The 144,179-nt window shown below is 37.6% G+C and overlaps 3 protein-coding genes and 1 long non-coding RNA gene across 8 annotated transcripts; 1 reads left to right on the top strand and 3 right to left on the bottom strand.

Annotated features, from left to right (window-relative positions):
• Positions 1-456: 456 nt before the first annotated feature.
• C5H5orf24 (chromosome 5 C5orf24 homolog) lies at positions 457-10,674 on the bottom strand. 2 transcript variants are annotated; one of them, XM_027941149.2, is made up of 3 exons: positions 10,423-10,674; positions 4,453-4,882; positions 457-2,747 (listed from the first exon to the last, which is right to left on the bottom strand). In XM_027941149.2, exons 2-3 carry the CDS (start codon positions 4,877-4,879, stop codon positions 2,707-2,709), a joined length of 468 nt encoding a protein of 155 aa, XP_027796950.1. In that variant the 5' UTR covers positions 4,880-4,882; positions 10,423-10,674; the 3' UTR covers positions 457-2,706. The 2 variants fall into 2 exon arrangements, with proteins under 2 accessions (XP_027796950.1, XP_027796949.1); XM_027941148.2 differs by having other exon boundaries at positions 457-4,882.
• Positions 10,675-24,407: 13,733 nt separating this feature from the next.
• Positions 24,408-90,900, bottom strand: Ddx46 (DEAD-box helicase 46). 4 transcript variants are annotated; one of them, XM_027941067.2, is made up of 24 exons: positions 90,736-90,900; positions 87,622-87,645; positions 86,811-86,999; positions 84,118-84,261; positions 76,092-76,188; positions 74,972-75,137; positions 72,831-72,982; positions 71,724-71,837; positions 70,917-71,082; positions 70,012-70,132; positions 69,428-69,603; positions 68,365-68,486; positions 65,074-65,152; positions 63,245-63,327; positions 56,361-56,525; positions 55,687-55,849; positions 46,448-46,641; positions 45,181-45,318; positions 44,764-44,913; positions 40,896-41,072; positions 39,233-39,451; positions 38,446-38,590; positions 28,034-28,107; positions 24,408-26,232 (listed from the first exon to the last, which is right to left on the bottom strand). In XM_027941067.2, the coding sequence occupies exons 1-24, from the start codon at positions 90,750-90,752 to the stop codon at positions 26,185-26,187; spliced, it is 3,123 nt and encodes a 1,040-aa protein (XP_027796868.1). In that variant the 5' UTR covers positions 90,753-90,900; the 3' UTR covers positions 24,408-26,184. The 4 variants fall into 4 exon arrangements, with proteins under 4 accessions (XP_027796868.1, XP_027796869.1, XP_027796870.1 ...); XM_027941068.2 differs by having other exon boundaries at positions 40,899-41,072; XM_027941069.2 differs by lacking the exon at positions 87,622-87,645.
• Positions 90,901-90,985: 85 nt separating this feature from the next.
• On the top strand, positions 90,986-96,345 carry LOC139705757 (uncharacterized). The gene is made up of 3 exons (XR_011707567.1): positions 90,986-91,040; positions 91,261-91,371; positions 96,266-96,345. It is a non-coding gene; the product is annotated as an uncharacterized lncRNA (long non-coding RNA).
• On the bottom strand, positions 96,248-105,666 carry Camlg (calcium modulating ligand). The gene is made up of 4 exons (XM_027941063.2): positions 105,382-105,666; positions 103,171-103,631; positions 101,596-101,661; positions 96,248-96,850 (listed from the first exon to the last, which is right to left on the bottom strand). The coding sequence occupies exons 1-4, from the start codon at positions 105,551-105,553 to the stop codon at positions 96,659-96,661; spliced, it is 891 nt and encodes a 296-aa protein (XP_027796864.1). The 5' UTR covers positions 105,554-105,666; the 3' UTR covers positions 96,248-96,658.
• Positions 105,667-144,179: the final 38,513 nt, after the last annotated feature.

Below are 144,179 nucleotides of genomic sequence, written 5' to 3'. Positions count from 1 at the left end.
CATCCCCAGCCCATTTTTAAAAATATTTTATTTACAGACAAGGTATCGCCAAATTGCTTAGGGAGGTCCTCACTAAGTTGCAGAGGCTGGTTTTGAACTTGCAATCACCTTGCCTCAGACTCCCAAGTCAATGGGATTATAGGCATGCGCCACCTGAATTTTTTTAAACCAAAGGGATCAATAATGTTTAGATTTAAATATAAGCCTTAGAATATTAGCCTGATGTAGCTTAATAATTGGAAGAAAATGGAAAGACAAGTAAACATACTTTCAAGGATTTAAAATTACAAATATATAACCATTTTAAGAAAAACAAAATGTTTAGAGGGGTAGATTTCAGAATGTGAAATTAAAAAAAAAATACACTATCCACAATCATGAAAAAGGTATACTATTTATTATTACTCTACATGAAAAGGTACTATGCTAAAAATAATAAAAGTAGTCAATACATAGTTGGTTTTAAAGTAATGACTTTATTAATAAATATACATCCATATGATGATGTAGATACAAATCATGAACACTACTCCATTCCCATACACATAATTGCACACGAGTAGCTCAAGTTCATGGACATAAAAACATACACAGTATCTATTCAGACTTTTTACAGCAGAGGACAGCGTGCTTATTATCAGGTAATTGGTAATTATTTTCTCCATAATTATGTGGGAAAGGAAATTGTAAAAACTTAAAGAATCAAAGTGGTCTGATTACTTTAAATCACACACTGGATTTACTATAGCATTAAATTTCCCAAAAATCAAATACATTATATGTGAGGGCACAGATTTATCTACTTGAAAGAAGAGGGAAAAACCAAAGAAAAGATTTAGATATATTCTAGAGTTTAAGAGTAAATACTTAAGCTATAATAAAACAAAAACATAATAGCATGGAATTATTTTGTCCAAGGAAAAAAATATTTTGAACTATTGTGAACACTTTTATAAACACATTTATAAAGGATCATAAAATTTTACTGCATATGGGAACAATGACTAACAGAGTAGCAGTTATAATCAGTATCCCCTGAATTATTCTTTTAAAGCTTCACAGAATATAAAGAAGTTTATTATTTATTAATTTTTTTTTTTTTAGCTCATACACTGTGGTTACTCTTACACTGGATGAATTACCCTTAACCTAACGGATCCAGACTTCTTTTCCCTTGTTAACTCAAAGAAACTTTATTCTTATTTCATGAAAATATATGTAAATTTACACAGTTTGATAGATGTTTCTTTTAAAATGTAAATAAATAGAATTTTTATAGTTTAATTGAAACACTGATTTTAAAAATGTCCCCAAATATTGAAAATCAAACAAGATACTAATTTTCTTCCAATACATTGTGCCAATATTTTTAATATCCAGTGCAAAACCCCCACATAGTATCAAAATCATCCCATACTAAAGATTAGTTATGCAAGGTTTCATCTGTGAAAAAATGAAAATTTTATCTGTGTTAGCTTATTAATAACAATAGTAAATAAGACGTGTTAAAATATTTTTTAAAGAAAAGAGTAAAGCAAACTTACTTGAAAAGCAGATCATTTTCTGACCAACAGTTTAACATAGAATAGTGAAACCTATTTTGTGAAGAATAGAATTACACAGTATAAAATTAGCAATTTACCTTTGAAGGAACAATCATACAGTGGGGGGAAAGGCCAGTTTTCCCCAACTGATTATATTAAAAGTATAGGCAACTGTTTAACATGCTATTTCAGTGTTTATCATGACAAGAGACAGTGTTACAAAAGATGCACGATGTAGTCTTTAGATTATATAGAAGTAAAAATATTTTATATTTTAAGACTTCATTCATGTTATCACTTATATGTCTTTCTCTTCAGCATGGCACCAGTGAACTGTTCACAAGGAGAAAAGTTAAGTGGAATCAGGAGATGTTCTCCAGCATATAGATCTAATAGTCCAGGTAACTGTTCACATGAACAATAAACTTGGCTTTCTAAAAGATGTTATCCATTCACAACTATAGCCATTTGTCCCCCTTTTTTCCTGGGACATAGCTCCTGATAATAAACACTATTATAAACATACCTCCTTTAGCTGATTTCACCATTTCAGAAACATGTATACAAAATTCATTATACAATAATACACCTGCTTTTATCTTCTGACACACAGCACAGCACCACTGAGTAGATGTGCTGGGGTGAGAGGGAATGAATGCAGGAAAAGGCAGGGGATATAAGGAAGAGCATGTTTAACAAAATCAGAGATGAAAAGAAACTGAAAGGGCAATGTCTAATGGACTTAACATGCAACCAAATCCTTAACAATGGTGTACATTAAAAAAACTGTCTTCAAGAACTAGCTTGAAAGTATTTCTAAGCAGCCACTGCTGAACATCATCTTGAGAAACAGCTAAGTGAAGAGAATTGGATAGATGAACACATGAATAAAGATGCAAGCATTTGTGTGTGTCAGAAGTTATACTGTTCTGAGTAAATTATTCAAAGTTTTATATTCTAAGCTTCTGCAAGAAGAAACTTTTGTAGCAATTTAGCTGCCAGAATGTTACAATTAATTATGTAGTCATCCAACATTGTTTGCTATGGTTTGTGCAAAGCTAATATTGTTGAGGTCACTGTCTTAGTCGCCAGTGCACAAAGTCCCCACAAAAAATGCAACACCTCTTACTGTAAAGAGCAGCATAAAGTCCAGCTCATTGTGTCAGGCATCACTGGAACACCTGAAGGCTTGCTGCTTTTTTCCTGATAAAAAAGGTATGAAACATGACATCCATTTGCAATCAGTTTGCATTAACTGAGAGCAAGCCCAACAAACACATTATGTGCCCTTTTAAGTTTTTAATTATTTTAAGTTTCTGGGTCCTGCAAATCTACATTTTAATCTCAAAGGCATTTAAAATTGGAAGTACAAACATTGTATCTTTAAAGTTCAGTGGAATTTTTTTCAAATCTGAAGTTCGTAAATTTTTTTAGAACAAACTCATGATGAATAAAATGCATATTCATAAGGAACATCACTTTCAGAAAGAAGGGAGGAGAGATTTCCCTCTACCTCAATGGTACATTTTGCCCAACACTTTCTTCCTTTTTTCTATTTTGCTTTAAGCAAACATTATTTGGGGCGGGGGCGGGGAATCCTTTTGGAGAAAGTGGTCTCACTAGAGCCATAATAATATTTTTAATTAGACTAAGCAACAATTTTCTTTTACATGTTTCATGCATAGATGGATTTCTATATTTCTTAATATTTGGGTTCTGACAGTCAGGAAACTTCATTCTGTTAATACCATTTTACAGTCTACCACTCAAATTGTGCCCTTTGGTAAATATAAACCTGAAAACATAGTAAGTGCTATGCAATGGGACAACTTCTCAGAAAAACTAAGAAAATTCCGAAGAAATGAGCACTACTAATATGTTTTTAAACATAATACTTTAAAATCCACCAAGTATATGAAAATCAAAATATAGTGACTATAACTACATGCAGACCTTAAGAAAGTTTTTTTTTCTATTATATTAAAAATGCTATTCTCAGAATGCATTGTATTTCACCAAAAATGTAATGTGTAGTTTTTATAAAATAGTTTAAATTTTTTGTAAATATGAATTGTTTGTAGTGTTTGGTATATATGCTCTTAGGCAATTAAAAATACATAACCTAACACTGCTAAGAGGCAAACACTAAAGAATTCTTTTAGGAATAATGGTTAAATCAATTAATGCCATGTAGATCAATAAATAAGAAGCTGCTTAAACTCAGAACATTAAAAATAAGTTTTTAACATCTGAAATCTATGTAAATTCCAAAGCATACAAACAGCTGTGTACTCTCATGAAAATGTTACAAAAACTCACACAGCCATTACCTCAAGTAATCCTAAATTATTAGTTTGCTTTTTTTGCTCCACCAGTTAAAATACCTTATATACTATCTTTATTATATTGTAGGCTTACTTCACAAACTAATATAGGTATATAATGGTTTCAGTTGTTTAGCATATAAAGCATCTATTAGAATGGCCCAAAAGTAGTAATAAAACAGAAGACATAATCATAACCCTAAAAGAAAGACAAAAATGATAGGTGTTATGCTTAAACCTATGTACAAATACAGTGCCACTGCTATGCCCTGAATGGATCTGTCAGCCAGCATATGGCAGCTTCTGAGCAAAAGCAGGGGGAAAAAATCCAACAGAAAAAGAAATTTAGAAAGTCCAGAATATAAAATTATATGACAAAATAAAACCATGAAGCTTTGGGATTATTCACAATCTCCTAAATGTGGCCCTCCTCTCCTGCCTCATTCATTCATTGGGTGGCTTGACTTCGCTGCTGGTTTCCTCTACCCCATGAACTGCTCTGCCATGCATCATTGGATAAGGAAAAGCAGCAGTGCCACAGCCATAACCAAGATCGGCAAGACGGGATAGAGCTTTAATGCTACCTGGAGGTCTCCCTGGGCTGACTTTGTATCCCGCAGCTTTAGTTGTACCCAAGGGTCTGCCTGGACTTGTCTTAAATCCAGCCGCTTTGGTAGTTCCCAGGGGTCTGCCTGTGCTGGTCCGGTATCCTGCTGATTTGGTGGTTCCTGAAGGCCGGCCACGCTTACCAGATCGGTTAAGATTTTTCTTTTTCTTTAGTTCATCTTTTATCTCTATGCTTCTGCCACTTGTAGGCTGCAAGTGTGTTTCATTTAATGGGTCTTGCCTCTGACAAACCATTGGTTTGTGGCTGACAGTGTGGCTGTATTTGCTTTGCTGGGAGGAATATATGTCAAACTGATCAGCAGCTCTCATGGCATCTTCATTGAGGCAGGAAGGCTTGCCAGGCCCACAGAACGCTGGATTACTGCTGGCAACTGGATGCATCATTTTCTACCAAAAATAAGAGACAAATATGCATAAATACACATACACAAATACATATCTGACAGACAGCATTCAGTGGGAAAATAGTCTGTCTTCCAACAACTATGTAGACTACCTAAAATTAGGCCGACAGGCAGGACTCTAGACCATTTATAAACAAACACATAAGATTCAAAGATCCTTGTTTTTCTCAACTTAATCACGGGTAGGACAAATGTCATATAAGATAACTCAATCATAATACTAATTTAGTAATCATAATATTCACTGATTAGGAGCTGGTGTAAGCAGAAAACAAATGTTACATTTTGTAGGCTTTTTTCTTTTAGATTATTAAACCCCAAAAGGATAATAATAATGCCAAGAACTCTTCATTAATCTGATTCTTTTTTTTCACTTTGCCTAACTTTCTTAGAATGGCTCCCTTTGGCCTTTTATTATATTCCTAACATGTATACTTCTAACCTGACCACAGTTTCCACAAGAGAGACTCCATCATTATTGTAATTTATTATTTATACAGAACCCTGAGTGTATGTTACACTTTACAAAGGACAGAATGTGCCAAGCAAAGAACATAATCTCTCTCGACCCATGATACATACTCCCTTCAAACATCCTCTAGCCAAACAGAAGGCAGTACCAACACAAAAGGGAAAATAAGGTTCCCATTAGTTAAAATGAGTGAACATTTTATATATGTTTATAATACACACACACACACACACACACAGACTTATACTACAAAAACATGGTTAACAACCATTAAAAAAAAAAAAAAAAAACTATTTTGAAGACAAAATCTTCAATGTGCAACACTGCTTTCTTCCTTGATGATAAGTGTTGTGAGGATCTTCTTTCCTTACAGGAGCCCTGAACAGTTTAAAGTCTCTGACTATGAGGATATCCATGTGATTTCTTTCTCTATACTAAACATGTATTGGGCCTGGAGTTGTGCCTCAGTGGTAAAGCGCTTGCCTGGTATGTTTGAGACCCTGGGTTCAATCCTCAGCACTGCATATCTATCTATCAATCAATCAATCCATGGACAACTTTTTTTTTTTTTTTTTAAGGAATGTATTAAGTCACATACAACTCATGCCTGTAATTCTAGTGACTCTGGAGGCTGAGGCAGAAGGATCACAAATACAAAGCCAGCCCCAGCAACTTTTTTTTCATACACGACAACAGTGGAATGCATTACAATCCTTATTACACATATAGATCACAATTTTTCGTATCTCTGTATATAAAGTATGTTCACGCCAATTTATGCCATTATACATGTACTTTTTTGTTTGCATTATAATTCTTAATACACATATGTATCACAATTTTTCATATCTCTGTTGGGTTGGGGATGTGGCTCAAGTGGTAGCACGTTGGCCTGGCATGTGTGAGGTCCTGGGTTTGATCCTCAGCACCACATAAAAATAAAATAAAGATATTGTGTCCAGCCCCAGCAACTTGGTGAGACCCTGTCTCAAAATAAAAAATATAAAGGACTGGGGATATGGCTCAGTAGTTAAGCACCCCTGGGTTCAATCCCAGGTACTATTAAAAAAAAAAAAAAAAGTATTAATACCACCCCATGACAAGCCAGCCATAAATAGCCATAGCCTTACAGACTATGGTATTACATTGCAACAGGTAAGAAAGATAAGGATATGGATTCTAATTTGGATTTAGGAAAAAAGTCAAAATGTACATTAAGGTCCAGTTTCAATTTGTTAAATGTTTGCCTGCACCCTTCATATGGGTATAACTGCATCAACACCTCAGTTATGAAAATAGTTACTACCAGAGGTCATAAATAGTGAGCCAAAACCACTGTAAGCTCATTTTTAAAATTTTATTGTAATGAAAATGATGATTTGTAGAGTACTAAATCCAGGGGTGCTCTACCATTGAGCTACATCCTCAGCCCTTTTAATTTTTATTTACCTATTTATTTTATATTAGAGAATGAACCCAAGGGAACTTTATCACTGAGCTACATCTCCAGTCCTTTTTATATTATGAGACAAGGTCTCACTACGTTGTACAGACTGGCTTTGAACTTGTGATCCTCCTACCTCAACCTCCTGAGTCACTGCCACTGATTTCACTGTAAACTTAGTGTAGTTTATAAAGGCAAAAGGAATTGAGAATCAAATCAGAATCGAACTGTTGGATTACTAAATGCTTGCTGAGAATCAATAGATATAGAACTGCTGGACAACTGACTTAACGTCTTAAGTATGAAGGAAAAATATTTAAAATGAGAAGCTACTTGTTTATGGCAAGAGCTTTATAAGCCTGGGAATATAAAACAAGACTGGGCCAAACACAATCACTAAAAAAGAATATTTTTTTTCACTCACTTCCCAAAGATATAAGGAGAATTACTTATTAAATATCACATTACCAGCTCCAATTCTAATATTAGGTAAGAAATGATAGATCTTAAAAATAAGTTCCAAACATACATTTACCTAAAGTTAGTTTTTAAGCATTTGATATGTGCCAAGCAGTAAACTTGGCACTTTGCACATTATGTGATTTAATTCTCAGGACATGCCTATGAGAAACTTACATTATTTTCCCTATTTTTACAGAAACAGGCAAAGACTTTAAGTAACCGCCAGGGTCACACATAGGGAAATGGTTTAATCAAATATGAATTTAGATGATCCGAATTCTGAACAAACAATTTACAGTACAGAAATCATATATATTTGTATGCAGGTTTTTCAATAGCAACACTCATTTGGGTAAGAAAATTGTTGTGGGGTCTGTCCTGTGCACTATAAGATGTTAAAAAGCATCCCTGGTCTACACCCACTAGATGTCAGTAGCAACACCTTCCTTTCTCCCCACTCCCCAAATTTGTGACAACCGAAAATTTCTCCAGATATTGTCAAATGTTCCCTGGAGGGCAAAATCATTCCCCACCACGGGAATCACTCAGCTATATTACAATGAAATCATAAGACTCAACTTAAAATATTCCTATTTTTTATTCATCTCTTTAGCCACTTCCAGGACAAATATCCACAAACCTTTCTGTTGGTAACATATAAAAACAGATAGATTTCCCTTCCAAATGGGAAAAAAAAGACTACACACATTCCTCAACATACACTAATTGAGAAATAGATACAAGAATTAAATAGGAATCAAAATAACCGTTTTTTTTGCCCATAAAGTTAGACTAGAGATCATATGCAAATACAAGGAGAAACCCAGAGACCTGTGAAAGGACTATCAGAGGAAAAGTAAACCCCTTTTCAACTTTATTATTTGAAAATTGGGCTTAGGGTATAGTTCAATGGTAGAGTGCTTGCACAGCATGGGTGAGGCCCTGGGTTTGATCTCCAGCTCTGTAAAAAAATAAATAAATAAAGGAAATGAAAACAATTACCATTCCCCCCAAAACCAGAAATCATCCTGTAGAACATTCTCATAAAAAGAGGAAGAAAAGTGTACAAGTTCTTTCTCCCACAGGTGAGACTGCCACTTAAGGAAGAAAATAATCTGTCTATAATCTGTTTCAATGTTTTATAGTCTTTCCTTTTTAATTTGTATCACTAACCTTACCAAAACTTTCCCTCTGGACCTTACTTCCTTTACCTCATTTTATCTTAATATATGACAACATTCACAATCTGCCAGCACTCAGGATATATAGTCTCAGCTTATATTATGTTAGGCTTTTAGAAGAAAAAATGATGCCACATATCCTTTACTCAGATACCAAACTACACTGAGAAAAAAATAAAAACTCAAATGTACAATTAAAAAACAAAAAAAGCACACATTTCTGATTCCTTTAATCTTCTCCAGGAATTTATGCCTTAAGTTTGTATTGTGTTATTTTGCTTTTGACATAGATCACATTTATAGAGGGCCAACTCCATGCAAGACAGTATTCTAAGTACTAGGACACAAAATGGACAGGAGTACAGCTGTATATTCCAATGGGTAACAATGACACACTGAATAAAGAATACTTCTGAAGTGTGAATTTTCTGTTTTTCCTTCCCTACCACTGGTCAAAAAATAAGTATTATATTCTGCTTATCCAATAACTAAGGAACTAAACAAGAAACTTAATGACAATTATTCCTGTAAATAGTTAACTAAAAAAGGAATTAGCTAAAAACAATCCAATTTTCAGACTTCAACCTTATTAAGATATGAATCAGCACTATCAGATCCTTGTGTGCAGAACCATCATATGTATTTATATGCAGGTATATATGCCTGTATGCAGCATCTGCATAATACATAAGCATTAACCTTGCATTTCATATTGCTCTCCCTTCTTCCGCTCCAGGGAGTGCCAGCTAACTATTCTTGATTCTTTCTTTGAAAGTATGCATGCACAATTCTTAAGAAAGTTGAGATTGACTACTACATTTTTAAAAAGTGTGGAGTGAATGGAAGCCACTGTGTTGACTACTAAAGGTTAAAGAATATCTTTTAAAATGATTCACTGAAGGTAGGGGGGTCAACTAAGAGCTTCAATATATTTTGACCATGACTAAATTCGAATTTTTAAAGGATAACCTAAAACTTGATGTTCCTGACGATTTTTACTGTGTATTTTTAACTCTCCAACTCTTTTCAGTGAGCTGTTTTTTTGGTAAAAGAATTCTTTTCCCTTATCTTGAACGTGGCAGTCATTACTGCCAACATAAAGAACTGTAACTATTTTTAGTAATTTCAAAGGCATTCATGGGCTTTCTAAAGATGAAGAAACCTTTCCTTTCAAAAATCCCAAGTTCTGCTCTACTCCAAAGATAACATCACAATTCTCAGACATATACACTTAAGAACATTTGGCTAATAATTACATATCACCACGTACGATTTTATAAATCTAAATAAAGTGTTCGTTTGTACCCCATCTCAATCACTCTGAAAGTCCATCCAACAAAAGCCAGTTGCTACATACCCTGCTCTACCATGGAAAGTTTTGATACCAGGACAGAACATAAATAACGGCCTCCTTTGTCTTCTTTCCACTCCCTTTGCCCTACGGCGCAGTTTCCCCAGTGCCAGAATCCATAAGGCGTTCGAAAATGTATCACCAGTTGTGTGTCCAAAAGCGATTATTAATGTATTTGCAATAACAAGTTTGCAGAAGATAGGCGCCCACAGTAAAGAGAAGGCTGTGTACCCTCCCAACATCAAAATTCGTAACCTGCTGTCTGTCCACTCTTGAGTTCTGCAAGCGTCGAAGTACCCAGGCCACTTCGTCTAGACGCCAATCAGCCTCTTATTTAAAAGGCGGAGGGAGGACTGCGGGTTTTGACCTCTCAAAGAAAAGAAAGGGTGAGCCCTCCCCCGCCCCGCCGCAGGAATTTCTCCCGTGATGGCTCCACACCGGGAAGGCAGGCTACGTCCGCGTCCTGCGCTCTCTCTGGGTCAGGCCAGAGCCCCTGGCAGGGGCGGGTCGGAGCGCTCTCCTCACTAACTACCAGGCATGGTCCTCGCGTTCCCCGCGGGCGCCGCAGCCCCGCCGCCGCTCCCCCAGCTGGAGAAGCAGCGCGCCCACCTACCTCGGCCACTCGAAGCCCGGCCCCTCAGCGAGTCCAGGGGCTGCCCATCGGCTGGGAACCTCACACTGGCGTCGCTTTCTCCCCAGCCGCCGACTCTGCACGGGGCAGGGAAGGATTCAGAGAGACAGGCACTGATGTTAGTGACGGCAGCGGCGAGGCAAAAGCGGCGCCCAGCTCCCGCCGCAGGCACCGCGCACCGAGCAGCCCCGGACCCAGGAGGAAGAGGCCGCCACAGCCCGGTACTGCGAGAAGCGGCGTGCGCGAGCTCGCGAGGACCGCGCACGCACACGCACGCACACACGCATCGCGAGACCCAGTCTCCCGCCGACGACTAGCACACGCGAGCTTAGGGAGGGATCCCAAGAGGCCAGGCTGCGCTTGCGCGATGTGGACCAGGCCATGCCAGCGGTCTGAGCTGGGGTTTTCCTGTGAGCGGACGCTGGATAGGAGGGTCCTAAAAGGGATTGATTCTTTTGGTTTGATTCTCACCCCAGTTCTGTGATGTCGGAACATCCACCCACCTCATTTCTACAATTTAGGATTAATAAATGATTATCAGGATTTGAACCCAACAGTTTCGTTCCAGAGACAGCTTTTTAAAAAGCTGTTTGTGAAAAGGGTTTGTTAATGCCTCGTTGTGCTGTAGGCTTCCCACACCATGTTAAGGGACTTGGTCTGTACTGGTTTCTTAACGGATGGGTAAGGAGAAATCTCCATCTGCAAACAAAATGGGAATATTCATATACTAGGTGTTGGGATCCTCAGACCTAGGGTCATGTGATAAAGTCTCATCATATTTTAAGTTTTTACATCTATGCCTCTTTAGAATTGCCATATTCTTCATTCCACCATCAAGCAGGAAGTGATGGGACAAGCAGTAGTTGATTACAAACTCCTTTGATGCAGTAAGCCGTGTGGCCAGGCACACTAGTAATCTCAGCTACTAAGGAGGCTGAGGCAGGAGGATGGCAAGTTGGAAGCCAAATTGGGCAACCTAGCAATAGACCCTTGTCTCAAAATAAATAAACCTGCCGGGGAGTGGGTACATGTGTTAGAGTCTGTAAACAAGTCAAAAATAACACCTGGCATTTTGCCAGGGGAATGTTAGAGTTCGTAAACAAGTCTGGATGGTGCCTGGCAAAATGCCAGAGGGAGTGGTTTGAGAAGTAACAAAAGCGAGCCATTAAGTGTGGAGATTCCTTACTGGTTGACTGATGTATCTAGTTTATGCTAATTAGATAAGCTGTGTGGAATGTATAAATACTGCTCCTGTCCTGCAATAAACGGCTCCTACTCCTGCTGTATCAACCTACACAAGTTGTTCGTCACCCCCCGGTTATTTTGCAGCCAGCCGGACTGCGGCAACATGTCTTGTAATATCAGTGGATCAGGAGGTTGAGCATGAAGATTGCCAGTTCAAAGCCAGCTTCAGCAAAGGTGAAGCACTAAGCAACTCAGTGAGACCGGTCTCTAAATAAATACAAAATAGGGCTGGGGATGTGACTGAGTGGTTGAGTGTTCCTGAGTGCAATCCCGGGTACCAAAAATAAATAAATAGACCGGACCTCAATGGTAGCACACTTACCTAGCATGTGTGAAACCCTGTGATCAATTGCCAGTACCCCACCACCACCACCAAAAAAAAGATGTCTGGTGTATCAGTTACTGAAGGATATGGAAAATACGTCTAACTCCTTTGATGTATAAGCCGTGTGGCCAGGCACACTAGTAATTTTCCCTAAGCTTCTGTCATTTAAAATACCAGGCCAAAGCCAAAGCTGAGGAACAAAAAAGGAACTTGCACTTGATTGGCACCTGACCCCAATACAATGAACCCCAGGAATTGCCTTCTTGGCCCACCCTAAATGAAACCTGTATAACCCAGACCCTTGCTTCAGCCCTGCCCCATTTTCTGCCCCAGAGGGCGCGGTGCTAGTTTCCACCAACTGCCTCTTTATTCAACTGACTCTGTATAAAGAAAAGCTTGCTGATCCGAGGTTTGCTTGCCGTCTCCATCAAGTGTGTGCATCATTTGTCCTAATAGTCACCACATATAAAACCCACTTAGCAGAGTGATTAACTTCCTCAGTTTCCTCCTATAAATTTATAGATGTCAGAAAGGAGAGGGTCTAGAATTAGTGGAGATAATGAGGGAAAAGCCACTTTATTAAGCAGTAGGGATTGAGTAAGGAGATGGCTTGTCTTCCCTGGCAGTGAAGGCTATCTGAGGAGTCAAGGGAGCATTGAGCTCTGCCACAAGCGCAGAGCGCTGCCAGGTGCTGTTCTTAACCTGGGAATGAAAGGAGCAACAACTTTTCTGAGTGAAAGCACAAGAGGGAAGTCAAACACAAAACAATCAAACCATTCATTCATATGGTCTATTGCCTACATGCTGAGCGCCAATAAAAACTTTGGAAACCAAGATTCAGGTGCAAGTCCCCTGTTGGGAAAGTAGAAATTTCTGGGAAGCAGGGTTTCATAACATGATTCTAAACATTTTAATTCATTCCTATAAAATATTAGAAACCAGAACTGATTATGCTTTGTATTGTTTATATAAAAAGGAAAATATCAACACAGGAAATAGTAAAATATGTATACAAACTTGGGGGTGTATTAAGTAACCTACCAAAAAAAGTTTTCTCTAAGCAAGGCTTTTTACTCTTTTAGTATATTGTAAGAATACATCATAGCACCCCAAGAAATACATCATAACTATTTCAGGTTGTAACAATGGTCCACTTCATCTTTGGAATATAAACTCTGAATATATGCTCTGAGGCTTAGTTTTAAAAGACAAGTTCTTTTCCTCTCCCTCTCCCTAACCTGGGGGCGGGGAACAAGATTACCTTGAGTTACCTGTGCTCCACAGGAAGCAGATGTCTGCCAGAGGATCTGGGAAGAGAATGTCTCCCAAATTAACAAGTGAATTCTAACACGCCATTAGGGGTCCCTAGGACCCCCTACCAGAGCACACCTGGAAAGTACCCTTTGAATAGCTCCTTTAAAAGTCCTCAGTTTTCCCTGATGAGCAGAATCACAGCCTCTGGAACAGGAGTCCCTGTGTTTCTCCTTTGCTAGCAAAGCAATAAAACTTCTTTTTCCTTTTTCTCAAAACCATGTCCTTGTTATTGAATTGGCATGGGGACAAGTGAAGCCAGATTTTAAAATAGGTAGTTAGTGTAGTTAGGTAAATTGGGTCTGACATTGAGTAAGATAAAGAAAATGGAGACCATTATCGAGAATGGAGTCCAGGAAACCAGAACAACAGCCGGGAAAATTGAAAAATTAATGTCCCCAAGGCCCAGAACCCATCCTAAAGAACTGTTAATGAAGTAGCTCCCAGCAAACAGGGAGGTACTAATCAAACCATCAGTCCCCCGGCCCCATCAGTCCACTTCTCTCCCACTTTTTGGCATTCCCACGTGGGAGGACTAAAAGAAGACCTAAGATATAATACAGATTCCACTTTTGTTTTTTGGTTTTTTTGGTGCTGGTGATTGAACCCAGGGCCTTGTACATGCATGGCAAACACTCTACGAACTGAGCTATATCCCTAGCCCTCAGATTCCACCTTTCGAGGGTCTCCTTCTTCCTCCAGGAGGAAATCTTTTCTGCTATCCTTTAATAAAGGCTTCCACTTTCCACTCTACACTTGCCTCTGCGTGCTTCTCTGGTGTTATACTTCAGCATTTGGGGAAGCAAGAACTCGTCACCAGCGCTTGTCTAGCACTCTAGCACGTTCGAGGACCTGGGTTTGATCCTCAGCACCACATATAAATAAATAAGATAAGATATTGTGTTCAACTGCTTCTAAAAAATAAATATTAAAAAAATAATTAAAATGGCATTTGTGCGTAAAAACACTTAAGAAACAGAAACTTTCATACTAACAATGTCACCAAATGTAGGGGTAGCCAGAATAACAGGAAGCCAAACATTCCTGGACCTGAATTCCTTTCTGCCATTTGCTTCCTATGGTACCTGGGGCAAGTCACTGCTCTTCCACATAATGTGTGAAATAAAGACAATATCCTCATTGTAGGGCTGTAAAATTGAACAATAATTCTATTTAAAGTAATCATCAGTATTTGGAGGCCCATTATACTATTCTATTTCCAAATATTTAAAATTTTCCATAAAAGATCTTAAGCTCATACAATTTTTTTGTTATATTTTTAAAAATAATCAAATATTGATGGTCCAAGAAAGTCTTGAATAAAAATAAAGTACTCATCAATCACATTTCTCATCTGCAGACTTGAGTGGAGTAGCTGAGGAAAACTTGCAGATTTGAGTTTTGAGTTGGGATTTCAAGGTTCCTGACATGGGTTGGTAGAGTAGAAAGTGAGGCATTCACAGGAGAAATAGTAAGTACATTTACACTGGACAGACATTTCTTCCTGGGTAGCTGAGCCAGGAAAAGTCATAAAACAAGGTTTGCCAGTCATTTGGTAAATCTCACCTGTGGGTAATTTATCAAGGAAGGAAAAACTCATTCCAAACCTTTTGACATACCTGCTCATTTATGCTATATATATATCTATTTTACAGATTCAGTGGAGCAGATGAGTGTTAAAACTACACAAAATAGCACTTCAGCAAAATCTATGAACTATCTTCACAATAGTCATTATAATGGACAACTTCTTTTTTTTTTTTTTTTTTTTGGTTGGAGGAGTACTTGGGTTTGAACTCAGGAGCACTCAACCACTGAAGCACATCCCCAGCCCTATTTTGTATTTTATTTAGAGACAGGGTCTCAATGAGTTGTTTAGTGCCTTGCTTTTGCTGAGGCTGACTTTGAACTAGAGATCCTCCTGCCTCAGCCTCCCAAGCCTCTAGGATTACAGGTGTGAACCACTGTGCCCCACAACAACTTTAACTTTTTATGTAGGAATCTATCATCTTTGAGGCAATTGCTCACAAGTCAACTCTAATTTGTAGAAAGTTTGACTCAGATAGGAGCAGTCAGCTATTAGTGTCTAACCACGTCCTAATTTTATTCACCTGAGTTGCCCAAAATCAAATGATGCTACTTACTTGTGTGATAAAGTGCTCATTTAGGGCATCCAAGACCCTCAAATGAGAACAGACCTCTGGAATACCTTTATTGGATGCCATAATACAACTAATCTCTGCTGTTTAGCTCCATGTACTTTGTTAGCCACTCTTCTTCTCGAAATCAGATATGGCCACGTGACATGCACTGGCCAAAGAAATGACAAGTGTGAGACCCTCCAAGACTCTTCTCGGCCATTAAGACTATGATATTCCAGATGTTAAAGCAGCTGTCATCCTGGATCACGGAATTAAAAAAAAAAAAAAAAAAACCCACAGTAAAGTTTTCCTTCTAACACAGAAAGAGAATTTAGTACGAATAATAACTTGTTTTTTAAAATCAGAGAACTAGGGATGTTACTATAGCATAATCTGGCATATCGTGGCAAATACAAATGCTGTTATTTCTACCCTTGGTGAAAAGTTAGGGGAGAATTGAAGAGCTAATATTTTAAAAATTGAGGAGGACAGCAGTCACTTTTACATGGTAGGAGGGCAATTATATAGGAAAGAATTTAATCTTTCCCATAGATAAGACTTGCCTTTACTCTTCTTAGAGGTGATCTCTAAGCCCTTGAAAGTCATGCTTGATAGTGTTCTGTTTTGTTGTTATTTTTGTGGTGCTGGAGATTGAATCTCTACCATCAAGCACCAGTTATTTTTACTTTTTAGAGAAAGGGTCTTACTAAGTTACCCAGGCTGGCAATCCTCCTACCTCAGTCTCCAGAGTAGATGGGATTACAGGAGCATATTTTCCTTTTCTTTCCTTTATATTTATTTATTTTTTTGCCTGGGGCTTTTAGGAATGTTTATCTATCAATGTGATTTACTGTGGCAGTATTGAGTCACAGGGTATCAGTTCCAAATCCTGAGGTCCTGGAGACTGAGGTAAGCCACATGGGTAGCTGAGCGTGTCTATGTGACGAGCTCCAATAAAAACTCTAGCTTAAATGACCTTCCCTGGTTGGGAAGGTAGGATTTTCTGGTAGGCTGGCATACTGGCACAGAGAGTTACCAAAACAGTTAACACTGACCAGGACTTGAAAGGGAGAGTATAACTAGAAGGTCTGCAGTGGGAACTTTTTGGACTCTGCCCTGTGGGCCTTTCCTCTAGCTTCTTTTAATCTGTATCATTTCACTGCAATAAAACCATGGTGGAACACCTTTCAGTGAGTTTTGTTCTACTAAACTGAACCAAAAGATATGTCTCGGGGAGCCCTGAATTGGGATTGGTGTCAGAAGGAAGAGGAGATTTAATAGGCTGCTATGCTCCCCCTAACTTCACAGAAAGTGCGAGAACCTGTAAGTAGCACTGGCAGTGGATTTTAAGAGGCAGTCTAAAATGTCCAGTTTTAGGTTTTCCTTATCATACTTTTCTCCTTTGTGAGATTCTTTAGTTTCAGAAAAGTTCGCTACAGTTCAATAACACTTTGCTATTATTATATCTCATTGGGAAAGAGGAACAATGGAAGACCACATAGATATTTTGGAAGTGGAAAAAGTAGTTAGCTAGTCTTTTCTATACCTATAATTTAATATTGTTCAAATCCCCCAAAAGGTGACTGGTAAGGATACTGTTCAAAATTCACATTCTAGTTTTCAGGATCCCTGAGCAGCATCTAAAGAACACTCTAAGGTACATAGATCTAAAGCTTAGATCCCTTAGCCAGAGCAAATGTCTTCAGTGTTTTTATAGGGTTATGCCTCTTATTAAAAAAAAAAAAAAATCAGTAGTGACTTATGACTCTGGAAAATTCTGGAACATCGATACAAGGATTTGGACAGCTTACTGTGTTAAAACTGTACAAGTGTATTGACAAGCTATACCATGCTTTTCAATTTATGTATGTATGTATGTATGTATGGGTCTTGCCACATTACCCAGCCTGCCCTTGAATTCCGGGGCTTAAGTAATCCTCTCACTTCAGCTGTTCCAAGTAGCTGGGACCATGGGCAGGCTCCAGTATGCCCAGCTTCCCTGGTTAAGACATGGTGGAAGAGTTGGTAAGGGAATGCCAACTGAATGTTCCTTCAGAGTATGAAGAAGGAAGGAAAGGTAAAATTTAAGTAGAATGTTGCTAAGATAATACACTTACCTATTCTTAAGGTTAAATTACTCAAGTTTACTACCTTATGTCAACATCTTCTTAACATTATTAACAACATTATTAACAATATAATAACATTATATTAACAACATCTGCTTTCCTGTCCCTTAGGAAGCAGAATATAAGTAATAAAAACAGTATTGTCATATTTTAATGATAATTCTGCTTGATGAGTAGGCCAAACTGTAAAAAGTTAAAACACCATGCATACAGTGCATTTTACTTCCTATACAATATTCACTGAATTGGACAGGCAGGCTTTAAATGAACATATAGATTTATTTATTTATTTTATTTTTATTTTTTTTAATTTTAATATTTATTTTTTAGTTTTTTTGGCGGACACAACATCTTTGTTTTTATGTGGTGCTGAGGATGGAACCCGGGCCGCACGCATGCCAGGCGAGCGCGCTATCACTTGAGCCACATCCCCAGCCCAGAACATATAGATTTAAAACTGAGGTGTGGTACTTACTAGCTGAGTGACTATAGGCAAGTTACTTAGTCCATTCAACAATTATTAATTAAATGCAAGATATAAAAAGATGCAGGACACACAAGATCTTTAAACTTTTAAAGTTTATTCTATTGAGGGGGAAAACAACAACAACAGAATACAGTGTTCAATATAATGAAAACATTGGGTCCACTTTTTTTGGGGGGGGGGTTGGGTGCGGGTACTGAGTTCAGTACTAGGGACTAAACTCTGGGACACTCTACCACTCAGCCACATCAGCAGCCCTATTTTGCATTTTATTTACAAACAGGGTCTCACTGAGTTGCTTAGCGCCTCACTGCTGCTGACAGGGCTGGCTTTGAATTCGCACTCCCCTTGCCTCAGCCTACCAAACCACTGGGATTACAAGCAGATTACAGGCGTGATCAGTTTTTTGATAATTATCTCAGGATGGTTCTAATGAAGTGCCAAGGTACATACAAAACAGATATAATGTACTAGTGTCTAATGTAGAGGATTTTTCAAGACCATAGCCAATTATCAGTGCTTATTTGCAACAAAAGCATACTTTTTAATGTAACACTCTTCATTTACCTCCCAACATTTTTTTTTCCCATAACTTACACACTTTGAATTCAATCCAACATTTTTTTATTGCTTCTCCAATAGGTGACTAGCCTGACCCAAGATAGGCCAGATCACAGAGACAAATCAGTCTTTTTTTTTTTTCTTTTTTCTTTGTGGGGTGTGTGTGTGTGTGTGTCCCCAGTACTAGGGATCAAACTCAAGGATTTGCCCATGTTAGGCAAGGTGTCTCTACCACTGAGCTATATCCACAGCCCCAAACCAGGTTTTAATAAAACTTTAGAATGACAAATAGTGATTGTGTTAATGCAAAAACAAAACCATAAAAGAAATATTTGTCCAAATCTGGGAGTTGCCTGCCTCTAAACACCTTTCAATTGAGACTGAAAGTATTTTGGTAAGGGTGGGTACTAAGGATTGAACTCAAGGGCATTCAACCACTGAGCCACATCCCAGCCCTATTTTGTATTTAGAAACAGGGTCCCACTGAGTTCTTAGCACCTTGATTTTGCTGAGGCTGGCTTTGAATTTCTGATCCTCCTGCCTCAGCCTCCTGAGCCGCTGTGATTATATAGGTCAAGTGTTCTTAAATACTTCCTTGAACTGAATTATAAACATAGGAAATAATGAATCTAATTTTCTAGATTTTTATACATAGCAACTGGCTTTAGAGAGCTGTATTAGCAATACAGGAAAAGTGTTTTAGTCTAGACAGGCTGCCGTAAAAAAAATAACACAGACTGGATGGTTTACAAAAAACTTTATTTCTCACAGTTCTGGAGGCTGGGAAGAGCAAGATTGGAGTGTCCAAGTACCCCCCAATATATGAACATTCATAATTTTGGATATGAAATGTTACATTCAAAGTGTAACAGTATATACAACAACTTATTAAAAACTTACAAAAAAATAAAGGGTGAGATCTAAAATTAAAAACAGAAGCTTCCATATTTTCTTCCTGTTTTTCAATGGGTTACTGTATATATGCCCCATGCTGGAGATCACTGCTTTAGATGACAGGCCATCAGAATCCAAGAGCAGCCAGGCACACTGGCATTTGTCTATAATCCCAGTGTTTGAGGCCAGCCTCAGCAACTTAGTGAGCTCTAAGCAATATTTAGCAAGCCCCTGTCTAAAAATAAAAAAATAAAAAGCAATGGGGATGTAGCTCAGTGGTAAAGAACCTTTGGGTTTAATCCTCAGCATATGCACACAAACTCAAACCAAATCAAATCCAAGAGCAAAAGAAAGGGAAGGTTGTCATGTCAGTCATTATACTAGCAAAAGTTATAGAACCATGTATGCTCTCTTTGAAGCTCCTAGGCCATCCATCTGCAACCAAGTTTTCCAAAACAAAACCTATGACAGAGACTTGGGATCTGGTTTAGTCTGGGGGATGGGAAGACTCATGAAAAGTCCACACTTACACTCTCAAAAGATACATTTAAGACAAAAACAGAGAGAGAGAGAGAGAGAGAGAGAGAGAGAGAAAAGATGCTGCTTTCAGGGATCCTTAGGCTGGCTGAAGAGTATCTGAGCACTTCTTGGCAATTGAGGGATAAATTTCAAAGACAGTTTAATAGCTAAGGCTGTACTTTCTAGTGCCTCAAGTTGGTAGGTTGCTAAAAATCTGTTACCAAGTTCAAAGAAAGTGTTTTCTGTGGAAAAAGCATGTTTTGTACTGAACGCTCACATTTCCTTTATTATATGCAAGATTATAAAAAGAATAATTTTCAAAACAGGCTACTAGGTATTTCCTTACATACATTATTCAAAACATTTTAAATTCTAAAGTTAGTATTATTAGGAGTCCTATCCTAATAATATGAGTGACTCTGAGTTCCAATACTCCAAAGGGGTGTGTACTACCACACCCAGCTAAACTTCTTTATTTTTTGGTACTGGAAATTGAACTCAGGAGTACTCAACCACTGAGCCATATCCCCAGCCCTATTTTGTGTTTTATCAGAGACAGCATCTCACTTTTGTTAAGGCTGGTTTGAATTCAAGATCCTCCTGCCTCAGCCTCCCGAGCCACTGCAATTACAGGTGTGCACCACCATGCCTGGCCCAGCTAAACTTCTTTTTACTAAATTCTTATTTTCCCTACCCAACTTGGCAGGGTTAGTGCAATTAGAATTTCTTCTCGAAGGTTTGAGTCTCAAAATCGTGAACTCCTATAAATTGATGCCAGAAACAAGAAAAATAATCAAAAGTAAATTCTTCCCTAGGCATGTGATTTGACAGTATTTAGTCACTGATACTGTGGGGATTTTATAAAGAATGTCTGTTAAAATTTTTTCTTCATAATCCTACTGGGACTCCTGCCTGAGGCAAATTATAAATAAATGGATACAGGGAATCAACACAAACAACAAAAAAACTTTCAAGTATCATAAATGCCAACATATCAGGAACTCTTTACCTAGTGAGGGAAATTTAGCCACTTTTAGCTCCACAGAGCTGCCTAGGAGTTGAACAGATATTTCATTAAGCAGGTGTTTAAGAATACAATATTATATTAAAATTAAATGTCCCACCACAGTAAGATCTTTTGTTTTTGGTGCTGGGAACTGAAACTAAGTGTGCTATACCAATGAGCTTTACCAACCTTTTTAATTTTTTGAAACAGAGTCTTGCTAAGATGCTGAGGTTGGCCTTGAACTTGTGATCCTCTTCCCTCAGCATCCTGAGTTGCTGGGATTATAGATATGGGTCATTGTGCCTGGCAAGGTTTTCTGATGGTTATAATTATACTAAATAAAAAGTTAACACTCACCTACATTAGTCAACTTTATGTTGCTGAGACCAAAATACCTGACAGAACAACTTAGAGGAGGAAAAGATTTATCTTGGCTCACAGTTACAGAGGATTCAGTTTGCGGCTGGCTCTATTGGCTGAGGTGAGGAAGAACATCACAGTGGCAGCAGCCTAAGAATGTGGTGGTGGAAGTCATCAGCTCATGGCCAAGGGCATGCCCCCAGTGACCTACTTCCTCTAGCTACACCAGCAGTCAATCACTCAGTAGTCTGTTTGAATTATTAACACATCAAATGAGTTAATCCACTGAATGGGTTAGAATCCCCATGACTCAATCACTTCCTAAAAAGCTCCTCTCTCTGGAGGTTGCTGCATTGCTTCTAATACATGAGTTTATAGGGAACATTCCAGATTCAAATGATAACACTCCCTTAACCCTCAACACACATTCATTCATCTTCTCTCTCTTTATTATATGCACACAAGCATTCCCCCCCACTTTTTTGTAACACTGGGGATTGAACACAGGTGCACCCCACCTCCCTTTTAATTTTGTGACACTGTCTCCCTAAATTGCCTTAAACTTGCAACGTGATCCTCCTGCCTCAATCTCCCAAACAGCTGGGATTGCATTCATACACCACCCTCTTTTCAAAAATAAATGTTACTTTTTCACATCAGAAGATTTCCACATTTTTTTTTTAATCTTAGTAATGGATATTGAACTCAGGGGCACTCAGCCACTTCCCAAGCCCTATTTTGTATTTTATTTACAGACAGGGTCTCACTGAGTTGCATAATGCCTCGCTAAATTGCTGAAGCTGACTCTGAACTCGTGATCCTCCTGTCTCAGTCTCCTGAGCCGCTGGGATTACAGGCATGTGCCACAGCACTACCTGGCAGAAGATTACCATTCTTAAACAAAACAGTGTACCAAAATGTAAAGGGCTGGTGGCTCCAAAGTCAATCAATGTATCTATCTTTATACTATTTATTGAGAGGGAGGTCTCACTATGTTGCCCAGTGGTTTCAAACTCATGGACTCAAATGATCCTCGCTCGGCTTCCTGAGTAGCTGGCATTATAGGTAGGCATCATCAAACCTACCCTGAGACTCGAATGCAAGAGTATTTTTAACAGACTACATTGGGCAAGTCACTCAAAACTCTTGCCAATTGTAAGAATTCAGCATGATCTAAAAAGAAGCAAAACAAGCCAAGAAGTTAGGGCACACAACTTGGGAAGCTGAGGCAGGAAGATCTGAAGATTGTGGCCAGCCCCAGCAATATAGTGAAGCCCTAAAAAACTTTGTGAGATTGTGTCTCAGAATAAAAAAATCAAAAGGGCTGGGCACATAGCTCAGTGGTAGAGCACCCCTGAGTTCAATCCCCAGTACCACAATCAATCAATCAATAAATCAATACTATTTTATTAAACAAAATGTAGCTATTTACCCTATGCTTCACTTCCATTACCATTTTAACCTCCCTCTACCCCTGGCTCCTATCTTATGTAAGCTGCCATGACTTTAACACATGAGCTTTTAGGGAACATTAAATCTGTCACTAAAGGAACTTCACTGATAACTATGAAAGCAAAGCTAGGCACCATAGAGAAAAGGGTTCAGACACGGATGAATTACAGTTCTGAAGCTTTGCAATCGCAAATGCAGATGGATTACAAGTACACTTCAGCTAGTTTACTGGGATTTATAAATTCTAAAATTAAAGAGCTGGGTCTCCTTAAAAAAAAAAAAATACAATCAACTCTTTATACACAGGGGTTGCTGCCTCAAAAGATCAAAACTCAAAGAAGCATGTGACTATTAGATGAACATCATGCATACACCAACAAAGCCAATGAAGAAAGGACATATGTCAAGTAATAATGTGTGAAAAGGGGCTGGGGTCATGGCCAGAGGTAGAGTGCTCACCTAGCATGCGTGAGGCACTGGGTTCAATCCTTAGCACCATATAAAAATAAAATAAAGATATTGTGTTCACCTATGACTAAAAAATAGATATTAAAAAAAAATAATAATGTGTGAAAAAAGCTGGGTGTCGTGTCACAGACCTGTAATCCCAGCAGCTCAGGAGAATGAGGCAGGAGGATCATAGGAGGATTGTGAGTTCAAAGCCAGACTCAACAAAGCCAGACTTAGGGAAGTCCTAAGCAACTTAATGAGACTTTGTCTGTAAATAAAATATAAAAAAGGGCTGGGAATAAGGCAGGGTAGTTAAGCACCCCTGGATTCAACCCCCAGTACAAAAAAAAAAGGGGGGGTTGGAGGGAGCTTTGCCAGTGTCCTTTCATTTTCATTCTATACCTCCATTTTTATTTGCTGTTTTGCAGTGCTGCGGATCAAACCCAGGGCCTTGTGCATACTAAGCAAGCACTCTACCACTGAACTACACCCCCAGCCCAACCTCCAATTTGTGGGATCCCACTGTGGTAAAACTCTGACTAGCAAATGAAACTATGAATTCATCTATATTTGTCTTATGCTAAATACTAAGAATATCAAAGACTAATAGGTTTCTTCAGGAAGAATTTTTTTTTAAAATATTTTTATTTTATTTTTTTAGTTTTCGGCGGACACAACATCTTTGTTTGTATGTGGTACTGAGGATCGAACCCGGGCCACACACATGCCAGGCGAGCGCGCTACCGCTTGAGCCACATCCCCAGCCCACAAAGAATTTTTAACAAGAGCTTCTTTTTTGTCTAGTTGTTGATGGAACTTTATTCCATTTATTTGTTTACATGTGGTGCTGAGAAATGAACCCAGTGCCTCACACATGCTAGGCAAGCGCTCTACCACTGAGCCACAACTCCAGCCCAGGAAGAAATTTTTAGAATTAGAACTGTTAAGTATTTTGAATAGTAAACTGTTAGAAATTTTTTATAAAGATACACTGAGTATAATAGTTCTCTTGCTTGTCTACAAATATAAATAAAGTTAGAGAAACAGTAGAAGAGAAAGCACTGGAAGAAAAGATAATATTGGAAAAATGTAGATTGAATTGACTTTATTTTTATAAGGATTTAAGAAAACATGAGCAAATATTGATGTTGCATTAAAAAACAAATAAAGTCTGTACATCATTCAAATTTTAAAAATCAGTCAGCTTGACACTAAAAAAATGTACTAACAGAAGTGTTTCATTTTAGAGCAAGATACTATCAGTGGCACATTACAACTAGACATACAAACATAAAGGAAATGCTAAAATAATGTAAATCTCTGAATCTCAAAGTGATCCAGTAGGTTGGAGGGAGCACCAATTGTCACCAATGTGGGACTGTGACACATTTTATCAGACAAAATAAACTACCACTGGTGATGAAGATAAGTAAATAAATAAACTATCAAGGGGGGAAAAAAAGGAGCCCATGATGCCTGGAATTTTAGAGTAAATGGTTTATTTGGTTCTGTTGTTACATGGGTTTTGTCTGTTTTCTTCTTCAATAGAATAAGTAGATGTGTGAGGGTCCCCAGAATATTTCCCAATTATATCTTACTTCTTAGTACAGATAATTTTATATTGAAGGAGTAATGATTGCAACTCCCTGTCATTTAAGCCACTGAAGGTAATATTAAAATGTTTTAACTATAGTAGGCTTTGATTTTTTTTCAAAACTGTAAATCAAGAATAAAGAACTTTTCTGTCTCATAATTTAAGAAATGTACCTATATACTTCCTGAAAAAAATTGTTTTCAAGAAGCTACAATATGAAATTCTAATATACCAGGAATCTTGAAAAGAATACTAGATGACCCAATTATAGTCATTTAAATTAAAATATTTAGGAATTCAATCTTGAGGGCTCAAAAATATAATTTTTGATTCCTTATGCACTAAATTTCACCAAGAAATGCAAAATTCTATCTAAAAGTTGGTACTGGTATATTTTAACATTCCTAAAGAAAAAAAAAAAAAAATTCAACACCTACTCAATTATTCTGAAGGAAAATCAGATTAAAAGTAGTAGGGCATTTGTACATATCATATGTATGGATGTCTAAACAAACAATTTCAGTGGGTAAATGAATCATATTGAATATTTATAGACTACAATCACTTTCTTTTGAAGATGAAAAAGATTTAGTACCTAGGCATAGAGCCAGAGGTTTCCTAAAAGGAGTAAATACTAAACCTAAAAGGAGTAAATACTAAAACTCTTTGCACTGAAAAGAAATGCAAAAAATTCTTGTACTACAAATCTTTAATTTACAAAAACTACAAGTAGTCCAACTGTTGCCAATTTATAATGATAAAAATTAAAACAAAAAACTCTGAACCAATTGTGTAAAATCTCTATTTTAACATTTTTAAATCCAGTTCATTTGTTCCAGTGAGTCAAGTAAGATTTAAACTCAAGGGGGCAGGGGCTGACAAAGGATTTTACCTTTTCTCAGGAGATAATCACAATTTCATTGAAAGAGGGTGAGTGGCCCCTTAGTGACTTGTATGCTTTAATACCTTCAACAAAAAGTCCCAATATTTCCATTTTTTCAAACCTCTGGAATATTATCCAGATATTTAAAATATTGACATCTAAGTTTTACATTAAAGACACCATACTCTGAAAACAGACCTGCTTAAATGTAGTTTGAATAATTGTGGGGTACTTACTGACAGAAGATTTCTTTAGCAAATACTGGTTTCTTATATTTAAAAAATCAGCAAGACAGAATTTTAAAAATCTTAATTTACAATACATTGTAAACTTCAGACAATTGCCACATATATCACAGACCAGCACAGGTAAAAAGCGTTTTCTAAATGTTTATAAGACTTTGTATCTTCCTTTATTTGTTGGTTGGTATGAATTTTGCTGCAATAGAAAATAAAAGATATATGGTCAGAAAACGAAAAAGATAATTTCCTTTATCAACTCATAAAACTCTATTAGATATTTAAAATAAAATGTTAATATTATTGCACTGAGGTAGAAGAAACTGTTCAATAAACTGATCATTTTTCTTTATTCATGCAAGTACTCCTTGACAACTATTTATATATATATATGATTATTATTTGCAGTACTGGGAATTGAACTGAAGGCCTAAACATGCTAGGCAAGCACTTCACCACCAAGATATATCCCTCTCCCTGCATTTTAAAATTTTACTTTAAGGAAGGGTCTCACTATGTTTTCCAGGCTGAAATCAAACTTGCAATCTTCCTGCCTCAGTCTCCCCAGTAGCTGGGATTACAGGGGTACATGTATACTACTGTGTCTGGCTGACAAGTATGTTTTAAATCAACTTATGGTGATGGCACCTGCAAATATATGGTTCTGTTTTTATCACTTGTTGGTGAAAATAGTCGAACGCCCTTGATCCCCTAAAAGAACATTCTGTAAGTAGAATTTTAGAAAAGCTCTCAAACCACTGTTGTTTTTTTTTTATTGTTGTTGTTTTGTTTTTTGGGGTACCATAGGGCTCTTAACTTAAGATACATCCCTGGCCCTTTTTATTTATTTTGAGACAGGGTCTCACTAGGTTGCTAAATTGCTGAGGTTTGCTTGGAATTCACTGTGTTGGCCTCCTGAACTGCTGGGATTATAGGTGTGCACTACCACACCAGGCTCCTCAAGAGAAAGGCTAAGATTTCCTTTAAAAGTTCCCTTATCTGCTGAGTAAAGTGGCCCATGTCTATACTCTCAGCAGCTGAGAGTAGGAGGATCCAAGTTCAAAATCAACTTCAGCAACTTAGCGAGTCTCTTATCCCTAAATAAAAAGGGTTGGAAATGTGGCTTAGTGGTTGAGCACCCCTGGGTTCAATCCTTGGTACAAAAAAAAAAAAAAAACTTATCCCAAAATATATGTTGTAGAAAAAATTTAAAAGCTTTAACTAGCACTGAAGATACAAGGATGTATCTGTCTCTTTTGGAAAGGTAATTAGTAAAGGGCTGTCTTCCAAAATCAAATTGTTGCCCAAGTTGAAAAACACTGATAAAACCACATGTTGGCAAAGATGCAGAATACCTGGAATTTTCATTCATTGCAGGAAGAAAAGTAAACTGGTATAATTCCTGTGGAGTTATACTACTAAAAAACTAAAATCTGCATATCTTATAAACAGCAATTCTGCCCCACAGTATATATGCAAGAAAAAAGCATATTAATGTATACCAAAGAGACATGGAAGTAGGAGTATTTATAGAAGTGTTATTCATAAAAGCCCCAAACTGAAATAATCCCAAAGTCTACTACTATAATAACATGAATCGATATCCTCAAAATAATGTATTTTGTATAATAATACAAAAGGAGTACTTAGCATATGAATCCACTTAATCTTAAATTCAAACACATACAAAATAAATCTACAATTTAATTTAAAAGTTATAATATAACATTTGAGGGGGATGAATAATAGAAGGGTCATGGGCAAGGCTTCTAGATGCCGATAATGTTCTTTATTTCTTAATTTGGTAAGTAATTATATAAAAGTGCCTACTTTGTAAAAATTCATTGAACTATTATGATTTATGTACTTGATTGTATTTGTATTATAGTTTAATAACATATATACACTTTTGGTACTGGGTACTGAGCCCAGGGCCTCAAGAATTTATTATAAAAAATTTATTAAAATAAAACAAGTCCCTGAGAAGAGTTTTTACTCACCAGTCGGATTAGTTCTTCCTTTATGAGCCTGGTGATTTCTGCCTTTGCTTTCTGCACAGCCAGTTCATTAGCACCTAATGATTGAATAGAAAATATATCATTTATATTACTAGAACTACACTGGATATTTATACAAGTCATGGAGGTTCAGAGGGAAATATAGTAGGTGACTTTTAGGAACACTGTAATGCCTGCCAAGGTAACTGTTCAATGCTGGTAGAATATCACCCATGTTACATAATGACTGCTTATTATTCTGATTACTTTTAGACTCTCAGATGTGACCAAGGGAGTTCTCAATACATGCAGTATTAATAGTTCTGGTATACTGATTAAAAACAGCAAAGAAAAGCTGATTAGGAATATATCCAGAAGAGAATACAGCTAAGAGGAAATACAACTCCCTTGGTTCATTCATTTAATAAATATTTACAGGACCTTTTTGTGTCCTGTGAGTCTGCAAATGTGTGAGGAAAATATTCATCTGTATATTATTTTTTGGTACTAAGGATTAAACCCAGGGGCGTTTAATTACTAAGCCATATCCCCAGCCCTTTTTTAGATTTTATTTAGAGACAGGGTCTTGCAGAGTTGCTAAGTGACTCACTAAGTTGCTGAGACTGACTTTGAACTTGTTATCCTCCGGCCTCAACCTCTTAAACCGCTGGGATTACAGGTATGCCCAGATGAACAAAGTCTCAAAGAATAAAAGAGGACTATCCAGGTTGTGGGAATGATAAAAGTATTTTGCAAAAGGAACCACATGTGTTACGGTACAGAATTAAGAAAAGCAGGCTTCATTATTGAAGAGTAAGAGAAGTGTAGAATCGTCGGAAAAAAGAGCATTAGAGAATACTGTAAGGTAGCTTACTGCATGAGAGGGCTGGAGACACTCATCCAGTTACTAATTCCAGAAATGTTTAGCACCCACCATGTATGATATATTATAAGAGATTCATTATACAAAGAACCCATTCATGCCCTTTACAATCTTGCAGACTACTAGAAAAACAAACTTGTAAAGCCATTACAACAGAATGATTAGGAAGCAATTTATCAGAACAACCCCCCCCCACACACTCATTTTTTGTGGTGCTGGGGTTGGAACCAAGTGGTATTCTGCCACTGAGCTACATCACCAGCTCCCCCGCTCCCCTCTTTTTATAAAGTTGTAGTTGGACACATACCTTTATTTATTTATTTATTTTGAGTGAAATTTGAGAGGGGGGGGATTTCTTTTAATATTTATTTTTTAGTTTTCGGTGGACACAACATCTTTATTTTATTTTTATGTGGTGCTGAGGATCGAACCCAGCGCCCCGCACATGCCAGGCAAGTGCGCTACCACTTGAGCCACATCCCCAGCCCACCTTTATTTTATTTGTTTGTTTTTATGTGGTGCTGATGATCAAACCCAGTGCCTCGAACGTGCTAGGTGAGTGCTCTACTGCTGAGCCACAACCCCAGCCCCAACCAGCCCTTTTTAAATTATATTTTGAGATAGGGTTTCACTAAGTTGCCCAGGCTGGCCTTGAACTTGTGATCCTCCTGCCTCAGCCTCCTAAGTAGCTGGGATTACAGGTGTGTGCCACTGCTCTTGGCTCCTGGAAAAACTTTAAATTTCACTTCTAAGAAGTTTTCCCAGACTTCTCCAAGTAAAGTGCTTTCTCTCAGTGTTCTCACAATACTATATTCACACCACCATGAAAGTACATTTCTGAGGGAGAATGGACAAGATGTTTTTTCTGAGTGGATGTGAATAGTGAACAAGTTTAGATACTAGAAATTGACTAGCAAGTAAGAAGCTATAAGGAAGGAAGATACTGAATCCAGGAGGAAGAGCAGGTGTTTTTAGCAAAGCGAGTAGATGAAATTTAATTTTGAAACTGCTGTAATTGAAGTTATGGGACACACGGCTGGAAATATAAATGAGGTCTAGAAAGCCATCAAAGGTAAGTGGGGTGGGATCTGAAGCCAGGGAACCATACTCAGGGAGTAGCTAAGTATAGGTACAAGGCACAGTGAACATTCACAACAGGAAAAGAGCTGGACCAAAATAGAAGAGAGTCTGAAATGTCAAAGAATAAACAGACAAGTTGCATTGCAATGCAGAGAGCTACTTCTTTCTCTCTGAAGGAAAGAGTTCATAAGACATGAGATAAATTCCCCCCCGCCCTCCTTACTAGAAGGGACTAACTTTCTTGAAGGATATGGACAATGGGCCCCAGGAAGAGAACTTCCCTTACTGTTTCCCTACCTGCCTTCCTGCCTGGCCCTAAATTAACCCTACCAACAAACCTCCTCCCATGGCCTGGTCCTGCTCACCAAAAGCAACTAATTCCTCCCATGACCTGGCTCTGCTAAGGACCTATAAAACCCACTGCCATTTTCCCCCTGAAGATGTGTCCCTCTGGTGCTGAAAAAAGCATTCATTGCTGGTCCATGAGGTCTCCCTCCATTTTTTCTTTTTGTATTTGCTTTCATTTCTGAGAAAGATGTGGCAACAGTTTAACAAAGAGCAAAGGGCCAAGGGGATGGCTGTAAAGTTATAGCAATATATTTAAGTGCTTCCACCACCACTAAGCACAACATTTTTTTAAATTAATTTTTTTTTTTTTAGTTTTACATGGACACAATACCTTTATTTTTCTTTAGTTTTATATGGTGCTGAGGATAGAACCCAGTGTCTCACACGTGCTCTACAACTGAGCCACAACCCTAGCCCCTACACACATTTTTAAAGATATAAGAAAGGTGGAGTGTTAGAAAGGAAAAGTGGATAAAGGTGAGAGCAGGGTAAAAGCAAGAGCTAAGTCAGACTGAAAATTACAACCAAGGGGCTGGAGCTGTGGCTCAGTGGTAGAGCGCTTGCCTAACATGTGTGAGGTACTGTGTTCAATTCTCAGCACTACATATAAATAACTGAACGAAATAAAGGTCCCTCAACACCTTAAAAAAAAAAAATTACACCCAAAACAAAATTTGGAAGAAAAATAAGTTGCTTGGCATGAGTTGCTGGGAAGCTCATTGTTGGTATTCTTGTGTTACTTTAACAAGAAAAAAATCAGGGATTGGGGTGTGGCTCAGTGGTAGAGCGCTTGCCTAGTATGTATGGGGTACTGGGTTCGATCTTCAGCACCACATAAAAATAAATAAATAAAAATATTGTGTCCATCTACAACTAAAAATATTTTAAGAAGAAAGAGAGAGACAAAGAAGGAAAAAAAGAAGAAGGAAGGAAGGAAATCACATGCTCACCTAGATCCAATTGGAAGCATAACTTTCCTACTTTAGCTAGAGCTTGACAATGAGGACATTTAAATTTTTGACTTATGTAACTTCTCTCGGTAATAGGTTGCACATGTTTACAGGCAGCAACGAGAAAGAGGCATTTCCTTTCATTGGTCCTAAAACAACTCTGGTTGCTTTTAAGGGATTCTCCACTAGTAAAAAGAGAGGGTCATACAACAGGCTATATAAATTATACAGGCTGACTTAGGCATGTAAGTCCTTCCTGTTCTCTTTCCCTCTGCCTGGTGGGAGGCCTGGAGCTGTTGAGCCACACAGAGCCTTCAAGGAGCCAGGCAGTGGGGTCCCTCCAATTACAGAACTAAAAACAGATGACACTAGGCTCCTTCCACACTAGCAACACCTGCTTTCATCCTGTTAGCTGAGTTTGCCTGGAGTTTCAAAAACTACATGATCCTTTAAAAAATCTAATTATCTCTAAAAATTCTAAAAGCTTTAGAACAATTTAATTACCGATCCCCAGCTTTTATTCAGCATCATTATGTCTCTAGAATACTCTTTAAGATTTATTTTCGATGAGGTTACTTTTTTACTGGGAAAAAAAACTGCCTAGATAATCATAAAAATTAGATGTTATTTACTGAGTGTGGCTGACAGTGAAGAGAAGTGACCAGGATCAAAATAGGTGGAAAGAAAAGCAAGCAGAACCTGTGGGCTGAATACAGTAGTAGGTATTTTTAACTTTATGGCCACTGATAGCACAGGAGATGTGTTTTCATAAAGTTATATGTAAGTTGAACTATGATAATATAAATAAAACTATATTACACAAGGATAACTATTTTTAATAAATCACACACACAAAAAGATCCTTTTTCAAAGCAAATAATCACTTTTCTGACTTTCCTCTTTATTAAAGCAGACATTTAAAAATATGGGTTTTGCTTAATGATTACCATGATATTCAAGCAGAGAATAAAGGTCTGGTTCCATGTGTACCAGAAGTTGCACTATCAGATTCCTCTGCATATCCTTGTCTCTCCATCCTATATGGCCTAATGAACACAGTAGCCCAAACCTGTCCAGTTCCAAGCACGGAGAGATGTAAGTTTTATTTTCTCTGCTTGAACATCTAGATGCCAGTAACCCCCATTTTACTACTCACTGAGGAAGAATGTCACATGATTTGGAAAAATAATGAGCCCCTGGCAGACAGAAATTCTTTAAGAATACATGAAATGATGCCATTTTAAAATTTGACTTGGGCTGGGGTTGTGGCTCAGCAGTAGAGTGCTCGCCTCGCATGTGCGAGACCCTGGGTTAGATCCTCAGCACCACATAAAAATAAATAAGTGAAATAAAGGTGTTGTGTCCAACTACAACTAAAAAATAAATATTAAAAATAAAAATCTGACTTCGTGGTGGAGCACATCTGTAATACCAGCTACTTCAGAGGCTGAGGCATGAGGATCTCAGAATTGAGGCCAGCCTAGGCAATTTAGTGAGACCCTGACTTAAAATAAAACCTTAAAATAGGGCTGGGAGGGCTGGAGTTGTAGCTCAGCATGCAAACAAAAAAAGTATGATCAATTCACAGGAGGGAAAAAAGAAAAAGAAATTAATAATAAAAACTTTAAACTTTTATCAGCTCAAAGAGCTAAAAGAAACCTTCGACAAAGAACACAGCTGGGGCTGGGGCTCATCCATAGAGTGCTTGCCTAGCATGTGTGAGGCACTAGGTTCGATTCTCAGCACCACAAAAAAATAAATAAAAATAAAGGTCCATCAACAACTAAAGAACAAAAATAAAACACCATTAAAAAAAATAAAATAAAGAAAACTAGGAAAATACTATCTATCAAAACAGCAAATATCATAATGAAGAGCTAGGAAATAATAGGGCTGGCATGGTAATTAGACAAAAGAAAGAAATTCAAGGGATACAAATAGGAAAAGAAGAGCTCAAACTATCCCTATTTGCCAACAACACAATTCTATATAAGCCCCCCAAAACTCCACCAGCAAGCTATTAGAACTCATAAACGAATTCAGCAAAGTAGCAGGTTATAAAATTAACACCCATAACTCAACTGTACTCCTACATAAAAATGTTAAATCAGCTGAAAGAAAAATCAGGAAAACTATCCCATTCAAAATTGCCTAGAAAAAAATAAAATACTTGGGAATCAATCTAACAAAAGAGTTTGTAAAAGCCTTCTACAATGAGAACTACTGAAGAAGACCTTAGAAGATGGAAAGATATCCCATGTTCTTGGAAAGGCAGAATTAAGATTGTCAAAATGGCCACGTAAAAATATAAAAGAATTCCTATTAAAATTCCAGTGATGTTCTTCACAGAAATAGAAAAGGCAGTCATGAAATTCATTTGGAAAAATAAGAGGCCCAGAATAGCAAAAGCACTCCTTAGTGAGAAAAGTGAAGCAGGAGGCATCACAATACCAAACCTTAAATTATACTACAGAGCTACAGTAACAAAAACAGCATGGTATTGGCACCAAAACAGATATGAAGACCAATGGAACAGAATAGAAGACACAGAGACAAACCCATAGTATCTCACAACAGACAAAGGCACTACAAACATACATTGGAAAAAAGATAGCCTCTTTAACAAATGGTTCTGGGAAAAATGGAAATCTATATGTTGTAGAATGAAAGTTAACCCCTATCTCTCACCCTGCACAAAACTCAACTCAAAGTGGATCAAGGAACTAGGCATTAGACTAGAGACCCTGTGCCCAGCAGAAGAAAATGTTGGCTTAGGAATCAATTTCCTCAACAAGACCCTTAAAGCACAAGAAGTAAAATCAAGAGTCAATATATGGGATGTTATCAAATTTACAAAGCTTCTTCACAGCAAAGGAAACAATAAAGAACACAAAGAGAGAACTTCAGAATAGGAAAAAACCTTACCATCTGTAACTCAGAGCATTAATCTCCAGGATATGCAAAGAACTCAAAAAAACCTAACATCAAAAAAACATACAAACAAACAAAAAACAACAACAACAACAAAAAAGTAACCCAATAAATGGGCAAAGGAGCTGAACAGGCACTTCACAGAAGAAGAAATACAAATATATGAAAAAAATGTTCAACTTTTCTAGCAATTAGAGAAATGCAAATTAACACTATAACAAGTAACAATAAATTTTGGTGAGGATGTGGGGAAAAACGTTCACTCATACATTGCGGGTGGGACTGCAAATTGGTACAACTACTCTGGAAAGCAGTATGGAGATTCCTCAGAAAACCTGGAATGGAACCACCACATGAGTAGTTACCCACTCCTCAGTATACACCCAAAGGACTTAAAATCAGCGCACTATAGTGACACAGCCACTTCAATGTTTACAGCCACTCAATTCACAATAGTCCTAGGTACCCTACAACAGATGAATGGATAAAGAAAATGTGGTATGGTATATATACACAATGGAATGTTACTCAGCCATAAAGAATGAAATTATGGCATTTGCCGGCAAATAGATAGAACTGAAAAATATCAGGATAATTTTAAAAGAAAGAAAGAATAGGGTTGGGAGTATAGCTCAGTGATAATAATGTACACTTAACATGCACAAGGCTCTGGATTCAATTCCCAGGACCGAAGAGAGAGAAAGAGAGAAGAAATGGAACCCCCCACACACAAAAAAAATTCTGGGGTTGAAAAGTACAACAAATGGACTAAAAACTGCTCATCAGCAGATTTAAGCCAATAGAAGAATCACAAAATTTGAGGATAGGTCAAGATTGAGTCTAGAAGACAGAATTAAAAGGAATGAAAAAAAAAATGACCAGAACCTAAGAGACCATGGGACACCACCAAATGTACCAACACAGGCATAACTAATTTCAGAGAAGTGGAAAAGAAGCAGAAAGAACATATAAAGAAATGACAAAATTTTGATGAAATCTATACATCTAAACATTTTTTTTTTTTAAACCTAGAAGTGCTTCTGCTACATTGCCAACTCTATATTTTGAGACAGAGTTTCCTTAAATTGGCTGGCCTTGAACTTGTAATCCTCTGCCTCAGCCTCCCGAATCAACGGGATTACAGGTATGAGCCATCATAACCAGCTTTTATCCCCCCACCCTCAATACTGAGGATTAAATCCAGGGCCTCATACATGCTAGGTAAGTTTTCTACCACTGAGCTACTTCCCCAGCCCTCTCAAAAATCTTTAAAACAAACAAACAAAAAACATAGAGCCAGGTGTGGTGGTACATGGCTTTGATCCCAGCTACTCAGGAGACTAAAGCTGGACTGCAAGTTCCACGCCAGCTTGGGCAACTTAGTGGGATCCTGCCTCAAAATTTAAAATTTAAAAAGGGTGGGGAAGAAACTAGGGGTTAAGTTACCCTGGGTTCAATACTTCCCTCCCCACCCCAAATCCAAGTAGAACATGCTCAAAAAAATCAAAGTGTCAAAACATAATGAGAAGTCCAGAACAGCAACACGTGCCTGTGAACCCAGCTACTTGGGAAGCTAAGGCAGAAGAATGGCAAATTCAAGACCAGCCTGAGCAATTTAGCAAGATCCTGTCACAAAATAAAAGGGCTGGGAAGGTAGCTCAGTGATAGAGAACCTCTGGGTTCAATTTCCAGTACCACAAAAACAAATCAAAACAAAACACACACAAGAGGGGCTGGAGATGTGGCTCAAGTGGTAGCGCGCTCGCCTGGCATGCGTGCGGCCCGGGTTTGATCCTCAGCACCACATACAAAGATGTTGTGTCCACCAAAAACTAAAAATAAATAAATAAATATTTAAAAATTTTAAAAACACACACACACACACACACAAGAAAGAATCCTGGAAAAGCAACTCATCACTACAAGGGATCCTCAATAAGATAGACAACTGTCAAAAATCACGAAAGTCAGAAGACTGAGAATGATGTACAAAGTGCTAAAAGAAAAAACTCTATATCCAGAATACTATACTTCCAAAATGAAGGTGTAGCTAAACATAATGTTACAAACCTGCATTCCCAGCTATCCAGGAGAATAAAGCAAGAGGACTGGGGAGTTCAAGGCCAGCCTGGGCAACAGAGCATACCCCCTCTCAAAAACAAACCAACCAATTATCAAAACTGAAAGCAGAAAAAACTATTTTTACAGGTGAAATTGAGACATTCTCAGTTAAACTAAACAGGAGAGTTCATTACTGGTAGACCTGTCCTAGAAGAAACCTCTAGACTGAAGTGAAAAGACATTAGACAGTAATTTGAATCTACATGAAGAAATAAAGAATACTGGTAAAGGTAATTTCTACACAGGTAAATATAAGTTAGTATTCTTTTTAGTTTGTAGCTTCTCATAATTTTCTGTATGATTTAAAAGACAACTATATAAAATAATAATTATAGATCTTATAAATCTTATTTTGAAGGGACTATAATGGATATATAAAGATGTACTTCGTGACAATAGCAACAAAAAAGCAACGGGACAGAATTATAGGAGCAAAGTTTTTGTTGCTATGAAAACTAAAATCAGAGATACTGGGTGTGCTTATCATACACAAGGCCCCAAGTTCAATTCCCAGCATCCAAAACAAAAAGCAACAAAAACTAAATTGGTATTAATCCAATTACACTGTGATATATATTAAGATGTTAACTGTAAACCAGGGTTATCACTACAAAAATAACTAAATAACAACAAATATTCACGTATATTGAGAGAGAGAAATAACATGGACACAAATATTCAGAATGCTATGGAAGAATAATTGCTTGAGCCCAGGAGTTTGAGGCCAGCCTGAGGATGTACTTCAGCGGTAGACACCTAATGCATAAGCCCTGGGTTTGAGCCATAGCATCATACAAAGCACACAAGAAAATGGTTATCTAGCACAAAAGAAGGTAGTAACTAAGATCTTTTGTAATTTAGGCACTTATAGCAATAAATTTCTGAGTATTGCTTTCATTGCATCTTGTTAAGTTTTATGAATGCACTAAATAACCAATGAATTGTTTCTTTCATTTAATTAATTAATTCATTCATTCATTGTGACACGGGGACTGTACCAAGGGGCTCACACATGCTAGGCAAGTGCTCCACCAGAGATATATCCCTAGCTCTTTTTATTTTTTATTTTGATACAAGGTCTTGCTAAGTTGCCCAGACTGCCTTAGCCTACAGAGTAGCTGGGATTGTACCCATGTGCCACCATATCTGGCTAGATTGCACATTTTAAAACAGTCAAAATGATAAGTTCTATGTAATTTGAATTTTACCTTAATTTTAAAAGTTGCAATAGTGATTAAAACCTAAAGTAGACATTATTTCAGCTTTAAGCCTTAAATAGCATAAGGCTATTGATAAATTTTAAAACCAGTTCTAAATGGGGGACATTTAGAACAAATTGGCAATCTGGGCTCTGTACTGAAAACAATGCTGTGATGCAATGGACATGAAGCCAGCACAAGTGGTCCACTTATCTAACAATCCAGTTCTTTCTGCTTCTCTTGCACATGAAAAAGAAAAAAAAAAAAAAAAAAAAAAAAAAAATCCCCCACAAAAAAATTTTTAAAGTCTGTTACAAAGATGTTCAGATTAAATAAAATAGATCAGGATGCAACTGAATAGCTCTCCCCCACTGGGGGGGGGATCAAGATGGAAACTGCCAATGGAATGAATTCATTCAGGAATGCTATGAAATATGGTTGTAAACCAACCTTAATTGCTCTTAAAGTATTATTTATATCCTTTAGGGTATGGTATTAATTGTCTATTTGTCATTTTATTAAAGGTATGAATGAACTCAATTGTGTATAACTTCAGAGGCAATACTGGCTTAAACATTAAGTGGACTAACAGAGTTGATTTATTTTCTAACCTAAACTTTGGCTGGAATATTATACCTCTATGAAGAATAAATGGGTCAGTCCTTAAAATGCATACTTCTTTTTTGCATGATTTTCAAATGTGAGCCACACACAGATCATTCTTTGTATATTTATAAACTTGTAAAAAAAAAAAAACCTCAAATAATATATGAAACTATTTTTTTCTTTCAGGTATTCCTTCTTTTCAGTCCTTCCTAGAACTGACCTCACATTCTCTGTGTGTATTACATCTATGTCAACCTTGATCCAACTCAAGCCTGAAACAGAACCAATAGTACATACTTTCGATGGCCAAGTAAATTTTCCGCTCTCCTTCCTTGGGTTCTTTGCCAGGAGGGAAGTATGTTCCTCTTATTGTAATTGCAGCTTCAGAATATTCACTAATTCTCTGTAGAGCTTCCTTTGAGGTAACTTTCCACCTAGCCGTCTAAAAGAAGGGTGGAAGGAAAAAAATCACTTCATAACAAGGATTTTATAAATCAGGATGCTGACACATATTACATTGGCTAATATATTATCATCAATATTAGGATTATAATACATGTACATATTATAAGTTCCTTTGGATCCTAACGTATCTAGAACAGATTTGTAAAAAATGAATTTCAATTGCTATCTTCCCCTTCTAGGTAAAAAATAAAGTAGCTATTAAAATGTTCACATGTTTAATTTATTTTGCAATATTGAAGATTGAACCCAGGGACCCTTGACAATGAACTACATTCCCAGCCCTTTTTATTTAATTTTTTTAACTTTAAGACTGAGTTGCTAAGGCTGACTTTGAATAACTGTCCTCTTCACTCAGCCTCCCAAACCACTGGAGTTATAGCTATGAGTCACCAGGCCCAGTTGTTCATGCATTTGAAGGAAGGATTTCTGTTCTTAAAGAAGCAAAGAGTTTCTACTTCACGATATAAAAAAAATGTTTAGGGCTGGGGTTGTGGTTCAGTGGTGGAACCTAGCATGCTGAGGCACTGAGTTTGATTCTGAACACCGCATATAAATAAATAAAAGGCCCATCAATAACTTAAAAGAAAATTTAAAAAAAATATTTAGACCTATTACTTGCCTGTGGGAAGTCATTGATCTCCAATTCTTCCTCATATCTCTTAAAAGACTCATTCTGTCCACCATCCTGTCTCTCCTCTTCTTGTTTTTCTAAAGGCACATAATTGAGCTTGGCATTGATCTTTTCAGCAAGTTGCTCTGCAATGGTTTTTGCAGACACAGTGGGAGCCAGAATGGTGCCACCTCTGAGGATTGCATTGGTGGCTTGTTGCATCACATCCTGTAGTTAAAGAAGATCTACAGTCAAATCTCAAATGAGGACAGACAAAACCAGAGAACTCACCACAAATTATTCTCCAAAAAGTCATTAATTCTGTTTAAATAAAGAAAAATATCATCTTTTGAGGGCTGGGATTATAGCTAAGTGGTCGAATGCTTGCCTACCATGTGTAAGGCCCTGGGTTTGATCCCAGCACTATCCCCCCAACCAAAAAAAAAAAAACCACTTTCTAATTACTGTCCCATTCATATGCTTAATTTAGCACTATATATAACTAATAGTTTAATGTATTTCCCTTATCATTGATGAGAAAACGAAGAAACAGTCAATTCTCTATTACCATCTCAGACATTCTGTGGATCATTAACTCTTGAGAGCAGATACAATGCAGTATTTCTAAAAACATCACTGAGTTTCTCCGTTCCCACTGACCCAAAAAACATTCAATAAATTACAATAAATGACTTACACAATATCTTCAAAATACTGTTGAAATTAATAAGCCATTCTTTGGGAATGCTATGAAAAATTACTCTAATTAAAACTTAAATGCTTCCAAGAAAAAGATGCCACATTAAATATTTTAAGAACACATTTCTCCACAATTTAAATACATGTTAGTTTGAGTCATAACCCAATGCTTACTTATTCAGGGAATATTTGTCAGCCCAAAAAAGATTCAGTCAATAACAGATTAAGAAAGACAAACTGGGCTGGGGATGTGGCTCAAGTGGTAGCGCGCTCGCCTGGCATGTGTGCGGCCCGGGTTCGATCCTCAGCACCACATACAAAACAAAGATGTTGTGTCCACCAAAAACTAAAAAATAAATATTAAAAATTCTCTCTCTCCCTCTTAAAAAAAAAAGAAAGAAAGAAAGACAGAACTGCCTTGGATTTGGGGAAGACCAATCAAAATCTAGTACAGGCTGAATATCCCTTATATGAAATGCTTGGGACAAGAAGTATTTTAGATTTCAGAGTTTTATCTGGATTTCAGCATATCCACAGACTTTAAGGTAGACATAGTTAATAGGAAAATTTGATATCCCAAATGCTACAAAATCCAAACCTTTTTGGACATTAGGTTGGTGATCAAAAAGTTTCAGATCTTAGAGCATTTTGTTCTTAAAGTGCTAGTGATTTAACTCAGGGCTTTGAGCAATGCTAAGTAAGTGTTTACCATTGAACATTCTCAATCCTGAATTTTGGATTTTTTAGAACATGCTCATCTGCTCTACAAAAACGATCTATGGCTAACAGGTACTCCAGAAGAGGCATGAAGTCGCTCAGTTAATCAGACTAGCAACATCATCCAAATGCAATTATCAAAGAACCCTGTATTCTCACAAACTCAATTTCTAAGAAAACTTGTTCACTTATGCTCAGCATAATTCCTGAAAAGCATCTAAATCAAAAGTACTGAGACTTGGAATAAATTACTTAATACCTGAGACTCGATGCCCAAATTCTTCTGAGCATTGATTCTAAGAGCCAATCTCTTAGCAATTTCTAATTTCTCAGCATTTCCTGCAGTCGGAGCAGGAACACTAGATGTTCCAGGAGCAGCCATATCCTTTACTCTCTTCTTTGAATTAAACATGCTTTCAATTTGTTCATCAATCTAGACCAAGGAAATACAGGAAGGATTAGTAAAAACTAGATTAGAAATGCCAATTTAATTTCTACAAAATGAGCGAGAAACTGTTCCACCAAAAAGATAAAATCAGACATTTGTGTATATATATATCTATGTGGGGGGTGAGGGTGTTGCTGGGGGATTGAACCCATGGCCTTGTGCAGCTATTTATTAAAGGGATACATTTCATTTCAATAATCTGTTGTCTATCGTGAAAGAGAGACATACAGTAAGTAAGCAAGCAAGCAAGAAGAGATACAAGGGCTGGGGATATAGCTCAGTTGGTAAAGTGCTTGCCTCACATGCACAAGGTCCAGGGTTCAATCCCTAGCACCACCCTCTCCCCCACCCCCAAAAAAAAGAGAGAGAGAGAGAGAGAATGCTATGCATGAACCATTTAATCAGACTTCTAAGAGAGAGAGAGAGAGAGAGAATGCTGCATGAACCATTTAATCAGACTTCTAAGCAGTCCAGAAAACATTTAGTCTAGCTAATGAGGAAACATGTGCTGCCAATACAAAATAGTCCTTATGATGCAGCTGAGTTATTCCAGGGTTTAGACCTTAAGGACAAATTATAATGCAAAGAGGCTAGAAGAAGTGCTATAACTCATATCCAGAAGACAAGTAAAAATATAGTCAATAATTCTCAGAGCAAGTTGTCCAGTCCTAACACCTAAAATGCAATTGGATTTGCTTTAAAAACTGGATAACACAATCAGAAAAAAGGGCTTACTGCTTTATTCTTCTGAATCAATGAAGAAAAGAAATAAAGACTGTTTTCCCCATAAAGGTTAAGAGCAGTGCTGAAGGCCTCAGCGCTCCAGAACTCACATGAGCCCTCATGTAGTGCACTTTCTTTTCTCTTTGAGACAGGGTCGTTGTCCAGCCTGGGCTACAACTCATGGGCTCAAGTGATCCACATGCCTAGGAGTCCTGAATTGCTGGGACTACAGGCACGAGCCATAATGCTTGGCTATTGCACTTCTTTTAAAAGCCTGCCTTTTGCCCAACAATGACTGATGGCACTGATTAGAAACACAAATTCCCTCATAAATCCACATTAGATTAATAAGGCTTTATCTTCTCAATCTCAAATGCAGAGAAAAGTTTCTCTGAGGTTAAAGATATATAAGGTTAATTTAGAAAGCCCTTTTACTGAAATAGTCAACAGCTTTTCATTATCTATGCAAAAATTTTAATTATCAACCAGTTTTAAACCTAACATTTGGCTTAGAAGCTGTTTTAAATTAAACAGCATGTATGATATAAAAATCTAAACAAATATGTTAAATCAGGAATGGAGAATGTGGATGGTCCTTTATCAACAGGAATGATTTTATTTTGGGCTTTACTCACTTTTTTTCTCTTAAGTTCTATATTACTATAATGACCAAAGAAACAATCAAATATTTAATGACAAAATGTTTAAAACTGTTAAAAGTAATATAAAAAAGTAATAAGAGATGGTCTGAAAATACAGCTACAAATTATTTAAGAAGTAAAGCCTCCCCTTGAGTGTGAGATGAACTCAGTGACTTCTAATAGAAGAAAATGGAAGTGACAGTGTGTAGCTTCAAACACTAGTCATAAAAGGCACTAAAGCTTCCTCTTCTCTTTCTTGGATCATTCTCTATGGAGGAAGCCAGCTGCCTGAGGACACACAGACAGAGAAGAGAACAAAGGCACCCTGTAAATATCAAAGTGAGTGAGCCATCATAGAAGCCTCAGTCAAACCATCAGGGGACTGGGCCAACCACCTGGCTGCAACCCATGAAAGTCCAAGCCAGAAGTAGTTGGCTAGACACCCATTCCTGCCTGTCAGGAACTATGAGATAATAACTGCTTATTATTTTAACCCGCTAAGTTTTGTATTGGTTTCTTACACAATAATAGGTAATTAAAAATGGATTTTTTTGAATTTTGAGATAGTAGGTAAACTAAAAAGAAATGACCTTGGGATAATGGGAGAGCTGGGCTCTGGTCCTGGTTAGGCTTACTTCCCTGGGTAGATCTGGATAAAATACCTTCTTTTTTTGGTGCTGAGGTTTGAGCTCAGGGGCACCTGGCCACTGAGCCACAACCCCAGCCCTATTTTATATTTTATTTAGAGACAGGATTTCACTGAGTTGCTTAGTGCCTCCCTTTTGCTAGAGCTTGCTTAGAACCTTCGATTCTCCTGCCTCAGCCTTCCAAGCCACTGGGATTACCCAAATACTTTTACAGAGCCTCCATTTCCTCAATGCAAAGATGAAATTGAATTCCTCATTCCCATAAGCAAGATAAGGTTTAATCTAATTTAAAAACAAACAAACTGTGGTATGATCAATGTACTGGAAATGTTCTAGCTTAACCAAAGTTAAATGGTCTTCCTTAAGAATTTTTCAGGTTGGGTGTGGTGGCGCATGCCTGTAATCCCAGCAGCGAGGGAGGCAGAGGCAGAGGCAGAGGCAGGAGGATCGAGAGAGAGTTCAGAGCCAGCCTCAGCAATTTAGCGAGGCTAAGCAACTCAGTGAGACCCTTAATAAAATACAAAATAGGGCTAGGGATAAGGCTCAGTGGTCAAGTGCCCCAAGTTCAATCCCTGGTACTCAAAAAGGAAAAAGGAAAAAAAAAAAAAAAAAAGAATTTTTCATATCCTTGGAAGTGCATTATTTGTATATACTAGACAGATTTTCCAAAATTATAATGGTAACAATTCTTTTCTAATGCTGTAAAACCACACTCTGAAAACCTTAACCTGCTAAGAATATAGGCTTTAATAAGAATAATACTAGCTGTGTAAACCTGAAAAGGTTATTATTTTTTTCTAAGCCTCAGTCTACTCGATTATAAAATGGCAAATATTTTGAGTATGTACCTTATATGCCAACTGTGAGGAAGTAATGAAACATCCCTGGTAAAGCACTTGGCACAGCATGTGCTACTTAGTAGCACTCAATAAATTCTGAGTATTACTATTAATAAAGCTATTTGATAATTACTCAATTTAAAAAGAATAAAAAACATTGATAGCTGGGTGCAGTAGCATGGACCTGTAGTCCCAGCTATTGAGGAGGCAAGGAAGAAGGATCACATGAGCCCAAGGAAAGAGACCCGATATCAACATAGCAGCAGTAACAACAACAAAAAACAATAGTAATACAATATTTTTAAATGTACGGGAGCCAGGCATTCTTTCATACCAATACAATGAGTACAAACTGATACTCCCTTGCTGGAGGACCATCTGACAATGTTTAAGACTAAGTTAACAGCTTAGCAATTAGTATTAACTAATCCTCAAGAGGTAATCTAGTGGGTGTGCAAGAGTTAAATGTACAAGAATGAACAATGAAATATAGTTTATAATAGCTCTATTCCAAATAGTGAATACATGAAAATAATCCATACATTCAAAAACAGGTGTTTAATTCATTCAATTCTGAAATATCCATATAATGTTATGAATTCATCAAGAATAATATAAGTAAACTTCTAAAATGAAAATATTTCTACAAACTGTTGTTGAGAAGGGAAAAATAAGTAAATAAAAATACACAAAGAGAAAATAATATTGGGAGGGTACATGCCAAGGTTTCTAGGGACTGGTTCCCTCAACAAGCCTATGGTTAGCCCTTTAGCATAGAAGGGATAATTACTTCAATTGATGTTAGTGAAATTTAGAATATACTTACATCAACTGCAGCATCCTCATCATCTGAATCTTGCAGACCAAGAGCCGCTTTTTGTAATTTCTTCCTCTCGTTAGCCAAAGCTTGTTCGGTTTCATCAAATTTGAATCCCTTACCAGAGAACCCACTACTCTTTTTAATTATTTTTCCTTCCTTTCAAAGAAAAATTTTAAAAATTAGAGATTTTAAATATTTTCCAAAAATGGTACCTGCAAATTTAACAGAAATGCTTCACCTAGTCTGTAAGAAAAATGAAGAACTCTACAGAACTTTATAAAACATTAAATTCAAGCAAAGAAAGAGAACTGTTTTTACTTTTTCCTCTTTAAAGAAATAAATCAAAACAGTCCATCAAGATGTCCAAGTATCAAGTATTCACATTATGATTTGCATAAGAGAAACACAAGTTAAAAAACTCACAGCTTTCTGTTGATCTTTGAAATCACTCCAAAGTTTCTCTAGATCAGGAGGCACTGCAGTCCCTGACAATTCAAGAGCTTTAATTATGTCACCAGCATAGCGAGCTTGATCTTCTGTGATAAAAGTATAGGCATATCCCTAAAAAATGATGAAGTAAAATTATTAGATATTAATAAGACAAATCCTACTTAGATCAAAAGTAAATTAAATATGATCCACCTAATAAATCCTCTTGAGACTGACACCAACACTAAAGAACTTTAATGGCCACAAAAGAGTCCTATTAAATTCTTAAATAGTTCAAAGGAAAATATGTAATTTCAACATTTAAAAATAAAATAAGCAGCCTGGCATGTGGTTCAGTGGTAGAATACTTGCGTAAAATGTGCAAGGTCCCAGGCTCAACACTCCCCACCTCAAAAAAGATACATAAAACAAGAAAATATCTAATTTCTTTGTAATTAAAAAAAAAAAAAAGAAACTTGACACAAATACACAATTGCATTACCGTATTAATTTCATTAATTTTTCTCTTTTATGCTTAATATCATCTTCTTTTTACTACCTGCTATATCACTTTAACACATATTAACTTCCTAGGATATAGCATTCTGTATATTTCTTTAAGACTAATAAAAGAGGATAGGCACAGCAGCATACTCTGGTAAGCCCAGCAACTAGAAAGGCTGAGGCAGAAAGACAGCATGTTTGAAGCTAGCCTCAGCAACTTAGCAAGACGCTGTCTCCAAATACTATTAAAATAAAATTTAAAAGGCTGGATGGAGATGTAGCTCCATGGCAGAGCACGTGCCTGACATGCAGAAGGCATTGTATTTGATCCCTAGCCCAGTTTAAAAAAAAAGGGGCGGGGGGTTGTGAACATATATATCTATGTGTGATGTGTATGTGGGTAGGTCTATTTTATGATCTCATGTTAAAAAAAAAAAAAAAAAAGGCCATGAAACACCCCAGCCTATATACTTACATGTATATGTGTATATACAAATTGTTAGACAAGGGCGAAAAATCTAAAAGGAGACACAACTGTTAAACAATATCTAGATAGCACATCCTTTCAATAAGACTTAGGGGTGTGTGTGTGTGTGTGTGTGTGTGTAAATGATTAACATCATCCATTCCACATAACTCTGATAATCAAGGGTTTTTCAAATTGTCCCTATAACTCCTATTAGCTACTCCTTAAAACACTAAAGAAGCACCTATATTGTAACATAAAGGAAATCAAGTATTTAAAAATTCTTTTTACTTTATTGCCTGCTCTTCCAGTCCGTCCTGCTCTGTGCACATAATCCTCATAATGATTGGGGCAGCTGTAATTTACTACAAGAATCAAATGTTTCACATCTAGACCTCGGGCAGCAACAGAGGTGGCCACAAGAAGTTTGCAGGTCCCATTCTTAAAGTCATTTATAATACTGTCTCTGTCATATTGATCAATACCTGCAAGTAAAGAGAAAAACTATAAAACATGTTCAAATTAAATTTCCCATTCCCTTTGACAGAGAAAGAATCTAAATGTGGAGGAAAAACAAATCCACACCTACAACAACTACACTATAAAAATAAAAGACTACAGCAATTCGATGGTGAGTTGGGTGTGGTTGTGCCTGCCTATAATCCCTGCAATTTGGGAGGCTGTAGGGGTGCAGTGGGGTGGGAACTTCAGAACATAAGAGAATTCAGAATATTTACAATGTGTTATTCACAAAGTTTAGTGTAAAAACAAAAATTACTAGGCATATAAACAGAAAAACCTGAAACAAAAATCAACAGAAAATAATCATTAGAGACTGACATCAAAATAACACAGATGTTATATTTAATAAAGATTTTTTCAAGCACCTATAATAACTATGATCAAGGATTTTTTAATGCTTATAATAAATGTATTGAAAATCTAAAACAAAACAAACAAAAACACAAGAAAATGTAGAAGAGAAACCACTGGAAAGTTTAGGACTAACAAAATACATGCATGAGGCCCTTGGTTCAATACCCAATACCACACATGTACACAAAATACAACTGAATTAAAAAAAAAAAAAAAAAAAATCACTGGATAAGAGCTGGGGTTACAGCTTTGCAGTAAAGAACCTGCCTATCATGCATCATGCATGATAGGGCTTGATTCCTAGCACCATAAAATAACAACAACAACAAATCCTCATCAGAGGGACTTAACTGAAGGTTAAAAATGATGAAGAAAAAGATAAAGAAAAAAATGATACAAAAATTATACAATCTGAATTACAAAGAGAGGGAAGCTAAAAAAGACTGAATAAATCACATATGAGATAACTTTAAAAGGTAAAACATACACAAAGCTGGAGTCACAAAAAAGGAGAGAGGGTAGGAAAAAAATTAAAGAAATAACAAGCCATAAATTTCCCAAATTAGATATAAGACATAAATGCAGATTCTAGAAGTTAGATAACAAAATATACATGAAGTAAACCATTCACAGATACATTTACCATATGACCCATCTACATTCACATAAAAACCTTTACTTGAATATTTAACAGCAGCTCATTTATTTTTTTTAATTTTTTAGTTGTTTTTTTTTTTTTTAGGTGGACACAATATATTTTATTTTTATGTGGTGCTGAGAATCGAACCTAGTGCTTCACACATGCTAGGCAAGTGTGCTACCATTTGAGCCACATCCCCAGCCCTCATTTAATTTTAAAATCTAGAAATAATCAAATGTTCTTAAATGGATGAATAAGAAGTGACACAGCCATATAAATGAATACAAAATAAACAAATACGACAGTAAATAAAACAAGCTAGGCAACAACTTAGGTGAATCTCAGTTATTATGTTGAATAATAATAATAAAAAAAAAAAGCCAACTGTAAAAAGGTTATGTGCTGATATCACTTACAAAAATTCTTGTAAGAAAGCAGCAGTGCCCCCAGCACAGCAAACAAAACCCACAGAAAAGAGAGCAAAAAAGGCCAAAAGTTTGCCAGATGTTACAAACCAGGGTAGGGGGTGCCTTTCTAATTATCTTTACCTTTACAGGGACAAGATGAGAGAGTTTTGTGGGGTAATGGAAAGTTCTATATACTGATTATGGTGTATTCTATGGAGTGGTTAAGTAGACGAAATCCTGGGAACAGCCTAGGTGTCCCAAAGAAATGACTAGAATATTATTCAGCAATAAAGAACTGATACATTCAACAACATGGACAAATCTCAAAAAACATATGTAACCTCTTAAAAAGTAACAGTACATCCTATATGGTTCCATTTGTCTGAAATTCTAAAACAAATAAAACTAATCTATGTGGAAAAAAAAATGTTTGAAGTGGTTGGCTCTTGGGGTAGGAACAGGGATTGACAGGAAAATGTATGAGGTTTTATATCTTTTTCTTTTTTTTTCTGTACTGGGGATTGAACTCAGGGGCACTCAACTACTGAGTCATATCCCCAGCCCGATTTTAAATTTTATTTAGAGACAGGGTCTCACTGAGTTACTTAGCACCTCGCTTTTGCTGAGGCTGGTTTTGAACTCCTAATCTTCCTGTCTCAGCCTCCAGAGCCACGGGGATTACAGGCATGTGCCACAAGGCCCAGATACACACACACACACACACACACACACACACACACACACATTTTTAGTTGTTGATGCACCTTCATTTATTTTATTTTTATGTGTTGCTGAGAATTCAACCAAGTGCCTCACACATGCTAGGCAAGTGCTCTACACCTGAGCCACCCAAGCCCACTGAGATTATATCTAAATAGGGCTTGAGTTTAACAAATTATGTGCATATGTGAGAATTCATTAAATGGTACACTTAAGATGCATACATTTCACTATAGTTCAAATACAGTTTTTTTTTTTAGTTGTAGATGGGACACAATAACTTTGTTTATTTTTTTTGTGTGGCGCTAAGGATCGAACCCAGTGCCTCACATGTGCTAGGCAAGTACTCTACTACTGAGTCACAACTGCAGCCCATATAGTTTTAAATTTAAAAACAATTTTGAACTAGTGTTAATGACATTGAAGTAGAATTGCTGAACTGATGCTACAAATTAATAAAATCTGATGAATTTTATTAATAAAAATGAACGGAGGGGCTGGGGATGTGGCTCAAGCGGTAGCGCGCTCGCCTGGCATGCGTGCGGCCCAGGTTCAACCCTCAGCACCACATACAAACAAAGATGTTGTGTCCGCCAAAAACTAAAAAAAATAAATATTAAAATTCTCTCTCTCTCTCTCTCTCTCTTTAAAAAAAAATGAATGGATAGCTAAAGATACAGAAAGAAATTTCTTTAAAAAATGTTAACTGTAAGGCTAGAGGCATGGGCTCAGTGGTAGAGAGCTTGCCTAGAATACACAAGGCTGTGTGTGTTTACACACACACATACACGTATGTTACTTGTAGAATCTACTATAAATAAGGGTGTTCACTATATAATTCTTTTTCAGATTTTCTATGTTTGAAAATTTTGGTAATTAAAAATTAGGAGAGCTAGGTATGGTGGCTTGTGCAACTTGGGAGGCTAAGGCAGGAGGATTGCAAGTTTGAGACCAGCCTGGGCAACTTAGCAAACCCTGTCTCAAAATAAAAAAGGGGTGGGGATGTAGCTCCATGGTAGACTGCCCTAGGTTCAATCCCTAATACTGTGAAAAGAAAAAAAGGGGGATGGGGGCAGGGTGTATATATGTGACATACACATACACAGAAATAGTCTCTCTCTTTAAACTTGTTTTCTCTGGAAGTTGATGACTGCATTTGCACAGCCTTTCTGCTGGAAGACCAACTTGAGCTGACCTCAAAACAAGGGAAAAAAGGACAAAAAACAAAAAACAAAAAAACTCTTCAAGTTGTAAACATGCGAGCTAAAACTATAAAACTTTTAGAAGAAAAACAAGGGATAAAATTTTCATACCCTTGGATTTGGCAATGATTTCTTTGATATGACAACAAATGCACAGATACAAAAGGAAAAAGTAAACTGGGATTCAAAATGTAAATCTGGAATCACTTTGCCTTGAGATTTCGCATTGTGTGAAACAATAAAATTTCCTCACAATTTAAGGCAATTGAGTTAATATTTTCTGTTATTTGCAAAAAACAAACAAAAAAATCAATACTTTGGAATGGATTTTCTTACATAAGTTTTTCTGATATAAGAGGGAGAGCATGGGAGGATTAGATTAATTCTAGATAGGGAAGAGGAGTGGGAGGGAAAGGAAAGGGAAAGGGGATTAACAAGGATGGTGGAATGTGATGGTCATCATTATACAAAGTACATGTATGAAGACTTGAATTGGGTATCAACATACCTTATATACAAATAGAGATATGAAAAATTGTAATGCAAAAAAAAAAAAAGAATAGTGTTACCTTAGATTAGGTAGAGGGAAGTGAAAGGAGGGGAAGGTAGGGGATGTGGAGATAAGAAAGAAAATAGAATAAAACAGACATTATTACTTTATGTATGTATGTGACTGTATGATCAATGTGATTCTACAATATGTATACTCAGAAAAATGAGAAATTATATCCCATCTATGTATGATATATCAAAGTATATAAGTGCTATTTTACTGTCATGTATAATTAAAACAAATAAAAAATTAAGAAAAATCAATACTAATAGTGCATGTCAAAGACCTCAAAGAAGCATTTTGTCCTCCAGAAAGTCTTTGTTCTTTTACACCATAATTATGAGGAAGCAGAAACCACTGGAATGCTTTCCAAATTTAGTTCACCATATTACTCCAAGGATGTTTTCAAGAAAAATTTTAATTATTCAATATTAATGCAAAAATGAAGAAATGGATGACTGACAAAATAGAATTTTCAGTCATGGTTTAATCAAAATATTTTCAGATCTCTTCTTTCATTCTTTAATCCACCTTAAGTGAATGTTGGCATGTGATAAGTAAAAAAACATAGTATTAAGAACAACATGTTCTTCATGTATTTTGTTCATAAACCACAATTGTCTTGTCCTGGCAAATCTCTTAATGAAAAAAATCAAGCAATCATGAAATGTTTTGACTGTTGTACTGAGAAATTTTTCTTAGGTTGAGTGCTAACAGTGGGTAGAACACACAATTCACACTCCTATTATCTCCCACCACTTACCCTATCCCCTCCAGACCTGAGCAGCTACAGGCAGCTCTGTAGAAGACAGTCTTATATCTCTGAGTTTCCCCCTCACTATATACAGAGTAAACATAAAGAGCTATCAAGTCATTAAATGCTAGTTTTGTCAACAAGACTGGCCATTTATGCAGATCAATCTTCAAAGAATAAATATACCATAGTGTGCATCCTCACAAATGAACATATTCAATATATTCTCTTGTTTAGTCACATTCCAAAGACATAAATATTTTTAGCAATTCTAATAACTCTAGCAAGAATGGACCATATGTTTTGCTGTTTGCATTTATTTCTTCTACAAAGGTAAAAACAATAATTAACACACATTTCACGGGCTGGGGTTGTGGCTCAGTGGTACTGTGCTTGTCTAGCATGTGCAAGAACCTGGGTTCAAACCTCAGCACGACATAAAAATAAATAAATAAAATAAAGGTATTGTGTCCAACTACAACTAAAAATTAAAAAAACAAAACAACAACAACAAAAAAAAAACCATGCATGTCAGACACATCAATACCCACACTTCTCAAACATACATGGACAAACCAGTTTTAAACAAAACATTTAAAATTAAGAACTACAGGACTGGGGTTATAGATCAGTGGTAGAGCGCTTATCTGGCACATACAAGGCACTGGGTTCGATCCTTAGCACCATATAAAATAAATACTTTAGCCGGGCGCAGTGACACATGCCTGTAATCCCAGAAGCTGGGGAGGCTTAGACAGGAAGATCATGAATTCAAAGCCAGACTCAGAAATGGTGAGGTGCTAAGCAACTCAGTGAGACTCTGTCTCTAAATAAAACACAAAATAGGGCCAGGGATGTGGCTCAATGGCCAAGGGCCCCTGAGTTCAATCCCTGGTAACAAAAAATAATTAAATACATTAAATAAAGGCATTGTGTACATCTACAACTAATTTTTTTTTTAAATTAAGATATACAGAATAACAAACAGCAGAAAGAAATTATCACAGGTAAGAAACCTGAGCCCATGTTTCAAATGTATAGAATTACTAAAGTTCTGGACTAGAAGCTTTGCAGCAAATAGCAACAAAAACATTTTTAAGATAATGAGGCCAATATGGCAAAAATAAAAGTTATATGTATCAGTATTAGTTATACTAGTGATTTGAGATTAATTTAAAAAGTAAATGCAATGCTTTCTAGAGAAAGTGAATAGATTAATAATTGCCAATGTTAAGGGGAAGAGTGTGATGAAGGATTTTTAGAACACTGAAAACTATCTTGCATGATACTATAATGATGGACAAAAATCAATATAAATTTGTCAAAATCCATAGAAAGTACACCACCAACAGTGAACCCTAGTATAAACTATGGACTTTGTATGTCAGTGATGATGTGTCAATGTAGGTTTGTTGATTTTTAACAATAGTACCATTCTGATGCAAGGATTTTAACAGTGAAGAAGTTTGGGGGAGGGGCTAAAGGTATGTGAGAAACCTAAGTTCTCAACCCAAAGTTCTGCTCAACTTCGTTATGAACCTAGAAATGCTCTTTAAAAATACTAAAAGCAAAAAAAGTCAAATTATAAAGACAGACTTTGGCATACAACAGACATAAACCAATGGAGATAAACAAGGCCCAGAAGAGAATCCTCACATATACAGTCAATTAATTAATTAATGGTAAAGGAGGCCAGATGCAAAAGCTTGAACCCTATCTTACATCATATATAAAAATTAAATAAAAATGTATCAAGTTGGGTGATAGTGACACACACTACACTTGTAGTCCCTCCTAGTCATTCGGGAGGCTGCAGTGGGTTCAAGACCAGGCTGGGTTGATTTAAAAAAAAGGACAAAAAAACCCCACCAAGTTCTAAACACGTGAGCTAATAAACTATAAAACTTTTAGAAGGATAAAATTTTCATAATCTTGGATTTGGCAATGATTGGCAATGATTTCCTTGATATGACAACAAATGCACAGACACAAAAAGAAAATAAACTGAGATTCTAAATGTAAAACTTTGGTACTCAAGAGACCCTATCTAAAGAGAAGAAATTCACAGAATGGAAGAAAACATCTGCAAATCATATAGCTGATAACACATTATCATACAGAACATAGAAACCCTATAGCAAAAACCAAAACAAGCCAGTTAAAAACTGGATAAAGGGCTCAAACATACATTTCTCCAAATAAGAAATACAAATAGCCAATAATGACATTAAAAAGATGCTTAACATCTTTATTAGAGAAATACAAATCAGAGTCATGAGATTTGATATAACACCCACTAGTATGGCTATTATCAAAACAAACAAACAAACAAACAAAAACAAAAAACAAAAAGGAAAACAGCAAGTATTAACCAAGACAGAGAGAGATTGGAACCCCAGTGCATTGCTGGTGGGAATATCAAATGGTACAGCCACTGTGGAAATCAATTTGATAGTTCCTCAGAAACTTAAACAGAATTACCATACCAATTCCATGGCATTCATCCAAAGTAACTGAAGACATTACACAAGATACCTGTACACCACATTCAGTCAATCATACATAATAGCCAAAAGGATACCCAGGTCTCCATCAACAGGTAAATAAAGAAAATGTGGTATATAAAAATAATGGCATATTATTTAGCCTTAAAATGGAAATCTGAGCCAGGCATGGTGGCACATGACTGTAATCCCATGACTCAGGAGGCTGAGGCCAGAAGATTACACATTCAAAGCCAGCCTCAGCAATTTAGCAAGGCCCTAAACAACTTAGCAAGACACTACCTCTAAATAAAATGTAAAAAATAAGGAGGCTGGAGTTGTGGCTCAGTGATAGAGCGCACACCTTGCACGTGTGAGGCACTGGGTTCGATCCTCAGCACCACATAAAAATAAAATAAAGGTATTGTGTAAAACAAAATACATTAAAAAAAATAAGGCTAAGGATATGGCTAAGTGGTTAAGTGCCCCTGGATCATATCTATCAATCAATCAATCAATCAATAAAATGGTTAAAAAAGGAAAATTTGTTTAATGTATATTTACCATATTTTTTTTTTAAAAAAGGAAAATATAACTCATTTTAAAACATTAAAAGTTGACTAACCAGCCAGGCACAGTGGTACATGCTATAATCCCAGCAGCTCAGGAGGCTGAGGCAGAAGGATCAAAAGTTCAAAGCAAACCTGAGGCACTAAGCAATTCAGAGAGACCCTGGCTCTAAATAAAATATAAAAAAGGGCTGGGGGTGCTGGGGCTGTAGCTCTGTGGCAAAGCACTTGCCTAGCATGTGTGAGGCACTGGGTTCAATCCTTAGCACCACATAAATGAATAAAATAAAGGCATGCTGTCCATCTACAACTATTTAAAAAGGTGGGGGGTGGTTGGAGATGTGGATTAGTGGTTAAATATCTCTGGGTTCAATCCCCAGTACCAAAAAAAAAAAAAGAAGAAGGAGGAGGAGGTAAGAAGGTAACTAACCTAACCCTGTTAGTGATGTATCTCAGAGGCAGAGTCCTTGGCTAGTGTACGTAAGGTTATGGGTTCAATCCCCAGCATAGCAAATAAAACAAACGCTTTTACAAAGTTAAAGGAATACAAGCCCATTTAATTTCATCCCACATGAAGCCAGGTATGGTAGACTGTATATTCCAAAGATGACAACAAAAAGTATCTCCTGTCCCACATTATCTTCTGCATGTGGTAAGATACTCTCTTGTTAAGAGGTGGAGTCTATACCTCCATCCCGCTAAATCTGGACCAGTCTTGGGACTATTTTGACCTATAGTACATAAAAGAAATAAAAACTCTGTTAATTCCCAGGACTGTCCCTATTGGCATGCCAGATTCTGCTTCTTGTCTTAGGCTTTAAAAAACCTAATAGCCCACAAGAATCCCTGGCCAATAGCTTGACTGATGTCCTAGTCAAGAGCCAGTGCCAACTTGCCAGCCACATAAGTGAGGCAAATTGAAAGTAGATCATAAGCCCCACTGAGCCACCCTACTCAAACTCCGAATAAGCTACAAAGCATGAAACACAGAGTAGATGTATATGTCAAATTCTGCCCAAATTGCAGAATTATAAGAAAATTAAAGAGCGTTGCCTCTAAATTCCAAAGTAGTGCAGTACAAAGCCAGACAGCCAGAATACCTGCTTGATGAGGGTAATTCAAACTGTACCTGTTTCACATGTGTTCTAAGCCCCACATATACATAAAAATGCTGAAGTTACACAAAATCCAATGTATGCCTGTCTCATTTACTTTTATATTATTTATCTCAGTAAAAACTGAGATAAATAATATAAAACACATCTAAATTACAGAGAACAAAGCAAATATTATCATTCGGATTATACCACGGAGCTTAAACATTACCTCCATGAAGAGACATGCAAGGGTAAGATGCTCTCATTAAATCCTTTAATAGACCATCAGCATGTTCCTGCTTATCCACAAATATAATGACAGATCCTGATTCTTGATAATGGCCTAGAAGCTCAAGTAACTTCAAGAATTTCTTTTCTTCTTCAATCACAATCTGAAAACACCAAATTACACCAAGTTATTGGACTAAAAATGCAAACACAACCTTTGGACAGAAATACTCATCTAGTGTGTGGTGAATACAAAATAATTCAAGATAATTCTATATTTTAAGGAAGGGCTAGGAAAATGCTGACTTTAATTGAAAAGCAAGTAACTTAAAAAAATTATAAATCTTTAGGGAATAAAAATTTTGCAAATATGAGCAAGCAATCATCTGTTTGCTCATCTCTTAACTTCATAAGTAATCAAAGATTCTAAGACAGGTGTGTTACATTTCTATCTACCCCACCTCTGATGAAAGAAACCAAAAAGAGTATTTTAAATAGTCACTTCCACATAACAACACAGTCAAATACACCTGGCAAAATACTGAAGCCTACAATGAATGCAGACCACTTAATTTTAGAAATTATCTATCCACCTCACAAACACTGATCCCAAAAAGATCACACAACCTGCCTACATATCAAGGAAACTAGGGATTTCCTAACAACAATACCCACCACTTGTTGCTCCACATCTGAGCAAACCACACTCCTGCCTCCAACCTGTACTTCAATGGGTTTACTCAAGATTCTACGAGCCAAAGCTTCCATAGCTCTGGGGAAAGTAGCTGAAAACATAACCGTCTGTCGATCAGGACGGACATTATCCACAATGCGCATGACCTGAGAAAACACAAATAAATATGGTAAATATAAAAGACTCCAAAGCTTATGCAATGTTAAAGTTAAGTAGAAGAAACTTTTGAGAACAAATGTTTTTCAGTTACTTTTATTTATTTATTTATTTTTGGTGCTGGTGATCGAACCCAGGGCCTTGTGCATGCAAGGCAAGCACTCTACCCACTAAGCCATAGCCCCAGCCCTCAGTTACTTTTTTTAAAAATATATATATATTTTTAGATGTTGATGTACTTTTATTTTTTATTCATTTATTCATATGTGGTGCTGAGAATTAAACCCAGGGCTTCACACATGCGAGGCAAGTGCTCTACCACTAAGCCACAACTCCAGCCCCATTCAGTTACTTTTAAAAAAGTATTTTAATAACTTTTAAACTTATAACCTTAGAATATGACAATTCACTTTATTCCCAAATTTGCTGCTCTCCATTGAACTATCTCAAGAAATAAAAATTCTACACACTTAGGCCAAAAGTCTAGATGCCATCTTTGACAAATCCTTCTCTGTCACTCATCTCACCAAAATCCATTAATAAATTCAGTAGTCTCATCTTCAAACTATATCTAGGATGCAAGTAATACCTATAACTATCACTGTTTTCCTTCATTTATTTAACTTATTTTTACTGAGCACTTAATGCCAGACATTGTTCTAAGTGCTAGGAATATAAAATAATAAAAACACACAAAAAGCCATGCACGGTGGCATACCCCTGTAATTTCAGAGACTGGGGAGGCAAAGGATCTTAAGTTTGAGGCCAGCCTCAGCAACTTAGTAAAACCCTGTCTCAAAATTAAAAGGAAAAAAAAAAAAAAAACCTAAAAGAACTGGGGATGTAGCTTAGTGGTAAAGTACCCCTGAGTTCAACCTTCAGTTCCAAACATACATACACAGAGTAGGAGAAACCTGAGAAGATGGCAGAGTGGAAGTACCAGGTATAAATATTTCTGTCTCTCTTTTTTTAATATTTATTTTTTAGTTGTAGTTGGACACAATACCTTTACTTTATTTATTATTTATTTTTATGCGGTGCCGAGGATCGAACCCAGGGCCTTGCATGTGCTAGGTACGCACTCTAACACTTAGCCACAACCCGTCTCTCTTTTGACAACTACTCCAATGGTAGAATCTGTCTGATGTGACTGTACTGTTGTTGTTGTTTTTAATATTATATAATTGTACATGGACACAACTTTTTTTTTTTTTTTTTAATGTGGCACTGGAGAATCAAACCCAGTGCCTCACATGTGCTAGGCAAGCACTCTACCACTGTACTGATTTTTTTGAGGTCTGAAAGCTTACAACTTCCAGGGGAAATCTTTGGAGGTAAATTATAAATAACTTCAGTTTTAAACACAGTAGAAGTCAATATTTTGTGCCCCCTGCCCTATTGCAGGAGAGGTTCCCGAACATGTTCCTAGAGCTGACTGCATGTAGCTTTGGAAGTTTAGAGTTGCCAAGAAGGACCTTGTGTTCCAAATATCAAGGATCTGTGCTCTGATTGCTACTTCACATCACTAATGTATAAATAAAGAGAAAGTGTCTACTGTTGTTGCACCCATCCCCCCAATTTACTGTGAGATCCTCTCCCTATAGTTCAAGTGACTTCCAGGCAATTTAAAGCTCAGTACCCACTTTTCCTTCCTTTTGTTGTCCTCCTTTCCTTTTCCCCTTTGGTACCCAAATATTTAATATTAGGACATTAGAAAAAAAAAAAAAAAACAGCTATTCAGGAAGCTGGAATTGGAACTGGAGTTCCACTTAAGCCTAAGAATCTGAGACTAGCCTGGTCAACATAATGAAACTTTATGGCAAAAAAAGAAAAAAAAATTAATAAAAAGACTAGGACATTCGAAAACAACCAAATACACAGGGAAAATAAGAAAATTCTCACACATACTCAGGAAAAGCTACAGGTTCAGAAAATAAATAAGAAGACATTAAGTTTATGCCTCAATCTAACCCTTGGCACAAATACAGCCTTTAACAATAAAAATAACAACAACAACAAAAGTAAACTCTAAGAAGGGGGGAAAAAATCTTAATTCCCAGAGTTACCACATTATTAGTTTCAAATGACCAGTTCTCAACAAAATCTTGCAAGACATACAAACAGGAAATTATGGACCACTCAAAGGAAAAAAATTAATCAACAGAAACTGTCCATGGAAATGACCTGGTGGCAGATCTACTAGACAAATGCTTTAAAACAACTGTGTTGGAGATAAACAAACAACAACAACAAAAACAACTATAGGAGCTACTCATAGTAATGCATTCCTATAATCCCAGTGACTCAAAGGTAGAGGCAGGAATATCTCAAGTTGAAGGCCAGCCAGAGCAACTTATCATCAAGATCAAGACTATTTCTCAAAATAAAACTTTAAAAGGACTGGGGATGTAGCTCAGTCACAGAACACCCTTCAGTTCAGTCCCCAATACCACATACACATACTCACACATAGGAGAAAAAAAAGCTTCAGGAAGATATAGAGAAAAATCAAGAAAACAACTCATTAACAAAATGCAAATATCAAAAATGAGACAGAACCTAAAAAAAAGAAGCTATAAAGTACAAGAAATGAAAAATTTACTAGTCTTTGAATGCAGAAGAATGCATCAATAAACTTGAAGATAGGGTAATGGAAAGTATTAGATCTGAGGAGCAGAAAGTAAAAAGGTTAAAGAAAAAGGAAACATAAGGAACCCAAGAGATACTATCAAGCAGAACAATATATCTATTATGGGTGTCCCAAAAGGAGAAACAAGAGAGAAAGGCAGAAAAAATTTTGAAAAATAATGCCTGAAATCTTCCTAAATTTGCCAAGCACAGTAGTGATTACCTATAATGGTAACAACTCAGGAGGCTGAGGCAGGAGGATAACAAGTTGGAGAACAGTCTGGGCAACTCAGCAAGACCATATGTCAAAGAGAAGTGGGATTGGAAATGTAGCAAGGTGGTAGAATGCCCCAGGGTTAAATCCCTAGTACTACAAAAAATAAATTAAAAAACAAAAACTTCCCAAATTTAATGAAAAACATGACTTTAAACATTCAAGAAGCTAACTGAAGTCTAAGTAAAAGGAACTCAGAAAGAGTCATACGAAGATTTATCACAATCAAACTTTCTGACAAGACAGAAAATCTTGAAAGCAACAAGAAGCAGCCTGTCATATGCAAGTAAACTTCAACAAACTATCAGTAGACTTCTCACCAGAAAACTCTGGAAGAGAGAAGGCAGGACAAAAAAAAAAAAAAACATTAAAACACTTTCAAATAAACAAAAGCTGAGAAAGTTCATGACCACTAGATCTGCTTTGGAAGAAATGCATAAGGAAGTCTTCAAGGTAAAATTAAAAAACACAAGACAATAACTTTCAGATACATGAAGTATTACAGAACTCAATAAAAGGAAATACGCAGGCAACTAGCTATAAATACTAATATTATCTTTTTTGGCAAGGGAACTTGGGATTAAACTCAGGGTGCTTTATTTATTTATTTATTTATTTATTTATTTATTTTTAAAGAGAGGAGAGGGAGAGAGAGAATTTTTCAATATTTATTTTTTAGTTTTCGGGAGACACAACATCTTTGTTTGTATGTGGTGCTGAGGATCGAACCCGGGCCAAACGCATGCCAGGCGAGCTCGCTACCCCTTGAGCCACATCCCCAGCCCAAGGGTGCTTTATTTTTTATTTTGAGACAGGGTCTCACCAGGTTTCCCAGGGCCTTGATAAACTGCTAAGGCTATGGGCTGTGGCTTAGTGGCAGAGTGCTTGCCTACAGCACGTGAGACACTGGGTTCAGTCCTCAGCATCACATAAAAATAAAATAAAGGTATTATGTCCACCTACAACTAAAAAATATATATTTTAAAAAAATAGACAAAGAGAAAAATATGTATATAGGAAATAAAAATATGTACATAGGAAAGTTAGGTTAGATTCGCTTCCATTGTTCTTCCCTTATCCTGTCCCTCCTCCCTCTCCCTCAATTCCCTTCCTCTACTTCACTGCTCTGATCTTTCTTCTATTTTAATAGAACCCCCTCCCCGCAAAGGTTTTTTGTTCTTTTCCCCTTTATTTTGAACTAGCTAATGCATATTAGAGAAAATATTTGATCTTTGACTTTTTGGATCTCTATCAAGGTAAATTTTTTCCAAAATATATATTGGGTTTTTTGTTTTGTGTTTTTTTTGGTACTGGGAATTAAACCCTGGAGTACTTAACCACTGAGCCACATCTTCAGTCCTTTTTTTTTTTTTTTTGAGACAGGATCTAACTAAGTTGCTTAGGCTGGCCTCCAACTTGCAATCCTTCTGCCTCAGCCTCCCAAATTATTGGAATTATAGACATGCACCATGACACCTGGCTCCAAAATACATATTAACATCACAGGGAGGGCTGGGGATATAACTCAGTTGGAAGAGTGCTTGCATCACATGCACAAGACCCTGGGTTCAATCCCCACCACCAAAAAAAAAAAAAAAAAAATCACAGGGATCATTTTTGTGGTTTAAGAGTTATAGTTGAGATAATTATGCAGATGAGTAATTAAGCTGTTAACCTTCTAATAGTAAATGATTTTCTGGAGAATAAAGAAAGATATTGTACACTGTCTAAGCATAGAACAGAATGGGTTAAACTTTTAAAGGATCTTTATAACAATTGTCTATAAGAGGTAGGACTCATTTAATTTTAGCCTATGAGTGTGAAAGGAGATAGAAAGTAATAGGATGTTTTCAAAACAGCAAAGGTGATATTGATAAGGTCTCCTTAAGTTGCTGAGGGTCCCACAAAGCTACTGAGGCTTATCTTATTGGAATACTCCTGCCTTAGCTTCCCCAGAGGTTGAGATTACAGGAATGTGCCACTGTGCCCCACGAAGAATATTTTCCTTTTTTTGGTACCACAGATAGAACCCAAGGGCGCTTATCCTGAGTCACATCCCTAGCCCTTTTTTAAGAGACAGGGTCTCACTGAGTTGCTTAGGCCCTCGCTAAGTTGCTGAGGCTGGGTTTGAACTGGTGAACCTCCTGCCTCAGTCTCCCAAGCAGGAGTATTTTCTTGGATTCTCTTTAGTTTCTTGGTTAGGCAGGCACAGTGACTTATGCCCATAGACTCAGCTACTAGAGACTGAAGCAGGAAAACTGCAAATTCAAGGCTAGCCTTAGCAATTTTACAACACTGTCTCAAAATAAAAAATTAAAAGGGCTGGGGGTATATTTCAGTGGTAAAGTGCCCCTCAGTTCTATCTCCAGTATAATACAACAGACAAAAACAAAAACAAAAATAAAAAAACCCCACAAGTTTTCCAGTTCATCTATTGGCTTTAAGGGTGTGGCATGTTTTAGAGAAAAGAATGTAAGTAGATTTTTAAGAGGAGATCTTAAATGGCATGTTTGCTTTTGCTAAGAATTTAAGAAAATTTGTGGAAAACAAAATGTTTACATTTAAGATAACTTTAATATATTTTTCCAACCATTGAAAAGGAATAAGTTGGTAGGAGAAAAATATAGTACGCTCTTTTTAGTGCATAGTACCTACAAACAACATAATGGTGACATTTCTGTTACTGCAGTCTGAGATTACAAGGCCTTGGATTCAATATCTAGCACCACCAAAACAACAACAAAAAAAAAGTCTTTATAAATTTCTATCAGTGAAATCTTATACTAGACCAAACTGCATGTAAGAGAAATATAAAAACCTAAGCTGGTCAAATGCTTTGAATCTTATTTATTTATTTTTGGGTACTAGGGATTGAACTCAGGGATGCTTGACCACTGAGCCACATCCCCAGCCCTATTTTGTATTTTATATAGAGACAGGGTCTCACTGAGTTGCTAAGCACCTAACCATTGCTAAGGCTGGCTTTGAATTCGATCCTCCAACCTCAGCCTCCCAAGCCACTGGGATTACAGGATTACAGGCGTGCACCACCGCAACTGGCTAAACCTTAGTTTTTATGTTTGGAGAATGTAAATAACAACATGCTACCTAGATCATGAGGGTAGTTAAAATCAGAAATTAAAACAATTTATTTGAAAAGAAAATGTAACTAGAAAATATGAAAGTTTAAGGTTAGTACTCTAATTCTGTTTATTTTTTCTTTTTAGTTATACGTGACTATAGAAAGTTTTACATATTATACAGTATAACTTACTCTAATTAAACCACATTCTTGTGGTTGAATGAGATGTTATACTAGTGGTGTATTCACACATGAACATAGGAAAGTCATGTCCAATTCTTTCTATTGTCTTTCCTCTTCCTATCACCGTTCCGTTCCGTTCCCTTCCCTTCATTACCCTTTGTCTAATCCAATGAACCTCTATTCTTCTCCCCTGCCCCTTATTGTGTGTTAGCATCCACATATAGAGAGAACATTTGAACTTTGGATTTTTGGGAATGGCTTATTTCATTTAGCATGACAGTCTCCAGTTCCATTTTCTAATTCTAGTTTGATTTATGATGGTTTTAGACTTCTAAGGAGTTGCTTGCATAAATACCTCCTAAACAAGTTTTATAAGGAATCTGAAACATAAATATCTATTTTAATTCCATGTGTCCCTAACATACTATATTTCTAGGCAAAAAAAGGTGTGTGAATTTCAGAAACCACATAAACATTTCATTCTTATGGCAGTTACACAGTCATATTTACATTTCAAAACATTTAAGAAACTCAGCAATTACCTGTGGTTCAAAACCCATGTCAAACATTCTATCTGCTTCATCCAAAACAACGTATGTCACTCTTCGAAGATTTGTGACCCGACCTAAGATGAGAAGAAAAATAAAAACAAAAAGAAAAACTAAAAATCAGTCACCAAGTCATTTTATGACTACCAAGAACTTAAAAAACTGTAAAGGGAACTAAAATGCCTGACTTAACCACAGGGGTAGGTTAGGTATCTTTAAACAGTGAAAAGAAATTTTGGTCTACAATGTCTTAATCTAGTGACAAATACTTTCTGACAATGGGTATATGAGGCCCTTTATTTTGTCAAACTCGTCTCTTGCATACCATCATAGGGCCTGAAGAACCTGTAAAATTCAGAAAACAGCCCTCTCCAAAACACATCATAAAACTAAGACTGAGATGAAGCATCGAGCCACATCAGCCATTATTTGACAGCATCACCTAGAAAAAAACATATTAGAGATTACAGCGTATGTGTGGAAAGCAAGTTCCAGTGCTAACTACTTCAGATGTAGAAAATTTCTCTTTATCTTACTTTATCATCTATTTTCCCTATATTTAGAAGCTCCTTAAATGGGCAGGTCAAACCATTAATGAGAAACTATTCAACATCATTAGGTAACTAACATATTACACAAAATCTTTAAATACAAAATGCATTATATAAATACATTTTTCTATTTTTCTATAAAAAGCTACAACTGAAATTTTACTTAAATGAGTTCCTACTGATTTAAATAAATGTTCCTGGCTTCTTAACCAGTGAAAGCTAAATACACAGGAATCCTTTTCCAAAGAATTAATAAAAGCACTGCTATCAACTGTTGAATCAATCACCTGGCAAAACACATATAAAATAGTTATTAAAGATAAACCAATAAGGACAGATAAAGGAAAAAGGTAAATTAATCAAGATGAATTTCAGGAGATTTAATCAATGCAGCATTGAGAAAAAACAAGGGATTATTTAATCAGCAGTCATCCCAAAACTTTTCGTAGGCTATACAAGCACAATGACTTATCAAACCATTTCAATGTCACTTTGCCAACTTCATGTAGAATTAGAATTAAGTTCATACAGAAATTCAAGCAGAATGCTATTAGAAACATGCATTACTCGGTTTTTATTACCCTTGTATGTATATACTGAATACTGCAATGGAAATCTTTGACAGCATTTTCATCAAAAAATAAAAATGAGCCAAAATAAGTGCTTCCTAATATCTAAGTATTCCACACTAACATTTGCAGCCCCAATTAGTTTTGCAAGGTTGGGAACAGCATTAAATTACCTACCTTTGATGGTTTAAGTCTCGGAAGCCCAGTTCTATAAATCTTGAAGGGCCTTTCTCCACAGAAGTTAAATAATGTCAACAGTTTAGTAACAGTTTTGATAGGGAATAATTTAACAAAGCAATATGAGCTAAAAACATGCAATATTTACAAAAGGTAAAATTTCTTGAAGCTGCAATATCTTAATTTATCTAGTATTGTAAGATACTGCAAAGAAAAAAGCCTAAATTTTATAATAACAAATAAGATAATATATGTATCCTTTTAAAAGTAAAGCGAGGTGAAAAATGGATTCAAAATCTAAATGCTAAGAGATCAGATATAGTTGGTTCTGAAAAGAAATTTTAAATTGAATCACAAAAAAACTACTAATACTTATGATAATAAACTTGTTACAATACAAATTTTAAGATATTACAGCTTTAAGAGGAAACATAGAAACCCTTTATTGGTTTCTTGTATTTGCTAAAAAAAAAATATATAAAATCCATAACTAAAACAGAACAAGAAAAAAATACCTCTGACTTACCACTGTTAGCTGCTAACATGTCAATCATTCGACCAGGTGTGCAAACAATAATTTCAGCACCTCTTTTCAGCTCAGCAATCTAATTAAAAAGATGAAATTTTTTAGTTGATCATCACTAATGCTTAAACAGATTAAAAAATCTAGTATCGGATCCTTGCATGGTTCTACCAAGCAAAACAAGATCCGACTAAAACACTCTAAAATTTCCGACTAAATTCTTTGGAATGCAGGAGCACTACTAATGGAATATTTAAGAGTAGCATGACCACATGCTGCCATAAATTTGAAACCAATGAAACTAAAGAATTTTACCAATTTTAATTTACCATTGTCTCAAAACCTTTATGAAAGGAAGATGAAGAGAGGTGTGTAAAACACACAGAAACATATCAATGTTTCTAATTTAGGGTTACCACCAATTAAATTAATTTCATAAGTTACAACCAGTCATTTAAGTAATTAAATAGAATGAAAAATACCAGTGCCCTAGACATCACAATTTGGAGGTAGTGGGTTCTGGGAATTGAGCTCAGGGAATTTTACCACTGAATTATACTTCTACCCCCTTTTTAAAAATTTTTACTTTAAGTCAGGGTCTTGCTAAATTGTTGAGGCTGGCCTCAAACCTGTGATACTCCTATCTCAGCTTCCCAGTCACTGGGATTACAGGCAAGGACCACCATATTCAGCACATGATAAAACTTTTGTTTGATTTATATAAATGTAATATGCACGCATGTACCAGTTTATTTTAGAAATGTATTTCTATTTTTAAAATTTGTTTTCTAAATGCATTTCTTACTACAAAATGTGATCCAAAAAATTGACAAAGATGAACTCAGTAAATAAACCAAGTGTGGGCTGGGGCTATAGCTCAGTGGCAGAGCATTTGCCTAGTACATGTGAGGCACTGGGTTTGATCCTTAACACCACATTAAATATAAACAAATAAAATAAAGACATTCATCTATAACCCCAAAAATATTTTTTTTAAAAAAGAAGCCAAGCTCAAGTATTTAAAATAGCATTAGGATAAAGAAATCAAATACTCCCTGGTTTTAATATTAAGAAAGAATTTTACTTTAAGTTCAGAGAATGCCACTTAAATTATATCTTATTATCCTGGTATCTCAATATATATTAGTTCATCAGTCTATGAAGTCTTGAAGAAAAAAAAACCTGTTTTAACTTTGTATAACCGAACACTTCCAGGACTTATTTGATCATAGAACCCATTATTTTTTCTTCTAATCAAACAAAATATCTGGGGTTGGGCTGTAGCTCAGCGGCAGAGCACTTGCCACGCATGTGTGAGGCACTGGGTTTAATCCTCAGAATCACAAAAAAATAAAACAAAGACATACTGTCCACCTACAACTACAAATAAATAAATAAATAAACAAATAAATAAAAATCTATCACTATCATTCTTTAGAAGACACTTAGATAAATGCCAAGCCAAAGAGAGTCAAAATGGTTTAAATAATTCTTTCTAAAATCATTTAAGAATGCAGATGAAACTGTGATATTATGGCATACCATTCATCACCATTTTTCAAGATGTCAACAAGCATTAAAGACAATAAATGCCAATCTGGGAATCAGAAGACCTAGGTCCTAAGGCAAATTCCAGTTCTTATTAATCCAGTTCTTATTAATCTAACTGGTCAACTTATTAAATGCTCTCAATACTTTGATGCATGCCTATAATCCCAATAGCTCAGGAGGCTGAGGCAGGAAGATAGAGAGTTCAAAGCCAGCCTCAACAAAAGCAAGGCTCTAAACAACTCAGTGAGACCCTGTCTCTAGATAAAATACAAAATAGGGCTGGGATGTGGCCTCAATGGTCGAGTGCCCCTGAGTTTATCCAAAAACAAAGATGGAAAATATTCTGACTTCCTTAGGCAGGAGAAGAGGAAGATCATGTTAACATAAAACTACTCCAAATTTTATACTTTTTTATTTTTCTTTTTAAAAAAAAAATATTTATTTTTTAGCTGTAGTTGGACACAATACCTTTATTTAATTTATTTATATGTGGTGCTGAGGATCGAACCCAGGGCCCCACATGCGCTAGGTGAGTGCTCTACCGCTGAGCCACAACCCCAGCCCTCAAATTTTAAAAATAGAGCATTAACATAATCATTCTCCTACCACCCTGGCTTGTGTGAGGTGTGTGTCAGCTTGCAGTCACATGCAGTACCAGGGATTAAATCCAGGGGCACTCTAGTATATTATTTTTATTTTGAGACAGGGTCTCACTAAATAGCTGAACTGGAATCCTCCTGCCTCAGCCTCCCAAGTAGTTGAGATTACAGGTTTGTGCCACTGCATGTGACTCTCCTAGGTTTACTGAGGTATAATCAACAAAAAATATTATGTATTAGAGCTGGGTGGACCTTTCCAGTAATCTCAGCAATGTGTGGGGGAGGCAGGAAGATCACAAGTTTGAATCCAATCTTGTCAACTTAGTAAGACCCTATCTCAAAATAAACAATAAAGAGTTAGGGATTAGCCCAATGGTAAAGTACTCCTGCGTTTAATCCCCAGGGTAAGTAAGTACATAAATAAGTAAAGCAAATGAATAAATATAAAAAGGACTAGAGATATAGCTTGATGGTAAAGGACCCCTGGATTCAGTTCCCAGTAGAAATACACATAGAATTATGTATTAAAGGTCTGGGGAGCAGGGCATGGTGATGCACACCTATAATCCCAGCAATCTGGGAGACTAAGGCAGGAGGATTGGAAGTTCAAGGTCAGCCTCAGCAATTTAGCAAGGCCCAAAGCAACTTAGCAATACCCTGTCTGAAAATAAAAAACAAAAGGGGCTGGAGCTGGGACTCAATGGTTAAATGCCCCTGGGTTCAATCCTTAGTACCAAAAAAAAAGGAAAGAAAGAAACTACTCTGTACTCTGTAATTTTAAGTACATAATACAAGATTAACTATAGTCACCATATTGTATTACACTTTCAGAACATATTCATTCTGGATAACATAACTCATTCTTTTTTTTAATTCATTGTTTAGTTTTAATTGAACACAATATCTTTATTTTATATATATGTGGTTAAGATCAAACTCAGTGTCTCAAGCATGCTAGGTGAGCACTCTATCACTGAGCCACAACCCCAGCCCACATAATTCATTCTTACAACTATTTCACACCTAATCCTCTTTATGATAGAAGAGTCACTATTCAAAACACTAAAGTAAAAATCACTCTTTCTTTACTGAACCATTCAATTTGAGAAATGATGGAAAAGCTGAATGTTCCTGTTGTAAGTACCTGCTCACTGATTCCTGTTCCTCCATAAACACAGACCACTCTAAGTCCCAAAGTCTTCGAAAACTTCTTACATTCTTTAGTAATTTGTAAAGCCAGTTCTCGAGTTGGAGTCATGATGACAGCTGAAAAGATAAATATGTCAAAAGCCTAAGCACCAAGATTCTTAAGAAGCTAGATTTTAAAATGTTAAGTTTAACCCCTGAAATAAAAGTCATCTCTCTTAATTAAAAAAAAAAAAAAAAAAATTACGCAACTCTGAAAATTCTATTTCAAAAGCTTTGTAACGGCAGAGATTGTGGTGAAGGGTAGGCAGATTTTTAAGAACATGCTATAGGAAAATAAATGAGAGTTAAAAATATCACACTCAACCTTCAGGAAAATACTTGGTTGAACAGAATGAAAACAGTTTTCAACTGCAAATCACAGAACAAAGAAAATCAAGGGACTCACTGTGTTGCAGAAGCCATACCGCTGCTTCAGGAAACAACCTTGGTCTGATTGGCTCAGACAGAGAAGAAATAAACAGTACCCTGTATTTCCAAGAAAGGAGCCGAACAATTTTCCAAAACCCTACTAAAATTTGCAGAAGATATCTCTGCCAAAATGAATCAACATCTGAATCTGAAGACCTAACCCTGAATGAAATGCCGATACTACAGACTATAAAGCCATAAAAAAAAAAAAAAAAAAAATAGGAAAATACATTTCCATATTATCTTCCTTGTTGAGTTTATATATCCACTGATACTGGGCTAGGAACAAACCTCAACATAAATTAAACAGATATATGCATGAGGGGTCTACCTGCCGAGTCAGAGTTTAAAAACTGAGCTGTGCCAGGAGAGGCTGTTTTTGTACTTCTGAGATGTCACTCCAGAGCTCTGAAGATTCTCACTCCACCTGCTGGTAAGGGGAAATCAGCCCCAAAGTGCCAAAATGATAAAGGAATTGTACATAAAGGCATCTTTATTGTTATAATTAAGAACAATATAGGATATCAGGTCTTTCTGATTAATTGACAACAAGGATATGTCAAAAATTAATTTAATGAGAAGAACTATACCTATTGGCCCTTCTCCTTCTTCTAATGACCTCTGATCCATAATGTGTCTAAACATGGGCAACAGAAAAGCAATGGTCTTTCCACTTCCTGTTTTGGCAATGCCAATCAAATCTCGTCCAGACATTATAGCAGGAATTGCTTGCGTTTGGATTGGTGTGGGCTTTTCATACCCATGCCTTAAAAACAAAGAATAGAAAGAGAAGGTAAGAACTGAGATCTTCTGATTCCCCAGAATCCCATAAAAATAAGTTCTTCCAAAATGTGGCATGTTCATACAAGAAAGTATTATTTGGAAATAAAAAGGAATGTGGTATTCAGAGATTCTACAATATGAACAAATCTTAAAAACACTGTGATTATACTAAGTGAAAATAATCAGAAAGACTACAAGTTAAGTGATAGTGTTTATATAAAATGTCCAGTATAACTAAACATATATAGACAAAAGTACATTAATGAATGTGGAGGTGATGGGAATATATGGCTTTCTTTTTGAGATGATGAAAAATGTAACCAACAGAAATATTTGTTTGAAAGGGCAATTTTGAGTAGTAAGATACTGAAAAATGTAGATAACCACTTACTTTTTGAGAGAATTTAAGATCTTCATGGAAATTCCACACTGGACCCAAGACTTAATTGGTTTGGGGCAACCTTTTCCTTTGACTGTGATACCCTCCATTTCCAATCGAAATACATTCACCTCTGCAAAACAAAGCCCAGATCAAAAATTCCTGATGCTTTCTATTTTAATTAGGCATGGTAGGACTAAGAATATCAGCTCATTTTTTTTTTCAATTTAACAAACAATATTATGGAAGAGTTATCGGAGGAAGCATTGAAAGTCACTTAAAGTAGTTACTGTTGCAATCAACTAAGGATGACCAGAAATACCCTCATTTCGACAATCTTTCGTTTTTTTTCTTAAAACTACAATAATAATAAAATAAAAGGAATAACAGACAAGTAATAGAGCCACTTATTCTACCATGACTTGTCCAATTACCTTTATTCAACCAATAATATCCATATCCACCATGTATCTCCTAACTCTTAAATACCAGAAAGCCTAATAAATTTTTTTTTTTTTTTTTTTTTTTTTTGTACCAGGGATTGAACTCAGGGGCACTCAATCACTGAGCCACATTCCCAGCCCATTTTTGTATTTTATTTAGAAACAGGATCTCACTGAGTTGCTTAGTGCCTAACCCTTTCTGAGGCTGGCTTTGAACTCGCAAACCTCCTGTCTCAGCCTCCCGAGCTGCTGGGATTATAGGCATGCGCCACCACACCAAGCCTAACAGACATATTTTATTGGCAATCTCACTTTAAAACACTAAAAACAAGAAGCTGAATTAATTTTGCTCATTTAAAAAATATTTCCCTAAAACCCTCTACCTCACAGGTTTGTCCACATTACTCCTGGGCAGAGTGAAGTATATCCTCCTTTGAAGCCACTATAACCAATAAACAAATAAAAGAACTTTACCCTCTTGAGACATTTTTGCTAGTTCTGGGACTTCAACGTAAAAGTTTTTTCTGAATGGCTCATATTCAATTTTTCCATGATCAACTGGTTCCAAAAGTTTTCTCTGTTTGGTCTGATAGCCTGTAAGAGCTGTCTGAAGATCAACTTCTTCCTCCTCTGAAGAATACTTTAGTTTACAAAAAAAAAAAAGGAAAAAAATTCATTATTATTGTCCCCTTATACGAAGCAACAGTTCTAGATTTTAAAAGTCTCCTCTCCTAGAAACTACTCTAGGGCTCTTTTTGCTTTTATTCTAAACAGACTGCTTAACCCATGAGATTTTTATGCTACACCAGAACTTAACACCTAATTTCAAAAATCACTTCAAACTATTCCTGTCAATTAGAATTTTTATAACACCTCCTGCAAAGTTTTATAACAAAATTTCTTTTTTCTTTGCCCTTATAGAAAGTTATACTGCAATACAAAATTAAAGTAATTCTCAGTAATGGCTTAATGAAGTTTTGCTATTGTTTTCACTATGCTAATGCAAAGAAATTTAATTCATTCTGTCACTTCATTTCTTCTCTCCATATTGTAAACTTGAGGTGAGCTGATGAGGGGGATGAAAAAATGCACACAGCAAGGAATGAAAGACTTCGGAATGTTCTACCATATTTAGATAAATTCTACTACACTACTAAGAATAGCAAGGGTTCCTCATAATAGTCTGCATAGCTGAATAATATGTCTCAATCAATGTTATGCAATAAATGCTCGTAGGATACTATCATGAATAAAGTCAAAATCAATTAAAAAAAAAATCACCTCCATGGCATCCTGGTCATTCTCCATCAGCTCACCTTTCTTCTTATCAGAATCTACAACTGCCTTTTTGGTTGTCACGACAGTGACAACTTTTGTGACTGTTGGCCCAGACTTCTAAAATAAAAAAGGAATATAAATTGTTTTGCAAAAGGGAAAAACAAGTTATACACTAAGAACAATGGTTTCATAATTTATAATCAAATTAATTTATTCACAACTTAATGAAATGACAAACAGTAGTGTGCTTTTTCACTTTAATTTGTATAAAATTTTAAATGTAATACAATTATGTTTTATATGTACATACACACACACACACACACACACACACATATTCCCCCACCCCTCCCTGCCAGTACTAGGGATGGAACTCAGGGGCACTCTATCACCGAGTTACACTTTCATCCCTTTTCACTTTTTATTCTGAGACAGGGTATCAGTAAGTCGCCCAGGCTGCCCTTACATTTGCAATCCTTCTCAATCAGTATCCCCAGTAACTAGGATTACAGATTGACACTGGTCTCAAATTTGCAATCCTCCTGCCTCAGCCTGCCAAGCTGTTGGGATAATTATATTACATTGTGAAATATAAAAAAAAATAAAAAACCATTTATATATACATGGTTTTTTCCATGATGTTAGATGATATGATGATATATTTTAAATATACTAGCAAATGATATTTTTTACTCATTAGACAAGCCAGGCACTGTTCTGGGAGTTTGGATGAATCAATAGACAGGTCAAGGTCACCACTCTTTGGAGTTTATTTTGAAGGCAGGTGGAAAAAATAGAAAGCACAATAAAAATTATAATATATGAAAAGGTAATAAATGCTATAAAGGACTTGAGATAGTAATATATAAACAAAGATACTAAATAAAGATGGTGGTAAAAGAACAGCTTTTGAAAGTACATTTACAGCTAAAATTCATCATTTTAAAAATTTTTTAAATTCATCAGTTTCTCTGGTACTTGGGAAAAGTATTGTTATCTCTGAGATGAAGAAAAACGAAAACATTAACTCAATTAAAATGCAAATCAAGAGTAGGATGAATTATCCAAGTGGGAATATAAATCTTTAAAAAGAAGGAAAAAACTCCATACCTTTTCATTTCCCCCTCCACCTTTTACACTTCTCATATTAAACTTTTTCACTTCTTCTTTCACTTCTTCCATGTACGCATCTAATGGATCTAACTCCTCACCCTCCATTTCATTTCCTTCCTTTTCAGCTTCTGCAGGATCATCCTCATCATCTAAAATATCAGAATGTATTTCTTTGTACATTGTGTTTTAAAATACCCTACACAGACCACACCTTACCTTTCTAACCTTTTCTCCCACTGCTAACACCCACCCCTTTCCAATTACTCCAGCCACACTACAGTTCAATACTTACACTTAGAAGTTTTTATACTTTTAAATCACACATTACTTTATTTTTTTTGCAGAGGGTGGAGTGGGATTGGGTGGGTGTATGTGTTACTGAGGATTAAGCCTAGGGCAAGTGTTCTACTACTGAGCTATATCTTTAGCCCTTTATATTTTGAGACAGAGTGTCACTAATTTGCCCAGGCTGCCCTTGAACTTGCAGTCCTTCTGACACAGTCTCCCACTGTGGGATTACAGGACTGCACCATCAAGCCCAACCATGTATTACTTTTAAATAACAATGATGAAAAAATAAATGCCAATAAGTCATTTAATTATGCTTAGAAAATGGATCTCCACGGCTGAGGATACAGCTCAGTAGTACAGCACTAGTCTAGCATGTATAAGGCACTAGGTTTAGTTATAGTACAGCAAAAAAAAAAAAAAAAAAAAAAAAAAAAAAAAAAAAAATCCATTTTAGATTTATAGTAATATTACTAGAAGCAGAATTAAAAACTTTCTCTGCTAAATGACATTTATAATCATTTCTTTTCTTTCAAGTACCCCAATCACAGAAAGAAAAAATGGCACATTACTCATAACTAAAAATAATTTTATGTAATGAAGACATCATGATCTTTTATAGACATAATCCATGCATGTATTCAAACCACTTTGGAACTTTCAGAAAATGGGCCAAAATTCCATTTTCCTCCAAGTCCACAATCTTTCACTTCACTAAAGTCTCAAAATTAAAACAGAAACGGAGAGGTAGGTTGGGATAGAGTTAGTCTAGCAAAGGTGAGGCCCTGGGTTTGATGCCTAGTACCATACACACAATAATAATAATAATAATAAAGCGGAGAGGTTCTCTATAAATTATGAAAAAGTAGAGAAGGGACTTGAAAGCATGTCCTTCATTTACTCTCATAACATTTATACCAGCAATTAAAGAGCTTCCAGCTGTGGTGGTACATGCCTGTCATCCCAACAACTTGGGAAGCTGAGGCAGGAGAACCAAAAGTTAAAGGCTAGCATTGGCAACTTAGCAAGATCCCATCTCAAAATAAAAAAAAATTTAAAAATGGCTAAAGATGTACTTCAGGAGTAGACTGCTCCTAGGTTCAAATTTCATACAAAAAAAGAAAGGAAGAAAGAAAAAAATAAGTACCTAAATAAATATATTTTCATACCAATGCTCATAGCAGCATTATTCACACTAGCCAAAATGCATAAACAACCTAAAGGTGCAAAATAATAACGAATGAATAAATACAATGTGACATATAAATACAATGAAATATTATTCAGCCATTTAAAGAAATTCTCACATATGCTATAATATAGATGAATCTTGATAACATTGTGCACACTGAAATAAGCCAGACACAAAAGAACAAATATTGAACAATTCCACTTTTATGAGATCCCTAAAATGAGCAAGTTCATAGAGACTGAAAGTAGAATAAAAGTTACTGGGGCTGGGGATGTGGCTCAAGCGGTAGCGCGCTCGCCTGGCATGCGTGCGGCCCAGGTTCGATCCTCAGCACCACATGCAAACAAAGATGTTGCGTCCGCCGAAAAACTAAAAAATAAATATTAAAAAATTCTCTCTCTCTCTCTCTGTTACTTAAAACAGGCTGAGAGAGACAGGATGGTGAGTTATTAATAAGTATAGAGTTGCTGTTTAGAATGATGAAAAAATTCAGGAAATGAACAATGACAATGGCTCTCCAACACTATGAGTGTACTTCTTACCACTGAATTGTCTACTTTTATATATCAGGTATATTTTCCACTTTCAAAAAAAAAAAAAAGCCCCCATCCTCATATGAAATTTACTAATAATTCTGGAATATAACAAATAAATATACCATCATCATCTTCTAAACTCCATTTTTTCCCTTGTTTCATCTCTTCAATTTCTTTTTTCAGTTCCCCTATGTTTTCCATGGCCTTTTTACGCTGCTCTTCTCGCCATTTTTCAACTCTTTCCTTTCGCTTTCTCATTTCTTCCTCCAGTTTATTCTGGTCAAAGTTCTTGGGAAGGGGAAGAGAAAAGGAAAATAAAAAGCAAAACCAATATTAGCAGTTTTACTCCAAGTGACATTCCATATAAGTTCTCCAAATTATAAAAAAGGAAAACAATATAGGCACAAATATAAACTGCTAAATGTAGACCAGATTTACTAGATCATACATCTTAAAAAACAGATTCATAAGTCAGGCATAATGGCCCATGCCTATAATCCTAGCAATTTGGGAGGCTGAGGTAGGAGTATTGCAAGTTTGAGGCCAGACTTAGCAACTTAGTGAGATCTTATCTTAAAATAAAAAATAAAAAGCACTGGGGATATAGCTCTATGGTAAAGTGTTTCTGGGTTCAATCCCCAGTACCAAAAATTAAAAAATACATATGTGAAAACATACAACTATTTTGGAAGTCAATTTGACAACATTTACATGGTCTAATCACATTTTGTAAATAAAAACAGATGACGTGAATAAAATGCAACTTTTTCGAGAAAAAATTTCTCATGGAGACAACTATTACTTTATCTTCCTTTTATCTTATGCCATTATTTATTTTAAAATTAAGCACAGGGCTGACGATGTAGCTCAAAAAGCACATGTCTTAGATGTATGTGTGAGGCTTTGTGTTCGTTCAATCCCTACCACCACCACCAAAGGAGGGAGAAAAAATGCCAGGCATGGCAGTGCTTGCCTATAATCCCAGCAACTCAGGAGGCTTAGGCAGGAGGATTGCAAGTTCAAGGCCAGCCTTAGCAATTTAGTGAGGCCCTAAGCAACTTAGCAAAAACCTGTCTCAAAACAAAATAAAAAGGGATGAGGATGTATATCTCAGTGGTGGAGTGATCCTGGGTTCCATCCCCAGTACTGGGAGGAAAAAAAAAAATCAGCTCTATAAATAAATAATTTGTTATAGAAGCAAGACTGATACCATAAGGATTATTTATAAGTTAGTAAACATACACCAGCATCTTTTTCTTTTTCATCTTCCTTATCATCTTTGTCTTTTTTCTTCTCTTTAGAACTTTCCCCACTTTCTGTTTTCTCTTTGGACCTAGACCTACCAAAAAAGAGAAACAGAGAAAGAGATATCAACTATTTGTCCTTGGAAACATTCATTTTAAAATGCCTCCACAGACCAGTATTTCACTTTTTTAGTTAGTTAAGAAATAAACTTCTAGGAATCAACTGCATTCTCATATTACATTAAAAAACATCCTGAAAATATAATGTAAAAAATTAATCCCTGACACTAATGGCAAACAATACTATTTAGAAATCTAATCAAGAAAATCTGAATGTACCATATTAAAAACAATACCAAAATTTAAATAGGAAAATAAAAACTTAAATAGAGAAATATACCAAGATCTTAATGTTCTGTAAGGTAATTTATGTACATAATAAGATTTAAACCACAATTGGCTTGTATTTGACTTAAGGTTTCTTATAATGACTAAAAATGTCTTAATTTTAATGTAATCAAATTAATCATTCTTCCCCCACCTTTATATGTGGTGTTAGTCTCTGAGATTACAAATACTTCCAGACTTGATAAAGATATTCAGAGATAAAAAAGATATTCTTCAGCATAAACTTGTAAAAGGTTTAATGTTGCCACCTGTTTTGGTCTTTAATCTATCTGGAATTGCTTTGTATGCACACAGTAGGCAAGTAGTTTTATTTCATTATAAAATAGCAAATGACATTAACACCAAATTTTAATAACTTGTCCTCACTGATTACCAGGATCTGTTTCTGGGCTCTTTATATGGTTCCACTGGTCTATCTGACCAGCCCTACATTAATACCACACTGACCTGATTTTAATAACTTTTTGACAACCTTCAGACACTTGGCAGAAAAAGTCCTCCAACATCGTTCTTCAAGAATATTTACATTCCTTTATATTTCTAATTTTATGATGAGCTTATAAAATGCTCTTTCAACTCACTTCTGCTAAGAAACTTTAAAATATGAATATATGTTAAGTTTAATAAAATATTTTTCCTTAATCTATTTAACAAGCACATGACTTTTCTCCTTAAATCATATTAACACAGAACATTACAATGTAAACATTACAATTGTAAATTACATTTACAATTTTGTAAGGCTAAACCATGTTCCCATTTTTAAAAAAACTCAATTTATTTATGCTACCTTTTACATAGACTGTTGGATTTAACGTTAATCTTCATGTTTATATTGAATGTAGCCTACAATTTTCTTTTCTCATATTGACCTTGTCAGGTTTATATCCGTTATTCTCAATGCATAAGATCTCTAATCATCTAAAGTAAAAATTGAACCACCCTAATCTGAAATCCAAAATCTGAAACATTCCAATATCCTAAATTTTTGAGCACCCATAACACCACAAGAGGAAAATTCAACACCTGATTTCATATGACAACTTGCACTCAAAATGCAGATGCACTAGGCTGGGGCTGTAGCTCAGTGGCAGAACACTTGCCTAGCATGTATGAGGCACTGGGTTCAATCCTTAACACCACATAAAAACAAATAAAGGCACGCCATCCATCTACAACTATAAAAAAAATTTTTTTTAATGCAGGTGAACTAAAAATAATGTATAAAATTACCTTTGGGCTATGTGAATAAAATATATATGAAACATAAATAAGTTTTCTGATTAGTCTTGGGTCTCATCCCCAGGACATCTCATCATGAATATACAAATAGCCCAAAATTGGGTTGAGGTTGTGGCTCAGCGGTAGCCCACTTGCCTGGCATGTGTGAGGCACTGGGTTCGATTCTCAGCACCACATAAAATAAATAAAGGACTATCAAAAACTAAAAAATAAAAATAAAAAATAAAAAAACCCAAATAGCCCAAAATACAAAAAAATCCAAACTGTAAACACTCTGGTTTCAAACATTTTGGATAAGACATAGTCAACCTAGCCCTTACAAAAAATAAAGAACAAAAAACTCCTATAAATCAATTTATATTTTTATTTACTTACTTTTTTGAAGTGCTGGGGATTGAATCCACGGCTTCACACATGCTAGGCAAACACTCTACCTCTGAGCTACATCCTCAGCCTCCATAAATGAATTTTAAAATGAGATATACTTCAGGAAAGAGAAAATCCAAATGGCCAATAAAAATATGAAAAGTCTCCAATCTCAGGGAGACACATGAAAATGCCAGGCATGGCATAACACGCCTACAGTCCCAGCACCTAGAAGGCTGGGACAAGAGGATCACTTGAGCCCAAAATTCAAGATCAGTCTGGGCAATATTGTGAGAATGTATCTTAAAAAACAAAAACAAACAACAACAAAACCCACAGTGATATTGTTATTACACATATAACAAAGTGGAAAAAATTTAAAGGACTAACAATTTTAAAAGGGTATGGAGCAACAGAATTCTCATACCTTGATGGTAGGAATATAATTAGTACAAACTCTTGGGAAAACATTATCTACTAAAAACAATGCTAGGGCTGGGGATGTAGTTCAGTTGGTAGAGTGCTTGTCTTGCATGAACAAGGCCATTCACCACCAAAAAATAAATTAAAAAAAAAATTTAAGAAGTAAAAACAAAGTTATACCTATGACCAAGCAATTTCAATTCTAGATATATAACCTAAGTAAACTGCTGCACATGTTCTCTAGGACATATATATAAAAACGCTCACATCCATCTCACTAGAATGGACAAAATGAAGTATATTAACACCTCAGAATACTATTCAGTAATGAAAATGAACTACTGCTAGAAACAACAAAAATGAATCTCAAAAATATTAAGCAAAAAAAAAAAAAAAAAACACACACACATAAAATACGGGATCCTGGGGCTGGGGTTATGGCTCAGCAGTAGAGCACTCACCTCGCATGTGCAAGGCCCTGGGTTCGATCCTCAGCACCACATAAAAATAAATAAAAGTTATTGTGTACAACTACAAAAAAATAAATATCAAAAAAAATATGGGACCCTATTCATGTAAATCATGTAAAGTTAAGAATCAGGTATCTAAACTATTTTTCCAGAAGACACAGATGGGAAAAACCACACAGGAATGTAAGGAAATTACTAGCATAAAAATCAATAGTAATTTTATCTAGGAAGGTAGATAGCTGAATTAAAGAGGGAAATAAAAGACTGCTGGGATACTGACAATATTTCTTTCCTTCCTTCTTTCTTTTTGATACTTGGGATTTAACTCAGGGGTACTATACCACTGAGCTACATCCCCAGCCCTTTGTATTTTTTAAAATTTGAGACAGGGTCTCACTGAATTGCTTAGGGCCTTGCTAATTAATTGCTAACCCGGTCTTGAACTTGTAATCCTCCTGCCTCAACCTCCCACATTGTTGGGATTAAAGGCATACACCACCACACCTAACTACAATGTTTTATCTCTTATTCTTGTTGGAGGATCTATTATGTGTTTGCTTTAAAATTATTTAATAATTTGTATGTTAATATTTCATTCACTTTTCTGAATATATTACTCTTAATTTTTTTAAAATCCCAAAAGTATCACACTGACAGTGAAATAAATTTTATTAAGTAAAATAAGCAACATGGGAAAAAATACCAATAATTACGTGAAGAATATACAGAAAACAAACTTAGGCCTACATATTAACTATCCTATGACTCAGTGAAGAAATAATAGGTAAAGTACAAACCACTGAATAAAGAAATATAGTAAACATATTATGTCTAACAAACAAATTACATCCCAAAACTGAATGTTTAAAAAAAAAAAAATGAATGTTATTGGCATCTCCAGGAAACACATATATTTAATTTATACAAGCAAAGCTTAGCTGGGCACTGTAGCACATGCCTGTAATCCCAGCAGCTCGGGAGGCTAAGACAAGAGGATCACGAGTTCAAAGCCAGCATCAGTAACAGTTGCTTAGTGAGGCACTAAGCAACTCAGTGAGACCTTGTTTCTAAATAAAATACAAAATAGGGCTGGGGATGTGGCTCAATGTTCGAGTGCCCCTGAGTTCAATCCCTGATACAAAAAAAATTAAAAAAAATCAAGCAAAGCTTACCCTTCCTAAATAGCAATTCAGCAATGCATACCAAAAATTCAAAGTTTATTTGTCAACAATGTCAGAAACGTTACCTAAGAAAATAATTTCAAAGGAAGTTACATAATATCCAGAAAGAGGTCTATAAAACATATTTCTGATCATGAATAGTATGTATTAAATAAGGGTAAACTGCATTAATTATTAAAACTGATAGAGGGGCTCAGTTGGTAGAGTGCTTGCCTAGCATGCACCACCAAAAAAACAACCTGATAGTGTTGAGAGCCACAGCCGAAGGGGCCCCAGCAAACTTCCAGCTGCCAGCAATCCAGCTGCCGGCTGATGATTGGCTCACAGCGGCCCCAGCAACATCTAGCTGATTGGCTCCTCGGCCCCAGCAACATCTAGCTGATTGGCTCCTCTGCGGTGATGCTCATTGGACTGTTTCCCTGCCCTTTCAGACCACGGAGCTGCTCATTGGGGGACTTTTTGGCTCTGCCCACGTGACCCAGCCAATCGGCCTCAAGAGCAGGAGGATTGTGGGAGGTGGAGAGAAGCTTGTGGGGGGGAGAGACAGGCTTGTGAAAAGCCGGTGGTGGCAGTTGAGGCTCTGAGGGGTTTTTCCTGAGATGCTGTTTGTTTGGCGTGTTTGGTTCTAAAAATAAAGTTAGTTTCTTTTGACAAGTGGCTCCTGATTGTGCCCAGCCAGACTGCGGCATCTGGTGGCTCGTTCCCCGTACGAGCCACCTGTAATTTTTCCAAAAATGACAAGAAAAACACCTATCATGAATGCTCCAAATATATTCACTGATGGGTCAAATAATGGTACAGCAGCAGTAGTTACCCCTGATCAAACTTTTACATTTTTAGTACCCAAACAATCAGCTCAAAAGGTAGAGCTTAATGCAGTTTTACAAGCTTTTGTGATGTTTAAAGATTCTGTATTTAATTTATTTTCTGATAGTCAGTATGTAGTTAATGCTATAGTATCTCTTGAAGATGCTGGTAGGATTTCCCCTTCTTCTACTGTTTTCTCTTTGCTTTCCACTATACAAAGTCTAATCTGGGACAGAAAAGATCCATTCTTTATAGGACATATCAGGGCACATACAGGATTGCCTGGAGCCCTTAGTTTGGGCAATGATTTAGCAGATAAAACTACACATGACATACATATTTTCTCTACACTAGAAGAAGCTATAAATTTTCATAAAAAGTTCCATGTCAATGCTAATACTTTACAAAAGCGTTTTAAAATAACTAAGGAACAAGCTAGACAAATAATAAAACAATGTCAAAATTGTGTGACCTTTTTACCACAAGTTAATCTTGGAGTCAATCCTAGAGGATTGATACCTAACCATATTTGGCAGATGGACGTCACACACTTGCCAGAATTTGGAAAATTAAAATATTTGCATGTTACAGTTGATACTTCTTCTGGATTTTTGATGGGCTCCCTTCATGCCGGAGAAGAAACTAAAGATGTTATAGCTCATTGCTTACAAAATTTTGCCACTGTGGGTGTTCCAAAACAGTTAAAAACAGATAATGCCCCTGGTTATACTTCTACCTCTTTTAAACAATTTTGCTCAACATTTGGCATTACTCATATAACAGGAATCCCATACAATCCACAGGGACAAGGCATAGTTGAAAGAGCTCATCAAACTATTAAAATGTACTTATTAAAGCAAAAAGAAGGAATTGGGAAGGGGTATATATTCCCCAAAGATAAACTTAAAATAACCCTTTTTACTCTAAACTTTTTAAATTTGGATTCATCAGGACTTAGTGCTGCGGAAAGGCATATGTGTCCAAAAAATGTACATAAGCCCAAGGTACTTTGGAAGGATATTCTAACAGGACAATGGAAAGGTCCTGACCCAGTAATTGTCTGGAGTCGGGGGTCTGTTTGTGTGTTTCCACAGGGAGAACAGCAGCCGATTTGGATTCCAGAGAGATTAACCAAAGTCCTGACCCAGTGATTGTCTGGAGTCGGGGGTCTGTTTATGTGTTTCCACAGGGAGAACAGCAGCCGATTTGGATTCCAGAAAGATTAACTAAAGCGATTTCTACAGACCAAAAAGAAGATGATTTGGCTCAAATCCATAACAACTGATATCCAAAACTCCAGTTTGGCTATTCTTACATCTGCAACAGAACCAGGATGCTTTTTTCAATATCTATTTTATTATTGCCCTTTGCCATATCATGAAGTTCTATTTTGTTTTTTGAGCTCATACAGACCTAGGTTAATGTTTTGCTGATCAGTTCTATTTTTTGACTATAGAGTTTTTAAACATTGCAATGGAGATTTCACCTGTAAAAAGTTATAAGGCCTTTACTATAATGTTATGTGTTGTATGTATTATGTTATGTGTGCACACTTGTGTTTTGTGTTATATGTTTGAATGTCCATATATCATATATGATGAGCGCTCATGATAAAATGGATCCAAATATTTTTTTTTCACGTGATTTATATGGTTTAATTTATATTGGGTAAACAACTGTTGAGGATTGTTTTAATATGTAAACAAAAAAGAAGGTTAACAGATCTGTTTGTTTACTTTCACCTTTCCTTTTCATTATATTTAATAATTCTCTTAAAGATAATGTAAATTGTTAAGAAAATTGTTTTCTTTTAGTGCCTTCTGTAATGTTACATAATTTTTTCTTTAGCCATTATTGCCAGAATTCCTATCTTCATCCCAGTGCCGGTGAAGACAATGTAAATTGTTAAGAAAATTGTTTTCTTTTAGTGCCTTCTGTAATGTTACATAATTTTTTCTTTAGCCATTATTGCCAGAATTCCTATCTTCATCCCAGTGCTGGTGAAGTCAAAGATAAAACCAATCTACACCTTCTACAATAGCCATCACTGAACTGCTTGCAGAACTTGCCTAGACACATTGTGAGCTCACCTGTATGCATTTTGAACTATCTGTTGGTGCAGCGACTTGTGGTAGTGTTGGGGTATTTTTGCTGATGATGTCACCGGTGGTACAATTTTTCAAAGGAGCCCTCAATTGGCTTAATGTCATGACATTTTGCATCCTCCTCTACTAGTGATGGTCTAAAATTTGGGGGCCAACAGAGGTGAGGCAAAGAACCTCACCCCCCCACTGGTGCAAAGGCCTATCCACAAGTATGGCTGTATGCTGGACCGGTAGTCAGTGACGGGTATGATCCAATTGCAGTGGTACCAACCTAAGACAGGAGGCTGACGCCTAGAGGTCAGTTCATCCGATGACGGGTAAGGACCATATGTTGAATTGGACTGCCTAACAGGCACGGTCCCTAAGCCACATGCTTGTTGTTTAAACAGAGAGGGGGAGATGTTGAGAGCCACAGCCGAAGGGGCCCCAGCAAACTTCCAGCTGCCAGCAATCCAGCTGCCGGCTGATGATTGGCTCACAGCGGCCCCAGCAACATCTAGCTGATTGGCTCCTCGGCCCCAGCAACATCTAGCTGATTGGCTCCTCTGCGGTGATGCTCATTGGACTGTTTCCCTGCCCTTTCAGACCACGGAGCTGCTCATTGGGGGACTTTTTGGCTCTGCCCACGTGACCCAGCCAATCGGCCTCAAGAGCAGGAGGATTGTGGGAGGTGGAGAGAAGCTTGTGGGGGGGAGAGACAGGCTTGTGAAAAGCCGGTGGTGGCAGTTGAGGCTCTGAGGGGTTTTTCCTGAGATGCTGTTTGTTTGGCGTGTTTGGTTCTAAAAATAAAGTTAGTTTCTTTTGACAAGTGGCTCCTGATTGTGCCCAGCCAGACTGCGGCATGATAGAATCTAGTATTTTCCAACAAAATCATGAACTTATACTCAGTTAAAATTCTGTCAATAGTTCATAGCAGGAGCCAAATTCAATAATTGTTTATAAGAATAAATTTAAAAGGAAGAGAAGGAAAAAAAAAAAGGCACAGGGAAGAGAGCTAGTTTTCCAACCTGCATGACGTTTACCTATTCTCAGCTTTCTTGCTTTTATTGCCAGGACTGGAAGATCGGGATCGCCGGCCCCGGCTTCTACTCCTTGAGCGTCTCCTGTCTCGGCTGCGAGACCTTCTTCGCTCTCGGCTTCTGTCTCTCTCTCTACTTCTGGAACGCCTGAAAAAGAGACACTTTTCATTTATTCTGTAACCAACAGAACTATTATTTCAGATCACGATTCTGTCCATTTGAAAAGACCTGCTGCTTATGTGTGTGCATGCATTCAGGGGGTGGGGGTGTTCTCCACCACTGAGCTACATCCCCAGATCTTTTTCTTTTCTTGAGACGATCTCACTAAATTGCCGAGATTGGCCTCAGATGTGCAATCCTCCTGCCTCAGCCTCTCAAGTTGATAGGATTATGGGTGTGTGCCAGAGCACCCAGCTGAAAAAAGCTTCTTAATTATCACCATTATTGTTTGGCACAGTATCACATCTGTGAACCAGGGACTTGGGAGGCTGAGACAGGAGGATCACCAAGTTTGAGACCAGCCTCAACAAGTTAGCAAGACCCTGTCAAAATTTTTTTTAAATAGGGGGATGTGGGGGCTGGAGATGTAGCTCAGTAGTAATAGCATCCCCAGGTTAAATACCTAGTAACAAAACAACAAAAAAAACATAAATTATTAAAGGCTTTTAGGATCAAAACAGCTAAAAAAAAAAAAGAAACAAGTAAAGCCAAGTCCAGCAAGTGCTCAATGAAAAAATGAGAGTACTAATTTTATGTTGGCTCAATGGTAGAGCTCACTTGCCTATAGTGTGCAAGACCCAGGTTTGATCCCTAGCACCACATACACACAAAAAAAGCCGAAGGATGGGCAGAGCAGAATGAGACTTTGAAAAGATCAGTGATCTGAAGATTTGGAGGCAAGAATTTCACTGGTACTGCTAGTAATCAGTGACATGAAAAGGTCAGATCTCCAACTCTCTGGGTCTCAATTTCCTCATCTATAAAATATGAAGACTTCACTAGATACTCTCAAAATGTTCCTGAGCTGGGTGCAACAGCCCAGGAGGCTGAGCCAAGAGTATCTCGAGTTCAAAGCCAGCCTCAGCAATGGTGAGGCGCTGAGTAACCTAGTGAGAACCTGTCTCTAAATAAAATACAAAATAGGGCTGGGGATGTGGCTCAGTGGTTGAGAGCTCCTGAGTTCAACCCCCATGTACCCCCCCACACAATGCTTCTTGATCTAAAATCTTGTGATTCTGCTTTCACACTAAAAAGTCAAAAACAAATGTTAAATGATCAATTTCACTTAAGTGATTAACGATGTGAAATTATTCAGGGAACCATGTAATATGAAATTGAATTAATTAGCATTAGTCACACTGTCATAGGTTAATACTTTCCCTGATAATATCATTGCATCCTCTCCTTCCAATGTCTGAAAAATACTGTCAAATTCTTTCTGTGATCTGTTCATAGTACCAGTTCACAGCTCTGTAATCTGTTCACAGTACAACTTTGTCTTCCTTGCCTTTTTTTTCTTTTTTTGTCATTGTACTGCAGATTGAATCCAGAGCCTCATGTTTCCACTTCCTATTTTCACGAGAAAATGTATAAGAAAAAAAATTTTTTTATACCTTTATTTATTTATCTTTATGTGGTGCTGAGGATTAAACCCAGTGCCTCACACATGCTAGGCGAGTACTCTACCACTGAGCCACATCCCCAGCCCTTCTTTGTATTTTTATTTAGAGATAGGGTCTCACTGAGTTGGTTAGCACCTCGCTTTTGCTGAGACTGGCTTTGAACTCACAATCCTCCCACCTCAGCCTCATGAGCCGCTGGGATTACCGGCATGCACCACTCTGCCTGACTCAAGAAAATTATATATATTTTTTTAGTTGTAGTTGAACACAATACCTTTATTTTATTTATTTTTATGTGGTGCTGAGGACCAAACCCAGGGCCTTGCACATGCTAGAAGAGCCTACTCTATTGCTGAGCCACAACCCCAGCCCCAAGAAAATTATTTTTTAATAACCGTTTTTCAACTCCAGAAAGGTCATGGCTTCTTAACTAGTGCCAATGATCCAATGATTATATAATCAAGAAAATATAAAACAAAAATTAGACTGCTTTAGTGTAAATCTTAGAATAGTTTAATAAAGTAGTTCAAATCAGAAAGGAGGGCTTTGAGAAAGTTCTGTCTGTCTCCTCCTGTCTATTCCAGTGGCTGCTCTGAACCCAAGTAGTCAGCTGCTTGGGGAAGAATAATATTAGAACTTCCGACCTTTTTTTTTTTTTTTAACTTCACTTTTACCTATTACAATAGGCTTCAGGGGCTCTTTATATTATAGAAAATACAACCTAAGTTTCCAAATTTAAAATATTGTTAGATAGAATCTCGGTAGGCAAATCCTTCTGACTATATCTAAAGAACAAGGATAAAGCTGAAGGCCCACAAATGGGCCTCTAAATTGCAGTCCAAACACACTTTTTGAGAAGCCTGATTTAGTTAACAAAGCCCAATTTATGAGCAGTCTTTCAGAGATTAATGACTTTTTTTTTTAAGAGAGAGAGAGAATTTAATATTTATTCTTTTTTAGTTTTCGATGGACACAACATCTTTATTTTATTTTTATGTAGTGCTGAGGATCGAAACCAGCACCCTGCGCATGCCAGGCGAGCCACATCCCCAGCCCCAGAGATTAATGTCTTACCTTAGACGCTTTCTGTCCCTTGACCGAGATCTTCTTTTATCTCTGCTCCGAGACCTCTCTCTCCTTCTATCTCTATCTCTGCTTCTAGATCGTCTGTCATCTCCACGTTTACTTCTTTTATCTGAAGGTGAGCGACTTCTAGATCTACTTCCAGAACGTCCCCGGGATGCTGATCGTTTCCGATAATGGCTACAATAGCATGAAGTCAAAGTTAAGCTTAGCAAATACAGCTTGCATTCTATTGTTTTATTAGTTTTTTCCAATAAAATCTCATGAGACAAATTAAAAACAGAAAGGACTTTTCATAAACTGTTTTAATTAGGAAGCCAGACATGATAAATATGTAATCAAGTAATTATAAAATAAAAATTAGACTGCTCTTAGGTTAAATCTAAAACAATTTATTAAAGTAGTTTAAAACAGGAGGGCTTAGAGAAAGTTCTATCCTGTCTCCTTCTCCTGTGTATTTCAGTGGCTGATCTGAACCCAATGGTCTCGGGGCAGGATCAAAATACAACCATCATGAATAGAACATATTCATGGCTTGGGTCAGAATGGCAGGTTGAGATACTAAGAATGGTTGAAATCTGGAAAAAGAAAGAAAAAATAAAAAAATCTGGCTCTGATTAGAGTGGGGATGAGTGGGGATGTAGCTCAGTGATAAATCACCCCTGGGTTCAATCTCCAGCACAAAAAAAAAAAAAAAAAAAAAAAAGGAAGAAAAGAATTAACTCTTTTGTTACAGAACAGGGGTGGAAAACTGTCTTGAAAGGGAAGCAAGGGCAATAAACAAAATAGTCCAAGCTCCTACCTTCGAGTCCCAGGCAGCTTCGTTCTGGTTAAGGAGGAGATGCCCGACAAGTAAAGAAACAAATATGCAATATGTCAAGAAGTACAATAGAGAAAAACAGATCAGAGCAAAGGAAAAACAGAGAATGGACAGTGGGAAGCTTGCTACTTTATTGCTGGTGACTAGAGAAGACTTCACTAATAAAATAAAGTGACATTTATTATAGAAGCTTAAAGGAAATAAAGGTAGGAACCATGAAGAACCATGACAGCTGCAAAGTCATTGAGAAGATCTACTGGCACATTCAAGGAACAGCAAGGAAGCCAGCTTTGGCCAAGGCTTAATGAGCTAGAGAGTGCCACAAGAGAAGGTCAAATAAACATCAAGGCAGCCAATTATAGAAATTCTTATATGACATTATATAGGACTTATTTTGAGGAAGATGAAAGCTATTAGTTGGGGTATGGTAGCATGCCCACAGTCCCAGTTAGCTACTAGGGGTTGAGGAGAAAGGATCACTTGAGCTCATAAGTTCACGACCAGTCTGAATAACACAGCAAGACCCCATCTCAAAAAAGAATAAAAATAAATAGGGCCGGGAGTGAAGCTCAGTGGTACCGTGCTTGCCCAACATACATGAAGTCCTGTGTTCAACCTCCAGTACCAAAAAGAAAAATAAAGTTGCTAATGTACTAACATGAAAAGAATGAAGGAGTACATTTAGGGGAAAGGTAAGAAATCAGAATATTAGGTATCCAAGTGGAGATGTACAACCATATGTAAAATCTGAGTCTGGAGTTGAAGAGGTTTGGTCTGAAAATATATACTGTGGAGCCATTAGTGTATAAAGACTACTCAAAGCTATAATCCTGGATAAGACCATTAAGGAATGATCACACCTGATTTATCTTTTGTAGAAATACAAACTTGTTACCTTTCCCTACCCCAAACTATGTATCATCCCAACTTCTAGTCACTAGGCTCAAAACATCAGTTAACTCGAATATTTTTCTTTTTTTCATTCTACACAACCAATAAAACACCAAGGGTTACCAATTTCACCTCTGTAATCCTTTCACATTATATCACCTCTTCAGAGCTATCACTGTCACTAATCCATATGAGATTTAACTACTGAGTAATTTTTTTATTTTTTAATTTTGGTACTAGGAATTGAGCCCAAGGGCACTTAACCAATGAGTCACATCCCCAGCCCTTTTTATTTTTGACACAGGATCTCAATAAGTTGCATAGGGCCCCACTAAGTTGCTGAGGCTGGCCTCAAACTTGACATCCTCCTCTCTCAGCCTTCTAAGCCACTGGAATTACAGGTTTGAGACACCGTGCCCAGCTAGTTTTTTTTTAAAGACTCCTGATCTTCCTGCTTCTAGGATCATCTTCTGACCCTATTCAAAATCTTCAAAAGCTCACAAATTTTTATCTTCAAAATTAAATTGATAATTCATTTTCTGTGTTTTTTCAAGACCTACCTTCTCCTTCTCAATCCTTCATGAAACCCATATATGTAGGAAAACTGGATTCTTCAGAGTATTTCTCTAACACCCTGCTCTTTCCCACCTGAGCCTTTCATTCCTGCTTGAACAAACCTAAAGCACACACTCTAGGACATAAAGGTATGGCAGAAGGCTAAAAGGCTAGAAGGAGGCCTTGAAGGCTATTGTCAAAGTTTGAATTTCATCTTAGAAGCAAAAGGAGCTACTGAAAACAAGTCAGGGAGATGACACTGATTTTATCTTTATTTCACAAGTGTCTCTCTGGCGGCAATATGAGGGCTCTAATGATTAGAAAAGCAAGATCAAAGAATGATAATCAATTCAGGGAGCAATCAATTTGAAGGAGGTGCAGAAGTATTAGCAATAAGTGATTAAAGGCCTCAAGTCAGGGAGATCAGGAATGGGGAAAGGATGCAGAATCCAACTAGATGTAGGCAATAAAAAAGACGAATCAAATATCACTTCCAGATTTCTGGTCTGAATAGCCAAATGAATGGCAATGCCTTTAGGAAGCCCAGGGCAGACCGACTCTGTAATCCCAGCAGCCTGGGAGGCTGGGGAGGGGGGCGGATTTCGAGTTCAAACCCAGCCTCAGCAAGGGCACGGCACTAAGCAACTCAGGGAGACCCTGTCTCTAAATAAAATACAAAATAGAGCTGGAGATGTGGTCGAGTGCCCCCCGAGTTCAATCCCTGGTACCAAAACCAAACCAAACCAAAACAAAATGCCTTCAGAGAAATTTAAAAGATCTTCACAGGATTTTTCTGTAGCTAAGGAAGTATTCTTTATCCAGATGATGGTTACACAATTCATATATTTGCTAAATTTCATCAAGCTCTACTCACACTTTGTTCATTTCCCTGAAAGTATGCCACAATAAAACATTTAGCATTAAAAACAAAGCAAAACCGTCACTGTCCCTAGACATAAAGCATCTTTCAGTCATTGCTAAATACATATCAAATATTTATATTTAAGATAAAAAAAAAAAAGAGTCAAGGTCCTGAGCCAGTTGTCAACAATCTTAAGAGATTTCACAGTCCTAATAAGGTCTCCCAGCTGACTTTAAAGAATACAGAAAGCAGATAACAAAGAAATATGAAATCCTTTTGCGAAGTAAACATCCACACAACAAATACTGCAGCCCAGTAAAAGCCGGTCGAGTACAATGCTGAAGATGCAGTAAAAATGCCCACACGGTCCTTTCAACCGACTTGGGAAAAGACAATCCGCGCAAAAAGAACTGAAATACAGAGTGAAAGGAGCCCAGAAATGTTGCAAATGCGAAGCGATTAAAAAAAAAAAAATCAACTGGGATCACTACTAGCTGAGGCAACCAGGGTAGGAAGTGGCAGGATGGGGTGACCCGTCCCAGGCGGCCTGGAGGGCTGCTCTTGCTCCAGAGGCTCAAAACGGGTGATGGCAGTGCAGGGTAAGAATGTGCCCATCACCGACCCAAGCACAGACATTCCCTCAGCCGAAGGCTCCAGCACATTCAGTGGCTGGGGAGCACAGTGGCCACACGTGGAGGCCACCCCAGGCCTGGCCCCGCCACCACCTCAACTCCCGCCTCTTCTCCCTACCCCGAGAAGCCGCTCGCCCGCTCGGCGCACTAACTCACCGCGACTCCCTGCCCATTCTGCCGACTGCAGGAAAGCCGCGTCCTTGAGGACGACTCGCAAGCGAAAGGGACAAAGGAGAAAGACCCGCTACCCTCCGCGCGTCAGGCGAAGACTTAGCACTAAGAACTGGTAGCAGAAACAGCAGAGGAAGCCATCCCAACGCAGCCAACGACAACAGGACGTGCTGGCACCGACCGCAGAAGGAAGGAAACTGCCGGCCGGAAGCTGCTGTCTTTCCACAGCGCCGCCTCTCGGCTGGAGGGCGCGCAGCGCGGACAGAGCCAGAAAGGCATGCCCTTGCCAGGTTTGTGCCAAACGAGAGTTTGCGTTCAAGGGCAGCGTCTCAGTCTCGGGATCCTTGGGTGTGGTTTTGCTGCTGGGGCCACCGATACGTCCTGGACAGTCAGCTGCTGCCCCAGAGGGTTTACTCATGTCCGTCTTAATCTTTCCTAAATAATGCTATAACCTTCTGCATTCACGCACTTTATTCATTTATGCAGTCACTCATTTTTGTTGTGTGCCAGGCTTGTGCTAGATCTCACGGAGAGTGGGGGATGGATATGACCGAAAACAAAGAGGATGTAATACCATAAGGAAAGTGCATACTGGAAAAAAAGAAAGTGCTGCCTGAGGAAGTAAGTGACCTTTCAGCTTGCAGGTGAGAGTTGAAGACTGTTAACCTGAAGTTGAAGGAGTTAACCTGATGAAGAAGACAAGAGCTAAAAATATATTAGCAAAAGACGTGACAGCTCTTGTCCCTCATGGTGGTGCATGCCCGTAATCCCAGTGTCTGGGGTGACTGAGGCAGGAGGGTTGAAAGTTCAAGAAAAGCCTTTGAAATTTAGGGTAGACCCTCAACAATTTAGGGAGACGCTGTCTGAAAGCTAAAGCATCTTTGGGTTTAATCCCCAGTAGAAAGAAAAGAAGGAAGGAAGGAAGAAAGGAAGGAAGGAGAGAGAAAGAAAGAATTTTATACAAATATATATTTATATATAATATATTTATTTAGAAAGAAAGAAAGATTTTTATATAAATATATTATATATTTATTTATTTATTTTTCCCTCCCCTCAACATTGCCTGCCCTGGGAAGGGTTAGGGAAAATCAGATATGAATGCCTGGGTTTCCATTGATGATCTGACTTACTTGGTCAGTTTTTCGTTTTATTTTTAGTTACAACAGTATCTTTATTTTATCTTTATGTGGTGCTGAGGATCGAACCCAGTGCCTCATGCATGGTAGGCGAGCACTCTACCTCTGAGCCACAACCTCAGCTCTGTTTTTGTTTTTTTAACTGGAGATTGACCCAGGGGCACTTTAACACTGAGCTATATAACCCTAACCCTTTTAATGTTTTATTTTGAGACAGAGTCTCCCTAAACTCTTTAAAACCTCACTAAGTTGCTGAGGCTGGCCTCCAACTTGCAATCATGTTGCCTAAGCCTCCTCAGTGGCTGGGTTTACAGGCCTGTGCCATACCCCGCAGCATTGGAGATTTTTAAGCTTCCTAGGAGACCCTGAAATAGCCAAGATTGGGAATTAATGGTCTGGTGGAACACATACCCAAGATTTTGCAGAAAGCTGTCATGAAGTTGGGGAAGAATCTCTCATTTTTACCCTACATGTGACTGTACTGCTATTTACTTTCTTACACCTAAATAGAAAAGCACTATACCTTTTTTTTTTTTTTTTGGTACTGGGGATTGAACTCAGGGGCACTTGACCACTGAGCCACATTCCCTGTCCTATTTTATATTTTATTTAGAGACAGGGTCTCACTGAGTTACTTAGCACCTCACCGTTGCTGAAGCTATCTTTGAACTCTTGATCCTTCTGCCTCAGCCTCCCAAGCTGCCGGGATTATAGGCGTGCGCGCCACCATGCTGGGCAAAAGTACTATATCTTTATTGTGGCAGTTGTGTGGATGTATACATTTGTTAAAATTCATTGAATTACACTTAAGTTAATTTTTGCGGTACTAGGAACTGAAACCAGGGCCTCATGCATGTTAAACCCTCTACCACTGACCTACATCCTCTGCCTATTTTACTTTGACACAGGATCTAAGTAAATTGCCCAGGCAGGCCTCAAATTTGTGATCTTCCTGCTTCAGTCTTCTGAGTAGCTGGGATTACAGGGGTGTGCCACCATGCCTAGCAAACTATACAGTTTGAATTGATGTTTTATTCTATATAAAATTTAATATCAAATAAAGATGATTTTTTTAAAAAGTAAAATAAAAATAGTGTAAGGTTAAGGTTCCAAGGTGAGTTCTGGCTCTCACCCTTAGGGCAGTTGCCTGCCTGTGTGAGCGGTGAGCTGAATTGAAGAGGGATAGACTGGAGAGTTTGGCACCCTGCCAAGGGTAAGGAAGGACTGAAACAATATTACCAGATGGACGCCAAGGAGGGACAGGTACCAGAGCTACATAAGTTGCTGCCATGTAGGCTATAGGGAAGGATATGGATTTCAGTCTAAGAGAAATAGGAAAACAAGCCACCTGGGGTCCTGTTGTTCCAGCTGTTCTGCTGCTCCAGAGGCTGAGGTGCCAGCCTAGAGAACATAGCAGGAGCTTTTTCAAAACAAAACAAAAACAAAAATAGAAAACCACTAGTGACTTAACCAGTGGAGACAAGATATGGTCAGATTCCAGATGTATTCTGGGGAAAGCTCTCAAAACAAACTGATCAATTGGCTGTAAGCTGTGAGGGAAAGGGAAGAAGAAAGATGACCCCCAAGCTTTTTTAAAAAATATTTTTATTAGTTATTGATGGGTCTTTATTTATTTATATGTGATGCTGAGACTTGAACCCAGTGCCTCGCACATGCTAGGCAAGCGCTCTGCCACTGAGCCACAACCCCAGCCCAGACTCCCAGATTTTGAACAGAGCTATAGTTTGATTGTCATAATGTATGGAGATGAGAAAGGCATGGGAGCAGCATTTGGTGGGGAAGGAAAGAAATGAGCAATTCTGTTTTAGTCGTGAGATGCTTGAGATGCCTACTACACTTCCAGGAACTTATGGCTATATAAGGTGTTATATGAATCTGGAGTACACGGGAGAAATAGAAGTGGGAGAGAAGTGGGTTACTAACAATTTGTTTTTAAGTATAGTACAGCCATGGACTGGTGAGATCATGCAGAGGGAATGGAAGTAGCTCAATTTGAATATTGCTTGGTCACAGAATTAATGTTAATAGGTGGAACAGATTTTTTTTTTTTTTGGTACTGAGTATTAAACTCAGGGGCACTCAGCCACTGAGCCACATCCCCAGCCCTATTTTGTATTTTATTTAGAGACAGAGTCTCACTGAGTTGCTCAGTACCTCGCTTTTGTTGAGGCTGGCTTTGAACTCATGACCCTCCTGTCTCAGCCTCCCATGCCATTGGGATTACAGGCATTGCCAGCGCGCCCAGCTGGAACAAATTTTTTAATCACATACTCAAATTTCTTGAAGAAAACAGACACTCAGGAAACACACTTAGTCCTATATCACTCATCTTGCTAGAACTAGAATCTAGGCATGATACCTAGATCTAGGCTCATTTGAAGATACTTTATTTCTAACACCCCTCTGAGAGAACCCATTAACAAGGCAATTCTCACTGCCATAATAATTTATGTCCACAATACATTGGTGGTTAATTCACATTACTTCTCTGTCCTGCGAGAAGCTGCTACTGTCTCGAATATGTCACTTAGAGCAAACAGCCCTGACTTCCAAAGCAGATTTTGATTCTGACTCAGTTCTGAGAAACTTGTAATCGTCTGTTTTTAATACCAATGGTGATAATTAATCAGACTAAAAAACTCACTGGGTGACATGGTTGAAGATGTCCTATTTAAATGACCATATTTGTCAGTCATTTAGCTCACATACATGTCAAAATTCCTAAAAAGATTTTAAATTTTTCTGAACACGAAAAGATTCCATTTCCATCTGATATTATTCAACATACTGAAGCAAATAATCAGGGGGATGTCAATCAACTGTAGAGAAAAAGTGGCAACAACAGGTATCTTACAGGTCTTCTTTTTTTTTTTTTTTCTTTTCTTTTTTTTACTTTACATCTCTATTCCTTTTTTTTTTAAATTTTTAAAAATTCTTTCTTTATTTGTTTTAGTCATACATGACAGCAGAATGAATTTTGACATATAATACATACATGGAATACATCATATTGTCTATTCTATTCTGCTGCCCTTCGTATCCTCCTTACTCCTCCCCTCCTCTCCCATCCTTTCTCTCTATCCAATCTAATGTGACACACTTCTTATTTCTTTTTCTCATTACAACATCATATATGTATTCTGTATAACAATGAGGTTCTCCTTCCATCTTCCGTGCAACTCCCCTTCTCCCTCTTTTTCCCTCTCACCTCTCTTCCCTATTTAGTGGTAGTCTTCTTCTCATGCTCTTCTTCCCTATTCCATTTTGAGCCACCCCCCTTATATCAGAGAAGACATTCGGCATTTGTTTTTTTGGGGATTGGCTAATTTCACTTAGCATAATCTGCTCTAATGCCATCCATTTGCCTGCAAATGCCATGATCTTGTTATTTTTTTAGTGCTGAGTAATATTCCATTGTCTTACAGGTCTTCTTGATATATAAATTTATGTGGGAGGCCATCCTTGCACATGATTTGAGTTACCTCCCTGGCTGGGTGAGAGACCCTTAGACACAGCTGTGTCAGAGCTTTCCCCATCCTTCTCCAGGTCCGATTGAGGGCTAATCATCCCCTCGACCTTAGGACGCTGCCCCTCTTAATCTTCATTGGATGGGATTTTCCCCAGAATCTTTTGTTCCCCTCCCTGGCGTGTTCTCTCTCCTCTTCATTAAACTTCGCTACCACATTAGGTGGCTGGAGGCTGGAGCTAGGAGGAGCCATCTTGGAGCTGGTTTAAAGGTAATTAGAGTCTTGTCTCTTTAATTCAAAACTCCCTAGCGGTTCCTCACGTCTTCAACCTTCATTCACGAAGCCAGAGTGGGTCGAAGTCTAAAAATTTGATAATGAAACACACTCTTATTTAGTTGCTGAGGGTCTTGCTAAAATGCTTAGGCTGGCCTCAAACTTGTGATCCTCCTGCCTCAACCTATCCATCACTGGGATTACAGGAATGCATCACCATGCCTACCCCCTACTTTTTTTTTAATTTAAGGAAACAAAAGTGGTAAACATGCAATTCAAGATCACTAGTGTTTTCCTAGGGATTAAGGGGATGACAAGTCTAAGGATGCTTTATATTTCTCTCTAAATTCATTTTGAAATCAGAAAATGTGTATGCTTGTAATCTTAATCTCAAACCAAAGGAATAGACTTAAATTATTCTGTTATTCTGGTTTAAAATAAAATTATACAAAATAAGACTTAGTGAGCAATAAAAAATAAAGTATGTGTTTTTAATATCATGAGTATTAACCAAATAGACCATACAAAAATCTGTAAAAAAAAAAAAAAAAAAAAAAAAAAGTAGTACCAAATGATTTAATACTCAATTCATTTTTTTTTTCATTTTATTTTTAGGATGGTTTCATTTTTCAGGACAGAATGACACGAATACAAGAAACAATCTTCAGGGTTGGCTGAGACCACATTTATCTGCTCTCTCAAAAGCATTAGCTCAGGCCCCAAAAGAGGAATTACAAATCTGAGAAGTTAGGGAAAAGATATATAGACTAGGGATTCTAATTAAACAAGGAAAATCATTAATGACATTGGTACTCTATTTTTCATAGTAATACTAATACAAATGTAACATTTTCAAATCAAGGAACCTGTCATTCCTTTCCTATTGGCTTTATAATCCCTATGAAATAAAATTATATAAAGGTGTAAACTCATATGCCTCTTTTAGAGACACTGCAATATAGAAGAGTAATTGGTTTTTTTGTAAGCTTCTTCTGAGTTCTGCAGGCTTCATGGTACTTCAGAGCCCCAGTAATCGAGCAGTTCATGACAGAAGATAAAAGTGAAAAAGTAGACACAGAGATCTGTGAAGACTTCGCCCATTTTGCTATAGGTATCCATTGATCGATTTATCACTTCAGCAGGAATTCCAGATAATAGAAGTGCTGCTGTCAATACTGTTGTCTTTATTTTCTTTTCACTCTGTAAAGACAAAGATTCAAATTAACTTTACATCTTTCAGCAGACTATATAAACTCTATAAAACATGATGAATTCTGCAATTTTTGCCTAACTGGTTTAGAGCTTGTTAAGAAAGTTTTAAAACAATATGCTAGCATTTACTGAGAATATAACAGGCAAATCAGTAAACTAGAGGCAATAGCAGGTAAGATTCTATCAAAAAATTTTAAAAGGTGTCATCTTGGAAACAAGACACAATTTGAAATATACATGATACCACAAGGCAAAAAACAGGAAAATCATTATTAGTTAGGACTTCAATAACTGCTAAATGAATGACACGGACAATGTGGCATTAGGGCTCATAGGAGATAGAAATTGCTCCAGTTTTCTGTAAATAAAGGAATAATTCTAGAGGAGGTAGAAAACAGGCCTTCAAGAAGGAGCAGCACTTAGATTGGTAGAAATAAGATGAGAAATCTTATTTTAAGTCTCATGATAACAAAAGCCAGAGGCAGAAGAATGCTGATCATATTGGAGACCACTGAGTAATTTGTAACCATATCACAGGAACATCCTTAAAGGTCCTACATGATATGCAAAGAAATTCACACCTGATTACATGCACAACAGGATATCATCGGACAAGAATACTTTTGGGGGAAGAGAGAACATTTATTTTCTCATTTTTTAAAAAAAATTCAAAGTTGCTTTTTTAAAAAAAGTTATTGATTGGTATCAAGAAAACCACTCACATGGTTCAATAATTTTAGAAATATAAAAAGTTATGCCAGATATGGTGGTGCACCTGCAGTCCCAACTATTCAGGAAGCTCAAGTGGGAGGATGGCTTCAGCCCAGGAGTTCAAGACCAGCCTGGGCAACATAGAGGGACCATGTCTAAAAATAAATACATAAAAATTAAAAATAAAAGTTATAATTAACTAAGACAAATGAAGCCCATGTCCACCAAGACACAGAGAAAGTTTCTTAGAAGTAAAACTTTGATTTTAGTCAAAATGACCCAAAACTGGGAACAGCCATGATATCCATCAACAGGAAATCAAATAAACAGATGGATTTATTCGTACTCCTGATTTATCACTCACCAAAATCAAAGGGAATCAACTATAAATATACTCAAAAACTTGATGAATCTCAAAAATATCATGTAGAATTAAGGAAGGCTTATAAAAACACAAAAAGGAATAAATGATCCTATTAATTATTAAAACAGGTAAAACTAATTTATGGTGGGAAAAAGAAAATTAGACCTTTGTGGGAGAGGAACTGGGAGTGCCTGGAAAGGGACACAATCAAACTTTCAGGGATGATACAAGGTTCTAAACCTTGAGTTTTGCAGGTTGTCAGAACTTATCAAATGGTTCACTTAGAACATGCACATTTCCTTTACAAAAAGTTAACCTTAAATAAAAAGAACCAGCTAGTCAGTCTCAGCAACTTAGCAAGACCTTGTCTCAAAATAAAAAATAAAAATAAACTAGGCATAGTGGTGTACGCCTGAATCCCAGCAGCTCGGGAGGCTGTGGCAGGAGGATCACAAGTTCAAAGCCATCCTCAGCAATTTAGCAAGGCCCTAAACAACTCAGAGACTCTGTTTCTAAATAAAATACAAAGTAGGGCTGAAGATGTGGCTCAGTGGTAAGACATCCCTGGGTTCTATCCCCCATGCAAAAACAAAACAAAACAAAAAAGAACCAGCTGGATAAGGGGATGTTCACCTATAATCCCAGTGACTAAGGAGGCTGAGGAAAGAGGATTATAAATTCGAGGCCAGTCTCAGCAATTTAATGAAGTCCTAATAACTGAGCTAGAGTCTGTCTCAAAATAAAAAATTTAAAAAAGGATTGGGAATATAGCTTAGTGGTAAAGCACCTCTAGGTTTAATCCCCAGTAAACCCCCCCTAAAAAAATAAAAAGAACCATAAACATTGACTTGGAGTTAATGATATGTTAGAGGGGTGAAGTATACAGATATGTACATCTATAACATACTTTGAAATACAGCAAGAAAAATAAGATGGATTTGTTTTTGTTTGTTTTTTTAAAGAGAGAGAGAGAGAGAGAGAGAGAGAGAATTTTTTATTATTTATTTTTTAGTTTTCAGCGGACACAACATCTTTGTTTGTTATGTGGTGCTGAGGATCGAACCCGGGCCGCACGCATGCCAGGCAGCGCGCTACCGCTTGAGCCACATCCCCAGCCCCAATAAGATGGATTTGAAAATAGAATTCTATACATGACAAATATAATGAGAGGTTAATTACAGAATCTACATAGTAAGGATAGTGTTCACTGCACAATTCTTTCATTTGTGTGTTTAAAAACTACTGCAGCATCTGGGCATATTGGCACATGCATGTAATCCCAGCTCCTCCAGAGGCTGAGGCAGAAGGATTCTAAAATTTGAGGCTAACACAGGAAGTTTAACTTAGACCCAGTCTCAAAGTAAAAAATAAAAAGGACTGGGGTTGGGAATGTAGCTAAGAGGTAGAGTGCCCTTGGATTCAATCCCCAGCACCACAAAGAAATGGAAAAAAACCTACCATAACAAAACAGGCAGGGTGAGGCATGCCTGTAATCCCAGTGGCTGGGAGGCTGATTGCAAGTTCAAAGCCAGCCTAAGCAATTTAATAAGGCCCTAAGCAACTTAGTGAGACCTGTCTCAAAATTAAAAAAATAAAAAGGGATGGGATGTGGCTCAGTGGTTAAGCACCCCTGGGTTCAATCCCTGGTAACAAAAAAAAAAAAAAAAAAAGAAAGAAAGAAACCACTATAACAAAATGTTGTTTTGTCGAAAGTGTAAAAGTCTCCCTTTCTTGTTTCTCCCCCATTTCCTAGTAATCTATACACAGCTCTATTACTACTACTGTTAATACTATTACTGTTAATAGTTTCATGAATATATAAACAAAATCAAATATGAATTATTTTGCATCCTTTTCACACACAAAAAAAAGGAGTATGCTTCAGATCATATTTCTACACTTTTTATTTTTCTCTTTTAATATTTCTTGGACAGCTTACCACTATGACTATAGGGAAAACTTCTTTTGTGTGTTTATGGTGCTGAGGATCAAACCCAGGGGCTTGTGTATGCTAGGCAAGTGCTCCAACTCTGAGCTACATCCCCAATGCAAGAATGAACTTCTAGGCCAATGCTTTAATTACAATGATATTTCTTTCTTTACTCTTTTACTTTCTGTATTTGACAAGTTTGAGCTTCAAAACACAAATATTTTAAATCCATCAAAACCAAAAACAGATCTATTGGCCCATTAGAAATGACTAAGCATGGGGTGAATCCCTGTAATCCCAGCAGCTGTGGAGGCTGTGGCAAGAGGATCAAGAGTTCAAAACCAGCCTCAGCAATTTAGTGAGGCCCCAAGTGACTCAGCAAGACCCTATCTCTAAATAAAATATAAAAAAGGCTGGGGATATGGCTCAGTGGTTGAACACCCCAGTTCTAAAGAAAAAGAAATGACTAAGCAGGGCTGAGGGTATTACTCAGTGGTAGAGCACTGTCTAGCATGCATGAGGCCCTGAGTTGGATCCCAGCACCACCCATACAAAAAAAATGGCTAAGCAAACAGCCAAGTAGTAATTTTTCAGCCAAAAAAAAAAAAAAAACTCAAAGATAAAGTGCATTGTTACCAAGTGTTCAATAAGGGGCATAGTAAGATAGTCAAAATAATTTTATTTTATCTTTGTGTTTATTTTTTAGGTGTAGATGGACACAACACAATGCCTTTATTTTTATGTGGTGCTGAGGATCGAACCTGGGTCCTGCCAGTGCTAGGCAAGCGCTCTACTGCTGAGCCACAATCCCAGCCCTCAAACCAATTTTAAAAATTTATTTCCTTTATTATAAATAAAATGAATTACTAAAGTTAATTAGTAATTAAATTGAACACTTTTCTTAGACAAGTACTATTAATACTACCCTAAGGACCTCAAACCACATGGACCAACATTTTTGTAAAATATAATGAAAGTGTATGATAATATAAAAAGTACTACGAAAATTCCTGATTATTCACTTTATTATTTTGGGGGAGTACCAGGGACTGTAGATGTATACACAGTCTTATGGGGCTCAAGTTGCCTGATATCCAAGATAACTTTATTTGTCTGACCAAGTTTTATGTGAGTTTTGTTTTTGTTTTTTTAACTCAGGGGCAGTGGACCACTGAGCCACATCCCCAGCCCTATTTTGTATCTTATTTAGAGACAGGGTCTCACTAAGTTGCTTAGTGCCTCGCTTTTGCTGAGGCTGACTTTGAACTCACAATCTTCCTGCCTCAGCCTCTTGAGCAGCTGGGACTGATCGCTCCATTTTGAACTTAATACATCTTGAGACATAATTAGTTTGAAGATCAGCACTGGCAGGCAAACCATACTTTGAGCATTACTGATTCAGAACACAAGTAGAACCAAGTGTTTTGTTTTGTTTTGGTTTGGTTTTGGTACTGGGGATTGAACCCAGAGGCACTTAACCACTGAGCCACATCCCCAGCCTTTTTTATTTATTTTGAGATGAGGTCTCACTAAGTTGCTTAGGGCCTCATTAAGTTGCTGAGGGTGTTTCTGAACTTTCCATCCTCCTGCCTCAGCTTCCTGCGCTGCCGGAATTACATACGTGAGCCACTGTGCCCAGCAGGACCATTTTTTTTTTAAGTTCTTAAAATTAGCTAGTCATGAATCAATCTAAATATATCACCAAACTTAGAAAAGATTTTAATTTACCTTGGGAAAATATTTGTACAGTCCCATGTACGCAAGTTGTAAAGTAAGAAATGGAGCAAATATGGACTGTGAAGATAAAAGATAAAATTAAATATTTCCAACATAATCATTCAAACCACAATAAATCAAACAGAAGCTATAAAATTCCAAGCAAAAAACTACAATAAAATACTAATTTAGTGCTGAAAGTTATATAGTTCTTTCAATTTCCCCAAAAGTCTTCTCTCATAAAAATTTACTTTTTAAAAATTATTTAAGAGTATAAACTAGAGCTAGATACATAATAATACATCATGAATTTCCTTCACCTAGAAGAAACTGACAACCTGAAGCATACCTAAAAGGCCCAACACTCAAAACATACACCATTCATTCCTTAGACTTTGGGGCAAAGAATAACTCAGATGGCTACCATCTTGGGCCCTCAAATTAGGAGCTATTCACACTATAGATAAAATGACTTGATGATCTGGCTTCTTAGGCAAAATGGAAAAGATCAAAGTAACATTTAATTTACACAATTATTTCTAAAGTTAAAAATATTATGAAGGGAACCAAGGAGCAAAGATCATTAGGTGGCATATTATAGTGAGAGCAGTGAGAACTAAACAATTGAGAAGTTCATAGTGAAGAAAACCAAAGCAAAAAAAAAAAAAAAGCTCCTGAAAAAACGAGGCACAAAAATGAGATGATGCTTTAAAAGCATGAAAGCACAGAGTCCTTTAGATAAGAGAGATAAAAGCAGCTACCTAGCTCACTAAATGTTAAAAGCATCATCAATCTTTGCTATAATTTATTATCAGGGAGAAAAAAAATCAGATCTGTTGATTATAACTAAAGCAACATTTGCATAAAAAGATTTTCAAAAACTGTTTTGCTTAATGATATAAATCTTAATTACCTGGAAAATTTGTTTATGTGCCTGATATATGGTAGATATTCTTAAAATGTCTATTGAACGGAAATAGTTCTAAGAACAAGATGCGAGTGAACTATGAGCTATGCTTTTCTGCAGCCTTCCACTACTGTAAAATAACAGGACCACATCATGGTACAAAAAAGGCCTGTCATACTACTTCAACATTATGAAAATGTTGAAATACCTTTTGACACACAGAAAAAATTTACTTCATATTCAGGAACTCTATACTATTTGGAACTTAATAATTAATAGACTTTCTATATTGGCACTTAACCCTTTGGTTCTAGTATGAAACTGCCTGGATTTAATCTCAGCTGTCACTTAGATGCTGTGTGACCTTGGGCAAGTGATTTAACCCGAGTCTTCATTCCTTTACAGATTTAAATGATATCTAGTTCATAAAGGATGAAAATTAAGTAAGTTATTACTAGCAAAGCACTTAATGGTAGCTGGCATAAAGAACACCTTTAATAATTATTAATAGGCTCTCATTCTGTAACTATGGTGAATAATGAAGTTTATATAATACACCTCCAAATAGCTCCATAAATCTGGTAGATATTATCTTAATATTGGCAATTAATCCTGTGAATTAAAAGTATATAGCCAACTTGCATTTTCCAAATTTAGTTAGTTTATAGCTCTTTCCTTACCAAATATTTGCAAACAAAAGCTCTGACACCAAGAGCAAGAAGAGCACATCCCACCAATCTAAATATTCGAAAAGAGTCAAATTCTTCTGATGCACTTCCATCATCTGGATTGGGCTTTTCACTGATCAACTGTTTCCGTAATTTCATTGCTTCTTCAAATCTGGAAAGGTACTGTTCTAGGCCATGGCGAGAACCCCTCTGGATAGTATCCGTGGTCAGGTCCCCTCTGTTTCGCTGTCGGAGCTCAAGGTTGATATCATTACTGCACTCCGGTGGTTTAATAAAAGAGTCCAGTTTGTCTCCCAGCTGGGTCCCCTTTACCTCCACAACACCACCCTGCTGGTCAGTTGTTCCTGGACTGACCGAGTCACCCAGCACTACTCGCTTTGAAACGGAAGGAATGCTGAGGGAGTTCAGTTTATCACTGTCCTGCTGCTTTGATTTTGCTTGACTTTCCTCTTCTAAGGGGGAAAAAAATTAAAAGCCTTTTGTTATTACACACGCCTTATGTGTTAATATTTTTAAAATATGTTGCTGCAGCTAAAACTTGACAGTCACTGAATCAAAATACTGATTTTGCATAAAATAAAAACAAGTTCCTCTTTCTATACCATCAAACTATATCACCCAAGAGTATTCCTGCAGAGGAAATAATCCAAACTTTGTGGGTAGGAGATAGGACTAAAAAACAAACTAGGAAAGATAATCAAGGATGGAAGAAGCTGTCAAGACCAACTTTTCATGGATAACATATTCCAGAAATATGACTGCATTGGTTGCACTAGCTTATTTGGTTAAAAATACAAAGCCATTAAAGATTTTTAAGATCTGAATTTTAAAATAAAATTTCTGAATCCAGAGCTCTGTGAGCATAGGGTGTGGCATAGCCTACAACTATTATTAGGCAGCCATTAGGGCAGCCATTAGTAAGTACTTACATAGTTTTAGGATGCTGCTGATTCAAAACAACAACAACAAAAAAAATAGAAATAAGTTTCAAAACAAAAGAACAAAATACAGAAAGATACTAAGTAGTTGGGTGCAGTGGCACACCTACAATACAGGGAGGCTGAGGCAGGAGGATTATAAATTCAAAGCCAGCCTCAGCAACTTGGCCAGACTCTGCTCTAAATAAAATGTAAAAAAAAAAAAAGCTGGGGATGTGGCTCAGTGGTGAAGCACCCGTGGTACCAAAATGTGTGTATATATATAAATATTATATATAACACATATATATAACATACATGTTACTTATTATATATAATGTCATATATAATAAATAATGCTCTGAGAAAGAAAGAAGATCCTGATATTAACCATTAATGGAAAAACCTTTCTTCTAATGGTGCTCCTACATCTCATTTGAACTGTCTGAAGTTGACACTACCCAAGCCTCACAGAAGTCACGAAGATCTAAGGAGCTTGCAAAAACTGACTAAGGCAATCACTTAAGAGCACACTTAAAATTTAAACTTAGACAATATTAGGGCATTCTAAGTGTTCAATTATATTCACTTCAAAAGCATTTATTGGACAAGTCTTTGGGTGAGAATGTACTTTCCTTTAGAGTGAAATGTGGTTCCCGAAACAAACCGCAGTAACCTCATCTAATGAGAGAAAAATCTCAGGTGAGGATGTCGCACCTGTTGGGTCTATAAAAGATGATCACTTTTTCCCCCACCTCTTCTAGAAGGTCTGTTGGTCACAGTATTAAGAGCACTGAACACCGACACCAAGATATGAGTCCCCGATCCACGTAAGATGGACGAGCAGGCAGTTTATAAAGACAAGAGTTATACAGCAAAAGGCAATAGAAAGTAGACGCCGGGAAGGCAATGGAAGGAAAAGCATTTGTAACAGATGGAAACGAAAACAATTGGCCTGAGGGGCGCGGTGGACAGGTCAGTCTGGGGATGAAGTGTACGCCCTTCAAGAAAGGCGAGAGAGTAACGGGGCGGAGGGACTCAGGGGCCAAGGCTTTGCACCGGGTGGGGACAGTCTCAGCAAAGCTCCGGGGAAACTGCGCGGAGTGACTAGGTCCGTCCTGGAGCTAAGGAGTGAGAACGGGGGCGGGGGGGAGGGCATCACTTAAACGGGCAGGAGCAGAATGGAGGTCAGTGAGCAGGGTTTGGTCCACAACATCAGTGCAGTGGAGGAGGGAGGGCAGAATGATCCTGAAGACCGTAAGGGGTGGGAAACCGAGGCTCTCACCCGCGCCGCTCCCGGGCCTGTGAAAGCCCATGATGCGGTTGATGCGCTGCTCCGAGTTCATGAGCAGCTTTCTCCGCCGAAGCTCCGCCCGACGCTGGGAAGCAGACATGCCTGAGCCCGCCGAGGCCCCGGGTCTGTCCCCGCCGTCGGTGGCCACGGTCACCGGCTCCATCCTTCCTCCACAGTGTGGGAGATCTGGCAGTGGTGAGAGAGGAGGTGTCGGCGCGGATGACTTAGGGCCGCAGAAAGCACGTCACCCTCCCACGGTAGATCCGCCCCCCAGCGCGGTGCCAGAGTCGGCCGGCTGAGCACGCGCGGCCCGAGGGACCGCGCACAGGCTCTGGCCGCCATCTTGGGTGAGGGCAAAGAGGGCACGCATCCCTACCCGCCTTGGCTGGCTCTCACTTACTTGCCTTCCCCGCTGTTGAGTCCCCACTGCTGTTCATGCGGAGGTCAAGAAAACCAGCACTCGGCCTGACGGGTGGGCAAGGACGTCAGTGAGGAGCGGGTTCATACTACATTATTGCCAGGAAGCAAAATGGAGATTGCAGCGTCAGGCGCCTGTCTCCAGCCCTTCTGCGGTCGGCTCGCCGGCTGGGAAATACGTAACTGCGGGAGCGACGCCTGGGGGAGCATTGACTGGGATTTGTTGGGGGGTGCCGATTCTCATCCCTTTTTCCGGAAACACGCCCGGTTTCTTCTAGGCTTATTTTCTTGTTCAAATGAGGTTTTCCCAAGAAAGCTTCCATGTCCATTCTATCTAAATTAACAGAACTCTGAGTGTGTGTTTGGTACCGGGGATTGAACTCAGGGGCACTCGACCACGGAGCCACGTCCCCCGCCCTGTTTTGTGTTTTATAGACACATGGTCTCACTGTGTTGCTTAGCACCTCGCTAAATTGCTGAGGCTGGCTTTGAACTCGCGGTTCTCCCGCCTTAGTCTCCTGAGCCGCTGGGATTACAGCGCACAGCACTCTGTGTTCCCTTGTTTTGCGTTATGTTTCTCCTTCACTCTCAATCACCTCGCGTGCTAAGTGTACTAATTTTGTTTGTGTCTCACTAGCTGGAATGCAAGCTTGCTGAAGGCAAGCCTTGTTTTGTCCACTGCTGAAGTTCCTAGAACAGCGAACGCTCGACAGGCCGACTTACTCCTCAGGCCCAATAGGCGCAACATTGAGGGCCCCTAGTAATTTGGGAGCCCACGAAAACGCTTCAATTTTAGTTTCTCTTAGTATCAGAGGAAACAATTATTATCGTATAATAACGAGCCAAATCTGAGTTATAGTCGTCTTTAATAGCAGCACAGTTATAAAATATTTTAAGTAAGTTTACATGGAGGCAGGAGCCCGCAGGCAAAATTGCCAATGTTAGGTAGGACTTCAGGACCCCAAAATGGCAGAGGCAGGGTTCATAGGAAGGACATGGCTGGAGGACAAGACAGAAAACTGGTCACGTCCCTGTTTACCTTAAGTCCTGTTACCATGACAACTCCCGCCACTGAGGATGTATCACCATGACAACGCCAGCCAGGTTTGGTATTTTAAAGTGACCAGTGGGGGTAAATTGGACAGTATTCTAATTAGGTTTTCTAAAGTAACCAATGGGGAAATTGGACAATAATCAGGTGTCATAAGGTAACCAGTGGGGGGGGGGGGGGGCAAATAGGGTAAGGTCTTCAATCAGGCCAGTATAGGGAAGGGAACACCTCATAGCTAAGCATATAAGACACTGATTTCCAGACATCAGGACCTTGAGTCTCTCTTGCTGGGCCCACTCTGCTACTTCCACCTTTAATAAATCGGTGCATTGCCTGTGACTTCTGTGTGTCTTGCTCAGTTCTTTCTTCTGCACACCAAGGATCTGGACCCTGACAATAACACCATGGGCCCAGGAAAATAAAAATGTAATCCTTGCATTCAGTAGTCAACTAAGTGAAAGACCCCATCAACACTTGCTAAGAGGGGAACTTGGCCAGGTCCCTGAGGCTCTAGTGTAAATCAGCCTGTTGGGCTCCTTGCAAGGAAACTTGCTACACTATTGAGATAGGAATCTGAGATTACCAACAGGAAAAGATAAATCGAGTCTCTAAAGTGAAGTGCCAGGACTGGGGATGTGGCTCTGTGCTAGAGTGCTTGCCTGTTGCCTGGTATGCACAAAATCTCAGGTTGAACCCCACCACCGGAGGTGGGGCGGGGGTGGGGGGTGGGGGTGGGGGGTGGGAATGGAGACAGCCGTTCCTATAAACCATTGGAATACAGAAAACCCGCCCAAGAACTGTTTGAATGTGAAACAAGCAGCAAGCACTCCTGAGCAACTCAGCCTAAGTCTTTGGCTTGTCATTGCCCACAAAAGGTAACCCCCCCAACAAAGGGGTTGCTTCTTCTCCCTTGCTCAGAAGGCTGAGGCAGGAGCCAAGTTCAAAGCCAGCCTTAGCAAAATCTACTTACTGAGCAACTCAGTGAGACCCTGTCTCTAAATAAAATACAAAAAAGGGCTGGGGTTGTAGCTCTTTGTTAAGTGCCCTGAGTTCAATCCCTAGTTCCAAAAAGAAAAAGAAAAAAAAATCAGTTTATCACTGAGTATAGTGTCACACACTTGTAATCCTGGGAGGCTGAGGGAAAAGGATCGCAAGTACAAGGTCTGTGGTATTTTTGTTGCTCAATTTAAGTTCGTTTTCATTTTTATTTTGTTTTCTTTTAACAGTGTTGGGGATTTATTAGAGTCTGTAAAGAAGTCAAAATAACACCTGGCATTTTGCCAGGGGAATGTTAGAGTTCGTAAGCAAGTCTGGATGGTGCCCGGCAAAATGCCAGAGGGAGTGGTTTGAGAAGTAACAAAAGCGAGCCATTAAGTGTGGAGATTCCTGATTGGTTGACTGTGTGGAATGTATAAATACTGCTCCTGTCCTGCAATAAAGCTACATCCCAAGTCCTTTTTAAAAATTTCATTTCAAGATAGGGTCTCTCTAAATTGCCTATGCTGATCCTGAATTTGAGAGTCTCCTGCTTCAGCCTCCCAAGTGGCTGAGATTGCAGGGGATATTGCATAGATGTACAACACAGCACCACTCAGTGACTGGCTAGTTATTCACATTGCTTTCAACAACCAGTAACTGTAAGCTCTTTCAATTGACTTTATTGAATAGCCAAATTGACAAATTAGCACAGATCAAATGATTGCTTGGATTACAAAGTGTGTGTGTGTGTGTGTGTGTGTGTGTGTGTGTGTGCTGGGAATTGAACCCAGGACCTTGAAGGCAAGCACTCTATCCACTGAGCTACATCCCCAGCCCCAATAATTTTTTTTTTTTTTTTTTTTGGTGCCAGGGATTGAACTCAGGGATGCTTAACCACTGACCTACATCCTATTCCTTTTTATTTTTTATTTTGAGACAGAATATCACTGAATTGCTTAGGGCTTCACTAAATTGCTGAGGCTGGCTTTGAATTTATAATCCTCCTGCCTCAGCTTCCCAAATTGCTGGAATTACAGGCATGTGCCACCATGTCCGGCAGTATTAATTTTTTATATATAAGAATAAAACAGTGAAAACTACAAACTGCACAAAGGAAGACAAATCTTGTTTCTAAGATTTGAGAGAATAGAGATTTAACCCCAACACTGGCAATCAATAATAACTTGAATTTGAGAATAAGAATTTAATTTTACAACATTATATATTATTTATAAAATTAAAAATTCTATATAAGGATTATATATGCAATAGTTAACACATTTTTATTTTTATTTTTTTAGTTGTAGATGGACACAATAGCTTTATTTATTTATTTTTTTATGTGGTACTGAGGATCATACCCAGTGCCTCACATGTGCAAGGCAGGTACTTCTACCACTGAGCTACAGTCCCAGTCTAGTTAACAACATTTTGAAATCACATTTGGTGGTCCTCTAGATAATAACTGTTATGCATATTTCATTAAGAGAAACACTTTCTTTATTTTGGTTGGAGATGAAACTCAGTGATAGAGCACTCACCCAGGGTCCAATCACAGTATAAAAAAACAACAAACAAACAAAAATATTGTTATTCTAAAGGTTGCAAAACAATCAAATAGACTCAATTCATTACACTAAAAACAATAAAATTTTCACAATCTAAAATAAATGGTACTGCTTGAGTGAATGTTATTATTAGACTTACAGAAATGTTATTTTAAAAATTCTAGAAATTAGAAAAAGTACTTTTTATGGTAGAACTGACAAATTCAGATTCATATACCAATATTGCTGTTGTTTGTTACTTTGGTAGTTATAGAGCTGTAGAAAATTCAAGGATCATCGGGTTGGGGGTTGTGGCTCAGTGATAGAATGTTTGCCTAGCACATATGAGGCACAGGGGTTGATCCCCAGCACCACATAAAAATCAATAAATAAAACAGAAGTATTTTTAAAAAATTCAAGGATCTTTCATACTTTACAACTATATCTTTTAAAATGTGGCATAGTAGAATTATTATTTGCTTTACATCAAAAAGAAAGAAAAGATGACTGAAGATAGTTTCTTACTGTCCCCCTGCAAAACCTTAGAAAGCATTGAATATTCCCCAAAAGCTCATTTATTCTCTCTCTTTTTGTTTTTTTGGGGATTGAACTCAGGGGCACTTAATCACTGAGACACATCCCCAGCCCTATTTTGTATTTTATTTAGAGACAGGGTCTCTCTGAGTTGCTTACTTAGTACCTCGATTTTGCGAGGCTGGATTTCAACTCAAGATCCTCCTGCCTCAGCCTCCTGAGCCACTAGGATTATGGGTGTGCATCATCACACAGGCTCATTTGTTCTCTTATTATCTGGAGAACAAATATTGTGAATCCTAATTAATTTTTTTTTTTTTTTTTACTTTTCTGGTACTGAGGATTGAACCCAGGGATGCTTTACCACTAAGCTCCACCCCCAGCCTTTTTTTATTTTTAAAAATTTTTAGACAGGGACTTGATAGATTACTTAGGGCCTTTCCAAATTGCTAAGGCTGGCCTTGAAATTGCAATCCTCCTGCCTGAACCTCCTGAGTCACTGGGATTACAGGTGTGTGCTACCACACCTGGCTGAAATTTATGTTTTTTTGAACTATTATAAAATTACTTTGGATTGTGCATGTTATACAATATCTAAAATGTTTTTTGGGGGTGGGTACCAGGGATTGAACTCAGGGGCACTAGACCACTGAGCCATATCCCCAGCCTTTAAAATATTTTTTAAAGTAAATTTGTGAAATATATGCTAACACAGCATGCAGTAATAACACGAGTCATATTATTACCCTGTGTACCTATATAACTATATGACTGATGGGATTCTACACCATGCATAACCAGAAGAATGAGAAATTATACTCCATTATATATGCTATATCAAAATGCATTCTACTATCATGTATAACTAATTTAAAAAATACAAAAAAAAATTAAATTCTGTTAGACACTAAATGCTTTTGTCTTCTCCCCCCACCACACACAAAAATTATGGGTTGAAGCCTTAGCCCCTAAAGGAATTATATTTGGAAGCAGAATTTATGAGGAGGTGATAAGGTTAAATGAGGTCATATGGGTGGGGCTCTAAAGCAACAGTGCTGATAACCTTATAAGAAGTGACAAATACATCAGATCCCTCTGTCCTTCCACCATGCAAGAACACAATGAGAAGGAAAGCTGTCTGAAAGCCTGGAAGAGATTTCTCACTAGCAACTGAATCAGCTGGTACCTTGATCTTGGACCTATAGCCTGTAAGGAACTGTAAGGAATAGAACTGTGAAAAAAAAAAAGTTCTGTTGTTTTAAGGTAAAAATAAATAAATAAATAAATAACCAAGCACTTCATGGTGATGCATGCTTGTAATCCCACTGGCTCAGGAGGCCAAGGCAGGAGGATCACAAATTTGAGGTCATCCTCATTGACTTAGTGAGGCCCTGAACAATTTAGTGAGTCCCTATATCAACAAAAAATAAAAAGGACCTGGGATGTAGCTTAGTTGTAAAGTGTCCTTGAGTTCAGTCTCTAGTACCAATGGAAGAAAAAAAAAGTAATATCCATTTAGGAGGCAGTGAGGCACAAGGAAGATTATCCCTAGAAGCACAAATGTTTCTCTCTGTAAGATTCTTTACTACTATTAAGAATGGACCTAGGAATGTCAATACATAAATCACAATGAGAAGAAAATTTTAGTTCTTTAAAGGAACATCAGTATGTTATGATTTTGCTTCTTAAAAAGAGGGGTGAATATACATTTATTTTAATTTGTTAAAATTTGAAAATTGCTTCCTAATATATCAAGCAGCTTTCAAGAAAATTTTCAGTTGAATGCACCACTTGAACAATGAAAACAAATTTTAGTACTATTTAGGGAAGATGATATTTTCAAGAAACACAATCATTCTGATCCATCTGGTAATCAGTAGTTGTACACTCCTGAAGGGACCATCCTAAACATTTCAGTTAAAGTTAGCCCATATGGATATAAATCTAAAAGTTACTGTTTCATTAAAACTTAATTATTAAACACCTTAGAAAAATGTTGCTAATACATTTGAGATAGCATTTAAGAGAACTTTAATTTCTTTCACTGGTCCTCCTTTTGCCAACACTTACCATGTATCAGAGAGCAGAAATGTATCCAGCAAAACCCCACAAGACCCAGGAGTAGTGGCATGCCTGTGATCCCAGCGACCCAGGAGGCTGAAGCAGAAGGTCTACAAGTTCAAGGCCAGCTTCACCAATGCAGCAAGGCTCTAAGCAACTTAACAAGGACCTATCTTTAAAATAAATAAGGAGCTGGGGATGTAACTCAGCCGTAAACCATCTCTGGGTTCAATTTCCAGTAGCAGAAACAAACAATTTTAAAAAAGAAAAATGTAAAGAATCAAGACAATTAAAATTTCTCATTTCTCTATTATCACTGTCAGTTCCAATATATTTATGAAAACAGCTGAAAGGGTTTTCATTGAATATTAAAATAGTATGGCATGTCTTCTGCAGCCAAATCAGAAAATCACCTAATTACAGCTTTCACTTCAAATCAAAGTGACATTGTTCTTCAACCATAGAGAACACTCAAAGCTTGAACACTTTCCTTCAAATTCTTCTCAACCTAGACTACACTTAGTTTACTCTAGTTTTAATTAACATGATGCTCCTTTTTCTTCTTTAAAGAAAGAAAAGAAGTATGGGGAATGAATTCTAGTTTTTCTACATTCTATTTATTTTTGGATTTTCTGATTTTAAAAAGACCATTGTCACAGGGCACAGTGGCACATGCCTATAATCCCAGTGGTTTGGGAAGCTGAGTCAGGAGGATCACAAATTCAAAGCCAGCCTCTGCAACTTAGTAAGACCCTGTCTCAAAACAAAAAATGGATGTGGCTCAGTGGCTAAGCACCCTTGGGTTCAATTCCTGGTACAAAAAAAAAAAAAAAAAAAAAAGATCATTGTCAATGGACTTGTAACTTCCTTACAATGCTTGGTGTTTTGGGATTTTAAATGTAACAACCAAAATATCAGAAAAATAAAAAATGATAAATAAACATGTGGAACACAAAAGTCTTTATTTTATCAAATATTCTTTTTTTTATTGGTTGTTCAAAACATTACAAAGCTCATGACATATCATCTTTCATACATTTGATTCAAGTGGGTTATGAGCTCCCATTTTTACCCCAAATACAAATTGCAGAATCACATCAGTTACACATTCACATTTTTACATAATGCCATATTAGTGACTGTTGTATTCTGCTACCTTTCCTATCCCCCCTCCCCTCCCCTCCCATCTTCCCTCTCTACCTCATCTGCTGTTGTTCAATTCTCTCACCAAATATTGTTTGCCTCTGCAATATTGTCTTTTCTTATTTCAATACATAATAACTCAAATATAATTGGCAACAAAGAATAAAGGTATCTAATCATATGTAGATATACTTTGGTTGTTTTGTTTTGTTGGCACTGGGGGTTGAACCAAGAGCTTCACACTTCCTAGTCCATTAATGTTTTAGGAACAAAAAAACCAAAAACAATAGTTCAGAGTTGCATGTTTTGGTCTCTGCTATTGTCCTCTATTTATAGTTTACTGAAATCACGGTGAAAACATCTTAATCATCAATATAGTTCATAAACACAAAAGGAAGGAATTACATACATCCAAGAATTCTGAATGGTTACAATTTCCTTAGGAATAACTAGATCAAGTTTCTTTATTCATTCATTTATTTACTTGCTGTGGATATACAAGAACTCATAATTTGATAATATGAAAGTGCAGATTCTGTTATGTCTTTGTGTGTGTGTATTGAACCTGGAGTTGCTTTATCAATGAGATAATATCTAGCCATTGTGTTATTTTGAGATGGGGTCTTGCTAAGTTTTGGAGGCTGGCCTTGAACTTGTGATCCTCCTGCCTCAGCCTCCTAAGTCACTGGCAGTGCAAGTCTGTGCTACAGCACCAATTCCTTGAAGGAAGTTTGCTTTCACTGGACTCTCATCCCTTAGGAATAAAAGACAAAAATATTTATATACATCAAATAAAATGTAAAAGAAAAGCAGTGGATTTGTTACAGGCTTTTGATTTACCATGATAACTATCACAATATTTATCCAACAGCTACTTCTAGAGGCTTTCTCTGAGAGTATTTGATGACTATATACGTGATGTAAAACATCATGTCATTTGGGGTAAAAGTTTTGATGGAATTAGGATAAATAGCTAAGCTTTTATTTTTTTTTTAATTTTTTAATGTTTATTTATTTAGTTCTCGGTGGACACAACATCTTTGTTTGTATGTGGTGCTGAGGATCGAACCCGGGCTGCACGCATGACAGGCGAGCGCGCTACCGCTTGAGCCACATCCCCAGCCCCAAGCTTTTATAAAATATTTTTTAGTTATAGAGAAATTCAATATCTTTATTTTGTTTATTTATTTTTATGTGGTGCTGAGGATCGAACCTAGTGCCTCACATGTGCAAGGCAAGCGCTCTGCCACTGAGCCACAAGCCCAGCCCCAATAGTTAAGTGACATTTAGAATTAATTGGTGTTATGGTTTTGATATGAGATGTCTCCTAAAAGCTCGTGTGTTACAGAATACAAGAAAGTTTAGAGGTAAACTGATTGGGTTATGATAGTCTTAATCCAATGAGTGCATTAATTCACTTTAGTGGATTAACTGACTGGGTGATGATTGTAGGCAGGGAGGGTGTGGCTGGAGAAAGTAGGTCACTGGAGGCGATTTGCTTAAGCTTTGTTTATTTAAATAAATAAACAACAATTGCACTGGTCAATTTGACATGTCTCTATTCCTTGGATTTGTCTAGAGATTTGTCTTAGAGAAATTAAATAAAGGCACTATTTTCAGAAACTTTTCTAAACCAAACTTTCTTGACATAGACCTAGAAAAGAAACAAAGTATAAAGTTTTAAATAATAAGCAAATGCTTCCTTGTTTCTGTACAGGACTGAATATGATCAAGCTTAAAAACCTTCAAGGAAAAGCCACTAAAAAAAGGAATTAACCTCACCTCAGATGAGATTGTCAACTCTATACAAATTGGGAAACACTGTGTGCATAAGGTAAACCTGTGAGAGGGATCATTGCCCTAAATGTTGCAGGAACAGCAGAGTCTTGCAGGCAGATCACCCCATGACCAGACTGCCTGCCTACCTGAAAGCAATCAGTCCAGGACAGGAACTGAGGTCGCCTCCCCCACACAGGGTAATCATCTCATGATGAAACCTGGATCGCCCCTTCCAGCAATAATGACTTCTCTGCAATCACCTGCAGAACCAGACTTGAGATAATGATCAACCAAACCAACAGTTTGAACAGGACTGCTTAAATATTCGAGCCTCCTGCTGGCTGCTTCAGGTCTTCCTTTATTTAATTCTGAAGCCCTTGTCAGTACTCTAGAGACGTTTGATCCCCCTTATCTTCCTAACATAGCTGTAGTGAATAAATTATTTTCCCACCTTTCACTATTATTGTGGGGGGAGGGGTTTACCAGGGATTGAACTCAGGGCACTCAACCACTGAGCCACATCCCCAGCCCTATTTTGTATTTTATTTAGAGACAGGGTCTCACTGAGTTGCTTAGTACCTCATTTTTACTGAGGCTGGCTTTGAACTCATGCTCCTCCTGCTGCAGCCTCCCAAGCCTCTGGGATTATAGGCATGTGCCACCACACCCAGCTTTCACCATTATTTTTTTCTGTTTGGTTTCTGGCCTGACTGGACCTGTTGGGACTCTCCAAAGTCAGACAAGGGCTGATTTTCCACTTGACACATAGCAAAAATGTGTTTCTCTAGATTCACATTTGTCCCAACCTGGAATGATTTGTGTACAAAAACAAAATCCTTATATCCTCAAGAAAAGACATTTTTAAAAAATGCACCTGGGCATAGTGGCATAATCCGTGGCTCAGGAGGATCTCAAGTTCAAAGTAATTTAGCAAGATCCTGTCTCAAAATTAAAAGGGTCAGGATATGGCTCAGGTTAAGCCCCCTTGGGTTCAATTCCAGGTACAAAACAAAACACCAGAACTTTGTAAATGTCAGTTGTTAAAAGAATATCTTTAGACAAGCTGGCAGCAGTAGCACACACCTGTAATCCCAGGGACTCAGGAGGCTGAGGCAGAAGGATCCCAAGTTTGAGACCAGCCTTGGCAAGTTCAAGGCCAGCCTCGGCAATTTTAGCAAGACCCTGTCTCAAACTACAAAAATAAGAAGGCTGGGGAATGTAGCTTAGCAGTAAAATGCCCCTGGGTTCAATCCCTAGCCCTAGTAAGAGAGAGAGAGAGAGAGAGAGAGAGAGAGAAAGCAAATTTAAAGATCAAGAAGTTTAATGTTACTAAAAGGAAGGAGCAGAAAAGAACTAAAGAAAGAATCACATGTGTACCTCTTCCTTCTTTTTTTAAAAAAAATGTTTTTTACTTTCTCATTAAATTGAAAGGCTGGCCTCAAACCTGTCATCCTCCTGCCTTAGCTTCCCGAGTTACTAGGATTACAGGAATATGCCATTATGTCCAGCAACCAACCTCCTCCTTCTTTTAAAATTCATTTTTTATAATGACAAATTATAAAATTGTCAAATTATAAATTTTATAATTGACAAATTTCAATTGTATGTATTTATGGCACAGAAAGTGATATGATATTGCATATAATGTGAAATGACTGAATAGAGCTAATTAACAATCCATCACCTCAACTATTTTTTATGTATTCCCCTTGTCTAACTAAAACATTGTACCCTTTGACCAACATCTTCCTGTTCCCCCACACCCCCCCCAGTCTTTGGCAACCATGCCTGTAATCCCAGCTACTTGGGACACTGCGGCAGGAAGATTGCATATTCAAGGCCAACCTGGGCAACTCAGCAAGACCTCATCTCAAAAGGAGAAGGAAAAGGAGAAGGAGCAATTGCTCTGGAGTATGACATATGGAATTAAGTTTGATCTCTCAATTTTTGTGTTACTGGGGATTAAAACCCAGGGGTGCTCTATTACTGAGCTATGTTCCAAGTTTTTTTTTGTTTGTTTGTTTTTGTTTTTTTGGTACTGGGGATTGAACTCAGAGGCACTCAACTACTGAGCCACATCCCCAGCACTAGTTGGGTTTTTTTGTGTGTGTGTGTATTTTATTTAGAGCGAGAGTCTCACTGAGTTGCTTAGTGCCTTGCTTTTGCAGGGGCTGGCTTTGAACTCATGATCCTCCTGAGCCGCTGTAATTACAGGTGTGCACCACCACGCCTGTCCTCAGATCTTTTTACTTTATTTTGAAACAGAGTCTCACTAAATTGTCAAAGCTGTCCTTGAACTTGCCATCCTCCTGCCTTAGCCTCCCAAATAGCTGGGATTATAGTTGTGTGCCACCATACCTGACTTTGAGGTCTCATTTTACATATTTTTGTACTTCACCTTTTTTTCTTCTCTTGTGGTGCTGGGGATCAAACCCAGAGCTTCATGCTAAGCATGTGCTCACCCCAACCTCTTTAGTACTCTTCTTTTTTTAACTTTATCAAGAGTATTTGATTTGTAGTGAAGTTATCATGAAAAATAAAAAGAGAAACCTCCGAAGTTCATCACAAAGTTTTATGAAATGAGCACTCTAGAAAAAGGACAAAGTCTAGTTTGTTGGCGGGTCCTCAAGTTCTTTATGTAAAGTACATAAAAATAGCCTTTGACTGGCCAAGTAGAAAAAAATGTTAAGCACTTTTAGGATGAACATTCCTCCTACTTCACAGCCAATATCCATGTATCTGTTATGGTATTCCCAGAGAAGACTGGCATGTGGCTCAGCTAAACTGGTGGGGAAGACTTCTCCAGGGAGTTTCCAGACCTCCAGCACGGGACAGGGCTACAACATTTGTCCCTCTTGTAATGAGGCTTCTGGATTCTTGGACTGAACAGCTACTAATTTTCCCAGCTCACCAACCTGCCTCTGATTGTGTGAGCCAATATAATAAATTCCTTCTTAGGCTGGGGTTAGTGATACATGTTTATAGTTCCTGCTACCAAGGAGACTGAGGCAGGAGGATCACTTGAGTCCAGCAGTTCAAGACCAGCCTGGGCAACACAGAAAGACCTCATCTCAAAAAACAAAACAAAAAACACCATCACCAAAAATCTCCTTTGAACAACTGTGTTTTCTTTTTGTTTGGTTCCTCTGAAGAACCCTGACTAATAGACACTATTAGGAAGCAATTCGCATCCCTGAGCAGTTCTGGGAGAGAGGGTCCCTCAAATCAGGATGAGCAAAGGTCTTGACATACATCACAGAAATGAATTTAAGAACATGTCAGTTAGAGGCAGATAGATTTATTTAGGAAAGCAGAGACACATTCAAGGGAGAATGAAGGCCATATGGAGAGTGAGATGTTCTGGGAGTGAAAACAAGTACTATACATGCAAGGAAGAATTTGGGGCATCTTGAGAGCAAGAGGAAACAACCCCTTTGCTGGGGGTGTCCAGTAAGGACTGAACTAGAAGTGGAGTCAAGGTGCAGTTACGCAACTTCTCACCAGTTTTCCCTGAACTTGGGCATTGCCCTCACATCATGTTACCTTTGCCAGGAATGACACAGGTCAAGGGTACGCCCTGGGTTGCAGGAGTACTTGCTGCTTGCTTTACATTCTAACAGTTCGTGGGTGTTTTCTGAATTCCTATGGTTGAAGGGCACCTCTCTCTTTTTTTTTTCTTTTTTTAATAAATTTTTCTTTTAGTTGTCAGTGGAACTTTATTTTATTATAAATAAATAAAATAAAGCACTTTTTTTTTGGGGGGGGTAGCGGGGGTTGAACTCAGGGGCACTTAACCACTGAGCCACATCCCCAACCTTATTTTGTATTTTATTTAGAGACAGAGTCTCACTAAGTTGCTTAGCAAATTGTTTTTGTTGAGGCTGGCTTTGATCCTCCTGCCTCAGCCTCCCAAGCTGCTAGGATTACAGGCATGCTTCACTATACCCGGCCATGGGTGCTGCTCTTCTGAGACTCAGCATATCTTCCTTTTTCTGTATCTCCAAATTGCTATCTCACCTATTCTCAGTAAATACTGCTAGGATGGGTCCTCAGCAGGAGAACAAGCCTCAAAACAACAGGAATGGCAGAGGGTAGTGATGCAGAGTCTTTTGCATGGAGCTGGTCTGTCCTCTGGGACCACCAGCATATTCAAGTGTGGCTGAAGCTCACAGATGATATTTTATGCAACTTCTTTTAGATCATGTGTGATATTTAAGAATGAAGTAAAACCTGGTTTTTTGTTTTCTTTTTTTATTTTCCTTTAATTCATTGATTGATTGATTTTTGAGACAGGTTTTCACCTTGTTGTCCAGGCTGATCTTGAACTCCTGGACGCAAATGATCCTGCTACCTCAGCCTCCCAAGTATCTGGGACTATAGGCACATGCTCCTGTGCGCAGCTTCAAACCTGTTTTATCAAATCATATCATGAGATATTTATCCTTCCTCTTATTTCATCTTATAAAATATTCAGTGTTTTCCATTAGTTATAAAAAGAAAGCACTAGATCATTTATTTTTTAGCAGTATATACCACAATAAATCCTGCTACTGTCAGTGTGTAGTGGGGTGTGTGTGTGTGTGTGTGTGTGTGTGTTACTGAGAATTGAACCTAGGAGCATGCTACCACATAGCTATATACCCAGTCCTTTTAATTAATTAATTAATTAGCTAATTAATTAATTAATTGTTTGGTACTAGGGATTGAACCCAGGGACACTTAATCACCAAACCACATCCCCAGTCCTTTTTTTAAAAGATATTTTTAAAATTGTCAACGAACCTCTATTTTATTAATTTATTTATATGTGGTGCTGAGAATCAAACCCAGTGCCTCCCACAAGCTAGGCAAGTGCTCTAACACTGAGTCACAATCCCAGCCCAATCCCCAGTCCTTTTAATTTTTTATTTTGAAACAGAGTCTTGCAAAGTTGCTGAGGCTGTCCTTGAACTTGTGAATCTCCTGCCTAGGTCTCCCAAGTAGTTGGGATTCCAGGCATGTGCCACCATGCCTGGAATAAATGATGCTATCTATGCTTAATAATTATTCATTAGACACACACACACACACAAACACACGTGCCATTTTCAAGAGATACACAAGGAGGGAATCCAATAAAATTTCTATCCAAATGATGAAACATTTTTCTGTAAGAGATTGTTTTTTTAAAACAGACTGTTTAAACTCTACCTAATTCAAAGTTGAACTTTGAAAGGTTCTCAGAAGAGCTAAAGTCTTAATAAAATGCCCCTAATCCATGTGACTTTTGAAGATTCACTTGACCACATTTTCTTTCACATTTTAGTAGTGTTGTGAGGGCCAGGGATATAGCTCCGAGGTAGAGTGCTTGCTTAGCATGTGCAAGGCTGAGGGTTTGATCTCCATCACTGCAAAAAAAAAAAAAAAAAGGTGGTAAAAATAATCTCAGCTATCTTTGATTCCTCCATGCATGTACTTCCTTATTTAAACCTCCTGCTGCTTGAAGTGGGTGTTGGTGTTCTCTCTCTTTTAGAGATGAGGAAAAGAGTCTTTGTAAAGAAAATCATATTCCCAAGGATATGAGATCATTTTCAGAACTGAGGAACCAGGGCTTGAATCTTAGAAGCTCTACCAACCAGCTCAAGCATCTCTTTCCTGTACCCACCTCCCTCCCTGAGGCTCTAGGGTTGATCTTTCATGGATAGCTGGGGCAGCAGGAGCTAGAAATACAAGGTTTCCTCTAGAAATGTCGGGGAAACATAGCTTTCAGGAATGCTACTTCTAGAACTCCCAGTGTATCATGGCCCACTTGATGGTGACCCACAGATCCTTTAGGATTTTTAATCTTATTTTCTATTCCCCCCCTTTTTTGTTGTTACTGGAGGTTAAGCCCAGGGGCACTTAATCAATGAACCACATCCCCAGCTTTTTTATATATTTTCTTTAAAGACAGGGTCTCACTGAGTTGCTTAAAGCCTCACTAAGTTGCTGAGGCTGGCTTTGAACTCAAAATCCTCCTACCTCAGCCTCCTGAGCCACTGGGATTACAGGCATGCATCCCCGGCCCGGCTTTTCTATTCTTTAAACTCAATAGTTCACATTTTTCTGTCTTCAAGTTTGCTGATTCTTTCTCCTACTTGCTAAAACCTGCTTTTGAATTCCTGTAATGAATTTTTCATTTCAGTTATCACACTTTTCAGCTCCAGAATTTTTTGTGAGTTTCGTTTTTAGTTTTCTGTCTCCTGATTGATATTTCCATCTTATTTCATCCATTTATTGATATTTCTATTGTCTTGGCTTTCTTCCTTTAGTTCTTCTGGCATCTTTAAAGCAGTTATTTAAAGTATTCATCTAATAGATCCATCATCACTCAGGTCTTTTTTTTTCTTTTTGGTATTGGAGATTGAACCAGGAGCACTTAACCACTAAGCCACATCCCCAGCCTTCTTCTTTAAAAAAATAAAAATAAAAATAAAATTTTATACATATATATATATATATATATATATATATATATAAATGAGAGAGTACGTGTGTTTATTTTATTTTATTTATTATTTATTTACTTATTTAATTTATTTTTATGTGGTGCTGAGGATTGAACCCAGTGCCTCACACATTCTAGGCAAGTGCTTTTACCACAGAGCCACAACTCCAGCTCCTAATTTCTAATTTTGAAAAAGAGTCTCTCTAAGTTGCTTAGGGCCTTGCTAAATTGCTGAGGCTGGCTTTGAGCTTGTGATCCTCTAGTCTCAACCTTCCAAGTCATTGGGATTACAGGCATGTGCCACTGGGACCGGCCGGTCAGGACTTTTTTCAGGGATAGTTTCTGTTGATTTACTTTTTTTGTTTGTTTTGAGTGGGATACTTTCCTGTTTCTTTGTATGCTTTAAGGGGTTTTGTTATTGTTGTTCAAATCTGGATACTTAATCTGATAATCTTATAACTCTGGAAAACACATTCTCCTCCTTCCTCAGGGCTTGCTGTTTTCTTTCTTTCTTTCTTTTTTTAGTTGAAAAAAGTTTTAAGAGATGGAGTCTCACCCAGTGACTTGGGAGGCTGAGGCAGGAGGATTGAAAGTTCAAGGCAGACTTAGCAACTTGGTGAGTACTTAAGCAACTTAGATGGGGAGGGACTTAGTTCAGTGGTAAAGTGCTCCTGGGTTCAATCCCCAGTACCAAAAAGAAAAAAAGAAGAGGAGTGAGGGTTGCCCCAGATCTAGGCTCAAGTGATCCTCCGCCTTATTTATTTTTTTTTTAAGAGATGGGGGGGGGAGAATTTTAATATTTATTTTTTAGTTTTCGGCGGACACAACATCTTTGTTTGTATGTGGTGCTGAGGATCGAACCCGGGCCGCACGCATGCCAGGCGAGCGCGCTATCCCCCAGCCCCGCCTTAATTTTTTAATGTTAACTTTTATATACTGCCTCTATGCCAACAATCAACCTGAGGCCTAACCTGAAGTTCTTCTCAAGTCTTTTTGAGCCTGTGCCTTCTCCTAGGTGTGCATAATGAGTCTAATTTCCACCATATGTGCAGTTGTTTTGAATAATCCAGTCTCAAATGTCTGACTTCCAGAAGGAGAAAAAGAGGAAAGTAAAGGGGGAACAAAAGACCCTGATCTTTTAAGTCCCTGATAAGTCAGTGCCACCTGAGGGTAGGGAACCTGCAGTAATGGGGGAAGGTAGAAGAGCAGGGGCCACCACCTCTTTTTACCTCTGTGATCAGAAGCAGCGATCAGAGCATAGATCCCTAATATGTGGAGGGCAGGGTCCTTTTTGCCCACCTTTGCTCGCACAGGTTGGTACTCCAGGAACACACACATGGCTGCCTCCATAGGGTTGACCAGTGGGAGGTAGGCAGCTGCTCCAAGAGCTGAAATTGACCAAAATTAAACATAATACCATCCAAGACCACTCCTAGGAGTTGGAAGCCTTTAAAAGGCTCCAGAGATCCAAAATAGTTACATCAGACAGAGTCTGCTAGTGCAATTGTTGTTTAGGTTAAGAGACTAATTCTTTATTTCCTACTCCACCATCTTCCCAGAGAGTCCCCTCCTCTCCCCAATGTTTTGGGTTTTTCGTTTTGATTTGTTTTTGCTCTAATGCTGGGAATCAAAACCAGGACCTCATGCATGCTTAGCTACACCTCCAGTAGCTCTCTAGCTTGAGAGACTACAACCTCACCAAAACTGAGATGCACCTCCCATCCCTAGCTTTTTACTTTGAAAATTTTTGAACTTTTTTTTTTTTTTAAAGAAATTGGCTGGAACGTACCCATACATAACATGCTTTAGGAGGAAGTTTTTCACCACAGAGCTAAATATCTGCCTTTCAATAAAGACTAGCATAGTGTCCTAGGGCAAGGTTTGAAGGTGACTAACTTACTTTTTTATTTGTGATGTGGTGGGGTTGGTGGGAAATCAGTTTCAGGAACTGCTATGAGAAGCAAATGACCACCAGGGGGCAGTAAAAGCCGGTGGATGAGCAAGGAGCTCTGGATCTGGAGAAACAGCTCCCATTACAACCTGGCGTCTCATTGAGCTTTTCCCTCTTTTATAGTCTGAGGACCCATGGGCATTTCTGTAGCATGAAATCTCCTTGTCTATATTGGGTTGAAGTGGGTATAGCTTGGGAGAAGAGCAGGGGTGACCCAGAATGAGGATCTTCCTCTTGCCCACCCAATCTCTTTCCACATTCCAAAAGAAGGGGAGACCTGGGGGATGGGTGAGCTTGGCTGGGCTCTATTGCCCTTAGATACAGGCTTCTTCTGAAGGGTTGTCTGGCTGTGCCAGAAGAGGTGAACTGAAAAAAATAAATAGATTTCAACAGAAACTGCTCTGATTTGGGGGGAGATTTAAAAAGGAAAGTAAGTGTTGGATTTCTTGGGACTGATAAGACAAGTATTGTTGAAGCTACAAGGAACAGATACGGAGCCTGCGCCAACCCCACATTCCTCATCTGGCAGCAGTTCTTCGGGTGTGTCTGTTCCCAGAAGGACTGGTGAAGTTGACATTGTGTGTGGAGCCATGGTCTTCCGGAAGTCTTGGGAGCTGGTGATATTATCTTCTGTATGGACCAGCTGGGCAGCAGTGGTCTGAGAGACACTGGAGCTCTTCCTTGCAGGAGAGGAAGTATTAAGGGGTCTTTCCTTCCTTCCTGTTTCCCTCCCTTCCTCTTTCCATGGAAAATTTCACACACACATAAAAGTAGAACAAAGATAACAAGGGACTGCTGGACAGCCACAGTGAGTATCTCATGATCACTTCGTCGTCGTCTTCTTTTATTTTTTGTAGTTGCAGATGGACAGAATGCCTTTATTTTCTTTTAAATTTTATTTTAAAAAAATTTAGTTGGAGATGGACACAATAACTTTATTTATTTATTTATTTTTGTGTGGTGTGGGGGATTGAACCCAGTGCCTCACATGTGCTAGGCAAGTGCTCTACCACTGAGCCACTACCCCAGCCCATGACCACTCTTCTTTATCCTCCTCTTCCACTCCCACCACTGAATTATTTTAAAGCAAATTCTGGACATTATTATATTTTATTTATAAATCTTTTAGGCTCTATCTGCAAATAATAATTATTTAAAATCCAAGCGTTATTGCAGAAAACCTGGTATATGAGAACTGCCTGTCAAAAATGGAATGTTCTGAAGGAAAAGAAAGAGGATATAACAAAATGCAATTTATTGGGAAATTATGCATAGAAGTGTATCAGCAAGACAGGATGATTCCTGCACCTGGAGGCAGAAGAGGCTTATATGCTAAGCTAGGCAAAGGTGGGCTACTCCAACTAGAACATACCAGGGCTTTTTCAAAAACTACTAATATGTCGAATGTCAGTTTATCAGTTCTGGGAGCTGGGGATGTAGCTCAGTGAGAGAAGTGTGATTAGCATGTGTGAATCCCTGGGTTCAATCCCCAGCACCAATGAAAGTAAAAAAAAAAAAATTAAAAAGAAGAAGAAAAAAAGAAAGAAGGAAACAGTCTGGTGTCAGTGGTTGTCACAACATGTTTGACTATGTTAACGGCTTTGCTTATCTGGCGGATTTGGAATGCATGCCACCATCATCTGGTGGGCAAAATTGTGAATACAACCAAGTTGGCTCTAGTCATGTCAAGATAGATTATCGCATATGCACAATACCATTATCATACCTTGGCCTCTAATACCCAGTCCTTATTCACATTTTTCTGATTTTCTCAAGAAATTGTTCTGTAGTCATTTGGTTCAAATCAGGATCCACCTGAAGTGCACACTGTGCATTTGGTGGATGTATTTCTGAGATCTCTCATAATCTGCAATGACCTTCTTGGGACTTATCTGGCAAGTGTTACAATTTGTAGAGGAACAGAGGGCTTTCTGGTACAGCCATGTCATATTAGATTCCCACTAGGTGGTGCTGGAGTTCTGATATAATTTGACAAGTGCAGAAGAATTCCATTTCTCATAATCTGAGTCTAGACAATGTCATTAAGTTCTCACAACAACCCATATGATAGCAATAATGCTCATTTTATAGATGTAAAAATTAAGTCCAAGGGAGATTTTTAAAATAAGAAATAATGGTTTCTTTTACCTCATCTCACAGACCACATCTGTTTTTTTCTCCAGAATTTCTGTTGACCCAGGACAACCAACAGTGCCAGATGCCACCACCAAAAGCACCAATAGGTCTTCTTGCTAATAAACAGCAAGGGGATTTCAGAGAGTTAAAGGAGTGTGTATTTGGCGATGCTGAGACAACAGCTCTAACTACACCATTCCTCCCATGGAGTACAAATAAAAAGCATTTTCATTTCTCATAACTGCTTCAGATGTCAGCAGTTCTCTTTGTTTCTGTATGGATTCATCTTGACATGACTGCAGCCATCTTGAGTCATAACCACCATGATGTCCCCTGGAAAAATCCCAGTTGGTTTTTTCTGCACAGTTTTCCAGCAAACTATAAACAGACAAAAGCATTACCGTGGTATGTGGAGCTTTACAACTGTACACTGGCATCAGGGATGTGCCTGTCTCCTTGATGTTAGCTTAGATAAATCAGGTACAATTATGGGTTTGATGAAGACACTTTTGTCCTTACCCAATTTATATGCCCCTCCTTACTCAAATTGTGAGGATCTACTTGATCTTGCTGCTGCCCAGGACCACACTTCCAAAGGTCCCCAATAAATTTGTGCAAGGCTGGATCTGACTACCTCTCTTCCTTAGTCTCAGAGTACCTTTGGGTTGGTTCTCATTCAATTCTAGGACAGCTGCAATAAAAAAATTTTATTATGAAATTTTTTATTTTATAAATATGAAGCATATATATGTATGAATACATACATAAAGTTTAAAAAACTAATGAAATAAGCTTTTATGCACCCAACATACAGTTTAACAAATAGAATCTTAAGCTAGGTATGGTGGCACATGCCTGTAATGTCAGCAACTTGGGAGGCTGAGGCAGGAAGATCATAAGTTCAAGGCCAGTCTCAACAAATTTGTGAGACCCTCAGCAACTGAGTAAGATCCTGTGTCAAAATAAAAACAAAAATGGCTGGGGATGTAGCTCAGTGGTAAAGCACCCCTGGGTTTAATTTCCAGTATTGAAAAAGAAAAAAAAAGTTAAGAATATCTTTAAAGCCCATGTGAGTCCCTCCCTGAATCCATTCTCTCCCTCCTAATTCCCCAAGGTTACATTGTACTGAGTTTTTAATTATCATTCATTTCCTTTCTTTATATTTACTACAAACAAATATATATGTATACATATATACATGTACACAGTAATATGTACTACCAATACAATATCCTGTATACAGGATCCTGATGTTTGGTTTTGGTGCTGGGGATAGAACCCAGGTCCTTGAGCATGCTAAGCATGTGCTTTATTACTGAGCTACATCCTCTGTTGTTGACTTTTAATTTATATTAATCTGATGTAGATAAACTAGCATTTAATTGTGCTTTTATTTTGCATTTTTACGATGAATGTGAAGTTCATAATGCATTTTTCTGTTTTGTTGCCCTATTTCCTCTTCCGGTAATGGGAAGCAGATTATTCATCTGTTCCTTATGGGCAGTCCCCAGTACAAAAAAGAAAGAAAGAAACAGAAAGACATAAAGACATACGAATAAAGAGAGAGAGAGAGAGAGAGAGAGAGAGGAAAAAAGAACAGGAAGTAAATAGTAATAGTAGTTCTGAGGATCTTCTATTCCTGGATAAGTGAATATTCCTTGATTAGAATCCAGATCTGTCTGGTTTCTTTTTTTGTTTTTTTTTTTGGTACTGCAGATTGAACCTAGAACTGCTTAACCACTAAGCCACATTCACATCACTTATTTATTTACATTATTATTATTATTATTAGTAGTAGTAGTAGTAGTAGTAGTACCAGGGATTGAACTCAGGGGCATTCGACCACTAAGCCACATCCCCAGCCTATTTTGTATTTTATTTAGACACAGGGTCTCTCTGAGTTGCTTAGTGTCTTGCAGTTGCTGAGGCTGGCTTTGAATTCTCTATTCTCCTGTCTCAGCCTCCCAAGCCGCTGGAATTACAGGTGTGTGCCACCGCTCCCGGCACTTATTTTAAATTTTGAGATGGGGGTCTCACTAAGTTGCTTAGGACTTCAATAAATTTCTGAAGCTGGCTTTGAACTTGGGATTCTCCTTCCTCAGCCTCCTGAGTTACTGGGATTACAGGCATACACAGCAGCAACTGACCCAGATTTGTTTTTTGAGAGTGGTTTCCTTTAGACTGTTATTCTCAGTGGATTTTGGATGCTTCCTCTAAAAAAAACCTCTTCCTTTTCTAAAGAAAATGATCTGTGTTTGCCAAAGAGCAGATTAATTTCTTATTCGTGTCCATAGAAAGTTGCACAAAAAAGGCTCAGAGGTCCTTATTGAGTTTAACCTATGTCTATCATTTTTAGTCCAAGCAGGAAGTGCTTTCACCAACACAATTCCCTTTAAAAATCTATAGGTTTCCTATGATCTAATTGGGGTTCGTGACATTCCCCAAAATACACATGCATTATTTTTTCCAAAATAAACCTCTCTCTATTTGGGCATGTGCTAAGGGGCCTGCCCTTCCAGCATCGACTGTGAGGAGCTTGAAGACGTGGAGAAACCCCTCCAGAGACTGTTTCAGAAAACAGCATCTGCTTTACGGGGCAGCAAAAATAGCTTTTATAGTGGGTATGTGCCAATTTGCATATAACAGTCACGGTGGGCTAGAGGTGATATACAACATATCATCTTACAGAAGTCCAGACACCAAGAGTTCTGAAACTGCCACAAAGGCTGATTTTGCATCAACAGGGGAATAACTCCTTGTCAAAGGAGCAAGGAAATTGGACTTGTTAATTTCTGACAGCACTCTGTCCCAAAACATAGCGTTCGTTCTATGTTAGGACTTCCTGATGCACAGTGAACAAGATAAGCATTCCTCCATGAGGGTCCAAGGTCAGGCCTTGCAATAATCATGGAACAATGACCTTAAGATTGTTAGACTCTCTTTTCTCTAGATGGGAGGATCTGTGCAGCTTCATCTTAAATTATAATGAGTTATTGACAAAGGTTTTTTTTTACAGCTGCATCCTAGATTCAATCATGACTTTGAAGCCATTTCTTTTTCTTTTTCTTTTGGTACTGCGGACTAAATCCAAGTTTTTTTTTTTTTAAATTTTGAAACAACTTGCTTAGTTGCTGAGGCTAGCCTCAAGTTTGTGATCTTCCTGCCTCAGCCTCCTGAGCCGCTGGTATTACAAGCATCTGCCAATTTTTCTGGTTCTATTTTTAAAATATGTTTCTTTTATACATACATACCTATGCAAAAGCTTTACTGATCAATTAGTCATAGTAGGAGATTAGTAACAATAACTAATAATTAAATAGAACAATTATAACTATATATTATAATAAAAATTGTGTGAATGTACTATCCCCCTTGAAAGAGTAAAGATTAGTGAGTCTGCAGTCAACCACGGATAGTTGATGTTATGGAAAGCAAAACCATGGATAAGGGTGAATACTGTAGTCATTTTAAAATTTGCCACTTAAAAAAAACCCAGATCAAGATGGTTTTACTGATGAATTCTGCCAAAAACTTAAAGAAAAATTAATGCCAATACTTCACAAACTCTTCCAAAAATGGAAAGGGAAAACTGCCCAAACTCATTTGATGAAGTCAATATTATCCTCATACCAAAGCCCAAAACATCACAAGATAGCTGGGTACAGTGGCACATGCCTGTAGTCCCAGAGGCTCAGGAGGCTGAGGCAGGAGGATTGTGAGTTGAAAGGCAGCCTCAGCAACTTAGTGAGACCCTAAGTAACTCAGTGAGACCCTGTCTCTAAATAAAATATTAAAAAGGGCTGGGGATGTGGTTCAGTGGTTAAGTGCCCCGGGTTCAATTCCTGGTACCAAAACCAAACAAAAACAAAAACAAAACAACAACAACAAAAATCATAAGAAATCACAGGAAAATTTTCTCCTACAGGCTGGAGATGTGGCTCAGTGGTAGAATGCTTACAATAATGAGGCCCTGGGTTTGCCCCTAGAATAAAAAAAAAATTCTCCTATGAATATAGATGAAAAAATATCCTGTACAAATTACTGGCAAATCAAAACCAACAATATATAAAAAAGATTGTATACCAAGACCAAGAGAAATATATCCCAGTAGTATAAGTTTGGCTTGTCTAAAAATTGATTAATATAGTGCATCGTATTCATAGAATAAAGGGAGAACCACGTGATCATCTTAATAGATCCAGAACAAACATTTAACAAAATCTAACACCCTTTTATGATAAAAATACTCGGCAAAGTACAAATAGGAGGGAATTTCCCTAATCTGATAAAGCACATCAACAACAGCAACAAAAGCAAGCCAGGCAAGTGGTGCCGCATGCCTGTAATCCCAGCATCTCAGGAGGCTGAGGCAGGAGGATTTAAGTTCAAAGCCAGCCTCAGCAACAGTAAGGCGCTAAGCAACTCAGTGAGACCCTGTCTCTAAATACAATACAAAATAGGGCTGGGGGTGTGGCTCAGTGGCTGAGTGCCTCTGATTTCAATCCCTGACACCAAAAAAAAAAAAAAAAAAAAAAAAAAAAAAAATCCACAGGCAACATACTTACTGGTGAAAAACTAAAAACTTAAGAACAGAAATAAGGCCAGATGCTTTGCCTTGCCTGATTTTGTCACATATTCAACATTGTGCTGGAGATTTCATTCAGGGCTACAAGGTAAAAGAAAAACTAAAACTATTTCTATTGGAAGATGAGATGATTTTGTATGCAAAAAAAATCCTATGGAACCCATTTTAAAAACTATTGGAACTGATAAATAAGTTCAGCAAAGTTATAGGAAACAAGATCCATATAGAATAATCAGTTGGAATTCTACATGGAATTCTACATTAACAGCCCCAAAGTGATGATTAAGAAAACAATTCTGTTGAGTGTGATGGCGCACACCTGTGATTCCAGCAACTCAGGACACTGAAGCAGCAGGATCTCAAGCTCCAAGCCAACCTCAGCAACTTTGTGAGACCCTACCTCAAAACAAAGAGAGTATAAAATACAAAATAGGGCTGGGGATGTGGCTCAGTGGTTGAGTGCCCCTGGGTTCAATCCCCCATACCCGCACTCCAAAAAAGGATGATAAATCTCCTCATTTGACCTGAAGGTTCAATGTAATCTCTATCAAAATTCCATCTAGCTTATTTGCAGAATTTGAAAATTCAATTCTGATTTTCATATGGAAATTCAAAGAACCCAAGAGCCAACATCTTTAAAAAGAAGAGCAAAGTTGGAGGACTCACACTTTCTAATTTCCAATCTTATGACAAAATTACAATAATCAAGACAATGTGGTACTGATGTAAGGACTGTCACAGATCAATGATATAAAATAAAGAGACTACAAATAAACCATGCATTTATGGACAATTGATTTGCATCATTTTTTACTGTGGCAAATTGCCACATAATTTATTGTAGTAAATTACACAACATTAAATGCATCGTCTTAACCATTTTTGAGGGTATAAGTCATCAGTATTCCATACAGTCATGCATCACTTAATGGCAAGGATAGTTCTGAGAAATGTGTCATTTTGTACGTTTTCATCCATATTGAAGATTTGCTCTGGGAAGGAATTTTCCTCCACACTTAGTTTTATCATCATTTGCCCTCACCGCAGCGCTCCCAGACCCTCCACTCATTTTCACGTTAGGTAATAAGTGATGATTCTGAGCTCTTCAAACCACTCACGCTGGCAGCCAAATTCAACATTGTAGAAAGGGCCAACGATTTCTTTCAACACCACAAACTTCTTGCTTTGTCCAGGATTGTCCTGGTGCTGAGAGGGATAGGATTCTCTAGCTGGTATTCAATCCAGGGCATTCGAAGTTTCTCTGTATCTGATCGAGGCCCTTCTAGAACTTTTTAGTCTCATAGCCTTCAATGAGGCAGATCCGTCAGGAGCTTCCATCACTTTGTTCTTGTGTTTCGCTGGCTAGCGAGCAATCACTATCACTCATTTTCCACCTCTGCAGTCCTTAATCCCTTTTAATTTCATTTCTAGGTCAATCGCTTGAAATGGCCTCTTACTAGCAGGAAATTTTGTTTGCTTTCGGGCCTTGATGGAAAAAAATGAGATTAAATAAAACATAAGAGAAAATGATGCTATCAAGAGATGCCAGAAATATATGTAAGCTGCTGCTGCCAGCATAACGTGGCATATTGTTTTACAGCAAACTTTTATGTATGTAGAAGAGGTACCCTATAAAATAATGAGAGAAGGTACAATATAGTAAATATATAAACCAGCAACAGAGTCATTTATAAATTATTTGGTATTGTAAATAATTGAAGGTGTTGTACTGACAGCATCACCATAAACATTGAATGATGTGTTGTACCACAACCTTATGATGGCTATGACATCCTTAGGTGGTAGGATGGGTAGCTCTTCTATCTGATGGTCCACCACCACGTATGTGGTCTTTCATTGACTGAAACTTGTCATGAGGCTCATGACTACATATTCATAATGTTGTGTGACCACCACTACTAAACCATCTCCATAACTCTTTTTTTGTGGGGGGAGCCTGGGAGTCGATCCCAGGACTTTGTGCATGTTAGGCAAGCACTCTTGCCTAGTTAGACACCCATGTAAAACTGAAAATCTATACCCATTAAACAGTGAGTCACCATTTCCCCCTCCCTGGCATCTGCCATTTTTTCTGCCTCTAGAATTGTGACTATTTTGAGTACCTCATATAAGTAAAATCATGCAGTAATTATTCTTTTGTAATTAGACTATTTCATTCAGCATGTCTTCAAGGTTCATCCATGCTATAGCATATGTCAGAGTTTATTTCCTTTTTAGGAGAGAATAATATTTCATTGTATGTACATACCACATTTTGCTTATTTATTTATTCATTAATAGACATTTGGGTTGCTTTCATATTTTAGCAATTGTGAATGATGATATGAACATGGGTATATAAATAGCTCTTTGAGACCCTACTTTCTTTTTCGTTTCTTTTTCTTGTGATGCTGGGGATTTGAACCCAGGGCCTTGTGCATGCAAGGCAAGCACTCTACCAGCTGAGCTATATCTCCAGCCTGAGACCCAACTTTCAATTCTTTTAGTTATCTACCAAGAATTGCAATTGCTGGATTGTAACATAGTTCTCTTTTTGATTTTTTTTTTTTTTTTTTTTGTACCAGGAAGTGAACCCAAAGGCATTTGTCACTGAGCCACATCCCTAGTCTGTTTATTTTTTATTTTGAGACAGGGTCTCAACTAGTTTTATTTTTTGAGACAGGGTCTCACTAAGTTGCCTAGGGCCTCTATAAGTTGCTGAGGCTGGCTTTAAACTTGCAATCCTTCTGTCTCAGCCTCCTGAGCGGCTGGGATAACAGGCATGCGCCAACATGCCTGGTTCTCTTTTTAATTTTTTGAGGAACTTCCATATGGGTTTCCACAGAAGCTATACCATTTTACATTCTTACCAATAGCACAAAAGGGTTCCAATTTATCCACTAACATCACGAGTGTGTGTTTTACTGGAGTTGAACCCAGGGGTGGTGTTACAGTTTGGATGTGAGGTGTCTCCCTACAGCTCACATGTGAGACAATGCAAGAAGGTGCAGAGGAGAAATAATTGGATTGTGAGAGCCTTAACCCAATAAACAAATTAATTCCTTGATAGGGATTAACTGAGTGGTAACTGAAGGCTGGTAGGGTGTGGCTGGAGGAGGTGGGCACTTTTGTTGGTATATATTTTGTATCTGTCAAGGGAAGTCTCTTTCTCTCTACTTTTGATCATCATTCCTTCTTCCACACTCTTCTGCCATGATGTTGTGCCTCACCTTCAGCCCCAAGGAATGGAGTCTGCTGTCTGTGGATTGAGATCTCTGAAACTGTGAGTCCCCAAATAAACTATTCCTCCTCTACAGTTTTTCTGGTTGGGTCTTTTAGTCACAGAAGCAAAAATGCTGACTAATGTAGGTAGCCTGCACTGAGCTACACCCCCAGTCCTTTTTATTTTAATTTGAGACACAGTCTCACTCAGGCTGACCTTGAACTTGTGATCTTCCTGCCTCAACCTCCCTAGTCTGTGGGATTGCAGGCATGAGCCACCATGCATGACTTCTTATTATTGTTGTTTTATTATTAGTCATCCTAGTGGGTGTGAGATGGTATCTAGTTGTCATCCAGTGGTGACCAGAACCTCTAAAATCACAAGCCAAAATAACCTTTTCCCTTTGTAAGTTGATTATCTTAGGTATTTGTTACAGAGATGAAAAGCTAACTAACACAATATTTATGGGACGACATGTGATGTTTTGATATATGCATACATTGTGTCAAGTGCAAAAAATTTTTAATTTGCATACAAATCATCTGGAGATATTAAAATACAGATTGTGATTTACCAGGTCTGTGATGAGGACACAGTTTGATTAGCACAGAGATAACACAGCTCTTTCCTTCAGAAGCTTATGTTCCCAGTAGGAACGAAATAGAAATAACATGGAACAGGGCTCTCTGCTTCCTTTTGGCTCTGTCCTGAGCTGCTTTTCTGCACCACATACTTCCGCCACGATGTTCAGCCTCACTTCAGGCCCAGAGCAATGGAGTCAGCCACCTGTGGACTGAGACCTCTGAAACCAAATTGCCCCATAGAAGCACACTTAACCCATGCAGAGGCATTTGGAGGACCTCCCAAGAAATTTTCACATTGGAACCCTGGGAAGTGTGAATTTCTAAGTGATACAGCCGGAAGAATGCAGGCTTGAAAACTGCTGGTGGCTCTTATTTCATACCTAGGAGAAAATAGGTCTGTTATTGTGAAGTCAACTTATGGATAAGGACAATAAAGGGAGAGGAGTCCTAAATACATTTGTCCCTAGTTCCAACTGTCCCTAAGACTCAGTTTTATCCCTGTCCCTCATGAGATTTGGTCACTTGAGCCAACACTGCCCCTTGAAAGACTCCTAGTGAAGGCAGGAGACAATGAAAGTCCAAGTAGAACTAGGTTGACACAAGAGCAATCTACACTTCAAACAACGTGAGGTAAAGGATCGTGTCTTTCATCTTTATAATCACAGAGCATAAAATAGTGCTCAGAACATAGTTAGCAGTCAATAACTCTGCAGTCTTTCAAAACAGACTTACCAAGTATTTGGGAAACATGCTAAGAGCTGAGAATAAAATATACAGCAAGACAAATGCAGTCTATTCCCAAAGAAACTTTCAGTCAAATGGACAGCACAGGAAAGATAACTGGCAATGATAGCAAAAGTAATGCTTTTTTGACGAGGAATGTATTAATTATGGTTTTAAGGTGACAAGCCTGGCTGGGGATGTAGTTCAGTGATACAAAATTTAACTAAGCATGCACAGGGACCTGGGTTCCATCTCCAGTCTTGCAAAGAAATAAAATTAAAAAATTAAGATTATAAAAAAATTTAAACATAGAGCATAGAAAAAATTAGGTGGAGCGAATTGACTCTCAAACTTGAGAAAAAGATGAATCAACACAGGAGGTTGAGATTAGTTATTGCATCTGTCTGAGATTTGCAAATATCCCATCAAACAGTCCAGGTATATCTTCAAGGAACTAAGTTTTTTTTAACATATATGTTTAGTTTTACATGGACACAATACCTTTATTTTATTTATTTTTATGTGGTGCTGAGGATGGAACCCAGTACCTTACACATGCAAGGCAAGCACTCTACCACTGAGCTACAACCCCAGCCCAGGAACTAGGTTTTTAACCAAAGCTGAAATAATCAGCTTTCTTAACTGTATCTAAGAAATGTGTGTTTAAAGAAGGGGGCAGTACATAGGAAAGCAGTACCACAGCATTAGACTATGGTAGTACCCCCTGCAGCTCTGTCCTTGGAGTGGAGATGATGGCATCTTGTCTGACCCTGAAGACTTTTGTCACTAAAGGGTGATTTGGCTCAACTAACCTTCCACTAATCATTAGACTCCCCTGAGAATTCTCCTTTAACCTACTCAAAATAAATTAGTTTTGGTATCTGATTTACCCAATTCAAGCTGTTCTGAGCCCTGCCTATATTCAACTTCTGGACTTGGATCATGGATCAGATTAAATACAGAAAGCCCTGCCCTCTGTAGCCTGGTATCAGTAGCTGTTTATCTCTCTAGACTATGCAAACACTGTTCATTTTCTCCTCCCCCAGCCCCTAGTAACCTCTAAAATCTACTTTCTCTCTCCATGAACCTGCCTATTCTAGGTACTTCATATAAGTGGAATCACACACTATTTTTCTTTTGTGTTTCATTTATTTCACTTAGCATGATATTTCCAAGGTCCATCTATATCATAGCATGTATTAGAACTTCACTAGATGAATAAGAATCCAATAAATGTGTATACCACATGTGTGTGTGTTATGGGGGATTGAACCCAGGGGCACTCTTCCACTAAGCTACATCCCCGTCCTCTATTTTTTTATTTTGAAACAGGGTCTCACTAAGTTGCTAAGGCTGGCCTTGAACTTGCAATCCATCCACCTCAGCCTCCCAAGTAACTGGGATTTTCATTTGTCTCTCAATGAACACTTGGGTTGTTTCCACCTTTTTTCTATTGTGAATAATGCTGCTATGAACATTGGTGAATAAATGTTCTTTTGAGTCCCTGTTTTCAATTTTTTGGGGCATACACACCTGGGAGGGACTGCTGGGTCATAGGGTAATTATAAATTTAGTTTCTTAAAGACCCTCTTCCTTATTCTTTTGGAATCACTGGAAAAACAAATCCCTTAATAACTTTATGTTGGATATAGAGCAAAATAATGTTCAATCTTTTGTGGAACAGAATATGAACCTCTGGGCTCATGGCCATGAAGAGAGTTAGGTAGACTTTCCATATGTAGGTATCTCACTTAACCCTCTAAACTCTGAAAAGTACTGTTATCTCTAACTTAGAAAGGAAGAAACTTGAGACTCAGGTTAAACACATCAGTCATTGAATCGCCCAACCTCTTTTGTAGTCCAGAATGGTTTCTAACCAATAAGGATATTGAAACCCATGGAAACAAATTGGAATTAAAATTCAAAATTTTCTCTGGATTAGAAGAACAAAGGCCACAGGTGAGCAGTTGGCTGAAGTATGAGAAGTATATCACCTTGCAAAATGTTGGCTACATCATTTGTGAAGATAGCAGACAAATAATTAGTATATTTTATAAGCAAAAACATTGCAATTTGCCATAAGGGGGACTCTGCGTAAATGGAGAACAGAACCTACCCAGCTCATTTCTCTGTCCCTCTGCCTTGGATTCTTGGGAATAAGAATTGCAATTAATTCAGGAATGATATTTAATCAAATGAAGATCTCCTTCCGATCTCTCCCCAAGAAACTGACTGGCTTCCTCAGGGACATACAAAGCAGCTGGCCTTGCAGTTTTAAGGTGATCTGTGTACCGTAGCGGGAAAGGTGATCAGGATGGATGACTCAGAAGCACCAGAGCAAGCTGTCTGTAAAAGGCTCCAAGCTCCACACTCATTAACAAGTTGCACCCACACCTTCCTTTACATCAATCTGGGAAGCATCTGGGGTGAGAATTCCACCGCCCACCCTGTCTTCTCCAGCATTTGCTCCTGTTCCCCACCCTTCCCCCTACAGGAGTTTAACTGTGTGCCTTCAAGATTTGGTCCCATCTCAAAGCTACTACTATTGAGCAAAGCAACCCTTAAACCCTAGTTAAAGAGAAAATCTGGCCAAAGATGCTTCTTGACACTCCATAAAGCACCGCCTGCTCTATACCTCATTTTCTCAACCTTGTTTATAAAACTAGGACTCTTTTCACTCCCTGAAATCATATCATGTTCATTTTTTTTACTTCTCCCCTCACAAGCTCTTGAAATTAGAGGCTTTGTCTTGTCTATTCCCAAGGTCTAGAATACTGTCTGGCACGGGAGTTTTAAGAATATGTGTTGAATGAAATAATGGATATCTATTATCTTATTTTTAGGTTTCCCTTCCCTGCACTGAAAATTACCTTCTGTTATATGGAGGTCTTCAGTAAAGCTTTCTTTCATATTATATCCTGCTCTTCCCTGTATTTGGGGGCAATTTGCAGAAGGTCCCATGTCCATATTGAGGCAAGGTGGGATTGAGAAGGGGTACAGTATTGCAAAAAGAAGACCTTCAGGGAGAGGAGGGGGACTAGTGATTTCCTGGGATTTGGATTGCTGTTATTGGAGTTTTAAAGAAAAAGAGAATTCCTAAATTCTGGAATGCTTAGGGACATTTGGATTATGTGTAGTAACATAAAACACTTTCCTTGTACATGAGAAACAACTAATGGAGAAAGCAAATGGACATCTAAATAGGCAAAGTCTGTGGAAAGTATTAGGATGCTGGAAGCATTAAGGGGAAATGGAAGCACCCCCTCAATCTCAAATGGTGGGTAAGGGAACCTGGAAATGCTTCAAGAGGAGGCACCTGAACTGAATTTTTTGTGTGTGTCTTTTTTGGAACTGGGTATTAAACCCAGGGGCACTTTACCAGTGAGCTTCATCCCCAGCCCATTTTATTTTTTTTATTTTGAGACAGGATCTTGCTAAGTTGCTTAGGGCCTCACTAAATGGCTTGAACTTGCGATTCTGCTGCTTTAGCCTCCTGAGTTGCTGGGATTACATGTGTGCCACCACTCAACTCTGAACTGAATCTTGAAGCAGTAGTCAGTCAGAGAAAAGAAGGGGGAAGTGTTCAAGGAAGAAGAGCACATGAGGTCAGGGATGAAAAGAAATCATGGGTCTGGGGGTATAACCCACGGGTAGAGCATTTGCCTAGAATACATGAGGGCTTGGGTTTGATCCCAAGCACTGCAAAAAGAAAAACAAATCATGAACTAAGCAACAATCTCCAGATGAATGTCAGCATGAACTCTTTTTTTTTGACAGTGTCTTGCTATGTTGTCCATGCTGCCTCCAAATTTGTGATCCTCCTGACCCAGCCTCCCAGCCTCCCAAGCAGCTGAGATTTCCATTATGCCCAGAACAGTGTTTACTCTTTTTAAAAATTTTCAGTTGTAGATGAACACAATACCTTTTTATTTTATTTATTTATTTTTATGTGGTGCTGAGGATGGACCCCAGGGCCTCACACTTACTAGGCACTGAGCTACAATCCCAGCCCCAGTGTTTACTCTTAGCACTCAACCAGTAAGTGGGTTACAATGCTCTCTGTTTCACCCACCAGGCTATACAGTCTTATTAACCACTGTGTCTAATGTCCTGAGAAAATTCCTGGCATTTCTCAGAGTTAAGAAATCAGCAAATGTTTGCTGAACAAACCTCTGTCTAGGTCATCATATCCTATCCATCAGAATAATATGTTTGTATCAATGCTCACCTGAATCTTGTGAGAATTTGTTATATACTTTAGCATTATATGTGAATTTCAGGATGGACCTCAATGGATCAGTAGTCATCTATGGGGTAAAGCTTGGTTGCTGTTGTCATTTTGTTTGTTTTCTGGTACTAGGGATAGAACCACTGAACAACATTCTCAGCCCTTTTTATTTATTATTTTGAGATAAGGTCTCACTGAGTTGCCCAAGCTAGCCTCAAACTTGTGACCCTCCTGCCTTAGCCTCCAGAGTAGCTAGAATTACAGGCAAGTGTGACTGTGTCCAGCTAGTATCTGTCTTTTGTTCAATGTGTTTCACTCCTTGGTTATGATGTGCTATGATATGGATATGATTTGAGTGTGTCCCCCAGTTTCATGTTAGTGGTTTGTTCCCCACTGTGATGTTGAGATTGGTGGAACTTTTAAAAGGTGGGACCTAATGGAAGGGAATTTGGTTATCAAGGGTGCTGCCTTTGGAAGAGATCAATGCCAGTCTCCTGGAAGAAGTTAGTTTTTGAGAGAGCGAGTTACTATAAAAGAGAAAACCTGGCTCCTAAATTGCTCTCTGGCTTCCTATATCACCATTTGATATCTCCTGGATACACTTCTATCATTATATTGTCATCTGCCATGATGACAACATCCCACCAGAGCCAAGAAGAAGCCAGCACCATGCTCTTGAACCTCAGGAACCAAAATGAGCAGGATTTGTTATATTTATACCAGATAAAGAGACTTTCAGTCAAAAACTGTAAAAAAAAAAAAAGTCAAAGAAGACCAATAATGATAAAGCAATCAATTCTAAAAGAGGAAATAACAATTATAAATACATATACACTCAATGCTGGAACAATCGATTATGTAAAGCAAACATTATTAGATCTAAGAGGAGAGAGAGTTTGTAACACAGTAACAGTTGGGGATTTCAATATCTCACTTTCATCAGTTGACGGATCATCCACACACAAAATTAACAAAGGAATATTAAAAACTACAGACCAGATAGACCTAAAAAACATCTGCAGAATATTTCATCCAACCCTGCAGAATACACATTCATCAGAATAAACCATAGGTCAGACCACAAAACTAGTTTCAACAAAGTCCCCAAATTGTAAATAGTAGTATTATCTTCTCTGACCACAATGAAATTAAGCCAGAATCAACAAGAGGAAGTACAGAAACTGCATAAATACACAGAAAATAAATCATAAGCAAACTAAACAATATGTCAATTGACTGAATAATAGATAAATGAAAAAAATCAAAAGAGAAATTAAATTTTTTTCTTGAAACAAATGAAAATGAAACAACAAATCAAATCTATGGGACATACGTAAAGCATTCCTAAGAGGGCAGTGCATAGCAAGAAGCACCTACATAAAAAAAAAGGGGGGGGGGGTGATGGAGAAAAGAAAGAAAGAAAAAGATTTCAAATAAACTAAAGATGCAAATCAAGGAGATAGAAAAGCAAGAATAAATCAAATCCCCAAATTAGTAGAAGATAAGAGAAACCTTTGTTCCAGCAAAGGCCTGAACAGAAACAAATAGAGATGCCACCATCAAAAAACAAAAAACAAAACCAAAAAACAACCCACCAATGAATCAATGAAACTGAAGTGGTTTTTTGTTTTGTTTTGTTTTCTTTTTAAGATAAGCATAATTGACAAAATCTTAGCCAGGCAAAACAAGAAAAATGGAGAAAAGACCCAAATAAGTAGAATTAGAGAAGAAAAAGGAAACATTACAACCTCTACCACAGAAATACAAAAGATCATTAGGGTTTGTTTTGTTTTTGTTTTGGTAACAGGGATTGAGCCCAGGGGCACTTGGGTACTTAACCACTAACCCCCACTTTTTTTTTCTTTAAATTTTATTTAAAGACAGGGTCTCCTAAGTTGCTGAGGCTGGCTTTGAATTTAGGATCCTCCTGCCTCAGCCTCCTGAGACGCTGGGATTATGAGTGTACACCACCATGCCCGGCTCATTAGGGATTATTATGAACAACTGTACACCAGCACATCAGAAAATCTAGAAGAAATAAATAAATTTCTATACACATATAATCTACCAAAATTGAGCCATGAAGACATATGAAACCTGAACAGACCAATAGTGAGTTATGAGATTAAATCAGTAATTAAAAGAAAGAAAAAGCTAGGACTAGAAGACTTCATTGTTAAATTGAAAGGATTATGCCAGGTCCTCTCAAACAATTCCAAAATATTGAAAAGGAAGGAACTCAGCCCAACTCACACCAAAAAGATTATGCATTATGATCAAGTGAGATTTTCCTAAGCATGGTTTATTACATGAAGATCAATAAACATACATCACAACTGACTGAAATGACCAAATCCATATTATTGCAACAGACACAGAAAAGCATTGAATAAAACTCAACATCCCTTCATGAATTTAAAAGACGTTCAATGAATTAGGCATAGAAGGAATAGACCTCAACACAGCAACTACACATGACAAACCTACAGTTAACATCATACTTGGTGAGGAAAAGCAGAAAGCATTTCCTCTTAAAATCTGGAACAAAACAAGGATGTTCACTTCTACCACTCTTATTCAACTTAGTACTAGATATCTTAACCACAGCAATTGAGAAAAAGAAAGAAACAAAGGGCATCGGAACGAGAAAGGAACAAGTCAAATTATCCCTCTTTGGAGATGACCTGATCTTATATGTAGAAAATCATAAAGACTTTAAAAAAAAACACATTGGAATGAATAAATAAATTTGGTAAAGTTGCAGGATGCAAAATCAACATACGAAATCCTAGCATTTTTATATACCAACATTGAACCAGCTAAAAAAGAAATTTAAAAAATCCCATTCACAATAGCCATGCCCAAATATGTAATAAAAATACCTAGGAATAAATTTAAACAAGGAAATGAAAGATCTCTACAATTAAAATTATAAGACATTGGTGAAAAAAAATTGTATAAGAGACACCAAGAAATGAAAAGACATCTCATGCTCATGAGTTGGAAGAATACTGCTAAGATGTATATGCTACCCAAAGTGATCTACAGCTTCAATGCAATCCCCATCAAAATATCAGCGAAATTCTCCTCAGAAATAGAAAAATCACAAAGTCCACAAGGAACCACAAAACACCCCCCAAAGCCAAAGTGATCCTGAACAAAAAGAACAAATCTATAGCCTTCACAATACCTGTCTTCAAAACACTACAAAGCTATAGTAATCAAAACAGCATGGTACGGGCATAAAACCTGCATATAGACCAATGAACAGCACAGAAAATCCAGAAATTAATCCACATGTTTATGGCTAGCTGACTTTTGACACAGGTGCCAAGAACATTCTTTTGGGGGGTGGGTAGGGGTGAACACTGGGGATTAAACCCAGGGACATTTTAACACTGAGCTACCTCCCCAGCCCTTTATTTTTGTTTTTTTGAGATAGCATCTCACTAAGTTGCTGAGGCTGACCTCAAACTTGAAAAACAAAAACAAACAAAAAACCAAACCAAAACAAAACAAAAAACTTGTGATCCTCCTACTTCAGCCTCCCAAGTAGATGGATTACAGACATGCACCACTGCATCCAGCTACAGGGCAGTCCTTTTGATAAATGAAACTAGATATGTAGATAAAAGAAACTAAATCCACATCTCTCCCTATATATAAAAAACAACTCAAAATGGACCTAATTTAAGACCTGGAAATACCAGAGCAAAACATAGGGGAAATACTTAAAGACACTGATGCAGGCAAAGATTTTTTTATGACCCCAAAAGCACAGACAGCAAAAGCAAAATTAGACAACCGGGGTTATGCCAAACTAAGAAGCTTCTGCACCACGAAGTAAACATCAACAGAATGAAGAGAAAACCTGCAGAATGGGGAAAACATTTGCAAAGTGTCCATCTGACAAGGGATTAATATCTAGAGTATTTAAGAAACAAAACTCAACAGAAAAAAAAAAAACTGCTTAAGAAATTAGCGAAAGATCTTGTTATGGTTTGGATGTGAGGTGTCCCCCAAAAGCTCATGTGTGAGAATGCAGGAATGCTTAGAGGTGAGATGTTTGGGTTATGAGAGCCTCAACCCAATCAGTGAATTAATCCCTTAATGGGATTAACTGAGTAGTAACTGAGGGCTGGTAGAGTGTGGCTGGAGGAGGTGGGTTCTTGGAGTGGGGTGTCTTTGGGGTGTATATTTTGTATCTGGCAGTCGGAGTCTCTCTCTGCTTTCTGATCATCATGTGAACTGCTTCCCTCTACCACAATCTTCCGCCATATTGTTCTGCCTCACCTCCAGCCCCACTTATCTATGGACTGAGATCTTTGAAAGTATAAGCCCCCAAATAAACTTTTTCCTCTTCTAATTATTCTTGTCAAGTCTTTTCGTTGTGGGGGGCGGGGGGACGGACTAAAATAGACCTTAATAGACTTTTTTTTTTTTTTACAAGAAGACACACAAATGTACAGAGTGTATTAAAAAAGTTCAGGGCTGAGGTTTTAGCTCATTATAGAGTACTTGCCCAGCATGGGTGAGGCACTGGTTTCCTCAGCACCACATAAAAATAAATGAATAAAATAAAGGTATTACGTCCATGCACAACTAAAATATATTTTTTTAAAAGTTCAATATTAATATTGAAATGAAAATCAAAACCACAATGACATAACATTTCACTCCAGTTAAAATGACTATTTAAAATGAATAAATAAATAAATGCTGGAGAGGGTGAAGAGAAAGGGGAACTCTTACACATTATTGGTGAGAATGTAAATTTATACAGCCATTGTGGAAAAGAGGATGGAAATTCCTCAAAAAGCTGAAAGTAGAACTACCATAAAATCCAACAGTCTTGTTACTGTGCTTATATCCAAAATAAATGAAATCCAAAAGATAATTGCATGCCATGTTTATTGAAATGCTATTCACAATAGCCAAGATATGGAATCAGTTAAGATGTCCAATAATAGGTGAATGAATAGAGAAAATATGGTCTGTATAAACAATGGAATATTATTTAACCATAAAAAGAACGAAAGGTGGGTGAGGTGGCTTCCAGTGACCCAGGAGGTTGAGGCAAGGAAGATTGTAAGTTCTAGACCAACCTCAGCAACTTAGCAAGACCCTAAGGACTTAGAGAAACCCTGTCTCAAAATAAAACATTAAAAAAAAGGGCTGGGAATGTGGCTCAGTGGTTAAGCAACCCTGGTTCAATCCCCAGTAACCCACACACACACCAAAAAAAAAAAAAAAAAAAAAAAAAAGAATTAAATCTTGTCCATTATGAATAGAATTGGAGGACATCATGTTAAGTGAAATAAGCCAGACACAGAAAGACAAATGCTACATGTTCTGACTCATTTGTGGAACAATGAAAAGTTGA

The sequence above is a fragment of the Marmota flaviventris genome, chromosome 5, assembly GCF_047511675.1.
Source record: "Marmota flaviventris isolate mMarFla1 chromosome 5, mMarFla1.hap1, whole genome shotgun sequence".
NCBI classification, from domain to species: domain Eukaryota; kingdom Metazoa; phylum Chordata; class Mammalia; order Rodentia; family Sciuridae; genus Marmota; species Marmota flaviventris.
This window is presented reverse-complemented; position numbering and strand designations above follow the sequence as displayed.

Excerpts from the sequence above, each read along its gene's own strand:
- C5H5orf24 (XM_027941148.2), bottom strand. The coding sequence starts at position 4,879 with ATGATGCATCCAGTTGCCAGCAGTAATCCAGCGTTCTGTGGGCCTGGC.
- Ddx46 (XM_027941067.2), bottom strand. Across the intron at positions 84,262-86,810 it reads AGGGACAGAAAGCGTCTAAG|GCGTTCCAGAAGTAGAGAGA; the intron begins GTAAGACATTAA and ends TCTCTTTTTCAG. Across the intron at positions 70,133-70,916 it reads AGCAAAAATGTCTCAAGAGG|AGGTGAATGTATTTCGATTG; the intron begins GTAAAGTTCTTT and ends TTTGTTTTGCAG.
- Camlg (XM_027941063.2), bottom strand. The coding sequence starts at position 105,553 with ATGGAGCCGGTGACCGTGGCCACCGACGGCGGGGACAGACCCGGGGCC. Across the intron at positions 101,662-103,170 it reads CTTTTGTTTGCAAATATTTG|TCCATATTTGCTCCATTTCT; the intron begins GTAAGGAAAGAG and ends TTATCTTCACAG. Across the intron at positions 96,851-101,595 it reads TGTACAAATATTTTCCCAAG|AGTGAAAAGAAAATAAAGAC; the intron begins GTAAATTAAAAT and ends TTGTCTTTACAG.